General features: G+C 47.8%; 4 protein-coding genes across 8 annotated transcripts in view; 2 read left to right on the top strand and 2 right to left on the bottom strand.

Annotated features, from left to right (window-relative positions):
- The first annotated feature begins 61 nt into the window (after positions 1 to 61).
- On the top strand, positions 62 to 21,007 carry LOC133357738 (serine/threonine-protein kinase PLK4-like). Its single transcript, XM_061575832.1, has 11 exons — positions 62 to 845; positions 1,791 to 2,031; positions 4,882 to 5,000; positions 5,516 to 5,796; positions 6,999 to 7,181; positions 8,148 to 8,252; positions 9,610 to 9,706; positions 10,474 to 10,623; positions 11,925 to 12,076; positions 16,756 to 16,850; positions 20,788 to 21,007. Exons 1-11 carry the CDS (start codon positions 62 to 64, stop codon positions 20,873 to 20,875), a joined length of 2,295 nt encoding a protein of 764 aa, XP_061431816.1. The 3' UTR covers positions 20,876 to 21,007.
- Positions 21,008 to 30,982: 9,975 nt separating this feature from the next.
- On the top strand, positions 30,983 to 55,842 carry LOC133357654 (fatty acid hydroxylase domain-containing protein 2-like). The gene is made up of 9 exons (XM_061575734.1): positions 30,983 to 31,171; positions 36,450 to 36,500; positions 38,628 to 38,719; positions 43,730 to 43,833; positions 45,192 to 45,313; positions 46,308 to 46,513; positions 48,330 to 48,435; positions 51,136 to 51,302; positions 52,199 to 55,842. Exons 2-9 carry the CDS (start codon positions 36,450 to 36,452, stop codon positions 52,359 to 52,361), a joined length of 1,011 nt encoding a protein of 336 aa, XP_061431718.1. The 5' UTR covers positions 30,983 to 31,171; the 3' UTR covers positions 52,362 to 55,842.
- A 1,808-nt stretch (positions 55,843 to 57,650) lies between these two features.
- Positions 57,651 to 83,620, bottom strand: LOC133357795 (nucleoporin p58/p45-like). Of its 5 annotated transcripts, none has more exons than XM_061575921.1 (15): positions 83,388 to 83,620; positions 79,335 to 79,450; positions 77,454 to 77,570; positions 76,722 to 76,874; positions 75,651 to 76,049; positions 74,799 to 74,829; positions 73,929 to 73,994; positions 72,944 to 73,118; positions 72,073 to 72,152; positions 71,034 to 71,152; positions 69,889 to 69,971; positions 68,133 to 68,397; positions 66,635 to 66,715; positions 64,001 to 64,102; positions 57,651 to 59,917 (listed from the first exon to the last, which is right to left on the bottom strand). In XM_061575921.1, the coding sequence occupies exons 1-15, from the start codon at positions 83,462 to 83,464 to the stop codon at positions 59,736 to 59,738; spliced, it is 2,046 nt and encodes a 681-aa protein (XP_061431905.1). In that variant the 5' UTR covers positions 83,465 to 83,620; the 3' UTR covers positions 57,651 to 59,735. The 5 variants fall into 5 exon arrangements, with proteins under 5 accessions (XP_061431905.1, XP_061431906.1, XP_061431908.1 ...); XM_061575922.1 differs by having other exon boundaries at positions 68,142 to 68,397; XM_061575924.1 differs by lacking the exon at positions 64,001 to 64,102 and having other exon boundaries at positions 83,388 to 83,619.
- A 24,634-nt stretch (positions 83,621 to 108,254) lies between these two features.
- LOC133357669 (short transient receptor potential channel 3-like) overlaps positions 108,255 to 144,179 on the bottom strand; it is a 47,964-nt gene continuing 12,039 nt past the window's right edge. Inside the window, 8 exon segments of the mRNA XM_061575751.1 lie at positions 108,255 to 114,737; positions 115,464 to 115,539; positions 117,255 to 117,326; positions 126,581 to 126,802; positions 128,287 to 128,482; positions 134,789 to 135,053; positions 141,652 to 141,882; positions 143,313 to 143,529. Of these exon segments, the coding sequence (XP_061431735.1) occupies positions 114,553 to 114,737; positions 115,464 to 115,539; positions 117,255 to 117,326; positions 126,581 to 126,802; positions 128,287 to 128,482; positions 134,789 to 135,053; positions 141,652 to 141,882; positions 143,313 to 143,529 (1,464 nt within the window). The 3' untranslated portion in view covers positions 108,255 to 114,552.

Raw genomic sequence — 144,179 nt, 5'->3', positions numbered from 1 at the left:
TTTACCAAATTAGAAAAAATTGTCATCTTTTGTTATCTTGGTTGCTGACCCCTAACTTCGGATGCCCGTGGCCCCCCTCCCCCCCGTCCCACTTTCCGCCCGCCCTCCACAAGCGCGCCAATTCCTGCGTGAGATCTCCTCGGGGCTGCTCTACCTGCACGCGCACGGGGTCATCCACCGCGACCTCACGCTCGCCAACCTGCTCCTCGCCTCCGACATGTCGACGCGCATCGCCGACTTCGGCCTGGCGGCGCGGCTGCCCTTGCCCGGCGAGTCGCGGCTCACCGTGTGCGGCACGCCCAACTACATGTCGCCCGAGGTGGCCTCGCGCGGCCCGCACGGTGCCCCCGCCGACGCGTGGGCCCTCGGCTGCGCGGCCTACGCCATGCTGGTGGGGCGCCTGCCCTTCCAGGCGTCCGCCGTCCCGGCCACGCTGGCGCGCGTCATGCTGGCGCGCTTCGAGCTGCCGCCCACGCTGTCGCCCGCCGCCCGCGACCTCCTGCGCCGGCTGCTGCGGCGAGACCCCGGCAAGCGGCCGGGCCTGCCCGCCGTGCTGGAACACCCGTTCCTGGCGGACGGCGGCGGCGAGGCGACGGCCGGGCCGATGGCCGGTCCGCCACTCCGGCCGGGAGACGAGGGGTCGCTGGACAGCGGGAACGCCACCATGACGGCGCCGGTGGACGAAGGCGACGACGAGAGGGAGGCGAGGGCGCCCGCGGAGGGAGACGGCGGCAGGGAGGGGGGAGGAGGAGGAGCGAGCGCGGATGTCCGTGTGGACGGGCACCAGGCTGTTGCTCAACCACCAGCAGCGGCAGACTTTCTGCGGCCACAAGAGAATGGCGCAGGTGATGGTGATGATGAGGGCTGCAATGAAGTTTAGTTTTTCCTGTCGGGGAAATTGGCAATTGGATCGTGGCCAATGATCAAGGTGGTGTTGATATTATCTAATTTTTTTTACTTATTTTGTATCATAAAGTATCAAACTGTTTCATTGTAATGTGCAATCTTACTCCACGTATGACCACACCTTTGTGTGGTGGAGCACCGTTTCTGTTATTCGGCTGCATTGCTGTATGATGATCTTTTTTAACACCGTACGTAGCCAACCACGCTAATCGGAGGTGTGGGGGAATGACAACAAACTAAACACAAAACGCAGTTCTGAAGAAATTAGTTCGTCAATCTGGATGATTTAAAAGTGTACAGCTCCAGTGGCTTCCTAATATCGGAAGGAAGAGCGTTCCAGACGACCACAGAAGTGCATCTGAAAGCGCGCGATGCAGTGACCACCGTCTTTGTTCGACGGTTAGCTGCCAGCCACTGCTGCGAGGATGACCGGAGTTCCACTGATGATGGAGTTCGCGTGATGGTGGGATGTTGTCTCCCTAGCCTGGTATGCAGGAGGTCGTGGGTTCGATCCCGACCGTGACACCTGCTGTATTTTTGGAGTTTGAATTTTCTCCCCGTGGTCACGTGAATTTTTCTCTGGGTCCTCCAGTCTTTCCCTCTACACTTAGAGTCAACACGCATTTACAGTATTTGGCTGCTATAAATTTCCACGTGATAAGTGACTTAGTTGCGCCAGCATTTATGATGGTCAGGTCTTTTTTGAAAAAGAGCGATACAGCTCAGTGGGCCTTACATGGTGAAATAAAATAGTTTTAGTTTAAGTTCCTTGGCGATAAATTGCTCGAGCATTGCCACCACTACTTCCCCCTCTCTCGTGTGCTGCGGTCACCTCAGTGACACTTTCATATTTTTGTTGTTCACTTTTCCCCCATTTCCCGCAGGCGTCGCCAACGGTGGCCGCACAGCGATGGGGCTGGAGGCCGTCGGAGCTCGGCAGCACGATCGGGCCCCGTCAGCGGACGCCCTCTGCCCGGCTCACCAAGGGATCCTTATCAGCGGGCCCGCCGCCCAACTGTGCGGTGGGCCGCAATGTCCCCTGGCAAGGTGGCAGCCCGCTGAGGCAATGGGCGGAAGGGGCGACTCCTGCTGTCACACACCTCCCCACGCCTGCCAAGCCTCCAGGTGAGGTGCTCTCGGACACCGGTAGCAGGTTAAAGCATTCTGCGGCCTGGGCTATCGAGCGTGCATGCGCACCTCCAATTGGCACGGTTGTTCACTCCAGTGTGATTAGAAGTTCAACACACCTTACGTGCATGCGGTCCGAAAAGGGTTGCCACATCTATGAAATAAAACTGCGATATTATCATGGGAAGAAGATACAACGTGGAGTGTGGAGGGCCATGTGCGAACGCGTTGTCTTGAGCGGTGTATCAAGATGCAACTGACAAATCAGCTCTGGAAATTTGTGGAATTCAAATCCTGCCCAGCAGGCCCTGCTCTGACTCCTTTAAAATGAGTGAGGAGGTGGGGTCAGTAGAGTTGCTGTGTGGGGGAGCTGCCATCACAGCAGCACCACTAGGGTCCACCCCAGCCCTCACTTAATTTTTTTTTCTTAACGTGGAGAGAAAAACCAGAGGACCCGGAGAGAGAGAGAGACATGCAAAACTTCAAATGTACAACAGGCGTAAGGGTCGGGATCGAACCCACAACCTCCTCCATTCCAGGCAAGGTAGTTAACATCTTGCCACCGAAGCACTAGCCCTGCCACCCAGGGGTCAACGTAGCCCATGTGGTCAACGTACCCCATGGGTCGATGTAGCTCAAGGGGAAGGTAGCCCAGGGATCAACATATCCCAGGGGTCAGCATATCCCAGGGGTCAATGTGTTCCAGGGGTCAACATAATCCAGGGGGCTCGTGAAGGATGCTTTTGGGCAGTTGGATGCAGTCGCCCTCCAACAACAGCGGAGGGCAGAGGAGCGACGCTCACAACAACGAGCAGAGCGCCGGGCGCCCAAAATAGCAACTAGTGGGTACAATAGAGGGCACAGCTGGTGCATCTGCCGGTTGTTTCAGCCGGTCAACCCATGGCACCTGGGTCTGTCCCGTGACCTCCTGCCAGCAGCGAGCCTTCCGACACTTGACGTGGCCTCAAAGTACATCTGGCCTGGCACAGGTGCCCTGGCGACGTCACTGTCACTAAGTGGTGAATGCTGTTGGTGTTGGTATTGATCTGTGAATGTGATTTATTTTTGTCATTGTCGCTCTTCCGCTTGCAACTTGGGATGAACAACGTCGGTAAGACAAGTTGTTACATTTCATCGATTGTTGTTATTATTATACGAGCTGACGATTCACCAGCGAATCAACCGCTGTCATTAAAATAAACCTGTAAGTGCAACGAATGTCTATGGATGTGCTATGAATCAGGGCCATTGCCCGACATGTTATCTATTTTCTACTTTTCATTTAAAGGCCGAGTATGTTGAGGTTTTTTTTTTACATATTGATAGCATTTTTGATATACAGCACCATTTCGTAGGAGTTGTTTGAATACGAATTGAAATACGTGTACAGCAATATTCCCATTTACGCCCTCCCGTTGTTTCGCTATGACGCACCTCCGATCAGCACGGTTGGCTACGTATGGTGCGAAAGAAGTTCAACATATAAACATACTGCCCAAAGACTAACACTACCCATAGACTCAACACTGCACCTTCGAATAGCATGGTTGACTACGTACTCAACTTATTGACACCCAATCCCGTGTTATGTACCGTGGTACCTCGCCATAACGAACTTGACGTTGTACGAACTTCACCGTTGATCCCCAACATTTTTTTTATGTTCCACGGGGAACATCCGTGCACCAGATTCGTACTACTCAGTAGTACCTACTACTACCAGTAGTAGTAGTGGTACTACTCGTAGTACCTACTACTATTAGTAGTAGTAGTGGTACTACTGTTTAGGAACTGTACCACGTTATGATCCACCATCCTGTCTGTAGTAGTACCACTCGTAGTAATAGGTGGTACTACTATTAGTAGGTGGTACTACGATAAAAGAGACTTCAGAAGTAGATCAGTGGCGTCATCTTCCGCTCCCTTCTCTCACACGGCACGGTGCCAACGCTCACTGGGGAACATCCCTTGTGAAGAAAATGCTGTGGCTCACGACACAGTTGCAGCGTACTTGTTCAAATGTACACCGTATAAACAAATTAACAAGTTAGGAAGAACCACGAAGGTACATTATTTACAAACGCTTTTCAACATACAGGGTGTTTGCAAATAGTGGCATTTGTTCTGGTTTGTGTCAAATGTTGTGTAACCCTCTGTTTGGTTGCTTTTCAATCGGCTAGATCCCCATACCTGTCAACCCCTTGTCAGTACCCTTACCTTACTACAGACCAAATCAGACCTCATTGGTCACCCCGTGCCCTGATAAATCTCAACGTTCATCCTACAAAGTCCCATCACAAGGGAGAAACACAAACAAATAGACACATTTTTGTGCCCATGTTGAAACGGCTGTACGCCATATGGACTTGAAAACTCAATTTCCCTGTACAAGAATATGGGTAAACTGTATGAGTTGACAGCTATGGATCCCTCATAGCAACACACATATGTTCTAAAGTTTGATTCATATTGAATCATCTTAATATCAAAACACATAGGCACGTCCTATAGTTGCATTCATATTGAATCATCTTAACAGGAACACACAGGCACGTCCTATGGTCTGATTCATATCGAATGATCTTCACCAGCGTTAAGGTGCACCCTCGTAATGGGCCCAAGAACAGCGCTAACACTTAAACGCATTCAACCTTGTGTGCAAAAAAAAGGGCATAACTCAGAATGCTTACTGCCAAAGCTTGTGTTTGTAAGCATATGGATTTAAAAATATAGAAGCATTTTAGTTTTCCAGATGGAATCATTGGGAGGGGCGAGACAGCATGAGTATTCATCACATTGTGGGGAGTTCCTTTAACGAGCGGAATTCAACAGCGTTGCCTTGTGCAGGTGCTGCCACGCTACCCAGAACTCCTCCCTGCTGCCGCTCCCCAGCTCGGTGCTGTCCCCGCTCGTGACCCCGCACTTGGCGTGGGGGAGTCCATGCCACGGCGCCGTCACCACCGCCGGTGAGTCCGCACCCAGGGGCTTTACAGACGGTCACATTCTTCATTTAGACCGCACGAGGAGGAGGAGGTATGATGAAGAGAGAGGAAGCGGGAGAAGAAGGTAGAGGAAGAAGCAGGTGGAGGAGGAGGTGGAGGGAGGAGGGAGCAGGTGGAGGAGGAGGTGGAGGGGGGAGGGAGGAGGTGGAGGGAGAAGGAAGAGGAGCGACCAGCCGTCTGGAACGCTCTTCCTTCCGATATTAGGAAGCCACTAGAGCTGTACACTTTCAAATCATCATCTATATTGATAAACTCGTTTCTTTAGAACCTCTTGTTGTGTTTAGTTTGTTGTCCTTCCCCCACACCTCCGATGAGCATGTTTGGCTACGTACGGTGCGAAAGAAGTTCCACATACATACATGGTTGGCTACGTACGGTGTGAAAGCAGTTAAACACGTACACACTGGTGGTTTACGCTACGTGCGACACGTGGTCAAGACTCCTAACACGCGCGGTGCGGCCCGTGCGCGCGCTCGCAGGCTGTGCGTGCGCCCACGTCCTCGTGGCAGCGGCGGCGGCCGCCACCACCGCCGCCAGCTGCTGCTGCCGCTCGCTGCTGCCGAGCGGCACGGCCTGGCCCTGCGACTGCTCCTCCTCCTCCAGGCTTCAGAGGTCGGAGGTCAACAAAGGCAACGCCGGCGGCGGGCGGCCCGTGGCGGCGCGGCAGCTCTACCGCGGCAGCCCCTCCCGCGGCAAGGAGAACCGCGCCGACGCTCCGGTCCACGGATCGTGCGCCGAGGAGATCCGTGCGCCAGAGGTGGTGAGGGAGTTGTCGTTCAACCAGACTAGCGCGAGCTGGGGACGATCGGGGCGGTAGAGTAGATTTATTCGACAAGATGTTGCGATCGATTCCTTTTTTTTTGTGGTCACTCACACGGGGGGCCCGCTTTGAGGATGGCGGCCGCCCCCTTCACCCACTCTGCCTTTCGCACCCAGTGCAACACGGGCGATCGTTCTAACGGCGTCACCTCCGGTCCAGTGGCACACACGGGGGCACGGTGGCGGGATTCTTTTTGACATCATTTTCATGTCATACCATTCGTGGAATAGTCTAAACCAGGGGTGAGCAATATTTAAAAGAAGAGGCATTTTTTTGTCTTTGAACAAAATTGTTTGAGAGCCGCATCACGCGCAAAGCCACTTGTACACAAACACAGCAGCTGGTATACAGCAGATGACAACAACAACTCATTCTGACTTAATAAACAACATAGGCGATGGAATAAACTGCGTCTAATTAGTTTTTTTCCCCTCTGACTTATTCTTTAACAATACAGTTTGTACATTTTGTTGTCACCAAAACATTCCATAGTGACCCCATTCACCTGCCATATAAAAAAAAAAGATTTTAACGTTCAATTATGTTTTAGATTAAACCATAGAGCTGCATGTGGCTCCGGAGAGGCAGGTTGCCAATCCCTGGTCTAACTGATGATCGGTAGAGAAATTAATTACTTAAATAACACTGGCCAACAAAAAAAACATTTTTTTCTGACCTGGACTTTTGCAGCTGTTTTAAACTAATTTCAGGGTGCTGATTCCAAATCTGATCTCAGATTTGCTCTATCACATCACTTAAGATTGCAAGTTGTTGCGAGTCAGTGACTGCTTTAGTGTTAAAATATGGTGCTGTATTTTTTGGATAGTGTGTTTATAATATAATTTTATGTAGATATCCACATTTATTTAATATTTTTCTTCTGCAGTTTTTATTGAAAATGCAATATTTGATATCTCAAAAACCTGATGTGATAGACAAAAACAGATTTGGAATCAGCACCCCAAAATTACCTTAAAACCGTTGGAATACCTTATGCCAGAATAAGTGTGTTGACCAGTGTAATTGGACCTCCCAGCTCTGCTTGTGATCCACACTGAGCCCAGAGGGGAGAGTCTCTCTAAAAAAACCCAGACGGGACCCACCTGATCGCACCCTCAACCCCGTTCCCTCCTCGCGTTGAGCCGCAGCAGCAGCAGCAGCGTCCCGCGCCGGGCTGGGCTGCCGGGATGAAGAGCGACCCCCCGCCCTGCGCCCACGGTGCCGCCGCCACCGGCGAGGCCTCGGCGGTGGCGCCTCAGCTGGTGGTGACGCCGCTCAACACCAGGCGGCTGCAGCCGTACCGTCTCGCCACCAGCAGGGCCGAGGTGAGCGTCGACTTGTTGTCCTCTTTGCCTGCGACGGTTCATACCGCCCGGTCTAAGCCTGCTGGTGAATTGTCACGATCCTTCTGATGTATTTAGTTTGTTTTCCCCCATGGCTTCGGCTCTCCGATTTCACATTAACAGGTTGATTTGTCGCGCCAACGTGGCCACCTACGGACGTTGACCTCTACGTGGCTCTGCGATCTCCCATTAACATGCTAATCTCTCACATTAACATGCTAATCTCTCACATTAACATGCTAATCTCTCACATTAACATGCTAGTCTCTCACATTAACATACTAATCTCTCACATTAACATGCTAGTCTCTCACATTAACATACTAATCTCTCACATTAACATGCTAGTCTCTCACATTAACATACTAATCTCTCACATTAACATGCTAGTCTCTCACATTAACATGCTAGTCTCTCACATTAACATGCTAGTCTCTCACATTAACATCACTAGCCCCGCCCACTCCGTTCATGACCCTAGGACAACACCCGATGAAACAGTCTGAATTCAGCAGCCTTCCTGCCCTCTTTCCTCCTGATAACGATCGCTTGTGTTGTGATCGAAACCTCCTGGTTTTTTGTTTATTTTACATTTATTATTTTTTATTAATTTGTACCTATCTACGTGACTTTACCAAAAGACCCAAAGAATATGAATTCCTGCATTCACGAAAGCTTTAAGTCAAGATATCTAACTCTTGTTGATTGTGAGTCCCCAGTTCACGTGGACCCGCCTCCCATTGGGCCTGCTGAGATATACAGCTCTATGCCTGACTATTTACGTCCTATGAAGCAGAGATTTTGCAATCAAACGTCACTTTATGTACTTTTTCCTTAAATGGTCGGACGTTATTGTTGACAAATGCTTTCCGTTTTTGTTGTTATTTGTGCTCGTGCACCGCTCTGCCAATGTGGCATCGCCACGTAATCTGTTCATGCGTGGAACAGGTGAGCATTACCTGCGCAGGGGAAGTCTGCATGCAGTTTCTGAAGAGGAAGGAACAAAACGTGTGCGTTTACGAAATACACTGGATTTCGCCGGATGGGAGACAGGTGAGAGATGTTCAACTCGAGGTGGCCGGGTGACTCGGGGGGGTCTCAGGGCACTGAAGATGGCACCGCTGAATCCTCTGCGGCAGCTGCCACGGTGGCGAGATGTTGGCTACCTCACCCAGTATGCAGGAGGTTGTGGGTTCGATCCCTGACCTGACGACTGTTGGAAATTTGGTTTTTCCCTCTGCATTTAAAAACATTTTTTTTACAGTATTTGGCTGCTAAAAAAATTCCACGTGATAATCCACTGAGTTGAGCTATCATTTGTGGCCAGATCGCTTCCGAAAAAGAGCTAGATAGCCTAAGTGGGCCTTACCTGGTGAAATAAAAAAATGGTTTAGTTAAATAGTGATTAAACCGGGTTCTTAATAATAAAGCTTTTTGGGTTAGATCGTGTAAGTAGAAATGTTGTTAACCCATCACCAGCCGACACAGCCAATTAATAAGGTTTGTCACGTGAACAAAACATGCCAATTCGTTACTAGTTCAGCACATTGGTGTGTTGTTAAGCATTCAAATGCTCCATTACAATTCTTTACTCACCAATATACACCAGTATATTGGAGAGTAAACCCACAACATTTACAATTTATATGATGACATTAAACCCCCCTCTGATCTTCGCACCTGATAGGCACACAGTGATGACATCACCTTTACTCTATTTAAGACCGAAAGCCAGAAGACTTCCTCATAATCCTGGCAAATCGCTTGATGAAGCACGTTGTAATCACTAGCAAAGAGGCGTTGTACTAAAATTGTAAATGTTGTGGGTTTACTCTCCAACGAGCGGTGGCACACCGGTTAGCGCGCTGCACTACGAACCCGGCGACTCGAATTCGATTCCCGCTCACGGCCGACATCAGTGATGATTATCTGAACCGGTTTTGGGCCTCCCCTCGGTCGACTCAGCCTCAAATGAGTACCTGGTGCGGTGTGTAAACATCGCCACAACGGAGACAATGGCGGCCGGGCGCGGTGCTGGCCACCCACCCCCTCGTGTGCCATGCTGGCCTTCATAGGTGCTGCTCACTAACAGCAATTGCCCCTACAGTCTGTTATAGGCTATACGGGGGATCTTTGTCTTTGTATTCCTCCCCCCCCCACCTTCGCTCATCTGCACAGATCATCGTGGTGAAGTACGGTCATGTATCCCTCACGACGCGCAAGGCATGGGGGCGAGATATTCACAGCTGGCAGTGGATTGACGAAACGGACTGCGCGCGTCCGTTCATTTGAGTTCGCCTGATTTAGAGCCCGATTGACTTTGTCTTTAATTGTGAAGCATCGTCGGGGTGATGCTCTGCATGAAGAGCGCTATCAGCAGGCACACGCACGCACGGTGTTTGTGTTGCAGGTGTGGATTTGCCAGCCGCCCGATGGCACGTCACCGGCGGAGGAGCCACTTTGCAGCCGCGACTCGGCCGTCAGCTACAGCCTGGACAAGCTGCCAGGTGAGGCAGGGCTGGGACACTGTGGCCAGCCACGATTGTGGCGAGATGTTAACTAACTCGCCTGGTATGCTGGAGATCGTGGGTTCGATCCCGACCCTGATGATGCCTGCTGTACATTTGGAGTTTGTGTGTTCTCTCTCTCTCTCTCCCCGTGGTCATGTGGATTTTTCTCCGGGTCCTCCAGTTTTTCCCATCTACATTTAGAATCAACATCACGCGTTTAGACTATTTGGCTGCTATACATTTACACGTGATGATAAGACACTTCGTTGGTCTATGTTTTGTGGCCAGGTTGCTTCTGAAAAAGAACTACAGAGCTTAGTGGGTCTTACCTGATAAAATAAAAAATTGTTTATAGTTTGATGTCTGATGCATGTTTTTGGGTCGTGCCGTGCGCCAATTTGCACGGTATCCTCTCAAAGTGTGTCCAGGCGTCCTGCTGACCACCCACCCCCTCGTGTGCCGTGTCGGCCTGAATTGGTGCTCGCTAACAGCCTTCGCCCCAACAGTCTGTTCAAGGCTACAGCGGAGGGATCTTTGTCTTCTCTGCGCCGCTAGGACAGGGTGCTACTGGCCTTAATAGGTGCTCGCTTACAGCCTTCGCCCCAACAGTCTGTTCAAGGCTACAGCGGAGGGATCTTTGTCTTCTCTGCGCCGCTAGGACAGGGTGCTACTGGCCTTAATAGGTGCTCGCTTACAGCCGTTGCTCCAACTGTCTGTTGAAGGCTACAGGAGGGATTTTTGTCTCCTCTGTGCCGCTGGGACAGGGCGCTACTGGCGCAAGTACTGCTACGCGTCGCGATTCGTGGCTCTGGTGCGCTCCAAGACGCCCAAGGTGACGCTGAGCTCGGACGACGCACGCTTCTCGCTCATGGACAACGGCCCCCCCGGCGATCTGGAAGCGCGCTTCCACGACGGTGAGCGGACGGCAGCGGTAAACCACGGGCCGGCCGAAAAAACTCGGATTCGAACCCAGGATCCCAGACGGTGCCAGCCCAGCGCTCTGACTGTTGATGCATTAACTAAACTATAAACTATTTTTTATTTTACCAGGTAAGGCCCACTGAGCTGCTATATATCTCTTTTTCAGAAGTGACCTGGCTATCACAAACGATAGCTCAACGAAGTGGCTCATCACGTGGAAATGTATAGCAGGCAAATGCTCTAAACGCATGTTTCTAAATGTGGAGGGAAAGACTGGAGGGCCTGGGGAAAAATCCACACGACCACGGGAAGAGAACACGCACACTTCAAATATAGAGGCGTCAAGGTCGGGATCGAACCCACGACATTATTATTATTTGGCATTTCACAAATCGTTGCAATTTTAATACATTTTTGGTGTGTATTCCCAAATGTGCGGAAGCTTCGCACAGTTGCGTGGTTGACGATGTGACCTGGTTCAAGGAATTACATTTTGGGGCCCCCCACTGTGCAATTTCCACCGCTCTCCATAGCCCCCACGCCTGGGCACCGGTGCAGTTGGACTGCCCGCGCACGTGATGGCCGTGCCGCTGGCTACACGGACGCAAAATACAACGAGGCAGTCATGCTGGAAGACACATCTTCCCTCCCTCCGCCAAATTATATTCTAATCGTGCTCTTGGCATCATGTCGTGAGATCGTAATGTCGTGAGATAAGGATATTTGAATTAGGGACTTTGGCAGGAGGCAGTGTGACATTGCCCCAATTTAGGGAATAGTTTCTTGACGTGGACATGAGAGAACTACTTCTGAGGTCCCTTCATTTTTTGTTTCTTCCACCGATGTACATTCTCACGACTGCCAGTACGCATTTGATGCAAGGCAAACCGAACATATTTCAATGCAAAGTGATGATGATGATGATGAAATCGAATCCCTGGCTCCATTTGGAATTGGCGCTGTTGATCTGAAAGCACAAGGCTATCATCACAAAAAAAAGCCCTGCTGCGTCTCGCAGACACGTCTCGCCACCGTTACGCTCCCAGAGAAGATGTGTCTGTGTGCAAGCTTCTAAACGTATTGAAGACCGCACCTGTGATGTCCAACAAAAGGTTAGAGGGCAATTGAGTTGGGCGGTTGACCATAGACCTTCACTGCAGTTTTGCAGAAGGTAAGCGACGTTTTCTCCGTGTCATCCCAATCAAAGAATTTGTGGTTTAATCATCGGTGTTGCCAGCGCCGCGCCTGGCTGCATGTATCTCCCCAGTGCTGACCTGCGCGTTCTGTCCTCCAGGGGTCAAGGTTCTCATCACGAACGGCTTCGTGAGCGTGACGGACGCATCCGGACTCACCCGCACCTTCCAGTCTCCCTGCGACGCGTCCCAGCCGGACGGTGGAGGTGGCGGCGGCGGCGCTACGGGCGCCTACGTCCGGCGGTCCCTGCAGGTGTGAAGGAAGGCCGCGGCGCGACTTTGTGTTGTCACAAAGACAAAGATCCCCTGTGTAGCCTTGACATACTGTTGGGGCAAGTGCTGTTAGCGAGCAGCACCTATGAAGGCCAGCACTGTGACACACAAGGGGTTTGGTGGACAGAACCAGGCCCTGCTGCCTTTGTCTCCCCAGTGGCGATGTTTACGACACACCGTACCGGGTACTCATTTGAGGTTGAGTCGACCTAGGGGAGGCCCAGGACCAGTCCACCACGACCACTTGCAACGTCGTCTCATGGCCAGGGCGCTCGACCAGTCGAACGAGCGGCTCGCAATCGAAAGGTCACAAGGTCACATCCCCTTTGGGAGTTGACTTGGCTCATCACCCCTCTGTCTGGGGGTCGATTATAATGTGAGTGCCACTTTGTGGGGAAGTTAACTGTGGTTCTATGGAGAAAAAAAAACTTTTCCCCACCATAGGAATGTGGAATTTCCATCACTGGCTCAGGGGCTGTAGATGGGAAAACGAGCATTGTCCCGATGTTCATCATTTGAGCAGCAAATCACTTTGACTTTGATGGAAGTGCATTAGAACCTCTCTAAACGACAACCCTGGTTAATGACTAATCGCTTAATGACGGGCCTCCATGGAGCCCAATATGTAGTGTACTATACACTACTAAGTGTATAGTAGTGTATTGTACAGTAGTGTAGTGTATAGTGTAGTGTATAGTAGTGTATAGTAGTGTAGTGTATAGTGTAGTGTATAGTGTAGTGTATAGTAGTGTATAGTAGTGTAGTGTATAGTAGTGTATAGTGTAGTGTATAGTAGTGTATAGTAGTGTAGTGTATAGTAGTGTAGTGTATAGTAGTGTAGTGTATAGTGTAGTGTATAGTAGTGTAGTGTATAGTGTAGTGTATAGTAGTGTATAGTAGTGTAGTGTATAGTAGTGTATAGTGTAGTGTATAGTAGTGTATAGTAGTGTAGTGTATAGTGTAGTGTATAGTGTAGTGTATAGTAGTGTATAGTAGTGTAGTGTATAGTAGTGTATAGTAGTGTAGTGTATAGTAGTAGTGTAGTGTATAGTAGTGTAGTGTATAGTGTAGTGTATAGTGTAGTGTATAGTAGTGTAGTGTATAGTGTAGTGTATAGTAGTGTAGTGTATAGTAGTGTATAGTAGTGTAGTGTATAGTAGTGTAGTGTATAGTGTAGTGTATAGTAGTGTAGTGTATAGTAGTAGTGTAGTGTATAGTAGTGTAGTGTATAGTAGTGTATAGTAGTGTATAGTGTAGTGTATAGTAGTGTAGTGTATAGTGTAGAGTATAGTAGTGCATAGTGTAGTGTATAGTAGTGTATAGTAGTGTATAGTAGTGTAGTGTATAGTAGTGTAGTGTATAGTGTAGTGTATAGTAGTGTATAGTCGTGTAGTGTATAGTGTAGTGTATAGTAGTGTAGTGTATAGTGTAGAGTATAGTAGTGCATAGTGTAGTGTATAGTAGTGTATAGTGTAGTGTATAGTAGTGTATAGTAGTTTAGTGTATAGTAGTGTCGTGTATAGTGTAGTGTATAGTAGTGTAGTGTATAGTGTAGTGTATAGTAGTGTATAGTAGTGTATAGTAGTATAGTGTATAGTGTAGTGTATAGTAGTGTATAGTAGTGTATAGTAGTGTAGTGTATAGTGTAGTGTATAGTAGTGTAGTGTATAGTGTAGAGTATAGTAGTGCATAGTGTAGTGTATAGTAGTGTATAGTAGTGTATAGTAGTGTAGTGTATAGTAGTGTAGTGTATAGTGTAGTGTATAGTAGTGTATAGTAGTGTAGTGTATAGTGTAGTGTATAGTGTAGTGTATAGTAGTGTAGTGTATAGTGTAGAGTATAGTAGTGCATAGTGTAGTGTATAGTAGTGTATAGTGTAGTGTATAGTAGTGTAGTGTATAGTGTAGTGTATAGTAGTGTAGTGTATAGTGTAGTGTATAGTGTAGTGTATAGTAGTGTATAGTAGTGTAGTGTATAGTAGTGTCGTGTATAGTGTAGTGTATAGTAGTGTAGTGTATAGTGTAGTGTATAGTAGTGTATAGTAGTGTATAGTAGTATAGTGTATAGTGTAGTGTATAGTAGTGTATAGTAGTGTATAGTGTAGTGTATAGTGTAGTGTATAGTAGTGTAGTGTATAGTAGTATAGTGTATAGCAGTGTATAGTGTAGTGTATAGTAGTGTATAGTGTAGTGTATAGTGTAGTATATAGTAGTGTATAGTAGTGTAGTGTATAGTGTAGTGTATAGTGTAGTGTATAGTAGTGTATAGTGTAGTGTATAGTAGTGTATAGTAGTGTATAGTGTAGTGTATAGTGTAGTGTATAGTAGTGTATAGTAGTGTAGTGTATAGTAGTGTAGTGTATAGTGTAGTGTATAGTAGTGTATAGTAGTGTAGTGTATAGTAGTGTATAGTGTAGTGTATAGTAGTGTATAGTGTAGTGTATAGTGTAGTGTATAGTGTAGTGTATAGTAGTGTATAGTAGTGTAGTGCCTTCATAGCGCCCAATGTGTTAGTTTACCGACCATTCCCCTGTTAACGACGGGCTGTTGTAGGTACAGTAAATATTAATTAATGCATTGATTAGCCATGTTTCCTTTAATGTGTTTATAAAGTTGTTAGTATCTTTATTTATTAATATCCATTGTTTAGCTATTATAAAGTAAGTTTTTTGGGTGAAAAGGGTAACTTTCGACGCTATCGGAACGAATTAAGTCTTTAACATGTGTTTCCTAAACTCGCTTAACCACCAAATCACTTAACAACCGGTTTCATGGAACCAATTACCATCGTTAAGAGGCATTCTACTGGTCGAGAAATTCAGTCTTGAGGCTACCATGGACCCACTTGTTGTACTGCCATAACACGACCACACAACACTTGGGTTCTTACATCTCTTGGGAGCTTCGAGTGTGGCTTTATTTCAAGATCCCCCCCCGGTTTACTGCCAAATGCCACACCAACTATTTAAGATTTAGTTATTTTACCAGGTAAGGCCCACTGGGGATATATAGATATTTTTCAGAAGCGACCTGGCGATCACAAATTATAGCTCAACGAAGTGGCTTATCATCATGTGGACATTTATATCTGTCAAATACTCTAAATGCACGTTGATTATAAACATGGAGGGAAAAACCGGAGGACCCGGAGAAAAATACACGCGACCACGGGGAGAGAGAGACACGCAAACTCCAAATATACAGCAGTCGTCAGGGTCGGGATCGAACCCACGACCACCTGCATACCAGGCGAGGGAGTTAACATCTCCTAGCCACCACGGAGCCACACACTCGTGAACAGAATTGGCCAACCATTCCGGAGTGGCGTTGACGCGCAGTGAGGATTATTATTCCTCACAGCTTCGCAGATTTGTGAGTTTCACAAATCTCTAAGTGACCCATCAACTGTTGCATCCAAAGACTTGGTTATAAGCATGCGCTAACACCACCTCATCATCGTCATCACGATCCATGGGCAGATAGCCCCGTAGTAGTAGAAGTAGGTGTCCACTGCACATTTCGTCATTTGTTTCCACTTTCCTCTCTGCCTCATAGTGCCAATATGCTCAAGTCGTGGCAACGTCTTCTGACACCATTCTCTGATGTCGTCATCTGTTAGCTCTCTCTTCGGTTCCTTCCATTTGTTTCTGAACAACACACGATACATTTTCCTGTTGTTGTTGTTGTTGTTGTCCATCCTACGTAAGTGTCCAAATAGTGCCAGTTTCCTTCTCATCACTGCTGGCATCATCATCAGGCTGTCTTCTTCAACGTGCGACCTTTTTCTCACTTCTACGTTGGTCACTCTTGGGGTCCAGCTTAGATGCGGCATCCTTCTGTGGCGATACATTTAGAGTGCCAACATCGTACCCCTGTCGGTCTTTTTCAATGTCCAAGTCTCGCACGCACATTCTTAAGATGTTCAAATTGGTCTTGTAGCTGATTTTCTTGCTTCTCCACATGCGTGCAAATCAAAGCTATCAAAGGTGCCGTTTTGATTAGGACAAGTCCCACGTTTCATGAAGGCTGCGGCGAATTCCTAAAGTATCTGTCCTGGATTTAGTCATTTGTTCCTGCAGGATTGGCCAATGATATGGGCAAAGGGCAGGGCTAGTGGTTGAGTGGGCGTGGCTTTGTAAAAGTTGGCGGGGTTGACCCATGTATGAATTACCCGTGTAGTTGCGATAGTTAAATTACAATGTGCAATTTTATTGAGTGACTACTGCTGTGTTGTCTTGGTGTGGTCTGAGACTGCTTTTTATGTTGTTTTGCTGCCTTGTCCAAGCTTGAGAATTGGTTTACTTCTGCAATTAAAATGTATATATTTTATTGATTGAACGTGTTTATTTTCAGTGATTTTCTGACCTTTTTTTACTGTACACTCTATCGTGGTTTTTTCGTACTGTTTGTTGCTGTAACTTTCTGAGCCGCCCGCACTGTTCGATTAACTTCGTAGCTCATCGGATTCCTCTCCATTATAAATAAACATTCTGATTTTGAAAAGGGGGTGGCCAGGTTATCAGCTCAACGCGCATGCTCCGGTGGAGCCTACCAGGAACGTGGCGACCCTAAATCCAGAGCGGATACCTCAGCGCACGAGTGTCCGTGCACGTCGCATTGATTAAACGAGCTCGCTCGCTGCTGCTGCTGCTCCCCGCAGGCGTGGCAGCAGTGCCTGCAGCTCGAGGAAATAATCTCCCTGCAGGAGCAGAGCAGCGGCTCGGGCGCCAGCTTCTTCCCAGCGTCCGTCAGCCGGTACGTTCTGCGCACGAATGAACGGTCGGACAGACGGATGTACAGACAGACGGACATATGTACGAACGGACATACGGACGGACATACGTAAGGATGGACGGACATACGTACGTACAGACGGACTTACGGACATACGTACGGACGGATGGCCAGACGTACAGACATACGTACGGATGGACATATGGACATACATACAGACGGACGTACGTATGGACATATGTACGGACGTATGAACATGCGTACCGACGGATGGACATACAGACGTACGTACGGATGGACGGAGCGTCGTCGCTCACTCAGCCTGCCTCCGCGACGCGGCACTCTGGCGCTGAATCTCATTCCAAGTAAGCATTTATTTTTTAAATGTCATTATCAAAAATTGGCTGACAAAAAGGGGAAGGTCGTGGTGCTCCGGCGATGGGGGTTGAAAAGAAACGTATGGGCGCCGCGGTGGCTAGATGTTAACTACCTCGCCTGGTATACAGGAGGTCGTGGGTTCGATCTGGACCCTGACGCCTGCTGTATATTTGGAGTTTGCGTGTCTCTCTCTCTCTCTGTGGTCACGTGGATTTTTCTCCGGTTCCTTCAGTTTTTCCCTCCACATTTAGAATCAACGTCACGCATTTAGAGTTGTTTGGGTGCTGCATATAAATGTCCACGTGATGACAAGCCACTTCGTTGAGCTAGCATTTGGATGGCCAGGTCGCTTCTGAAAAAGAGCTCCATAGCCTCTCAGTGGGGCCTTACATCTGGTCAAATTAAATAAAAAATAGTTTAATTGAATTTTTTAAATAGTAGCGCAAAGGCCATTGCGACGAATTACGAAGAATTAAGGTAATAACTTTCCACACACTATTATTGCACTTTAGATTTGATCGGCAGTTGATTCAATCATCCCATTTGTATTCATATCCATAAAAAGTTGCATATCCATACCTGTCAACCCATACGGTTTACCGATATGCTTGTACAGGGAAATTTAGTTTTCAGGTCCATACGGTGTAAAGCTGTTTCAATACGGGAATCTTTTTTTGTCTATTTGTTTGTGTTTCTCCCTTGTGATGGGACTTTGTAGGATGAACGTTGAGATTTATAAGGGCACGGGGTGACCAATAAGGTCGGAATTGGTCTGTAATATGGTAGGCACTGATAAGGGGTTGACAAGTATGCATATCGGACCCTTGGTCAGGAACGTAACCCGCCTGCTATGCCATTGTTTCTCTGGGCAAATCGGTCTCGACTCATGCCGTTTCGACCCATGGCACCTTTCTAGGAACGTAACCCCCACGTAGGTCCCGGGACCGCGTGAAATTGGGAATGTAAAGTATAGTTCTGTACGTACAAGCCGATGATCACGATCGCCTGGAGATTTCCATAGGCCCCGTCATAGACCCTGGAAGCTGAGCAGGGATAGGCCTGGATAGTACCTGGAAGGGCGACAAGAAACAGGTGCAGGAGGCCTAGTGGGCATATCGGCAACATCCATTGTTGGCCTGGCCAATGCGGTGAAGTATGGTCGAATCGCCCTTACTGCCGGCACAGCATCGGGAAATCAACTCGTCGAGCAGTGGATTGACAAACATGCTTGGTGTAAGAACAGGTCTTGCCCTTTTTGGCAATACAACAGAGGGTGTTAAGATGTGCAAACACCAAAATAGCTACTTTTGTATGGAACGAAACCTGCATTAACCACACGTACTTGTGGCAAACAAACGTGCTCTGATAATAATGTCTGCATTGTCTTTGAAAGTGATTGGCCTACACCAGAGACAGCAGCCTTATTACACGCTTTTTATTAACTCACTCTGCCTGTTGTTGTATCCTCAAATCTTCTAACTTAATTTTAACCCACTTCCCAATATGGTATCAACTGCAAACTTGGTATACTTATGTCATACTAATGACAATACTATATTCTAGAATTTAAATTTTTAAACATATATTTTAAAACATTCTTTTTTACATGTTATGTTTCGGCTTGGGTCTAATTGTCCACGGTCAATTGACGTTGGCTGTAAACCACCACGGTCCCTTACGTTATGGCAAGCTTCGGGACCACTTCCTAGAGTCGTGGAGCTATTCCATTGCTAGTACGGTACATTTCCTTAAAGCGTGTTTTTAAAAAAGTGTTTTTAAATCTTACTTATTATGGCCTAGTCTCACCACCAGTGTTAGAACAGAGAACACCAAAAGGCAAACAGTACACAGACAATGCAAGTATCAGAACATGTATATCTGGGGTGGAGCAGTTATATCTATGGGATAATTTTGCCAGTATCCAAAATTATGAAAAAAAAAAATCGGTTTTACCCTTTCTGGCAATAAAATAGGTGTTAAGATGTTCAAACACCAAAATAGAAACCTATTGCAAGATATCAAGTCTGTATTCACCACACACATTTGTGGCAAAACATGCAAACAAACGTGCCCTGATAATGGCATGTACACGTATACAAACAAAAATCAGGGTTTCTAAACTGCAGTTGGAGCGCACTGCGACAGGTGTGGGGCGTCTCACTCAAAAGGTGACGGCGACACGTTTTCCGTCCAATGGAGGGAAACGATGGAACCAGTGACAGGAACTGGGACTAATGAACATCGGCCCCAGGCATTCGTAAGCACACCGGCACACATTTGGGCTGTGTGCAATACGTTGTTTTTGTATCAATTAGTTTTCTGTGCGGCAAACTGTATACGAGCTAGATTTGCGATGTGACGCACTCGCGTGATTTTGCCGTGCGACACTCATTGGCTGATTTGGGCTGGATCCAAAATACAAATGGGGTGCCGGTGAGGAAGAATCATTGGCGCTGTCGAATATGGAACTTGATACCAACTGAGACTGTAAATAAGCAATGAAACGTACAAATTAGAGGTAAAAGTGTAAGAAAAAAAATACTCTGATCACATTTGCAATTTCCCAACACAGCCCTCAGAATGGACCAAACCTACCGGGCATTTGCCATACGGACCGCTGCCCTAACGACCAGTGGCACGGTGGTTAGCGCACTGAGGCTGTAAACTCAGGCGACTTGATCTCGATTCAAGCTACGTCCGAAAAACTGGTTCTCTCTTAACTGGCGGCATGGGGTGGAGGGTGGGGGGAGTCTTAATCCAGCAGTGGATTGACAAAGGGCTGTCATGTATTTATTATTTAATTTTCCACCAACTCCGACCTCTAGTGGTAATGTTTGCTCGGTCAACGTTACTTTTGTTTGGCTTCCCAAGAACCTGACCGAAACAGAAGGGTTGATGATGGGCGATGAAAGATATCTATGTTACATTTTTGTTGTGCTGGAAATATGGGTTATGATAACAAACGAAACTAAACTATTTTTTGCTTTACCAGGTAAGGCCCCACTGAGCTATGTAGCAGGAGCGACCTGGCCACAAATGATAGCTCAACGAAGTGGCTTATCATGTGGAAATTGATAGCAGCTAAATACTCTAAACGCGTGATGTTGATTCTAAATTTGGAGGGAAGAACCGGAGGGCCTGGAGCAAATCCACGCGACCACGGGGAGAACACGTAAACTTCAAATATACAGGCGTCAGGGTCGGGATTGAACCCACGACCTCCTGTATACCGGGCGACGGAGTGAACATCTCCTAGCCACCGCGGTGCCCCCAATGCAATGGCTGATGTAAACCGGTTTCGTTGGTATGTGTGTGTTTTGGTTGGGGGGGGCGGTAGCGTAGTGGTTGGCGTGCTGCACTGTGAACCCGGCGACCCTGTCTCAGCTCAGCATTAAATGAGTACCTGGTGCGGTGTGTAAACATCAGCACTGGGGAATAAAAGCGGCCGGACGTGGTGCTGGCCACCCACTCAACCCCGTGTGCCGTGCCGGCCGTAGGCGCTCGCGAACAGCACTTGCCCCAACAGTCTGGTCAAGGCTATGTGGGGGAACTTTGTATTTGTGTGTGTCTGTGTTCGTAGGCCATCTGTGGTGAACACCGAGCTGCAGTCCAGACCAGCGTTGGATGGGAATGCCCTGGAATTGGGATTGGCCCAAGCGAATATATAGCATTGCCTGCATTGCGGGCAAGTGGCTCACTTGAGCTAGTCATTTTCCGTTCAGTCGATGGTCTGATTTTAACCCTTTCCATTCCGATGACGTACATGCATGTCATTAAAAACTGTTTTCCTTCCGATTTGGAAGGAAATCTAAAATAAGATAACTTTATCGGTACCGAAGCTCCCACACGGCCATGCGGGAGAGCGTGTGGCACAGTTTGGCGCCAGCTATCGTAGAGTGTGGTCGTGTGGCTACGGTTCTCTGCGGTGAGTACGATGCCTTTAAAAACAACGGCGCTGCTATTACGCCTCTCTAAGTAAAATCAGCGCTGAACGGCTCGCGCATTCCGACTCTCGGTGGTGAACGGGACACCACACACCCTGCAACTTACAGACGTCTCGGAACGGGGAAAGGGGTGAACTTACGGTTGCTGTCCAGTAATTTTGAAGGGAGCATTCATTACCAAAAGCACATTAGCAATCACGTGGTAGGCAAATGCACTAAATAGAGCCGGGCGGCCTGGTGGGCCGGCTTAGGCCGTTTCTTTCGCTATTGTCGGATGTAAACGATCTGCGGCAAAGGAAACTGAGTGCGTTGATGAAAATAAATATTCATGTGCACGTCACATAGGGGTCATAGCACATTGAAAGAGTTCATCTAACAATGGAGCCGCCTTGACTATGCATTGCTTGAGTGTACGGGAATACGCCAAAGATATTTTTCGAAATTACAATCATGGGTGATGTGAAGGGCTTTGGTGTTGTCTTGTAAAAGTTAACTCTGTGCATTCTCATTAAAAAAAACATTTTTCCTTAAATGTCTGAAGCCGACGAACCAATTAAGTTAACTGTCGCCTTTTATCGGACATTACGGTTCCATTTTTCAGTCGGATCAGAAGCTTGCACACAGATACATATTTTGCAGGCGTTTAACAAACTTAATAACTAGAAATTGTGTCTCATAGCATAATCAATACTAGCAATTATGTTTTTTTTTATAAAATAATCGCTGCTATTAAGTTTGTATGTGTCTTTTATTTTTAAAGCTGTAATAGCGGAATCCTTTGATGATGTCGCCTGGCGGCCGCGTTGCCCCTTTTTAAAAAGCTTCTTAGCTCTACGGGTTTTACTCGGTGGGAAATACACTTCTTCTGATTCTGAAACGAGGTGTAACCAAACAGATGTTAGTAGACAAACGTGAGTGATCATGAAATGAAAAGGCAATATCGCTCGAAATCCCACAAAGTGCCTTAATGATGGGGGGAGAAATTAAACGCTCACGCACGGTGCTTTAATTTAATAAAATATTTGCTGACGCAGCAACAATTATAATTCCCATATGTACACGATGACGTTTGAGTCCTGTACGTACAGCACTACAGCATAGAAGAATGCATAGAGACGTGTATGCAGATTCGGCTATGTACGGTGCAAAAGAAGTTCAACATACATACATTCATACAGGTGAATAGTTGAAAAGGTTGGATTTGTATGTGTGTATGTATGTTGAACGTCTTTCGCACCGTACATACCCAACCGTGATAATCGGAGGTGTGGGATTTGTGAGGAAAATGAAAGTTGCGCCGTGCGAAAATAGCAAACAAGGACGGGACTTAGAATGAAGCCGGTGTCAATTTTCACGATGGAAAACATCGCCCTGTGCGTAAAGACGTTTGGAGTTTTCTAGAAGTTGACGGTTGTGGGCAGCTAATTATATATCTGTTGCATATGCAATTAAAGTAAACAGCAGCATGTACATTGCACACTGGTGAAAGTGTTGAATCAGCTGCGCAGTACAGTACTTATACTTAATTGGATCTTGGCCACACTTCTGGAAAGATCAAAAATAAAAATGTCATGCCAAGAGCAATAATTATGAATTAAATGTGTGCGTGTGATGTGCTGGTTGTGACTTGCATTATTTTTTTACTTTTGCTTTGAATTACATGTACTGTGTGTGTGTATATAGTGTTATATTTGTGTGTATCATGTACCGCAACACAATAAAATACAAGTTATAAAACCGTGGATGTGTATATGTGCTCATTACTAACGTGGCATCAACAGATATTTGTCTAAACTAAAACTAAACTATGTTTTAAATTTTACCAGGTAACTACCTCGCCTGGTATACAAAAGTTTGTGAGTTCGTTCCCGACCCTGACGATGCATGCTTCTGTATATTTGTAGTCTGCGTCTCTCATCATCATCATCATCACGGTGGCTAGGAGATGTTAACTACCTCGCCTGGTATACAGGAGGTCGTGGGTTCGATCCCGACCCTGATGCCTGCATATTTGAAGTTTGCGTGTTCTCCCCGTGGTCGCGAGGATTTTTCTTCAGGCCATCCGCTTTTCTCTCCACACTTAGAAACATGCGTTTAGAGCATTTGGCTGCAATAAATTTCCACGTGATGAGCCAGCTTCATTGAGCTATCATTTTCGTCCAGGTCGCTTCTGAAAAAATAAAATCTATATCGCTCAGTAAGCCTTACCTGGTAAAATAAAAACAATCTTTAGTTCATAATTTAATTGAGGGACCTTGCCCAAGAGGGCATACACTACGAAGACTAACGTACGGTATGTACGTTGAACTTCTTTCGCACCGTACGTAGCGAAGCGTGCTAATCGGAGGTGCGGCGGAAAGACAACAAACTGAACACAAAAGGCAGTTCTAAAGAAACGAGTCTTCAATGTAGAATTAAAAGTGCATCGCTCCAAGTGCATCCAAAAACTGTGATTGAAGCCTTATCTTTTTAAATTCAGGATGGAATTTACTCATGCTCCTCGTGTATTTTTTTTTTCTACACTTTCCATTGTTTAACAATAACGCCCGGACTATAATAATAGGGTTTTTCCACTTTTTTCTGGCAACAAAACTGAAACCTTTTTACGAGGAATCATGTCTGCATTAACCACAATACTTGTGGTCAAAATGCAAACAAAAAACACACTATGATAATATATGCATCGTCCTTGAAACTGATTGGTCCACTCCAGAGACGGCTTTCTTTTGAGCCTCGTCTCAATTGGTGCGAGACTGGTAATGGCAAAGGAGGTCTAATGATGTAAACGCCCGGACTGTTCACACGTAAAAACAAATGAACATTCGATTCGGCGTGCGTTTTTTTTCGCAGGTGTCCAAGCAGCTCTGGGTTTGATTGTTGCGATTGCGGAACAGCGCAAGGTTTTTGCCCACCCCCCACCCACCCCTACCACCGTGGCTCACGTTGGTGATCGAGTGCAGGCAGGGCGGACTGCCCTGGGACCCCCCCCCCCCCCCACGGACTGGAGGGGGCCAAGGCGGCGGCGGCGGCTTCAGGGTGGGAGGGAAATTGAACCGGAGGAGGAGGGGAGCGTCTCGCCCAATTTCATCGCTTGCATCAGGGCCCACTGTCTTTTTTAAATCCTTTATATTAAGTTCGCTTGCTTGCGTGCGTGCTTGCTTATTAAATCCTTTATATTAAGTTTGCTTGCTTGCGTGCTTGCTTGCTTGCTTACGACCGTGCAAATCTTTCGGTCGTTTTTTAACCCACTTCCCGTGATCCAATCGAGCTGACATTTTGCACACAGACTCGTTGTGCGAGACAATTAATTTGCGTGAAAAATTTTTTCCAAAATGTTACACTGTTTAGGGAAAAATAAATAACTATTTAATTACCAATTGCTTAATGCTGGCAGACAATCATCTGACCGATAGATGGCAGCCATCTCAAGCCAGCGGACGAGAGGACTCTAGCCGCCACGCATATAAAGGATTTAGAGTGAAAATTTTTGTTTTTACGGGTTAATTTTTTACACGCTTTCTTTGAACTCACTCTGTTGTTGTTGTCGTTGTATCCTCAAATCTTGTAACTCAATTTTAACCCACTTCCCAATGTGGTATCGACTGCAAACTTGGTATACTTATGGCACACTGATGACAATAATATATTCTATCATTAAAACGTATATATACAGTATATATTTTTTTAACATTATTTTTTATATGTTACGCTTCGGCTTGGGTCTAATTGTCCACGCTCAACTAACGTTGCCTGTAAATCACCACGGTCCATTACGTTGTGGCAAGCTTCGGGGACACTTCCTGGAGTCGTGGAGTTCTTCCATTACTAGTACGGTACATTTCATTCAAGCGTGTTTAAAAAAAAAGTTTATTAAATATTACTTATTCAAGTGTGACCTGTGTGCAGTGCCGGATTATCCTAGTAGCAAAAGTAGCTACAATATGTAGCTACGGGCCCCGCACTTTCAAGGGTCCCGCGCTAAATACTTTCAAGCGATCCGTTCCGGTTCAGTGATTCTGCACTTGCTCTATTACTATTGTACTATACTGTCTTCAACTTTTACGAACGACTGGGTGTTTAAGGTTAGCGATTTGTCGTATTATCTGGCTGTATAGCAAATGAAAAAATACAATTACTTTACTATGCAAGTTAAACATTTGTGTTTTAATTTTGATGTGTTTTTCTACTTAGGGTCCCTTCATAATATATATGCTACAGGCCCCGCACGAGCTTGATCCGGCACTGCCTGTGTGTGGCCTCTACTCTGACAAAGGGCCACGAGCAAAATAAACACATCGTCCTTCTAACACACACACGTCTGTTCATAATAAGGGTTTTTTGGTTAAATCGCGTAGGGTATAAATGCGTCTTAACCCTCCACCACCGGTTTGTTGGCGAGTAAATACACAACATTTACAAATTGAGTATGACATTTCGCTGGTAATTACATCCAGCATCATTGGGCGATTTTCCACTATTCTGGCACCGGTAGGCTAAGGGGCCGTCCATAAATGACGTCACACACCTGGGGGGGGGGGGGTCAGACATTTGTGACGCCGTGTGACGATGGGGGGGGGGGGTCAAAATAGTCCAAAATCGCGTGACATCATTTATGGACGGTCCCTAAGTAGTAACTAATTGGCAGGTTTTGTTTACGTGACAAACCTTACTGGCTGTGTGGGGTGGTAGAGAGTCACGACACATTTAAACTTACGCGATCTGACCCAAAAACATTCATTATTCATTATCAATGTGATTGGTCGCGAAAGCTTACGCGTAATTACACACGTTTCTGTTTCATAAGGTGGTGTTGATGATAATGATGACGATCGAGATCAAGATGTCATGACGGCCATAGCCGTTCATGCCGCATCTCGCCAACACTTTACAACTTTGTGTCAGCTCGTGCCATCCGCTTCACAGCGCCCTGCGAGAGAAAAAAAAACACATTCCTGCAGAGGGAGCTGGTAGGAACGTTGGGTTGCTCGGTCAATGGCCAGGGTCAACGGCGGCGTGGTGTATTCCGCAAATATGCCCGACTGTGAGGGCGGGCACAAGCCGGCGTGAGTAGATTAAACGTTGAGTTTTATAAGGGCACCACGGGGTGATCAGCCCCTCCCCACCCAGCCCCATCCCTCCCTCCCTCCCACCCCCCACCCAGCCCCACCCTCCCCACCCAACCCCTCTCCACCCAGTCCATCCCCCACCCTCCCCACCCAGCCCCTCCCCACCCTCCCCTCTCCACCCACCCCGACCCCTCCCATTTTTGGATGCACGACGGACGGACGGACACAATCATCCTCTGTGGGCTGGTGGAACCAGGTGGTTCCTAGCAGTAAAACAAATTTGTCTATGAAAATAACCTGCCTGTGTGCTTTGCTAAGAGCACAGTCAAGCGGAAGATGGTGTGCAATTGCCCCCTAAGCAAACACGCGCCATGTAAGAAAACGGCAATCGTCCCTTGCCACTAAGTGGCAAGGGACGACAACCCACAGTGTTTGTGCCAGGCTAGGTGCACTTTTGAGGTCACGTGAAGCGTCGACGGCGCGCTTTGCTGGCAGGTCACGGTACAGACCCGGGTGGAATGGGTTTACTGAGCAAGATGACTGACGGATGCACCACGTGTTCTCACTGCACCAACTCACTGTGTTTTAGCAGCCCGGCGCTCCGCTCGTTGTTGTGAGCATTACTCCTCCGCCCTCCACTATTGCTGGAGGACGACTGCCTCCAACTGCCCAGTAGCGTCCGTCAATAATCTCAAATTAAATAAAACACCACCATCACCACCATCATCATCACCACCATCATCAACAACAACCGCCATTCGCCACTAAGTGGCGGTGACGTCACCACGAGGCTTGTGCCAGGCTATGTGCACCTTGAGGCCACGTGAAGTGTCGAACGCCCGCTGGCAGGTGGTCACGGGGCAGACCCAGCAGGTGCCACGGGTCGACTGACTGAGACTACTGAGATGACTGGCTGATGCACCACCTGTGCACCCTACTGTGTCAACTTGCTGTGCCTTAGCCACCCGGCGCTCCGCTCGTTGTTGTGAGCGTCGCTCCTCCGCCCTCCGTTGTTGTTGGAGGGCGACTGCCTCCAACTGCCCTGTAGCGTCCTTCATGAGCCTCCTACACAGAGGCCGATCTTGACACCGCTGGTACCAGTCATCGGCAAGTCCACTCAGCTCCACATCATCCTGTACCACATCACTCCATCTCTTCTCCAGCCCGTACCGCGCCCGTTTAGCCCCCTAGATCCGGCCTAACAAAAGCTGTTTAGGCATGCGGTGGCTGGGCATGCGGGCTACATGACCGAGCCAATGCAGCCTTGCCTGTCGGAGGAGCTCACCGATGGGATTTTGTCCAGATCTTTCAAGGATTTGTGAGCTCCTCACACAATCCAGCCTGGTCCACGTTTCGCAAGCGTAGAGAAAGGAGGAAATGACTGGCCGAGAAGACCTGAAGCTTTGTGTGGAGCGACAGACCAGGTAGCTTCCACACAGCGTTACGCAACCGATGAAAAGATAATGCCGCTTGACTGATTCGGAGTGAGACATCTGCTGTTAAACCGGAGCAGGTCATGAGCACACTGCCCAGGTAGGGGAAACTCCACAACTGCCCTAATCATCACCATCATCACCATCATTAACATCATCAACATCAAAGCCACCCTATATAGCCTTAACAGACAGTTCAGGCAAGTGCTGTTAGTGAGCACCTATGAAGGCCGACAAAGCACACGAGGGGGTGGCCAGCACCACGCCTGGACGCCATTGTCTCCCTAGTGCTGATCTTTACACACCGCACCAGGTACTCATTTGCGGCTGAGTCGACCTAGGGGAGGCCCAGGACCGGTTCAGATAATAGCCATTGATGTTGGCCGTGAGCGGGAATCGAATCCGGATCACCGGGTTCGTAGCGCAGCGTGCTAACCACGACGCTAGCACTCCCAATAGCACCACATACACAATCCCTTTCAATCGAAAAGAGCATTGACCCGCTAGCACACAAACAAATTACCAACACTGATGTCTTATCACACAGGTGACAAGGTAATGTTAAACATTGTACACTGGCGTGTCGGTCCAAGGTTCATTGGTCCAACACTCACGATTGTGACATCGCGAATGGACCACCCCAGAAAATGGCTTCTAATGCCCTCTCTCGTGAAATTAACGAAAAATATTAGCGCTGCTGTATCTGCTTACCTAAGTCACCGCGATTACTCCTTGATATCTGCTCAACGGTTGGACTATGTCCCCACATGTGCCGCTGGACGAGAGGTGAAGGGAGGGCTGCAGGGACGTCGGCAGCATAATCGTGGTGGGCGTGGTTTTAAGAATCTGAATATTTATTTTGACTGGAGGAGGAATCCGATGAGCTATGAAGCTCTTTTCGCGCAGATGTCCAGTCGGGGCACGGGGTCAGGACGTTACAACAACAAATAATACACAAACACGATAGGAGTGCAAAGTATACGAAAGGTAAGGATATCACAATAAAAAAAAAAGTTACATTTTTTTAGTTTACCAGATATAGTCCACTGAACGATTATCTTCATAATACAGGTTTTTGGGTCAGATCGCGTTATTTATAAATGTGTCGTAAAAACCTATATTATGAATAATATTGGTCGCGAAAGCCTACGTGTTAAAATTAACGATTATCTTATTTTTCAGAAGCGACCTGGCCACAAATGATAGCTCAAGGAAGTGGTTTATCATGTGGGAATTTAGAGCGGCCAAATCATCTAAACGCGTGATGTTGATTCTAAATATCGAGGGAAAAACTGGAGGAAGCGGAAGAAAAAAAATCCACACGACCATGGGGAGGTAGACACGCAAACTCTAAATTATACAAGCATCAGGGTCGGGATTGCACCCACGACCTCCTGCATACCAGGCGAGGAAGAAAACATCTCGCCACCGCGGAGTCCTTAAAGTAGATAACTAATTTTTGCATGGGGGTTTCCCACCTTTTGAATCGGCAACAAAAATAGTTTAATATTAAACAAATTATCTGGTGCTGCAACTGCGTTGGCAGTGGTGGTGCACACGCACGAACAACAAAGAAACGCAACTAATTCGTAAATACAGACAGTCCTCGACTTCCAAACACCCGACCTACGAACACCCGCACTTACGAACACCCGCACCTACGAACTCGCTTCCATGAAGTATTAATTTTAGCGTCGACTTAAAACGTGAACTCGCACTTGCAAACGGAACCACGTAACTATTTCGTTCAGCGGAGCGATCCTTTGTGAGATGTAATGAGTCAGCCTCTCGCTGGGAGTGAGTCTTTGTGTGTGCGCACACACACACACACACACATGTGCGCACACACATGTGTGTGCAGCTTCTGTGTGTGCAGCTTCTGTTTGGCCGCATCTAGGGGGCTAAACGGGCGCGGCACGGGCTAGAGAAGAGATGGAGTGATGTGGTACCGGAGGATGTGGAGCTGAGTGGACTTGCCGATGACTGGTACCAGCGGTGTCAAGATCGGCCTCAGTGGAGGAAGCTCGTGAAGGACGCTACTGGGCAGTTGGAGGCAGTCGCTCTCCAGCAACAACGGAGGGCGGAGGAGCGACGCTCACAACAACGGGCGGAGCGCCGGGTGGATAAAGCACAGCAAATTGGCACAGTATAGGGCACAGGTGGTGCATCAGCCAGTCATCTCGGTCATCTGAGTCAGTCAGCCCATGGCACCTGCTGGGTCTGCCCCGTGACCTCCTGCCAGCGGGCGATCGACACTTCACGTGGCCTCAAGGTGCACATAGCCTGGCACAAGCGTCGTGGTGACATCACCGTCACTTAGTGGAGAATGTCGGGTATTGGTATTGGTGTGAGTGTGGGGGGAGCGGTGGTGCAGCAGTTAGCGCACTGCGCTACGAACCAGGTGACCCGAGTTTGATTCGCGCTCACGGCCAACACCGGTGACAATTATCTGAACCGGTCCTTGGCCTCCCCTAGGTCGACTCAGCCGCAAATGAGTACCTGGTGAGGTGTGTGAACATCGCAGCTGGGGGAGACAAAGGCGGCCGGGCGTGGTGCTGGTCTCCCACCCCTTCATAGGTGCTCGCTAACGGCACTTGCCCCTACAGTCTGTTGAGGCTACACGGGGGATCTGCGTGTGTGTGTGAGTCCCCCTCCCACCGTCCGCGTTTGTGTGCCACAGATTGTGGTGGCTCGTTGCACCCTTCCGATAAGCAAGCCAGCATCACGGCTCAAGGGACTTGGGAATAAAATCGATTTTTCTACTTCTATTTCTGTTATTTTTTTTACTTGTATTTTATATATAGTTTTTTTTGACAAATGTACAAAATTTCATCTTATTTATGAGTTCAACAATGCTGACCTGTTTGTTGTTGAACCATTTCATGACACTGACCGTATGGGCATTTACATCGAGTCAATTATTGAGTTCCGACTCACGAACGGGGCCCCAGAAACTAATTATGTTCGTAAGTCGATGTAAATCACCACATCATGGCAAGCTTCGGGGCCACTTCCTGGAGTCTGCCATTACTAGGACATTTCATTAAAGCGAGTTTTTAAAAAGCTTTTAAAATATAACAAAAGTCTCGCGCTCGCAAACATCACGTGGTCGGGGGGCGGGGTTCGGGGGGTGGGGGGTGTTTATCTCTCCCCTCTGCGATTCCGATTCACAAACATCGATTCTCTTGGCCCCCCCCCTCACGATCCATTAATGCCTCCGCCGAAGCGCACGAGGCGCGCGAGAATCGTATTCAAGAATTAATCGAACCTCGCGATTCCCCCACGGGTTAACGAGCGGCGAGGAATCGATTGGGTGTTGTTGCTGGGAGGAGTTACGAATCGAATGAATCGATGCGAGCGCTCGGTCGGCGTTGTGTTTGTGAGCCGCCGCTTCGCCTTAGCGGAGTAAAAACACTTCGTATTCGTCGTCGTCTTCGTCGTCGTCTTCCTCACTTATCACTCTGTCCGTGGCTGGAGGCGGCCCGCCAAGGTGACGCCCGCGGCTTGGAAGCGCGTTCAAGGTACATCTCGAAGAGGCCGCTCGCCCTTCGTTGTTGATACTTAATAATCATCGGGAGTTGAGCAACGCCGCTCAAGTTCCCATGATTCATATCCATGATTGTTGTTGTCGCTGCTGTTCCGCTTGCAGTGTCGCGTGGAGTTTGTGTTGTTGTAAATTGCTCGCGTCTTGGATGGACTTGTCCCCGGTCACGGGAATGTGGAGTGGAATTACATTCCCGTGACGCTCCAACAATAGGTGGGGGGGGGGGGGGAGATGTCGCGATGAAATCATCTTTGTGTGGATTATTGCGTCTCCCACGGGATCTCTAGAGATGGGGATCAGTTGCTGGAGGAGGATTGTCATCATCCAGCAGGGGATTGATCCTGCCCGGTTACATTAAATCGCACCGTGTCGTTACTTTTGCTCCCCTTATAGGAATAACAATCGGCGCCTGGGTCTCGTCACACCGAAAGCAGAACTTTTAAATCCTTTATATTAAGTTCACTTGCTTGCTTAGGACCGTGCAAATCTTTCGGTCGTTTTCTAACCCACTTCCCGTGATCCAATCGAGCTGACATTTTGCACACAGACTCGTTGTGCCAGACAATTATTGTTCGTGACATTTTTTTCTCCAAAATTTTACACTGTTTAGGGAAAACAAATTAAATATTTAATTACCAATTGCTTAATACTGGAAGACAATCATCTGACCCATAGGTGGCAGCCATCTCAAGCCAGAGGACGAGAGGACTCTAGCCGCCACGCATATAAAGGATTTATAGTGAAAAACTTTGTTTTTACGGGTTTACTTGTTATAAATCTAGACCATGGCTTTGCAAACCTGTCAACCCCCGAACCCGAACCTGGTTACAGACCAATTCAAACCTTGTCGGTCACCCCGTGCCCCTTATAATCCCAATGTTCATCCTGTAAAGTCTCATCAACAGGGAGAAACACAAACAAATATACAAAAATTGTTGTTGGCCTATGAGGCCGTCCATAAATGACGTCACGCACCTGGGGGGGGGGGGGTCAGACATTTGTGACGATGTGTGACGAGGGGGGGGGGGGAGAAATGTGACGTCACATCAAAATGCGCAACTTTAAATAAATATAGACAACACGTTCTACTTAATTAAATATACTTTTTAATAAATGTTTCCTCCTACAACATCAGAGTGCAGCGGCACATTAAATACGCACCACAATGACAATAGTTTAACGCGATTTGAAGCATGTTTATTTTTTTGGGGGGGGCAGAGCTTTGTGACGTCATATTTAAGGGGGGGGGGTCTGACTTTTGTGACTCCGTGTGACGAGGGGGGGGGGTGGGGGGTCAAAAATCGTCCACAATCGCGTGACGTCATTAATGGATGGCCCCTATTGAAACGGCTGTATTCCGTATGGACCCGAAAACTCAATGTACAAGAATAAGGAGCAAACTGTATGGGTTGACAGCTATGGCTTTGTATGGGGTGACTACCACCGTGCATGACAGGGGCTGGGTCCAGTGTACGGAGGGATATCTTCATCCAGCAGTGGCTTTACAGCGTCGTGTTAATGTACCATTGTTAAAATTGTCTTTTTTTCCCTCTCGATTATTTCGTTTTAGACATTGGATATTAATTATGCCGTTTTCTGCATACAGCTACAGTATTTTGGTCCCAAGGGCCTCCTACAATAACATAATTTACAGCTCTTTGCCAATCCACTGCTACGTGAAGATATCTAATAACATTCTGGCAAATCGCCCGATGAAGCTGATGGTTGCTGTTGTTGTGATCACCGGCAAAAACGTCACAGGACTCGAATTGTAAATGTTGTGGCTTGTGGGTTTACTCTCCGAACACACCCAGAGAGTGTTGACGCAGTCACGAATTGGCACGTTTTGTTTACAGAACAACCTTACTCATTGGCTTTGTGGGGGTGGTTGGTTACCGATACACATCAAATTTACGCTATCTAACCCAACATAAAAACCTTTATTATGGATATTGTTTTAACCAACAGGTCAGTGTTGACGGTGTGGAATGTGGGGAGGAGACCCAGTGGCTGGTTTGCTTAAAGCACCCGAAGTGACTTATCCCCGTGTATTATTTGTCATATAAATGTCATGCAACTGGATAATGTACTACAGGAGAGGCTACGGACGGTCATTCTCTGCGGGTGGTGGTGCACACTCACAGTTTGAAGCCAATGAACCTTGGACCATGAGATGAATGTGGTACAATCTTTTGGCATCACCTTGCCACCTGTGCGATAAGACATCAGTGCTTGTTTGTGTGCCTTTGGGCATGAGCCCTGTTCTATTTCAAGGAATCATGTGAGGTGGTGGTATTGTTTTAATTACCGCACATGTTGTCTTGCATGACATTCACACGGCAGCTGTTGCATGATGTTGCTCTTGACAAAGCTGACGAGCAGTTTTTTTCTTAGCCAAATATTGAACTCTTTAAAAGGCATAGGAGTAGATGGTTGTGTGTAACGCTTAAGGCTGAGAAGTGTTTATAATCGTTGAGATTACTTGGCTGCTACAAATTTAGACGTGATAAGCCACTTCATTGAGCTATCGTTTGTGGCCAGGTCACTTCTGAAAAATAAGCTAATTACTCTGGGCTTTACCTGGTGAAATAAAAAAAGTTTAGTTTTATTTGTATTTTTTGTGATCTTCTTACCTTTCCTATACTTTGGGCTCCTATTGTGTTTTTGTACTGGTAGGAACCTCCTGGTTACACCAGCCCATAGGGGATTATTGTGTCCGTCCGTCGTGCAGGGAGGGGCTGGGTGAGGAGGGTGGGGAGCGGCTGGGTGGGGAGGGTGGGGAGGGGCTGGGTGGGGAGGGTGTTGAGGGGCTGGGTGGTGAGCGGCTGGGTGGGGAGGGGCTGGGTGGGGCTGGGTGGGGCTGGGCGGGGAGGGGCTGGGTGGGGAGGGGCTGGGTGGGGAGGGGCTGGGTGGGGAGGGGCTGGTCACCCCGTGGTGCCCTTATAAAACTCAACGTTTAACCTACTCACGCCGGCTTGTGCCCACCCTCAGTCGGGCATATTTGCGGAATACACCACGCCGCCGTTGACCCTGGCCATTGACCGAGCAACCCAACGTTCCTACCAGCTCCCTCCGCAGGAATGTGTTATATGTTGTAATGTTTTGACCCCATGCCCCTCTTACTGGACATGTGAGTAATTCACTAACTGAATAGGGAGCACTCAGCCCTAGCTTTTGTTTGTTTAACTTGGCAACGTTTATGGGACTGAACTGTTGTGCCTCGAACTTGGCAGTGAGGTGTTAACTAACTCGTCTAATATACAGGAGGGCGTGGGTTCGAGCCCAACTCCGAAGCCTGTTGTATACTGCATGTTCTCCCTGTGGTCGTGTGGATTTTTCTCTGGGCCCTCCGGTTTTCCCCTCCACATTTAGAATCAACATCACGTGTTGAATAGTATTTGGCTGCTATAAATTTCCACATGATAACCCACTTTTTGTTGAGCTATTATTTGTGGCCAGGTCGTGTCTGAAAAAGAGCTTGATAGCTCATTGGATCGCTCCTCCAGTCCAAATAAATATTCTGATTCTGATGCACATGGTGAATTTTTTCGTGTTTTGTTTAAGCAATGTGATCTTTGGAGGTGGTCCGGTGGTTCAGAGGTCAGAGCGCTGAGCTGGACTCAAGTCCCAAGCAGCTGCCAGTGTAGCGAGTTTATTATACAGGAGTCGCCTAGATTTACTAAAGGGATGATAGATTCTTTAAAAAAAACACTCAAAATGACATTTCGTAAATCGGAATGGCTTTTCCCGTTTTATAAGTTAATACTAAAATTCAGGGATGTATTTAAGGCGGTCATTCCAACTCGTAAATCAAGGGATACACCGGTACCGTGTTGATGCATCTAGATCAGGGGTCAGCAACCAAAGCAACAAGAAGAGCAATTTTTTTACGAATTTGGTAAACAAATTTCAAGAGAGCCGCAATGAACCATTTTGGTGAATACGAGACGGTGGTCCTTAATAAATAAAGCATGAAGCAGTCCCTTGAAGAGCTGTAGGTTGCCGACCCCTGCCCACGGTAAACTGGACTCCCACGGTAAACTGGACTCCCGTGGTAAACTGGACTCCCGTGGTAAACTGGACTCCCATGGTAAACTGGACTCCCGTGGTAAACTGGACTCCCACGGTAAACTGGACTCCCACGGTAAACTGGACTCCCGTGGTAAACTGGACTCCCATGGTAAACTGGACTCCCGTGGTAAACTGGACTCCCACGGTAAACTGGACTCCCACGGTAAACTGGACTCCCGTGGTAAACTGGACTCCCGTGGTAAACTGGACTCCCGTGGTAAACTGGACTCCCGTGGTAAACTGGACTCCCGTGGTAAACTGGACTCCCGTGGTAAACTGGACTCCTGTGGTAAACTGGACTCCCACGGTAAACCGGACTCCCACGGTAAACTGGACTCCCACGGTAAACTGGAATCCCGTGGTAAACTGGACTCCCGTGGTAAACTGGACTCCCGTGGTAAACTGGACTCCCACGGTAAACCGGACTCCCACGGTAAACCGGACTCCCACGGTAAACTGGAATCCCGTGGTCAGGGGTCAGCAACCAATATAACAAGAGGAGCCTTTTTATTATTTGAAGAGCCGTACTGCAGTCCTCAAAGAGCCGCATTCGACTCCCGAGCCGCAGGTTTTCCGACCACTGCTATGGATGTGTGTGTATATATTCCACCACCCCCCCCCCCCCCAATATGTTTCAGCAGTTACCCCAGTGGCCTCTAGTATTCGGACAAATTACCATTTCACACCTACGTACTGGAAGCAGTGCTGAAGATTGTTTTGTTATTTTAATTAAAAAAAAATTATTCCCCAAAGATGTCCCCGATTGTGCTGCTGTGGCAATGTCACGAGACGGGAAAAATCCATTCCGACTGCTCGCAGAGCAGTGCAGAGCCTTTGTCTTGAGAGAACGGGCCCCATAGATGAGGGTACCAGAGATCCATCTCTCAAATTCCCTGCAAGTGAGCTATGTTCCACACAGTAAAGAGCAGCACTTTTCCCACCCACTCAGTCTATTGAGAATCTTTTTTTAACACGTAGGCTTTCGCAGCCAATATCCATAATAAAGGTTTTTTTGGGTGAGTGCGTAAATGTTGTTGTCTGACAGGCAAACCAATCCAATTTTCAGAGCTGGAATTTAGCCCAATTTAAGTGCAGAATCAAACTTAAATTGGTGAGATTTCTGTCCGATTGTTTCTGACCGACGCTGTCTCTTTAACACTGCATTGTGCTTTCATTGTTCACAGATGAAATCGGAGAATTGTGCTCCTGTGCTGCGCCCAGTGCGGGTGAAACAGGTAGAAGAATCCTTGAGCACAAACACAGCCAACATAACACACACACACTCACCTGTGTACTGTTTGTACACAAGCGAGATGTTAACTACCTCGCCTGGTATACAGGAGGTTGTGGGTTCGATCCCGACCCTGATGCCTGTATATATGGAGTTTGCTTGTTCTACCCCATGGTCACGTGGATTTTTCTCTGAGTCCTCTGGTTTTTCCCTCCGCATTTAGAAACGTGCATTTATAGTATTAGGCTGCGATAGATTTCCACATGATAAGCCACTTGGTTGGGCAATAATTTTTCATAGCGACAAGTTGCTTCTGAAAAAGCTGTATAGTTCAATGGGCCTTACCTAGTAAAAAAAAAAACACAGTTCAGTTCTAGATTAGTTTGTAAAAAGGGAAACATGTGAATGTGCAGTCCTGCAATTTCTCACTCGCACCACTGCTGGTGCAGAAGGTCTCGTCTAGAGGGAGCTGTGGAGAGTCCCACTGGACAGGGTATTTGTGGCCTACTCTTCCACACTGGCCAGACTTCTTGGGAGAGGTGGGAGCGCTCACCCCTTACCCCACCATAGGCAACCTGCCAGTCGATTAACTGGTGTGTGCACTCATTAATGCTGCTAGGTGGATAGAAGTGGTGGTGTTTATGTACGTTGAACTTCTTTCGCACCGTACGTAGCCAACTGTGCGAGTCGGAGGTACGGGGGAAGGACAACAAACTAAATACAAAAAGCAGTTCTAAAGAAATGAGTTCTCAATTTAGTGTGGTGTAGAGTAGTTTATTGTATAATAGTGTAGTGTACAATAGTGTAGTGCATAGTATAGTATATAGTAGTGTGTATATGTGTATGTTGAACTTCTTTCGCACTGTACGTAGCTAACCGTGCTAATCGGAGGTGCGAGGGAAGGACCACACACTAAACATAAATGCAGTTTTAAAGAAATACGTTTTCAATCTAAAAAAGATAGTTTTCAAGGGGGGGGGGGGGTATTTAAGACCCTTGTACCATTATTTCAACTGCTGCTTTGGGGCATTAAACAAGCGACCTCTGGATTGTAAGACCAGTGCCATCCCCTCCTGTATATGTAGGTCAGCAAACTGTGACCACCCCCTCCATGCATGGCCAATTGTTCTGTTGTTGCTGAGATGAGATATTACTCCACAGGCAGGCTGGTAGCCACTTAATTGGCCTTTCATTCCTTGGTCATGCAATAACTCGTCTCGGCTTACGGTTGATGCAGCAGCACTTCACATCGTTGAATTAAAAATGATGTGGCCGGGAGGCTCAGAAGTCAGAGCCCCGTGTAGGCACCGCTGAGAATCCTTGGGTGGAATCCAGGCAACTTTCTGTGACTAAACTGGGTTCTCAAGTGCAGTGAGTTGGTGTTTTCAATTCGGTCGCAGTCCATTATATCTGCCCTGAAATGTGCCACATACATCTGCTGTACAGAGGGCATTGAAAACCGCGTGATGTAATTTTCCAGAGTAAATCATTCCATTCCTGTGGCATACATAGCTCATAAACAAAATGTAAACATTTTCTGCAGCTAAATTACAAATTAATATCCCCTATTTTCACAGTAGTGGCTCCAGCCAAGTTAGATGTATGTATGTTGAACTTCTTTGCCACCATACGTAGCCAACCGTGTTAATCGGAGGTGTGGGTGAAGAACAACAAACTAAACACAAAAAACTGTTCGAAATAAATTAATTTTCAATTGAGATTTAACAGAAGTGCAGTGACTCCACACATGACTGTGATTATACGCGACGGAACATTTGGCCAAATCTGTCTTGTTGCCACAGATGTTTTCAATATCTGCAGCACCACTATTCTTATGTTTCTGGTCAGATAATTACACTTAACACGCACAAAGCAGTGCTCAATTTCATTTGAGTTAAAGGTTATATGAAAAATGAATTCAAAATTGGAAACGTTATTGCTATTCTCATTGCTGTTGTTGCAAATGCAAACAATAGTAAACAGAGAGGTTGAGCCCATGCATATGGACATTGATCTAGGCCCTGTTGCTGTTCCTGTTGCTGTTCCTGTGCTGTTCCTGTGCCCGCAAAGGCCAGCATTTCCCAGTGTCCGTGAAAATGAGGCTTTGGTTGTGTGTGGTGTTTGTGTGCAGGGTGGACAGGTGTGGGATTCTGTGCAGAAAGCAGCATTCGTATTGGGGACCGGTCTGCTGGTGTTTGCCGCAGCGAGGAACACGATCACATGGTGAGAACCTCGACGTTCAGTCCTCCTCAAACCCCCCCACCCCCCACCCGAGTCCTCGCCAGCACCTCGCACCATGCAGCTTGCCTGCGATCGTCAAGATACGTTTCCATTCTCGCGTAGATCAAGCTGCCGCACGCACTGCACGCGCCTGATGGTTGGTAATCGTGAAATGGTTGCACCATGGTGGAAATTGCGAGCATTGCACTCCTTCCTCAATGGCTTAGAATGTGTGCATGAAATAATTTGCGCAACTATCGGTTATTAATAATGCACTCACGATGTAAGCGTATGCGATTGTAGTGACATTGCGGATGTCACTGTGTAATGCCGACTCTAGAGAGGCACGGCGTGCGATGTAGCGACATCGCGGGCACCACGTGTATGGGTGCGGTACCGGCCCTAGAGGGGCTAGGTGAGCGCTGCCTGACAGTGCTGGATGGCACCACGCTCTGCGTGCAGTGCCGACCCCTACAGGATGGGGTGTCGGGATGCGGCCAAGGGAATGTGGTTACTATAGGCCATAGCATTCTGGTTGACCCCGAAGGACACGTGACCGGTAAAGTCTACACAGGGGCCCCAGGTGGGGGCTAGGGGTGGTGACGTGTCAGGGTCGAGATCCTGCTCGAGGGTTCTAAAAGATGGTCGTGGCTAAGGGCGGAGCTAGCCACGCCACAGAGGATATAAGCCGGGTCCCTGAGAGGGACCGGCTGCTGTTGTTCATCCTGAAGAATCGATGTTCTACGTTCTACGTCCTACAGGAGTCACCAACACGTGGACCGGGACCCAAGCTCGGGTCCGGTCCATCGTAGATAGTTCCAGTGTAATTAGTGCAGTTAGCCTGGTGGTCTACCACCATGGGTTGTTATCTTGTTAAGGGGTAGTACCCCGTGCGTTGGTTTTAATAAATGTGTTGCCTCCAAGAAGTGCGTCTGCGACTCGGTTGAACTCACTACACAATCATTAGATTAGGCTAATGGGGTGAACAAAACTATATTAACCAGATGAGAAGCAAAAATGGAACAAAACAAAACTACGTTACAATTTATGGAAATGCTTTTGGTGGGGCGGTGAATTGCTACAGGCCTATTTGTAAATATATATATTGTAGGTGTACTTTGATTAGCAGTGAGTGTCATTGGCTATTGAAAATATATTGTCACTTGCAGCTGGGGTGCTGCTGAGCGAACGCGTTGTGAACTGTGTAGCGCGTGTACCAGTTTCTGATTACAGTATTATAAAAACACAAATGGAAGTGACATCCGGCAAAAAAGACGCAAATTATGTAACAGCAAACTTTTTCATTTTTTAGCTTAACCATTTTTTATTTTACCAGGATCCCCTGAGCTCTGAAGCGACCTGGCCACAAATAATAGCTTGCCGAAAAGTGCGTTATCATTTGTAAATTTACATTAGTCAAATACTATTAAACGCGTGATGTCAATTCTAAATGTGGAGGAAAAAAACGGAGGGTCCGGGGAAAAATCCACACGACCACAGGGAGAACATGCAGACTTCAAGTATACAACAGGCATTGGGGGTCGGGATCGAACCCACGACCTCCTGTATACCAAGCGAGGCAGTTAACATCTCGCCACCGTGGTGCCCAACTACTGCCAAGTTAGAGGCACAACAGTTCAGCCCCATAAACATTGCCAAGTTAAACAAACAACAGCTGGGGCTTAGTGCTGCCTATTCACAGTTAGTGAATTTCTCACATCAACCCGTTGCCTGCTTGCGCCGACCATAGATTTTTTTTTCCCGGCATATTTCAGAAACTAAGCAGGCTTGAGTCTACAGGGCACTTGGATGGGTGATCACCACATGTAAGTCAGATGTAGCAGGCTGTTTTCAAAAATGAGCTTTAGATAGAGGTGCCTCAAGAGGTCAGAGCGCTGATCCTGGAAACCGCTAAAATCTTGTGTTCGAATTGAGGCAGCCTGCTGTGATTAAACCAGGATCTCATATGCAAGGAGTTGCTGGTCTCGGCCTTTTCTCCAATGTCTGAATCAATTTCCATCTCATTAAATATGGCGCTGCTAACTTCCAGCTCTGAAAAAATTTCACTTTTGACTGTCATGCAAATGAACATCATCCATTCTTAGAGGTGGAATGTTTTCGAGTGGCGTTCTTCTGGGTGCCCTGCGATGCCAGCGGAGGGGATGAGGGAGGGGGGCGGTGTGCTGTGAAACTGAGCCTGTGAAAATTCAACAACATTGTTTCTGGCCAAACCATACTCACGGTGGTGTGATGTTATTTTCCTCACCTGTTATGCAGGAGGTCGGGAGTTCGATCCAACCCTGATGCCTGTATATTTGGATTTTGCATGTTTTTCCCATGGTCACGTGGATTTTTGCTCCAGGTTCTCCGGTTTTTCTCTCCACATTTAGGAACATGCTTTTAGACTATTTGGATAATTTTTCTGCTATAAATGTCCACGTGATAAGCCACTTTTCTGAGCTAGTATTTGTGGCCAGCTTGCTTTTGAAAAATAAGTTAATACCTCAGTAGTCTTTGTCTGGTAGGCTGGGGATGGTTTAGTTGTATTTGTATGTTTGGGTGATTTGTTTACTTTTCGATTTAAAGCTTTCGTGACTGCAGGGATTCATCCTCTTGGTTCTTTCGGTAAAGTCACGTAGAAGGGAAGTAATAAAATAATAAAAAAATAAAACATAATAAAATAATTCTCACGACGTTTCGGCCACAACGCAAGCAGCCGTCCTCAGGTGAAAACCAGGTCCGTCGAGGCGACAGAGTCTGAATGAAGCAGCACACGAGCTTGGAGCATATATATAAGCTGGGCGCATTGACAAAGGAATTTGCATATCAAGAGGAATTTAGCATATTCATGGGAAATGCAGGAATGTGATTAGTACTGCATATGCATGTGCATTATGCAGGATTAACAGCATCAAAGGGAGCTACAGTTGCTGCTGCTGCTGCAGTTGCTGCTGCAGTTGCTGCTGCTGCTGCAGTTGCTGCTGCTGCAGTTGCTGCTGCTGCTGCAGTTGCTACTGCTGCTGTAGTTGCTGCTGCTGCTGCAGTTGCTGCTGCTGCTGCAGTTGCTGCTGCTGCTGCAGTTGCTGCCTTATCCATTTTTAATATAACACTATGTATTATTCTACCCACCTTAATGTGTATCACACTGCTATATATTTACTATACAATTACGACACCATACATTACTCTGCACACTGCACCATGCCAGTGAGTGGAACGCGGTCTGAAAGTCACCGTAAACGTGAACACAATCAGTTAAGATCCGAAATGGTGTATTACGTCCTTCCAATGATTGCTAAGCCAGAATCCATCTTCTCGGTTAAAATTGTCTCTGTGTTTGTATATGTGGATCGCCTCATGAACGAATCTCTCATGATAGCCAGATGGCTTGCAGAGAACCTCTGTCTTGGAGAAGTCAATGTCATGTGAGCCCACTGAGTTGTAACAGTGATCTGCCACGGCTGAGGTGTTTGTCCTACCGTGTTTCAGGTCTGCTTTATGTTCACGGATGCGGTCCGAGACATGTCGTTTGGTTTCCCCAATGTAACTGCTACCACAGAGGCAACAAACTAAGTTGCCTCTGTGGTAGCAGTTACATTGGGGAAACCAAACGACATGTCTCGGACCGCATCCGTGAACATAAAGCAGACCTGAAACACGGTAGGACAAACACCTCAGCCGTGGCAGATCACTGTTACAACTCAGTGGGCTCACATGACATTGACTTCTCCAAGACAGAGGTTCTCTGCAAGCCATCTGGCTATCATGAGAGATTCGTTCATGAGGCGATCCACATATACAAACACAGAGACAATTTTAACCGAGAAGATGGATTCTGGCTTAGCAATCATTGGAAGGACGTAATAAACCATTTCGGATCTTAACTGATTGTGTTCACGTTTACGGTGACTTTCAGACCGCGTTCCACTCACTGGCATGGTGCAGTGTGCAGAGTAATGTATGGTGTCGTAATTGTATAGTAAATATATAGCAGTGTGATACACATTAAGGTGGGTAGAATAATACATAGTGTTATATTAAAAATGGATAAGGCAGCAACTGCAGCAGCAGCAGCAACTGCAGCAGCAGCAGCAACTGCAGCAGCAGCAGCAACTACAGCAGCAGTAGCAACTGCAGCAGCAGCAGCAACTGCAGCAGCAGCAACTGCAGCAGCAGCAGCAACTGCAGCAGCAACTGCAGCAGCAGCAGCAACTGTAGCTCCCTTTGATGCTGTTAATCCTGCATAATGCACATGCATATGCAGTACTAATCACATTCCTGCATTTCCCATGAATATGCTAAATTCCTCTTGATATGCAAATTCCTTTGTCAATGCGCCCAGCTTATATATATGCTCCAAGCTCGTGTGCTGCTTCATTCAGACTCTGTCGCCTCGACGGACCTGGTTTTCACCTGAGGACGGCTGCTTGCGTTGTGGCCGAAACGTCGTGAGAATTATTTTATTATGTTTTATTTTTTTATTATTTTATTACTTCCCTTCTACGTGACTTTACCGAAAGAACCAAGAGGATGATTTGTTTACCTTTCTTGTACTTTGCACTCGTATCATATTTTGTATTGTTTGTTGTTGTTGTAGATTCCTCCAGTATAAAATATTCAGATTCTGACGGACGACATGCATTTTTGTGTTTAGTTTGTTGTCCTTCCCCCCTGCACCTCCCATTAGCACAGTTGGCTGCGTACGGTACGAAATACGTTCAACGTACATCACTCATACGGCAGAGTGTGGTGTAAGAACGCTGCGCCTCTACTATGTCGATCAGAGATCACTTGGAGGGATCTCAGAGGTAGCTCTGTGACATTCACTTTGTGGGCAGTTCTCGTAACACGAAGGATTGCACCACTTTGCCTCGGTGAGATCTGAATGGATACTTTGATTACGACAACCCAATCAGGATATAAATTTGATGTTATGATTTTTTGTTAAACAGAAACTATAAAAAGGAATGAGCTCCGGGTTGGCTTTATCGACTCGTTGTGTCTGGTCCACAGGCACCTGCAGCAGTTCTGGGGCGCGTCCGGTGATTTCTGGCAGTCGCAATGGGCTCTCTTCTACAACGCCTACGAGGACGAGCCCTTCAAGATCTTCGTCTTCTGTGCGTGCTCGAGTCGAATGCGAGATAAAAGCACACTTTCATTCAACAACAACGACAACAAACAGCAGCCATGAATTGTCACCGTGCGGCTGTGACGTCACGATGGAATAGGTGTCAGATGGGGTGCACGTTGAGGCCACACGGAGAGTGGCACCCCCATATCGATGTAGTTAACCCCTTATCCCGTTTCAGACACATACTGCAAGTCGCAGGTTCGGCGGGTGTCCCATTCGCCCTCTGAATCTCGGAACGCGCAAGCGGCTCGGCATTTATTTGATTTAGAGAGGCGTAGGACTGCTCTCTTTAATTACGACATTGTACTGTCCTCGCCGCAGAGAGCTGTAGCGACAAGTCCGCCGCGCTCCTTGATAACTGGTGCCAAACTGTGCCACGTGGCCTCCCGCGTGGTGATGTAAACGTACGTTATCGGAATGGAATCGGATGAACAGGAAAGGGTTAATAGGAGTTGCTATGAATCTAGACGTTTTATCCATTAGAGGCTTTGTTATCTCAATCCCTTGATCGCAGCAAATACTTGAAGTTCCACCAGCTTATTTGTGATTCTCCTCTCAATTGAATTGAGTACCTGACATACGAGAGACGAGGAAAGTGACCCAAACTAATCTTGTGAGCCGTGCCAGCCTTAAAAGGCAATTGCAAACATGTATTGCCTCAAGTATATCTCCTGGCAATGCTTGTTTTTTTATGCAAGGTACACGCTGTTTTAACAAACAATAACTGAAGAGATTGTGAAATTGGATATCAGAATGTTATGTATTGGGAACAAGGCCATTGCAAGGCTTAGCTTTTGCATTGTCATTGTTTTGAATGTAATAGACTCGCTTGCTTTGATTGGCTTGGCTCATGCCTGTGTGTGTGTGTGCACGTGGTATTGGTCACCCGCCCCTTCGTGTGCTCGCTAACGGCACTTGTCCCAACAGTCTGTTCAGACTATACAGGGAATCTTTGTCTTTGCATATGGAAAATGTGTATGGGAGGGGGGGTAGCGGTGGCATAGTGACTACCTCTCTGCATTACTTACTTGGTGACTCATTGAGTGAGCAGGGTGGGGGGGCGTGGTGGGGCAGGATAGATGGGAAAGTGCTGCCACCTTACTGTATACACCAGAGGTCACTTGTAAGGGAATCGCACAAGGTAACTGATATCCGCTTCCCTTGGCTTTTCGCTATAACAAGGAAGGATTGTGCTACTTTGCGAAAGACTCAGATTGTATGAATGGAGTAAAAGTTAAAACGAAACTCTTTTTAATTATGCAACAGCAACAACAAAAGTAACATGTGAAAAAAGCACTGACAAGCAGATTGGTCGTTTTTGTGTGGTGGTGGTGGTGGAGCCAGGCTCGATGGTGGTCCCCACCGGAATGTTCTGGCTCTTCAACGCCCTGCTGATGTGCGTGGACGTGACCGGCTGGCCCGCGTTCTTCCTCCGCTACAAGATCCAAGCCGATAAGAACGTGCCGGTGAGCGCTAGCTGGGGTGGTGCCCAGGGGGCACTGCTCCTCCCATTCCAGCCAAAAACAAATAATAACAATCGGATAAACAATTGAGTGCATTCGGTATTTGCGAAATTCCGTTAAGAGCGCGAGGGCTCTTGCGAAGGTGCTACGTTTCACCGACGGGTATATTCTCTCGGTAGGCGGGGGGGGGGGGTTCTATTACCGTCTTGTGTTTATCCAATTAAGTAATTTGTAAGTACATTCAGTTCTGATATAACGCCGCGTGTTTTCATGGCACGAATTGGATATAACGCGATCGAGTGAACGGAACTGCATCGCGCGAGTAGGAATAAGCGGTCGTACGGCTGCCTCGGCGTAGCACCATCACACAAGGCATTGGGATGCTGCTGGATGCTTCTAGATGCTACCCCACACATCTCAGTCTTTGTTTGGCCTGCGTACGCATCTCACCTGTTATCGCGGACTGTGCTTTATTTTATATTATTTGTCTTGCTTTGCATACAACTTTGTTGATTTTTAATTACGAGTGTCTTAGCGACTAACACAGCAATATGCATTTTTCACTCGTGTTCATGTTTTTATTTAATGAAGGAATTATATTCTTAAACTGAAAAGCGGTAATTATAAGAGAACACGTAGAAAAAATCTACGATAATATAACAAATGATTGTGAAATATGTGAAGTCAAGTTGATGTTTTCAAAGCCTACTACCCCCTAAGTGTATAATTCCCATTGAAACAATGGTTATTATAACGCGATTTTTCCCTAACGCAGTGGTCCTCAGGAACACAACTACTATCGCGTTATATGAGACCGGACTGTCGTTCGAAATTTGTCAAAGTTGGATGGTGACGCAGGCAAGGGATCTTTGACGTTCACTGCGGTGGATATTTATTCACCACTGCCAATTCAGTATTGCCAAGTGATATGCTTATAATTGGCTTCATTCCTCACGGTTGGGCATACCCTCCCCCCCCTCTCCCCCTCTCCGCGCAGGTTGACCCGGCGAAGCTGAGGAACGCCATCTTCACGGTGCTGGCCAATCAGCTGTTCATCTCCTTCCCCATGGTGCTGATCGCGTACGTGATCTCGCTGTGGCGCGGTGGCACTTGCGGGCCTGAGCTGCCCACGTTCCACTGGGTGCTGCTCGAGCTGCTGGTGTTTGGCCTCATCGAGGAGGTGATGTTCTACTACTCACACAGGTGAGCGGCCCGGTCGCTCGGTGCGCGGGGGAGCCAACGGAGAACGGGTCTCCGCTTGTGTCATCTTAAGGGGCTCAGTTTTTTCCGTCTTGCCGTACGAAAACTCCCGTCACGGATCAGTCTGTTTATTATTCTGAAGGGTCCGTCTGAGATCCGTGTCACTGTTTAGTCTCTTGTTTACAAGATTTTAACCAAAGGCCAATCTATAAAGATTTTTTGGGGTTGGATCGCGTAAAATATAAATGTCTCGTTAAACCCACCACCACCACCTAACAGCCACTTAGTAAGGTTTGTCACGTAAACATAACGTGGCAATTAGTTACTAGTTCAGCACACCGGTGTATTGGAGAGTAAACCCACAACTCTTTGGTTCTTTCGGTAAAGTCACATAGTTAGAAATAAAATTAAACAAATCACGACGTTTCGATCGCAACACAAGCAGTCATCAGGCCTGACGACCGCTTGTGTTGCGATCGAAACGTCGTGATTTGTTTCATTTTATTGTATTTCTAGCTACGTGACTTTACCGAAAGAACCAAAGAGTATGGATTCCTGCAGTCACGAAAGCTTCAAATATTGGTCGCGAAAGCCTACGTGTTAAAAAGGCCAGTCAACATGTTTAAAGCTGCTATTAGAAATCGGTCTGTTGTATAAATAATTCATCAGAAACTGGTCTGCCCTATACACACTTGCTTATTAGTTTTTGTTACTTGCATTGTCAGGGACATCGGTTAATCACCGTAGCCTGCTAAATTCACAAAGCTTTGGCCACGGGTACTGTGGTGATGTCACCAACCAGTGGCGTCATGCGGTTTGGCATGGCTACTGGTGCATGGATTTAATTGGGGGCGCTATTCCTTTCCAATATCCCCCAACCTTCACACAACTCACCATCCCCAGCCTGCAACACTGTCAACAAGTCACTGCTGCCACAGTCACTAGTACATCATGCACACCAACCACTGCCCCCCCCCACAGACCTTTGGGCCACGGTTCCACCCCCCATATGAAAGATGCCGTTTCACTCTGCTCTCCGGATATCGAACTGCCTCCCTGAACACATTGTCGGTGAAATCACTGATTCAGGCCTTCAAATGCCGAGCACACATGGATATCTCATAACTTCACCACACGCCTTGTAGAATTTGAGTCTTTGAGCTGTAGTGAACCAATGATCACTATTGTCTGATATGGCTCTTGTTCACAATTGCACCCAATACAAAATAAAACCTCTTGGTAGCACGGCAACTGAGACGTTCCGACCGTTGGGCCCCGGTGCATTTGCACCGCCTGCACCACCACTCGAGGGCTACGTGACTGTCGCCACCTCCACCACTCAGTTTGATCTTCCACGAAGCGCCATGGTCCACCCCAAACCGCATCCACCACACAAAACATGGCTGCAGATGCGGATACCTGATGCACAAATAAGAAAATTAAAAACTCTCCAGTAAGAGTGGTACAACTGCGGGCATCCAGAACACATGGTACAACGTTTAACGACTCAACACTGCCCATAGACTCGGCACAGACCATATAGCGTATAATGACTCAACACTGCCTATAGACTCAGAACAGATCATAGAACGTATAACGACACAATGCCCCGATCCACAAATACGAAGTAGGCTGATACACTCCGCTGCTTCCCGACGCGATTATCCGGTTTGTCCACCTGCGACTATGTAACTTTGTTAGTTGTTGCTCTGCGTCTACATCATCGGCAGCAGCCATACGAAAGAACAAGAACGTGGTGGCGGTGGCGGTGATGAATACTGACTGTTGCCGGCTGCTGCTGCCTTTGGCTTACAAACAGGCTCTTCCATCACCCGGCGCTCTACAAGCGATTCCACAAGCAGCACCACGAGTGGACGGCGCCCATCGGCCTCGTGTCCCTCTACGCACACCCTCTCGAGCACTTTGTGAGTTGCTCCCCACCCCCCCAACCCGAGCAAGCATCAGGATCAGGTGGCTCGTTGTGCGGCAGTCTCTTAGTCCTCTTGTTCAAAAGTTTGCGCCGTTCGTTTCCAGCTCTTTTGTCACTCCACTGCTGGATGAGGGCAACCACGCATTAAAGTAATTATTTTGAACCAGGTAAGGCCCACTGAGCTATACAGCTCTTTTTCAGAAGCAACCCGGCCATCACAAATGATAGCTCAACAAAGTGGCTTATCGCGTGGAAATGTGTAGCGGTCAAATACCCTAAACGCGTGACGTTGATTCTAAATGTGGAGGGAAAAACCGGAGGACCCGGAGAAACATTCACGCGACCACGGGGAGAACATGCAAACTCCAAATCTACAGGCATCAGGGTCGGGATCGAACCCACGAGCTCCTGTTGTTAACAATCTGCCACAATTGTCCAAACTGCCAATTGCGATTTTAAAGGTTATTATTCACGAAGAAAGCTGCAAGTTTGGTGTTGGATAGCCTGTGACACACAGCCCAAGTACAGATCTACAATATAAGATCTGTTGGCTTTTTGGGTTCCATCTACCCCCGCCCCCGATGACCACACGAGTCAACTCAAATGTTTGTCTGTGATTTATGGGGTGGTGGTTGTAAATAGACGCAGGGTTCATTGTACTAACAGTGATACACTTGTACACTGCACTTAAGCCTTGTGTGAAGCACTAAACAAGCCTATAACGCCCCACGTTTTTGTAACTTTATAACAGCCAGTGAAAAGCGTTACTGACAGTACATTCACGTACCTTATCATGACTTGTACATGCAAGTTGTGTTTGTGTGTGTTCACGTATGCGTGTGTGAATGCGTGTGCGCACGTCCGTACGTTTGTTTAATTGTGTAACTGTGCATGCTGAAGTGGCGTGCTGTGTCTTGGTGGTTCACACTGCCCTATCAACATAGCGGCTTGCGTTCAATTTCCAGCCATGGCGCTAACAGATGAGAATCAGAATTTGGTCCGGGCCTCCCGTAGGTTGATTCGGCCTTATTTGAGTACCCGGTATGATGTGTTAACATCGGCACTGGGGAGACAAAGGTGGCCTGGCCTGGGACGGGCCACACATCCTCGTGCGTCTTGCTGCCCGTCATAATCGCTCACCACGGATCTTACTCTTACAGTTTGTAAAGTTTTAAGGGGATCTTTGTTTATGGGTGTGGATGTTATCTTGTGTAGATGTGCATACATGTGTGTTTGGCTGCATATGTGTATCGTGAGTGCATGTTTTTTCGTGCACATGATCATTAAGGACCTTCATGATGGTGAGCGGGCCCGGGTAAAACTACGTGGCCGGGAGTCAGAGCCTTTCCCTGTACACCTTGGGGTGCGGATTACCTGGTAATTACAGCTCACTCAGAGGAGGAGTTGGAGGCGCTGCTGCTGAAACTGGAGTGTGCCACTAAGAGGTGGGGCCTTACCTTCAGCCCCACCAAAACTAAGCACCTGCCTGGGTATTTTGTACCATCGGGCACTCCACCCCCACAACTCCAAATCGGTGATGGGGCAGTTGTGGAAAGAGTGGAGAGTTTCCCATACCTGGGCAGTGTGCTCATGACCGGCTCCAGTTTAACAGCAGAGGTCTCACTCCGAATCAGTAGAGCGGCATTATCTTTTCATCGGTTGCGTAACGCTGTGTGGAAGTTACCTGGTCTGTCGCTCCGCACGAAGCTTCGGGTCTTCTCGGCCACAGTCATGCCCTCCCATCTCTATGCTTGTGAAACGTGGACCCCTCTAATGGAACATCTGTGCCGGTTAGAAACATTCATGCTGGCATGCCTCCGATCAATCTTGGGTTTAACGGGGCTGGATTGTGTGAGGATCTCACATCCTTGAAAGATCTGAACACATTCCGATCACTGAACTCCTCTGGCAGGCAAGGCTGCGTTGGCTCGGTCATGTAGCCCGCATGCCCAAGCAGCTTTGTTTGGCCGCATAGAGGGGGCTAAACGGGCACGACATGGGCTGCAGAAGAGATGGACTGATGCGGTACGGGAGGATATGGAGTTGAGTGGACTTGCCGACGACCAGTACTAGCAGTGTCAAGATCGGTCTCTATGGAGGAGGCTCGTGAAGGATGCTACTGGGCAGTTGGAGGCAGTGGCTCTCCAGCAACAACGGAGGGCAGAGGAGCGATGCTCACAACAACGAGCGGAGCGTCAGGTGGCTAAAATGAAGCAAGTTGGCACAGTAGGGGGTACAGCTGGTGCATCTTACCAGTCATGTCAGTCAGCCAACCGATGGCACCTGGGTCTGTCTTGAGACCTGTCAGCGAGCCTTCGACACTTCACGTGGCCTCAAAGTGCACCTGGCCTGGCACAGTGGCGATGTCACCGTCACTTAGTGGCGAATGGCGCGGGTATTGGTAGTGTAGCGGTTAGTGCACTATGTTACGAACCAGGCGACCTGAGTTCGATTCCCGCTCACGGCCAACACCAGTGACGATTATCTGAACCGGTCCTCGACCTCCTCTAGGTCGACTCAGCCTCAAATGAGTACCTGGTGTGATGTTTAAACTCCGCTACTGGGGAGATATAGGTGCTGGCCACCCACCATCTCGTGTGCTGTGCCGGCCTTCATAGGTACTTGCTTTAACAGCACTTGCCCCAACAGTTTGTTACAGGCTATATGAGGGGTCTTTGTCTTTGTGGTCGGGCAGCTGTCCAACATGCTGCCGCCCGTGATGGGCCCGGTGCTCATGGGCTCGCATGCCGCCACCATCATGCTGTGGTTCACCATGGCCCTGCTGTCGACGAGTGTGGCGCACTGCGGCTACCACCTGCCCCTGCTGCCCTCGCCCGAGTTCCACGACTTCCACCACCTCAAGTGAGTCTCTCTCCTTGAGCATCACCCGCCCGCCTGCCTGTCACTCACGGCTAGTTTGGCTCGGGGCCGAGCTACGGAGCCTTCGTCTCTGTCTCGGGTGGGTCACGGGGTACGTGGCGCAGTGGTTCATACTCGTGCCTTCAGGCAAGAAGGGACCGGGTTAGATTCCTGGCTCGGCTGCCTTTTTGTATGTTTCTTTCGCCCCAGATTCTGCTTTGGTTTCCTCTGGGTTCTCCGTTTTCCTGCCATAGTAAAAAAAAGATAAATTGTAACTGTTTTTGGTAGAGCATCTCAATGTAAAAAAATACCTGCAAATTAATAATTTATAATTACACAACAACGTTACCCCCCTCCTGTGAAAACATGGGGCAAGGCACTCCTGAAAAAACAGTCTTCAGGCTAGAGTCAGGCTTTCCTCGGTAAACAAGCGTGATGAAAATAAGAATCTCCCAGGGAGTCCACTTTGGTGGAATGGCTGGATATCGGTCCATCGAGCTGGCTAGAAAGAAAGCGAGCATCCTTGAAAAATCACCACCCCTTTTAGCCAAGCTGACCTCAGCTTCCAGCCGTGAGGTCACGGATTTATCATGGCTAAGAAGTGTGCATCCATTACACTTGTAACAGATTCATCCTTGTACGCGACGTGATGGAATTGTCACGTTTTTAGAATCACAATTGGATTCAATAAGTTCATCGTGTTTGTCTCGTTGGTACTGCCTCATTTGGTATGCCTGCAGGTTACACCAGTGCTGTCGAGTGTGCTTGGTTATTACACCTCTTTCACTGTTTTTGTGTGTCATTGATATGCCCTTGCTCGCAGGTTCAATCCATGCCATTTACATCCACATCCCTATACTTCACTGTCCGTGGGTTATTTTTGTGTGCTCGGCCCGCAGGTTTAACCAGTGCTTCGGCGTGCTGGGTGTGCTCGACCGACTGCACGGCACCGACGCCGCGTTCCGCCGCACCAAGGCATACGAACGGCACATCATGCTGCTGGGCCTCACCCCTCTCAGCGAGAGCATCCCCGAGACTCCCAAGCTCGGCAAGGGGGAGTAACCCCCCCCCCGCCGAACCCCCCCCCCCCCCCCCGCCGATCCCCCCCCCGCCAATCCCCCCACTCTCTCTCGAGCCTCGCAATCTCCTCGAGGTTGGGGGGTGCAAGTGCTGTTAGCGAGCACCTGTTCAGGTCTGCACCACGCACGAGTTTACTGGTAGTGGCAGGGCATTGCTTGGACGTGCATGGCCATATTGCATCTCCCCAGTCGCTGAATTTGGCTGCGTTACAGTAAATGCTCGTTGAAGTCCGGGTTCATCTAGGGAAGGTACGTGCCATTTGTCAATGGTTTGTCGTGGCCAGGAATTGAACCGAGGTACAAAGGTTGAAGTGCAGTGTACAAACCACTACAATACACCAGTTCGGGACCATCCATTTAGTACGTACGCAAAAATTTGTCAACTTGACTCCTCCCCCCCTCCCTGTACACACGTGTACTTTTTACACCCCCCCCCCACCCCCGAATCCTATAGAACGGCCGATATTTAATCCACGCAGAAATGATCAAGGATTAATAATATTAACGTGTTTAAGCAAACAGATAGTCCACCGCCGGACTATCTAACTCATTTGAAGGCCAATGTAGACAAATTATTATCGAGGCTTCACCGCCCCCCCCCCCCCCGTTTCCTGTGCGTACATTGTCAGTAGACCCCCCATACGCAGGCGTACACATTTGCGTTAACCACCCCCCTTCCCCCTCCATGCGTACGTACTGAATGGATGGCCCCTTACTCTCCAAACAATCGTGTTAAGTGCTCCCCTTAATAGGTGCTTGCTAACATCACTTTGTGTGTCTCGCGTAATAACTTTTAGATTTCGCTTCATTTTAATGTCATCAGAGTCGCACATGCCAGGGTGGCAAATACTGGTCAGCTGCTTGCAAGGCATCGTGGGGCAGAAAAGCTCTACAGTACATCGTAAGCTCAGCTGAAGGACCCAACCACAAGTTGTAGGTACAGCGTCATAAAATATCCAGCAGCTTAAGCAAAACGTTCAGAAATTTACACATTATTGTCTTTCATTTGAATTGCCAATGAAAATGCACTTCTGGACTGTTTCACGATTCGTTTTTGTTGATAAAAGGGACTTCCAGGAAGATCTCCTCTTGGAATGTCTTTTCCAGTTCCTTTTTAAGTCGCCTTTCGCTCGGGAGGAAACTGGAGTTACCCGGCTGAAAACCAAGGCACACAAATGGATACCATGTACAGATTCACAAACCGAATTTCTGTTGTGCCATATTCCTGGCTGCCTTTTGCAGCCTGGCGGGCTTTGGGCAGTTTTACAAATCGACGTGAATTACTAAATATGCCACCGCACCCCGTGTGTGTGCACAATGCATTGAGATACTTTATGCAGAACCATTCTTTGTTGCGCAAGTATTTTTGGTTCATTTCCAATGTTGTGGATTATATTGGCTGGAGAGAGAGAGAGGGTGTGTTGCAGTGTTTTGAGAAAATTAATCTGCCTGGGCATGTTACACACGAGAATCTTCACTGCTTATCGGTGTAATCTCCTCTGGGTTTAACTCCCTTCATGCCGTGGGCAGATGACTTTTCCAGTTTACCCATTTAACACGTTTAATCTTTTTGGAAGGAGTGAAGTGATTTACTTGTCGCTCGTCATTGAGAAAAGTTTTAACGATTGTGAGATCCGTGCCTAATGGCCACCCGGCTCGTGATAGCAACGGCTGCCTACGGGAACAATCGGAAACATTGCTGCGTACGAACATGGAATGCGCAACCCATGCAACTCAAACCAATGGGCTGGTGATGTGTGCTGCCCAAACCATCGCTCTTAACAAGTCCAACGACCAGCTTTTGTTGACGTCTTTCGATACTTTACCCAGGAAAGCTGCTTTCTGATGTTTTTCCCTGGTGATTAATGTCAGCAACCATTTGATTGTAAGGTGACTTGCATTTTCATTGGAGGTCGCTTTATGATATATTTTAGTCACCCGTCTGCCAAGCTCTCTTGGGTAAAGATTGATGTTGTTCATTGGTCTCGTCATTTTTATAGTGATTTATAAAATGTCTAAACGTACTTTCTTAAACGGATACATTTTCTTCTGTTTTTAGTCTTATTTTAATTCCGTGGAATTGATTGAATGCTCCCGTTTGAAATGAAGAAATAGTAAAAATGTTTAGTAGCGTATGGATTGTGAGCAGTGCCATATGATCAGATCTTCATGTGTTCCTGGTTGCCAAATGTGTTTTTATGCCTTCAATTATCGTTTGGTGGAGATTATACCATTTATGTTTCATCCAACATTTACACTTAAATTGAAGATTACTTTTTGTGATACCGCTCCGTTCGATTGCATTCAACGTGACCTGTTTTTGTCATCCGTGGAAACATCTGTAATTTGCTCACAAGCCTTCCACGATTTCTTCTACGTGTATTCACATTATGTTTAACAGCTAATTAGTAGAGTAGTAGTGCACTTTATTAAGAGAATTGCAATATTCATGAAGATTCAATAACTCACGAAAAATTACTCTGCGACTCACAAACGACCGTCCAGGTCTGCGAAGTGTGTTCATAAAGGGATCGACCATTCCGCAAATGGATAATTACACAGCAGCTTTTGAGGTAGGTTGATAGACCTACACACGCTTAGGACACATCAAGATTTTTATCGCAACGAGTGTCATCCTCTCTGAACCTACGTGTGTCCACCATGGCAATCGCGACGCACATCGTTACATCTGGGAGGCCCAGCCGCTTGGCTAACGCCTCGCAATTCTTGCGAATGCTCCTCTGTGCTTCTTTTGAAAATCGAACGCCGTTTGTATTTGGCATAAACTTTAGATTTTCATGTAATTCGGACATTGGACCGTATAGAGTTCAAACTGGGATGTCTGTGTGGGCACCTTGTGGGTTCATATTTCAATTGGTATCAAACCCAACATTTAAAAACATTCTACTAGGAATGGAAGTTTTACAGGGAACAGCATTTGTAGTGTTTTTTTCCATGGCACTTGAGCAATGCAGTGTGTAAAAACGAAAAACCCCAATAGCACTGGGACCTTACCACTCCAAGACTTGCGTTTTCTTGGGATTTCTTTGCACTCAAAAAACACGTGGCATTTAGTAACAGACGACTTCAATGCACTTTTTGTTGTAACACTCAAACCACGTCAAAAGTCTCTAACCTGTTTCCGAATTGTGCACCAAAACGAAGCATTTCCTTGCCTACTATTTGCCTTAACGCAACAAAGATCAGGTTGAAACTTTACGTGTTGTATTTTGACAAAATACTTATCAGTTAATCGGCAAGCTGTGGTGTTCTGGAAGATGGTCAATTTTCTTGGTGCGCTTTAATTGCTTTTGACGTTTTTTTAGATTCTGCGTAGTTGGACGCAACAAGTTGTACTCCATTAACTTTAACGTTTAACTGCTGATCGTGACTAGTTTCTGCTGTTGTACACGTGTTACACGTATATGTGTGGTTTTAATAAAGGGCCCAATTGTTGCAAAGTATATTTCATTTACATTTGTGTCGTCTTTCCCCCCTCCAAACTTTATCCCAAATGTGGTCAATGGTGGCATCACGTCACGTGACGAAGGCAGCCATTCGGATTTCTCGGGAAGGAGCGGGCCCCCAACCCCCTTTGCTGTTCGTGAACGGGGCAGCGGACATCAGAGCTTCCACCGAGATCGCTTTTAAGCGACCTCTGGTCAACATTGAGGGCAGTACTCATTCGCCCTGCCACCAAGAGTAATAATGTTCATCGCATGACATTGATTTAACATTTTAATAATTTGAAACTTTGCCGAATTGTATGGTCGTTGATGACCGGACGGAGGCCAAATCATAATTGAGAACCCAGTTTAATCACAGGTTGGCTACCTGGATTCAAATTCAGGATATCTTAAAATAAAACTAAACTATTTTACCAAATGAGGCCCACACAGCTCTTTCTCAGAAGAGACCGGACCACATTTAATTATAGCTCAACAAAGTGGCTATGTAGAAATTTATAGCAGCTAAATACTCAAAGTTTGTTTCACAATCCGCTTGTCCTGGTGAGGGTAGCGGGGGGCAGGATGCTGCGTAGGAGGGTCTCAGACCTTTTCCCTGGGACGGACTCTAGCTGTTCTGGAGGAATTGCCAGGTGTTCCCAGGCCAGCCGAGTGACAGTTTCACCAGCGTGTACTGGGTCGGCCCTGGGGTCATCGCTTCAATGTTTCGAAATGTGGAGGGAAAAACCAAAGGACCTGGAGAAAAAATCCATTGCAACCACAGGAAGAAAATACAAACTCCAAATATACAGCAGGCACCAGGGTTGGGATTAAACCTATGACCTGTATACCAGGCGAGGTAGTTAACATCTCGCCACTATGGCACCCCATCTGAAGTTAGCAAGTTTTACTCTGGGGCCAAATAGTGGTTATGGTGCCCTGCAATCTAGAACTTTGGGAGGCAAGATCGTGAAGGAATTAGAAAAAAAATCCTAAATCTGTTGGGTGGTCCCTCGGTTTACCGTATTTGGATTCACAATCCGCCTCCCATAGGGTTCCCCCATTGTTCCTGATACATTTTCGATGTTTATGATATCACGCGGACACACCAATTCTGGCCAATCGGAGTGCTCCTTAAGCAGACTTGGCAGCAAACCTGAGCCAATCATCAACGCCATTTTATGAGCGTTTTGAGAGCAACTGGCTGACAGCTTTTCAGTGTTTGATGGTGCGTTGCTTATGAAAACGATGCCCTTGAAGACTTTTTTTTTTACTTAAAACATAAGATCACTAACAATGGCCCCTAAAATGAATGTGAAGACAAGTGATGAAAACTATTTTCTCCCAACCCAACTTCTCCATCAACCCCTTAAGGCATTGTCTTAGCCTAAGCAATGCAATGCTCTACTTATGCACCTTTGTATGCTCTTCTCATTATTTACCCATGTTTCTATTATGAATACTTTAATGTTCATATGTTAATTTATAATTGCGTGTTTAAATATTATAAACTATGTTTTTAGGGTGGAAAAAAGTCAACTTCCGATCGTCTTGGAACAAATAAAGCCCTTGCACATCTATTTCCTATATTCGATTAACGATCGTCTAAGTTAACGATGGTTTTCGGCGAACTAATTAATATCGTTCGCCGAGAGACCACTGTACAGCAAATGAGTTCGGGGTCCCATCTGTGCGGCGTCATCCCCTCTCGTTCGTGGATTTTCATCAGGATCAGGTTTCCTCCCACGTGAACATAAACTCAGTATAAATGGTCAAACGCCTCCATGCAGGATCCCACCTGAAAAAAGGCATCTTGAGACTCGGTCTGTCTTGCGCAAAGAAGCCACTTTTATTTTAGACAACATTCATACTGCATAGCAACTTCACAGTACCCGTCACTGAGAGGTTGAAAAGCCTATGCAGCCTTCACCTCGGCAAATCAGACAACTTTCACATTCCACTACTCCCAGAACAACACCACCACACGCGTACACACACACGTTCAACGATAGTTAAAATATATCCTCTTGGAAATTATCAACGGGTCTCATTTCGTGCTGCTAAGCACGAGACGAAGCTGCCACCCATTCCAGTGACAGCCACTTGCCGGGTGGGTGCCACGGTGGCGAGATATTTACTACCCCACCGAATATACAGGATGTCGTGAGTTCGACCCTGACCCCGGACGCCTGCTATATATTTGGAGTTTGTGTGTTGTCCCTGTGTATTTTTATCCGGGTCGTCCGGTTTCCACCCTCCACATTTGTGGAAACATGCGTTTGCAGTATTTGGCTGCTCTAGATTTCCACGTGATAAGCCACTCGGCCGGGCTGTCATTTGTGGTCAAGTCACTCGTGAAAAAGAGCTCCTATATAGCTCAGCAGGCCGAGCCTGGTAAAATAAGAGATGTGTTTAGTTTCTCTTTCCCCCTCCTGACTTACTCCATTCTAATCATCTAACCACCTTCCACCTGCTGCCCTGTGCTCTACCCCTACACAATGTGTGCTCCGTTTCCACGACCAATGTGCAACATACCCAAAGCCATGCCGGGCTGTTTCTGCAACAGTCATAGAGTATTGTCCAATGCTTCCATAGCCGGGCAGCGCTCTGTTACCCGGTGCATCCTCTCTGCCTCTTCCTTGCCTCCTTTCTCTCTGTGGCCAGAGGGATACTATTATAACATTGCTTTACAGTTTCATGCACGCTTGCTTTAGAGTACAATGTTCCAAACCAAAAGTATTTTTGTTGTAATTTTCTATTATTTTGTATATAAAATATTGCTATTTGGGAAAAGTCCCCTGAAAAAAAAAGTTAAGTTTTCTTCACGGCTTCTCCCTCTCACGGCACGATGGCAACGACACAGTCTGGAGACTGAACTGGGAAGCCGAGTAAAGCTTTACTTTTTAAAATGAGAGCCAAACGGTGTGGTAGGGGGACTGACTTCGCCTCGGCAAGACTGCCATGGGAATGTGGGCCTAGCAACTTTTCCGGGCCAGCTTCACATCTCAACAGTTGTGGTAATGCGACATCTGCACTCCACTCACTCAACAACCCTCCAACCCCAATGCACCAATCACCCCTCCCCAGCAATTCACCTTCCTACCCTGTTGCAAAATGTATAGCTTAGTGCCAAGTTAAAATTGAGGGGGAGAAAAAAGAAGTAAGCTATAATAATGTTTAGTTTTTCAGTCACCGAGACAATGAAATGCTACAATTTCCAGCCCTGGAACTCGGCGAGTTTATCGGAAACTTTCGGGTTTCTCTATTTTACATATGAGGTAATGAGTGTTGTGCGAGTGACTTGGGGCAAATGGGCTTAAAAGTATGCTTACGATTGATGACGGGCACTTTGGGCTCTTTACAGAATACATTTCAGCTCTTATTTCCCCAACTTAAAAATCAGACCAATGGAAAGTTGCGCTTCAGCAACTAGCACAACACGTGGTCAATTTTCTTTTGTGTCGTTGGCAAGGGTCAATCCGGCCAGGTGGCGCTGTGGTCAGAGCATCTGCCCCAACCAGAAGAACATCCATTCGAACCCCAATGAGGTCGACTTGGCACACCATCCCCAAAAGGTGGAAAAAAACAAGTATCTCGATGTGGCAAAGTCCACAGCAGTTGTCCTATGGAGGGACGGGTCCCCACAATGACAATGCTGAATTTCCTCCATCGGGTCAGGGTCACCAAGCCCCCAATGCTTGCTCGCTTGCTCGCTTAGGGAGACACTTTTTAACTTAACATTGTGGATTCGGGACAATCTAAGAATTGTTACGTCACTGCATCGATTGCCAGTCCCAAACCCCTTTCTCATCACCCCCTTCGCTTCTTCCATTTCACCCCGGTCGCTCTGCCCACCACCCGCTGCCGATGGGCTCCACAAACAGAACCGCCGGCCCCCGTCGGCCGTCCTTTCACTTCTTCCCGCGCTTGTTCCCCGGTGGTGGCTTCTTGAGCTGCAGCGGCTGGGAGACGTTGGCCAGACCCAGGCCAGGCGTGGACGAGACGCCGAAGGTGAGCCCAGCTGACGGGTTGAGTCCCGGGTTGCTGAAGCTGAACCCGGAGGTGGAACTCCCTCCTGCTGTGCCAGCAAAGCCTGCCGCCACAAGGGTGGGGGGGATTCCATTACACGTGCCGCGTGAGGTCCGAGACTGTGGTCCACACCTTTCAGGAGATCCCACCAAAGTATCGCTGGCCACACTTACAATATTCTTTGCATATAACTGCGTGCACTTGCGCTATGGTGTAGCTGCGGTGAGCAACACTTGACTTGCGATGCGATCTACTTGTTGCCCCCCGCAGTTGAAACAAAGGTGCACGTGTATTAAACCCTCCCTCCTCGCCTCTGTCCACACAGCGGTATAAATGGCTTCACAACGCTTAGTCGAATGGCAGGCTGTACAAATAACCCGGGAAAAGTAGCGCACTTCCGCAGTTCCGTCTAGCGGCCATAAGTTTCACCGACAGCCTAATCAGACAAGGAGGTAATTTTGTAAGAGATACCTGCAGTAACTATTAAAGATTTTCAAAACAAGAGATCAGGGTGCAGAAATGTGGTGCCAGAAAGCACAAGATTGTATAACACAGGGATACATTGTGTTGTTTTATTAATGCTGTCCGTATTGTCTATGGAAAATGGTTTAATGTGCTGCTGTATGTCGCGCAGAGAATGAAAGTGGACACCGAGTTGATAGGGTCCTACTTACTGCATCTGGGACAGATGCCCAAGGACACCAGAAATGTGCCTGCAATGCTCCTTTTTGTGTAGAACCTGTGCATGCGGCAGCAGGTGCCAGGGATAATGTTGTTCAAGTGCTGGATGATGCGCCTGACACATTTTCACGTGAGGAAATGTTACATTTTAAGTCAGTGCAGTGAAATGCCTAATCTGAAAATAAAGTGCTATCCGATGGCGGTGAAACGACCGAGAGCTCGTACGTTTGTAGCTTGTTGCAGAGGCTTGCGGTTCAAACCCTGCAGCTGCCCTGGTTAAAACCCTGCAGGTGCCCTGGTTAATACCGTTGGTGTATTAACCCTTTCCCAGTCCGATGACGTACATGTACGTCATCAGAAGCACTTAACTAAAATAACTATCGGTACTGATGCTCCCACACGGCCATGCCGGAGGGCGCGTGGCAGTTTTGGCGGCAGCTATCATCGAGTGTGTCGTGTCAATATGTTTCTCTGCCGCGAGTACAATGTCTTTAAAAACAGCGCAGCTACGATGCCTCTCTAAATGAAACTAACGCCAACCGTGTGCGCGTTCCAAGATTCAGCGGTGAATAGGACAACCACCACCTTGCAACTTGCAGAGGTTTCAGGAAGGGGTTTACCAAAAAATGTGGTTTTCTTGACAGTGAACGTTAAATATCCCGTCATGTTGAATGAAAATAAGTAGGCCAAGCGAGTGCTGGTGTCAAGGTGCAAATTTGAATAATCTTGAAATACCTCAAACGGAAAAAGCACGTACCAGCATGGCCCCCTACTGGCACAGTGATATCCACTTGCAGGACGGTGCTGCGTTCACCTTGTGCCGCATAGGGGCAGCTGTCACCAGGGGTCCCCAGGGATAAACCATAGTCGGGCATTCAAATGATTGCGATGAGATGAAATGTAAGGAGCTTGAGTTGCTGAGGAATTTAAGTGGCCTTTAAATGCAAATCCTTATCTGGCAACAATTTTGTTGTGTACAGATCATGCTATGACAAAAACTGACCACATTCATTATATTATTTAAATGCAAATTATTTAGGTTATTATAATGACATCATTTATTTATCCAGAAAAGCCTCAGATCTTCTTTTGAAGATGGTCCTGCATTGGAACGTTTGGCCAATTGCCTTCTTAGGGAGTGTTTGCGTGTGAGAAGAAACTGGAGTAACCGGAGAAAACCCAGACAGAAGAGGGGATGTAAAGGAAGGTCTACACAGATGGGTTATCTAATCTACTTGCTGTGCTACCAACTCCTGGCGAAATTGCAACCTATGGATTTAGGAGTTCCAAATCTGTAATTCGGTGTCCAATTATTCAACCGCCAACGAACCAATAATCTCCCGTGATATGAGGTTGCAATTAATATCAAGAACATCATTTTTTATTTTACTGTCCTAATTGTGCCGTTTCCAGAATTTTGTCTCCTTTAGAAAGTTTTGTTCGCTCCTCTAGCCCGAGTGTAACATTCAAAATGCATTTCATTTTTATACATCATAAATATCCGTTTCAGACACGTGATGTGTGCATCACGAGCACAGGAATCGATTTTAATTTGACGATTCGATGCATAGTTATTTGCCTATCTGTGATCCACCGAAACAACGCTGCTTTCAAAGCACTGGATAACAAGTGTGCGTCCACCACTTACGCCCAGCGTAAAAATATAATCTCCCGTGTCCTGTGAACGAGGCTAGCGCGCTGCCATGGTGGAGTCTCGCAAGCCACATGGAATCCCAATACTGGTTTGGTCACAATAAGCAGGCATCTGGACCAGGTGTAGTAGGCCAGGATTATTTTATATATATTTTTTATCTCCAAACTAGGGGAAAAAAGTGTGGGTCTTTTGAGTTGCGATTCGTGTTGCGGCAGGCGCGGCACTAAGCAACACCTAAGGATTTGCGGTGAATTGCTGCGGGCCAAATAATCCACCGAGCACAGCAAGCCGGTGGTGTAGCGTTGTCGGTATTTAAGTAGAGAACGATTCATCAATTATTACGTGCATGATACGTGCACAGAACGGCACGAGAATCAATTATGTACAATTTATGCCAATAACATTCTATTGTTATCATCCAAATAATGAAACAAAATTGACTATACTTTTGAGAGTGTCTCATTGAGACCAATCAGCCTAAATTTAACATTTAACTACAACTTGCACATAATTAAATAGTTGGTTCTTACACGCATGAATTTATGTATCGTGAGCATAATAATCCATTTTAAAAATGAATCATTACACGCTCGGTAATGATTGCACGTCAGCAGGGGCATCTCTTTCCCAATGATGGAGACTGCAAGGCCTTAGAAGTTCAGCAGGTCAGAGGCCCTAATGAGCTCACTGGGCAAGTCAAGTTTTTGTTTGATCAGGCGAGAACTCACGTGAGACCAGGGGAAGTCTCATTCGCGAAAGGGGCCTGGGTAAAGCCACCAATCAACCTATTTGCGGGGGACATCGCTCGTTACCTCCAATCCATGCTCGTGCGGTCTAGAACTGATTAGAGGGTGCCGGCTCAGTCCTCTGACCGCCCCACTGAGCCCGCCATCTATAAGCATCTTGAAACACCAATTTTATGCTTGTTTTTATGCTGTTCGTGTTTAAAAAAAAAATCCATATCTGCTTCATATCACGACACGAAAAAATCCATTCGGGGAGAGCAGTGCAATCATTTGTGTTTAGGGAATGGCACACAGATGCTCCAAAGTGACCTCTGTGCCGCACAGAAGGGGACAATTAATTCCCCACAATGCTCTGCCAGAGCTGGAAATTTAGCCAAATTTAAGTGCACAACCAAATTTAATGAGATGAAATTTTGTGCAGACATTGGTGTGTCCTGCCTAAGACCATCCAACTCACTACTACACTGCAGAACCTGGTGTAATCACAGGCAGCTGCCTGAATGAGAAACCAAGATCTCAGTGTGTTGCCAGCTCACTGCTCTTGACCTCTGTGCCAACCCAGCCTCCTCCAATTTAAACTTGTTAGAAATCCAGATTGTGCTGTATTACAGAAAGTGATGCCGCTTTTTCCACTGGCTCACCCATGCTGAACTAGCGCAAGGCTCTCACAGTATGGGTGGTTTTCCAATGGTCGTTTGCCGCAAAAAGTCAGAACCTCACCGCCGATACGCTGACCTCACAAGACGTCTGTCTGCATCTGGCTCGGAGGCCAAGCAGGGTCAGGGATGGGGCTAACGACGCATTCGTTGCGTGTACCGTCAATCGGCATTCAACTCGAACACGGCTTCAACCGCGTCGCTGACATGCGTCTCAATTCGGTCACAGCGTGGCAACGTTAATGGCATGGCTCGGCGCTTACTGCATTAGAAAATCGACCTGGCTCGGCGTGGCCCGTGCAGTAGAAAAAAGGTAATAAATGTCTAGAGGGTGGCATTCACTATGCTTCCGAAGCACCCAGAATCTCAACGGTCGCTGTACACGAAGAACAAACAACGAAAATGTTTGCCTGCGCTCAGACTGCCGGACGGCTTGTTGGCAGCGCCAAAGCTGAAGCCCGAGTTGAAGGAGGAGCCGGAGGCGAAACCCGAGCCCCCTCCAAACGTAGAGCCTGCCCACCCCACACACGGAGCACAGCAAGCACAGCGATGGCGTGAGACAGAAGGCGCTCTCTCTATGTGTGTGTGCGCGAGTGAGCGCGTGCACGCGTGGGGGCGACCCAGCACCATGCGCCACACGCAGGCTCAGTCTACAAAGGCTAGGCCGTAATGGAATAAAATATTATAGTCCAGAATCTTACAAAAAGTTTGTATTGTGGCCCATGGCAGATACACCCTTCCTCAAACACGCTTGCTCTCGCAGTTGTTTTTCATTATTGTATTCCCAACTTGTAATGATGCTTGTAAAGATTTATAATTAACTACTTTAATGCGCATTTTTCAAACGAGATTTTTTTTTGCTGTTTTGTTTGCACACTTTAATTTGCTGCCGTTTTGCCGACTATGAAGCCTGTATTTTTGGAATTTGCATTTTCTCCCCGTGGTCATGTGGATTTTTTCTCCGGGTCCTCGGAATTTCCCCTCCACATTTAGAAACATGCATTGAGATTATTTACATTATTTTTGTGCAATGTCCAAATCATGGGCCACTTTGTTGAGCTATCTCAATTGTGGCCAGGTTTCTTCTGAAAAATAAGTTAATAACTCAGTGGGCTTTGCCTGATAGGATGGGGATGCATATTCTTTGGGTCTTTCGGTAAAGTCACGTGACTTTACCGAAAGACCCAAAGAATATGAATTCCTGCAGTCACGAAAGCTTTAAGTCAGGATGGGGATGGTTTATTTGTATGTGTTTGGGTGATTTGTTCACCTTTCTTGTACTTGGCACTATCGTGTGAACATGCACATGCACCACAAGTATATGTGTTAATGCAGAATGATTCCTTGCAAAGGTTTCAGATTGGTGTTTAAACATCTTAACACCTGTTTTATTGCCAGAAAGGGGAAAACCCTATTATAATATAATACTGGCAAAGGAGGTCTCATGATGCACACATTTTCTCATTTAATATAGGTACATTTCAAAATATCACTGTCCTGGTCACAAAAGCAAAGTTTGTGGGGAATAATAGCCATTTTCTGTACCTGAGGCATAAGCAATTCGGAAATAACACTTACTACCCAGGAACAAAAAATGAATACATTTGTTACACAGTGTTATTAATGGAGTGGATTAATAACTTTGCTTTTGTGTCGTAACAAAAGCAAAGTTTGTGGGGAATAATAGCCATTTCTGTACTTTTGAGGTATATGCAAATTGAAAATAGCACTTACTACCCAGGAACAAAAAACATATTTTTTGTTACACAGTGTTATACTGTAAACTACTTTCACGAATCAGCCCCCAAATGTCGTCTCCCATCATGTTCTCGTTATACTGTCCTTGGTAGCGGCATTCAAAGTCCAGTATTATCCTGGTGGAAGCGCTCGCCTTGCTCCACCGAAGACGCTCCCATGTTCTCCTTGAATGTATCAAGATGAGCATCAAGGATATGGACTTTGAGGGACATCATACAGCCCATTGTGCCATAATTCTTCACCAGAGTCTCAACCACCTCCACATAGTTTTCGACCTTGTGATTGCTCAGGAAGCCACGAACCACTGCGACAAAGCGGTTCCAAGCCGCTTTCTCTCGACTAGTGAGCTTCTTGGGGAATTCATTGCACTCCAGGATCTTCTTCATCTGTGTTCCGACGAAGACACCGGCTTTGACCTTTGCCTCAGACAGCTTAGGGAAGAAATGTTGAAGGTACTTGAAGGCTGCCGACTCCTTATCTACGGCTCTGACAAACTGTTTCATAAGGCCCAATTTGATGTACATCAAATTATAATAGGCAACATTTAGGGCAACGGCCCCAGATATCTATATGATAGGCAACTGTTCAGGCAATAGTTCTTCTAGGGTTGTTGCCCAAAAACGTTGTCTAGATTTTTTTTCTTCCTATTTCAGGCAGTGCTCTTGACAAAATGTGTTGAGTTTAGCGTCGTTTTGTGCTTTGTGCACCATGGCTCACGCAGTATCACCAAAAAATCGTAAAATGTTCTGCTCGCAGATCTCACCTCACAGCTAAAGCATCCGGTCTCAGTACTGGTGTCCCTTCAAAGGTCCTAGCTAACAAGCCCATATTATCCTCATATCCCAAGCATGTCAAATACAATCACCTATTTCATTTATTGGGTTTCCTACTGTTCCTATCCATTCCAATTATGCATGCAAAATGCTCTAAAAAGTAAAAGAAAATTGAATGCACTCGTGTGAGTTTTAATATTCTTTATTTTATAAATAAATTGTAATAGTGCAAAAGAATTGCCGTCCTTGTGATGTAAATTTGGGGAGGGCACATTGTGAGAAGGGACGGCCAAGAAAACCAAAAATAGGGACGGGAGTGGCAGTCCAAGGAACGTCTGCCGAGGAAATTGAAGCAATGAAATCAGCTCGTCGCGAAGGTTCCAGAGTGGATAAATAAACGTCAACGGGGCCGCGAATGTAACTCGAACACTTGAAAGGCTCATAGACCAGAGCATCAGGCGATGGGCACCTTAGACGAGTACGACCCAAAGGGCAGAGTGAGCATTTGGGTACCTCCCAGGGATGAGGCGAGGCCCCCTGAGAGGCCAGTACCGAGCGAGGGAGCTATGCCCAGACCTAGCGAGCCCTGGGACCCTGTGGCAGAAACGGCAGAAACACACCAGCAATCTCATTAACCTTCACACCTTCATATTCTTGGGCCTTTATCTCTCAAACAGTGTCAACCATTTCCCCGTTCCAATGATGTACGTGTGTGAATCATCATCAAAACGACACCGGAGGAAAAACTGAAATAAAAGTATTTTTTCGGTATGGAGGCTCCCACAAGACTATGCGGGAGGGTGTGTGGCACAGTTTAAAGCCACCTATCAGAGTGCGGTCGTGTTGCAACGGTTCTCTGCGGTGAGTGCAATGTCTTTAAAAACAACGGCGCTGCTACTACGCCTCTCGAAATAAAATTAACGCAGAGCCGCTCGCGCGTTCTGAGATTCAGCGGGTGAACGGGACACCCAACCTGCAACTTCCAGACATCTGCCAACGGGGAAAGGGTTAAGGCACAGCCCTTTGGTCAAATCCACCACCAAATGAGAGTCTGCCCATGCTATGCGTGTTATTTGACCATAGTTTAACACGGAGGCTTTCACGACCAATGTTATCCGACACCTGATGAAACTGGTTGTAATTACCAGTGAAATGTCGTGCTCCAATTATAAATGTTGTGGATGTACTCTCCAACACACCGGTGTGCTGAACTTGTAACGAAACACCTCCATTATGGATATTTGACAATACTTTACGATTCTCGTCAGTGTGGCCTAAAGGTTGGGAACATTTGTCACATCTGCGAATTGTATGCACAGCTAACAATGTAGCCCCACAGTAGTATACAACACCTGTATTGTTTTAACATGTAGCCTTTCCCACCAATATTATCCACAAGAGGTTTTTTTTGGGTGAGATCGCAGAGATATAAATGTCATTAAAACCGCTACCACCCAACAGCCAATTAGTGAGGTTTGTCACGTAATCAACACATGCCAATTAGTTATTAGCGCAGCACACCGTGTGTTGGAGAGTAATTCTAATTTACAATAACAATTCAACTAGTAACTAATTGGCATGTTTTGATTATGTGACAAACCTCACTAATTGGCTTTGTCGAGTGGTGGCAGGTTTAACGACATTTATATCTACGCAATCTCACCCAAAAAAACCTCGACCGGTGTTATTGATTGGCGGTCATCCATCCAGGCACTATCCAGCGACAGCGCTGCTTAACTTCTTTGTGAAACTCACTGCCGGCCACTGGCCTGGATTTGTCACTAACTGGTCGCCAGTTCGGCCGTAGGCTCAAGTAGGAAACGCTCTGTGGAGCTTACATGGCATCAACATAGCCCATTTCTGACTGCCTTCATGCTGTAAAAATTACACGAATAACAGTGCTCTACTAATCTCATACATGCATACATACATGATGACACACGCGTAATAAATACAAAGCAAATCGCATCGTAAAACGCTAGTGGAATGCAAACGTAGAAAAAAATCGCACTATAGAAACCTGCTGCTGCCGCCGCTGCTGCTGTCCCCAGGTGCTGGTGCTGCTGCTGCTGTTGCTGCTGCTGCGTGAGCGTGGCTGCCATGGCGACGGCGGCGGCGTTGGGGAGGCTGCCGAAGGGCGCGGGGCCCGTGGTGAGGCCCGGCCCAGGCACGGGGCCGTCGCGCACGCGCTTGCTGGCCATGCGGTGGGCCTCAAACACGTCCGTGTCGTCCCCGTGGTACGTTTTGCGGAAGCTCAGGTACTGCTCCTTTTGCCTCTGCATTCGCGAGATCGCGACAAGTCATTAGCACTGGGTAAAATGGAAGTGCTCGGTCCCTTTTAACACCATGGCAATAAAAGTAATTTTTTGGTTAGATCACGGAGAATATGAATGCGTCGTTAACCCATCGCCACCCGACATGGCCAATCAGTAAGGTTTGTGACGTACACACAGCGTACCAATCAGTTACTACTTTAGCACATCGCCTCCATAGCCATGATCAATCCGCTGCTGAATGAAGAACTCGACATCCCCCAAGACTTTTCCGCCTCCCCAGCGTCTTGCGAGATACCACCTGAACGTCTCCACCTCCGTGGTTGACGACCTCTTGGGTGAGTTCCCGGTTACCGCACGTGGCCACCGCTCCAACAAGGTCGAGAAGAACGACCGGGTAGCAGCCAAGGGACGGAATACGCCCGAAAGGATATCCACCGTGGAGATGGAGCGATTAAATGAGCTCGTGCGCAGGTGCCAATTGGATTGTTAGATCGCTCGACGATGAATGGCTTGGCGACGCTTTCATTCGGTTGCGGATTGGCTCAGAGCTGACGATACGTTTTGAGAGCATGGAAAGAGATGAAGTTTGCTTTTGGCCAGACAGGGAGTTGAGAGGACATTGTGGTGGAAGTGCAAATGAAGACAGTTCATAGGGAGAGTCATGGGCAAAAGAGAAAAGGCTTCAGCTTGGATGTGAACAGGGGAAGATCTCAGCAGTGCGCAGTCAGAAGGCAGCAAACAACGATCGATTATATTCCTGGGCAAGAGACACTGGTCTCCACCACAGCAATCTTCTTCTTTTCTATGGCTGATGCAGACGCAGAGCAAGAACTAACATTTTACATTCAAGTGGTCAAGCCCAGATAACCGCGTCAGGAGCAGCAGAATGTATCGCTGTAATGTCTCCATATTTGTGGATCGGGCATTGCGTCGTCATACATTGTGCGGTCTGTTCTGGTTGACTAGTCACACATTGGAGAGTTTCATTTCCCATTTGTGTATTAGGTATCTGCACCTGGCATGGTTTATGCAGTGGATGCGGTTGAGAAAGGTTAACTACCTCGCCTGTCATACAGGTCGTGGGTTCGATCCCGACCCCGACGCCTGTATATTTGGAGTTTGCATGTTCTCCCCGTGATTGTGTGGATTTTTCTCCGGGTCCTCAGGTTTTTCCCTCCACATTTAGATACATGCGTTGAGAGTATTTGGCTGCTATAAATTTCCATCCAATAAGCCGCTTTGTTGGGCTATCGTTTGAGGTCAGGTCGCTTTTGAAAATGAGCTTTAAATAGCTCAGTGGGCCTTACTTGGTAAAATAAAAAATAGTTTAACCTGGAATGTCCACTACCGGCCGAGGACTGAAGCAGTGGAGCACTAAAATGTGGACACCGATGATGTCAACTATACCATTATAGGGTTAGGCGGTGGTGGCCTGGGTTTGGAGGCGGATGCGTCACCGCTCGTTCAGAGGCAGCGAAGATACGTTCTCACCTTGACAGTCTCGTGAACGGTCTGCAAGTGCGCGGCGAGCGCGATGAACGTCTCGTACAACCTCTGCATGGCCAGCGACAGGTCTGCAGGACGTACGATATACAGACAGGCTGGGTAAATGACGAGGCGTACGTTTGTCACGAACTTCGAGTCGGCTTCACTTCAATAATGCAAAGGCCCGCGACGTGTAAATACGGCACAAGAGCATTCTGCAGCACGGGCCTCGTATCTGTCGAGCATTCAGCGGGATGAGGGCGTTTGTCATCCTTGCATTTTTTTAAATAGAGACGATAACAAAAGTCTAGCAAATACAATCACCATTTCACCTTATTTGGGATAACATTTATGAAGCACAGGGTGCCAAAAAGGTATCATCCGATATTAAGGAATTAACGATATGGCAGATTGAAATAAAATTGTGGAACGTTCGATGTTTTGAGAAAGATTCAACGTATGCCAAAAAACATGAAAAGATTGAGTGATCTTCGACGGCACAGAACAAGATAATCTATTCCATGACTTTTCAAATTGATAAATTTATTCTGTAAACAATGACAAAAATGGATGCATTTACAATCGATTAACAACCCAAGATCAGACCCAGGCCCCTCGGCAGTGCTGGCTCGATGTCTCTACGTGGTCATATCCCTCCAAGTGATCCCTCGCCGGGCCTCCGGTACAGATGTATTTATGTTGAACTTCTTTCGCACCGTAAGTAGCCAGCCGTGCTAATCACAGGTGCAGGGGAAGGACAACAAACTAAGCACAAAAAAGTAGTTCTAAAGAAATTGAGTTTTTCAATCTCGATTATTTAAAAGTGCATAGATCCACTCGCCAACAGCCGCTGCGAGCAAAACCGTAGTTTGCATTCCGGTTTATGCTCCTTGACGAGGTCAGAAAAGTATTGTGGTTCATTTGTGCCAAGCAATTTGTGTAGTAATGAGTGCGACCTCATAACGTGTTCACTCGGCAATCGAGGCTAATGCAGCTCGGCGAACACTGGACGGACACGGTCGGATCTTGCCGTACCCGTCACGACACGTGCCAGAGAATTCTGCTGCAGCTCAGTAATGTTTTTTCCAGACATTGCTTAGAGTAGTGAGTTTCAATAATCGAGCCTCGTCGATATAAGACGCAATACGCACCTTGTGGTGTCATGTGCGCGCTGGTGGCCTGGGAGGTGATGTGGTTCTCCATTTCCTCGATCTGCCGCCTGTACAGCTGCATCTGCACCTCGAACTGCTCGGCCAAGCGGCGGAAATACCTGAGCGGCAAGACAGGGAGGAGACCCAACAATACCGCCACAGCCGGTTACTCAACCACAAGGTCATTCTCTTGTCATTTTTAATGCTAAACAAGCCAAGGTTTGGAGCGAAAATGCATTGCTCTGTCCGTCTGTAATATGATTGATCTAATGTGAAACAATATTTTATCTATATATAAAAGGGACATTTGTGAATACGTGTGTCTGTTCGAAATGTTCAGCGTACATCCCGACATGCAACAAATTTAAAATTTGGCATGTGGGTAGCTTCCAGACTGTACACAATGCAAAAAGTTTTTTGGAGGAGGGGGGCGCAATAATGGATATATTTTGCACGGCAAGTGAGCGGTGACGTCACATATGTGATATCACATATGTGATGTCACCTGCATGCGGCTGCGTCACGCAGTGTTCCTGCTGACGTCACGTATCCCCCCCCCCAAACCCTCCGCGTCGGCTGTGTATTATCCAAGACAAGAATCCAAGTCCCGGGCGAAGCCGGGTAGTAAAGCTAGTTTGGTATAAAGTTGTGTTGCTGTTAGAGAGTTACCCTATAGAAAACTGGCACACATTGATCACACGGTTTGTCAAAAACGTGGAAATAAAAACCAGCAAAGAAAAGGATTTTCCTCGCTGGTACTATCGTGTCTCCCAAGTTTTTTAGTCAGGTTTTTACATGGTCTCACATTGAATTTGCTAAAACAGCTGAGTGCTCCAAAAAAAAACCAGGATAGGCCCCATTTGCAAAAGTGGCCTGGGAAAGTCCCCAACTTTCACACCCAAGTTTCGTTCACAAGAGGATCCCGTTGACGGATATTGTGCCCCACCATCATTACGGACAGAGGGAACTAATGAATAAACGTGAATAAGCACTTGCAAAGCAAAACTGACGGACACCGATAATGAAGGGCATGGCTCACTCGGTGGGCGCCGTGTTCTCGTGCTGCAAGCCATCTGGCGTCTCTCGCGTGCGCACCGCTATCTCCACGTTCTTCAGCTCCTGCAGTGCGCACGCAAGTTAACGAACGCGTGTAAATCATCAGCACTGCCGGCAGGAAATATGTAGCTTTGAGAACAATGCACCAACTTGTATCGATTCTTACACTTACAATACAGTAAAAAAAAACTCGAAGTTATACTCATTTTATCTTTAGCCGTGATCAATCCACCGCTGGATGGAGAACACTGCAAGTCGCCGCCATCTCTCGCGGAGCAACAATCCATCTAGCACTTGTACATGAACTGATTTTAATCGCTCCATTTCCACAGTGGATGTTCTAATGGATTGATCACGGCTAAAGATCACGGGATGTTAACTACCTTGCCTGGTATACAGGAGGTCGTGGGTTTGATCCAGACTATGATGCTTGTATATCTGTTTTTTCCCATACACATTTAGAATCAACATGCGTGATAAGCCACTTAGTTGAGCTATCATTTCTGGCCAAGTTGCTTCTAAAAAGAGCTATATAGCTCAGTGGGCCTTACCTGGTAAAATAAAAGTGGAGTTTAGGTTGCCATTCCATCGTTAACCTCTACTACCGGCCATCATCCCTTCTCACGACACACCCTGCCCAAGTCTCCTTACTGTTGGCAGCACTCAATAGGTCTAACTTGAGTATGCTCAACTGAGTGAGCATAACCAATCACTGCCCCATCATCCATTCAGCCCTGCTCTACAGGTCAGGTCAAGGGCCCACCCATCCACCCTCCTTGCACGCACTATTTATAAAACTCAGGATTTTAATCTCTCCTAGCTCAAGGGGCTGGGAACATTGCTTCTTTCCTTACCTGGGCAGCCTCTGCTCTCAGCTTGTCGACCGCGAGCGTGCTGCGCTGGAGCCCAGCAGCCACAAGCGACAGCATCTGCCGCAGAGCCTTGGTCTCCTCCTGCACCCGCAGCATCACCTTGGAGGAGCTGCGGCCGATCTCCTCCTGCACCTGCCGCTGATCCTTAACGAACTTCCTGCGAGCCGGAGCAACGGGTGGAAGGTGGTACAGGGGGGACATTGGGAAAAGCTGAAGAAGTTGTTGTTCTTGCGGTGTAATGGTTGCTAGGTGGGCAGGATGGAAGGGTTTAACGTTTTCCAACCAAGGCATTAAGCCTGGTTGCGTTGCTGTTAAGGACTTCATCTATAGAAAACTGGCCAAATTTATTAATGAGTTGCCAAAATATTGGAGACACAAACTAGAGCAAAAAAATTTATATTTGCAAATATGAAAAAGCATTCTGCCAAAAACTACGCGCCGGTTTCTGCACAACGGATGAAAAACTTTCGAAGACAAACACACGTTGCAAAACCTTTCTCAAGCTATGCAGCAATTTTCCCAACTTGTTTTTAAGAGGCGCTGTCAGAAGGTGGCTCGTAGGGGTGGAATGTCGCATCATCGATTCATTGCTTAATATCGATTCGTGAGCTCGCAACACGTGCATCCATTCTCGTGCGTACGAACCGCTGTTTTTATTGAATTTGCATATGCCGTACGTTTGGAGTTCAGGTCACCCCTGTATCGATTAGACATGCGACCGTAGACTCGCTACACGAATTAATTCCATTTAATCGAAGATGGTTGAATCCCAGATATGAACCCAGGATCTCAGCAGTGCCAGCTTCGTCCTCTGACCGCTAAGCCACCTGGTCTCATATTAAACATTTTTATTTGTCCACACACCCATCTCCCCGAAATTAGTAGAAATCCCTGTCAAATGGTGATCGCCCGCTTGTAAACAAGACAAATAACGTACATTTAACATGAGGAGTAAAGCAAAACTCACTGGAAATTTTCAACGTCTTTGCAGATCTCAGGTGGCAGAACCTGGGACTTCAGTGTCTTGCTGTCCCTTAAACAAATAGAAGCAAAAACATCAAGTCAGTCACTTTGTTACCTGGGTGCTGATTCTCCCAGCCATCACCGTGAAGAAGATGCTATTGAGGGCAAACCCACGTGGTTAACAATCACATTCATCATCTGTAGATTCAATTTCTACGAGCGACTATAATTTGTGACATTACTCGTACTTGCACAAGTACGGCAAAACAAATCAAGTCGGTCACTGTCACCTGGGTGCTTTTTCTGCCAGCCATCACAGTGGAGAAGATGGTATTGAGAGAAAACCCACGTGGTTCAAAATCACTTTCATTATCCGTAGCTTCAATTTCTACCAGCGCCGATAATTTGTTACAGTGCTCGTACTTGCACAAGTACGGCACTTTTGTCCATCCACTGCCACGAGGGGCCTTCCCGCCAGCGCGTTTTGCTGCACTGCCCTCTGCTGCCCACGATGTAGCCCCACACAGGCTCTCTGCATGGCAGTCACCCATCCAAGCATGATCCACTCAGCCCATCTTAGCTTCTGAGGTCTGACACATTGCAGGTAATTTAGTCTATTACGCCCATGTTTAAATCGGCACATTTATTTGGACTGTCAAATCTCATGAAATAAATTGAAGGCTCCCTTAATGGCCTCGCTGGGCAGCTTGTCGTGGTATTCATTGCGCTTGAGAACTTGGCTTAAACGCAAGTGGCTGCCTGGACTAGAATCCAGGATCTCAAGAGTGGTTTTTGGCACAGTGCTTTGACACGGGCACCAAGCCAAAGGATGTTGGGGGTCAGAGATCGCCCCTCATGCATTTAATGCACTCACCCTGGGCCCCCGCCAGCAGACAGTCTGTCGTCTAGAGGACAAAAAGACAATTCACAGATTAGCTGGTTTGCTAATAGTTAAGCAATGTGTTTTGATACGTGAGGGGGAAGACATGGATGTTCACAATTACTTGGGGAAAGATCCGATAGCTGTAGTTGCTAGGAATGTAACACTTCATTCAAAAACATTCAACAAATGATGACCTCCCGAATCCTAAAAAATAGTGCATATTCTCAGCAGCTTCGGTTCATTGACAGGCAAACCGGTCCAAACCCTGGACCGGTTATTATTGTATGAACAAACCAATGCTGCTTGTTAATGGACAAATTCTCCTGAGATTCTACACTCCAGAAGGCCGTTTGGTTGACGAGATGTGTAAAAAAAAGATACCTAAAATTTTAAATGGAGAAACAGATATATGGAGATATATAGTCCACTTATTTACTTTGTTTAAAGCTTAGTTAGTCACTTAATAGCGGTTAGCTGCTCATATGATATGTGAACATTGTATCTGAATGTCCCCTCTCTTTGCTCTTAACAAGGGTCACTACCCAAATATTTAGCATACCAGACATTTTGTTTTAAAGCAGTTCTAATTATGAAGGTAGTGAGTGATGTATTTCAAAATCACACGCAGATATTAAGACACATGCGAAAAACATATAAATATGCAAAAAAGGTATAAACTAATAAATTTAATTTATTTATGCAGAACAACCTTTGCCAATGGCTTTACAAACAAGGAGCATGCTGCTTCATGCGGGAAGAAACCAGTGCGCTATGCACACGAGCGTTCAATCATATCAACCACGACTGAACAAAGTTCAGCAAAAAGAGCGATGCAAACTTTACCTTTTTTGTCAGAGGAGCTGGTGAAATCCACGCCTCCGAGCCCCTTGCTGACCGGCACGTTGGTGCCGGCGGCAACCATTCCACCAAGCGCAGTGCCCATACCCCCGAGTCCCGCGCCGATCCCACCAAGCCCCGAGCCGATTCCACCAAGTCCCGTCCCGGTCACACCTACCAGCCCGGAGCCCGCTCCTCCAAGGCCCGTGCCAATCCCACCAAGCCCCGTGGCTGTTCCTCCGAGCGCTGTGCCGACACCTCCAAGCCCCGTAGCCGTCCCTCCGAGCCCCGTAGCCGTCCCTCCGAGCCCCAAGCCCGTCCCTCCGAGCCCCATGGTTGCACCGCCGCCCCCGAGGCCGAGCATTCCCTGGCCAGCGGCTGTGCCTCCCAAGTTCAGGCCCGTGCCTTCAGTTAAAACACAAAGATCCCCCGTATAGCCTTAACATACTGTAGGACAAGTGCTGCTCGCGAGTACCTGTTAAGGCTAAAATGGCACATGGTGGTGTGGCCAGTACTTAAGTAACACAATTAAAACGTCTCCGGAGAGCGTGTCTCACCGAGTTGTGAACAATCCAATAATAATTACCACAGCGAGGTTAAAAGTGCAGCCCGGCAATTGCCCGTTTACGATACTGCAACAGAAGGGCCTCCACTAGAGGGAGCTCTTCAGCACCAAGTGCACGGCTGGCCTTACATCTTAGATGTGGGAGTAAACGTTTTATTTTATTTTACCAGTTAAGGCCCACTGAGCTACACAGCTCTTTTTCAGAAGTGACTTGATCACAAACGAAAGATCAACGAAGCGGCTTATCACGTGGGAATTTATAGTAGGCAAGCACTCTAAAACGCATGTTTCTAAATGTGGAGGGAAAAACCGGATACCCACACTTTACCCCATCACACACAACCTGCCAATCGTCTGTGGGCGTACACATCTGTCCCGCTGGATTTTGAAGAAACTTTCCCGTTGCCTCAACTACCGCGCCAGCAGAAAGAACTGGCGAGCTCCCCGGTATGGTAAACATTACACCACAGCAGCAACCTTAGAAGTACCACTGCAACCGAACCAACACTGACCAGTGTTTGCTGTGCTGGTCCCTGCAAACAGGGAGCCTCCCACCGCTGAAGAGAACATGTTTCCTCCGAGCCTCAGGCCACCAGCGGCCGCTGTGGTGGTGGCTGTGGTTCCTCCAAGGTTTAATGAGAGTCCTCCGCTAGCTCCCAGTAAGCCTTTGGATGGAAAAAAAAATCATACAATTGTACATTTACGCGCACCCTAACCACCGCACCGCCACGACGAAGTGTTGTGTGTGCAGTGACGGGTGCATACCAGCGATGTAAGGAAGCATCCTGAATTAATGTGGGTTCTTAAGCTCAACAGACATGCGTGTGGAAGAATCCATGTTTTTCTTCAATGCATGTCATCCATGATTTTACATAATCTCTTTGGCCAATAGAGGCCGCTACAAACACCACAATCTACGAAAGGTTTTTTTGGGTTAGACCGCGTAAATATGAATGTGTCGTTAGAACCGCCACTACCGACACAGCCAATTAGTAAGGTTTGCCAAGTAAACCAAACATGACAATTAGTTACTACTTCAGCACACCGGTTGTGTGTTAGAGTAAACCCACTACAACATTTACAATTCGAGTACCGTGACGTTTCGGCGGTAATTACAACCAGCCTCATCAGGTGACAGCCAAACACAAAAATGTAAAAAAAAAAACGTGACGACGAATTGTGACAATTCAACGAATCCGGAGACGAACAATGACTACCCTAAGTGCATACCGCGTCATCGTTACCTGTTGTGGGAGCGCTGGTGGTGGCAGTGAAGGTGCCCTGGGAAAGACCCCCCATGGAGCTATTGCTTGTCATCGGCATGGCAAACAAAGTGGCAGAACCTGCTGGCCTGCCCAGCCCTGCCAAATCAGACCAAAGCAACAGCAACGCATTCAGGTCAGCAAATGAACTTGGTGAAGGTCAAGACGTGACATGCCGTGTACATCATCAATTATTCAAGTCTTAATTTTAACAGGGTCCGAGGCCATTCAGATTAATTGCCTCTTTTCCAACGTAGGCTCTGCATAATTCAATTATTGGGGCCCTTGTGCTTTTCGCATCCACTGAATTTTGCACGGTGGACCCATTCGTAATTCGTTCTCGCCATTACTTGGCGATGCTAAATCACTTTAAATTTCCATCGGAGCCTTCTGGCTGTGCAGGCCCCCGCGTGGTACAGTGTAATAACGAAGTCCACGCCAGAGGCAGTGTTATAGATTGGGTATTACGTCTCATGCATACACTCATGGACATGTACTTTCAGACAAATGTGTATTTTAAGTAAAACGTCCCGTAATCATAATTATATTTTCAGTTATTCAGGAAAGCTTAAGTTTCAAGATCTTTTCAGACAGGCCTTGAATTGTTTAACCAGTTCATGAGTGAACATGGAATTGGAAATCACTTAAATTAACAATGTGTTCTACACAGCATATGTTGGAACCAAAATGAGATTCAGGTTTATAAGGCAAGTGTTCATGAACAACAGAAACATTGACACACATCAGGGGATTATAAAATCGTTAAATTGTTCGAAAAAAATAATCGGTCCCCACCATTTCAAATCAAACTGAAAAAAGTGCCTTGATATTTGTCAATTACAGCTTCTGTAGTTAAATACGTTATCTTCAAATGCTGTAATCAATTCCTCTTAAACGTTGTACGCAATTATACTCCAACTATGCTATTGGTGCCATGACACTGGACTAAGATATTTGCATTTGAAACTTACAGAACTACTGGTGCACCATCCTGTGTCAGAGAATAGTTCCAGAAGACAAAGTCACAGACATACTGTTTTAATCCACTTTAATATGGATTGTTATCCACACTAGGAGCATGCATTTGTATCGCCTGTAAAGAATGTTTGTCACATGTTAATCAGACCTAAATGTTCCATTCTCAGGAGCCAGAATAAATCATTAAGTGAAACACTACATTATTGTTTGGGTGCAGTCATCAATAACCATGCCGAGGCCATTATAATACTTATATTTTATAGTCTCATTCATGCTCATAGCATTCCATAATGCTGTACATTAATTTTCTATAAGGACCAAATCCCACATACAGCCACTGCAAAGCAAATGAAAACCCTACTTACCAAGCAAATTCAAAAAGAATAAACAAATTAACGTATGGCACCAAAACAAAGAGCACAAACAACAACAAAATTATCACGACAGTGAGAAAATACTTACTTTTTTAATGTTAATCTTTTTTTAGTAATTTCCTCTCACTTTGCTCCTGATTGTGCTATTGGTGTAATATCAAGAGATGAAGCATCTAAAGAGTTAGATGCTTCATCTCTTGATATTGTCCGAGCCCGGGCACCAATGACTACAACCAAACGCCCCATCGCATTAAATTTGGCTGTGTGCTTCATTTGTCTAAATTCCAGCTCTAAGAGCTAAACAAATAGATTTTACTTTCATGGAACTAACATTACTCTCAATGGCAGGGCAGGTGGAAAAGTGCCACCCCTAAATTAATCGATCTCAGAGGTAGCTCTGTGATATCCGCTTCCACGGCCCTGCCCTAACACGGGTGGGAGGGAGGGGATATTTTTTTAATGTTTTAATATAGTGTGTTGTATATGAGAATAGTGATAATAAATAACTCACCCAAGGTGCCCGTGGTGCCAAAGAGTGAGGCGGTGGGCGCAACAGAGGTAGTAGCAGCGCCTGTGGTGGCTGGCCCTCCGAAGTTGAAGCCTGCAGGAGCCGTCGTGGTGCCACCCCTGCGACAGCACAACAGAACGGTGAGAGGGGCCGAGTGTGTCATGATCCAATCCACGTCGTGATGTGGGGGTCACGATTCGGGGTCATGAAGAATTTACTTCTTTGCGTCAGCTGGGTGGCTCAGAGGTCAGAGCGTGGAGCCGGCACCCATTTGAAATGCCGGGTTCAAAGCCAGGTTTCAGACACCTGTGACTGAAGTGGTTGTTTCCGTCCGTTGACAAATTAAATGTGGGTAATAATTTACAGTCCTCTGTCAATTCACTGTTGGATGAAAGACTCCCCATGCTGTGTCAGTTATGGGGGTGTTGTCTGACCATACAAGGCCACATTATTCAGTGCTGGTCAGTAATAGGAGGGATCCAGGACAGGTTCGTTTATCATTTTCCAGTGATGTTAGTCGTGTTTCAAAATCGAACTCGGGTCACACGGTTCATAGCGCAGTGTGCCAACCACTGTACCACCGCTCCACCCCTCTATCACAATATAGCTGAGCTACTGTATGTTGAATGTCGAGTAGGTGAGATACAGGACATACGTGGGGTGGCAGGGAGGGCTTTACAAATGCTCAATAATGATTTCGTTTGAGAAATTAACAGCACACCACCCCCCACCTTCCCAGGAGGTCCATGCCACCCTTACTAACTGACCCAATGGAATGATTGTTCCAGAATATAGCAACTAACCCAAGCTAAACAGACTCTATGCATTACCCAGAATCTATGAATGACACAATGTCTGGGGACTAATGATTCAACTAGGTATGGTGCACATTTTTCCAGACAAGAATATAGGACATTCATGATATTGGTTGACATTGTTTTTCACGTCTGTTACGTAATGTAAGCCACGTTCATTTAAATATGTACTGTACGTTTGTGTGTTTTTGTCTACAAGCGAAGGGAGACATTTGAAAGAAATTCATTTGACCATGGTTTCACATTGATGAACAAGAAACCCATGGATACAAGCAGTTCGTGTTAACTGGGCCAGAATCATATTTAACCTGGTCATACTGCATAAGGTGCACCTACAAATTAGCACGGTTGGCTAGGTATGCTGCCAAAGAAGTTCAACATACATACAGTAGGCTTATAGACAACAACCTGAACAACGTTGGACAAGCCTTAATGTTGATTTAATTTTAGTCATTGCCCAAAGATCTGCAGATCTAGAATTGGGACTCCTCAGCCACCTCCAGAGCCACCACCACTAAACCTTGACGGATGTCACCCTCGAACTCCGAGGGACTGCCGACGACGGCATACACCGTGTATCCAATTACCATCTTTGGGGTTCATCAGCGCACCGCACTCTCTCTCTAATAATGAGACTGAAGCGTATCTTAGGTCTGCCTACTCATCGTGACCTGGTGAATTTCGTCTCGTCACTCCGTCACTCTTCCACGAGGTGCACGAGGTGGGGGAGTCAAGTCGTTTCGTCAGTCTCGACAATGTCTCCACTCAACATCCCCGAGTGTGATATGACAGCAACCATGTTAAGTTATTTCCCACTTACATCACGGATCCATTGAGGGATGTGGATTCTTGCGAAACGTCATGGTATAGAGGCAGGGCCGGATCACGGTCCCGTGAGGCCCCTGGGCACATATCTTTTGGAGGCCCCCCCTCCCCCCGCTTTCCTATATTGGTGTCTTTCTTGCCTTCCCCCTCGCCAAATTATCCACTAGATTGTCAAAATCTAGCTGTCTGACAAAGTCTGACTCCATTGACATAAGTGACAATGAGCTGAGACGTGTTTGGCAAATGCTACTCCGCAGCAATTTTTTTATTTTGCCTAAAAGGGAAAATGTCCGCTCACCCTGGCAGTTTGTTACTGGCAAAGTTAGAAACATCCCAAGTGCCACGAAAACATTGGGGAACACTGACAGCAGATCAAGTGCCTGCAACGTCTCAAGCAATTTAGTTGGGCACTTCTCACCCTCAAGAGCCAGACACGAAATACTTGTCTTCTTGGTTCTTTCGGTAAAGTCACATATAAGGGAAGTAATAAAATAATAAAAATAAAACATAATAAAATCAAATAATTCTCACGACGTTTCGGCTACAACGCAAGCAGCCGTCTTCAGGTGAAGAATGAGACACTGCCAAGCTAGGAGCTTATATATAAGCTGAGTTGGAGGTGGAAGAAGAAGAGAGCCTTAACAAAAGAATGTGCATATCAAGAGGAATTTAGCATATTCATGGGACATGCGTAGGAGGTGGGCGGGGGGGGTTTCAAAGTCATATTATGCCCATGCATTATGCAGGATCAGCAGCACCAAAGGGAGGGGGGGGTAGCATTAACAAAGGGAGGGCATGTTAATAGTATGTAGAAGCAATGAAACATGTGAATGGGAAAACGGTGGCAGGAGATCCGCAGCGGAGCAAATAATGCATTCCCTGTGGAGAACACAAGATACACAGTTAATGCCAGTGAGTGGACTGCGGTCTGAAAGTCACCATAAACGTGAACAACAATCAGTTAAGATCCGAAGTGGTTTATTACGTCCTTCCAATGATTGCTGAGCCAGAATCCATCTTCTCGGTTGAGAAGAGACAATTTCATTTTGCCTAAAAGGGAAAATGTCCGCTCACCCTGGCAGTTTGTTACTGGCAAAGTTAGAAACATCCCAAGTGCCACGAAAACATTGGGGAACACTGACAGCAGATCAAGTGCCTGCAACGTCTCAAGCAATTTAGTTGGGCACTTCTCACCCTCAAGAGCCAGACACGAAATACTTGTCTTCTTGGTTATTTCGGTAAAGTCACGAAGAAGGGAAGCTTAGCAGTGTTCATTAGGAGGCTGTTTATCCGACAGCTGTTCTTCACCTGAGGACGGCTGCCTGCGTTGTGGCCGAAACGTCGTGAGAATTTAATGTTTTATTTGTATTATTTCCCTTCTACTTAACTTTACCGAAAGAACCAAGAATACTGCTATTCTTGTTACACTGCTACTGCTGTTCCAGTGCTGTTGGTGTTACACTGTTACACTGTTGGTGTTACACTGTTGGTGTTACACTGTTACTGTTGGTGTTACACTGTTGGTGTTACACTGTTACTGTTGGTGTTACACTGTTGGTGTTACACTGTTACTGTTGGTGTTACACTGTTGGTGTTACACTGTTACTGTTGGTGTTACACTGTTACACTGTTGGTGTTACACTGTTACTGTTGGTGTTACACTGTTGGTGTTACACTGTTACTGTTGGTGTTACACTGTTACTGTTACACTGTTACTGTTGGTGTTACACTGTTGGTGTTACACTGTTACTGTTGGTGTTACACTGTTGGTGTTACACTGTTACTGTTGGTGTTACACTGTTACTGTTGTTACTCTTGTTATTCCACTGCTGTTGGTGTTACATTGCTACTGTTGTTACACTGCTGTTGGTGTCACACTGCTGTTGGTGTTACACTGCTATTGAAGGCGGTGCTGCGAGTTCATTGTGTTAAACACAGCACTACCTACAGCACTGCCTACGGGTTCTTTTAACGTTACACCGACACCCACCCCACGAGTTCAAGCCGTTCTGGCGGCGATCGTATGTAATTCCTGCACAGCTCTTTTACAATTACATCAAATTGCTGTGAAACGTGCGCAATAAATTCGGTGTTGCGATGTACACTCGGCCACTTCGCGATGTTAGACTTTACCCGAACAACAATTCTAAATCGAAGGACCACGCTTGCTTTAACCATAAAGGCAGAAACCCGCGGCGTCCATCTTACGTAGGTAACAATCCGCTACAACGACCCCCCCCCCCCCGCGACGTCATCGAGACGCGCACCGCCACCTCGGCACTTGCATCCAACAAAACGGCGGCGTTACTCTACCAAAATGGCCGCCACCGAACCGCATTGCGATGACGTCTCGCGGCCGGTTACCCCCCTCCCACCCTCCCTCCCAGTTGCGCCTCAACCCGCGGTAGGCCTTTACCCGCCCGTGGCGCCAAAAGCGAAGCCGGTGGTGGAGGCGGCTCCGCCGAACGAGAAGCCGCTGGTGCCCGTCGCCATGGCTCCAAAAAGGTGCCCGCTTCCTCGCTTCGAGACGTCCCGAGATGAAGGCCGCCCCGTCGAGTCAAACAAAATCGGCGCGAAAAAATGAAGCAACTCCCCGTCAACGTTTCCCTCGTGACTCAGAGCGGTTGTCTTCCGGAAGACGGTGGTTGTCTTCCGGAAGACGGTGGTTGTCTTCCGGAAGACGGTGGTTGTCTTCCGGAAGACGGTGGTTGTCTTCCGGAAGACGGTGGTTGTCTTCCGGAAGACGGTGATTGTCTTCCGGAAGACGGTGGTTGTCTTCCGGAAGACGGTGGTTGTCTTCCGGAAGACGGTGGTTGTCTTCCGGAAGACGGTGGTTGTCTTCCGGAAGACGGTGGTTGTCTTCCGGAAGACGGTGGTTGTCTTCCGGAAGACGGTGGTTGTCTTCCGGAAGACGGTGGTTGTCTTCCGGAAGACGGTGGTTGTCTTCCGGAAGACGGTGGATGTCTTCCGGAAGACGGTGGATGTCTTCCGGAAGACGGTGGATGTCTTCCGGAAGACGGTGGATGTCTTCCGGAAGACGGTGGATGTCTTAAAAAAAACACGACTGCCGTCTTCTGGAAGACGGTAGTTGTATGTCATCCAAATGTAGGTTCTACCTAGGACCTCGGTGATGGTTGAGGTCTTCTGGAAGACTGTCGATGTCTTCTGGAAGAAGGTTGATGAAATGCCTTCTGGGAATGGTAGAGGGCGCTACCGAGGGGATGGTAGTGGGGTTTTGGAAGTTTCATTTATTAGGTATAGCCCTGTGAGCCATTCGGCTCTTGAATCGGGTGCAACCGCAACAAACAAAAACATGAACAAGAAAACATCTTAAAGTGACTAGGCGCAAACAGTCTTCCAAAAAAAATCACCGTACACCAACGCTGTGCAAAAATCCCAGTGGGATGCAAGTCAAACAACAACAACAACCACAAGACAACTTAGATTAAAGCCATCATTCTAACTCCGTACTACAACAAACAAACATGGCCAAACCAAAAAAGTTTTCGAAATCACCAAAATAAAGCCGAATTAACACAGCCACTTCTGTGCCCTCGTCGAGGAGGCCGCTCTCCGTTCTTACAGTTACATGCTAATTTCTCACATTAACATCACTAGCCCCACCCACTTCTTTATGACCCTTGGGCTACACACATTTCAAACCTTTAAAAACAGTCTGCCTCAGCAGCAGCAGATCACACTTTCCCACCTGATGACGGATGCTTGTGTTGTGCCCGAAACGTCGTGATTTATTTGATACCTACGTGACTTTACCGAAAGAACCAAAGGGTATATAAGATGGTAGTTGTCTACTGGAAGATGGTGTCTATGTTGTGGGTTTCTGTGTTGTCTCTCTGCTTGTGTGTCTGTCTGTGTGTCTCCATGCCCAGCCACCGCAAGCCTAAACAGCTTTTGTTCGGCCGGATCGAGGGGGCTAAACGGGCGCGGCACGGGCTAGAGAAGAGATGGAGTGATGTGGTACAGGATGATGTGGAGCTGAGTGGACTTGCCGATGACCGGTACCAGCGGTGTCGGCCTCAGTGGAGGAGGCTCGTGAAGGACGCTACTGGGCAGTTGGAGGCAGTCGCCCTCCAACAACAACGGAGGACAGAGGAGCGACACTCACAACAACGAGCGGAGCTCTGGGTGGCTAAAGCACAGCAAGTTGGCACAGTAGGGGGCACAGGTGGTGCAACAGCCAGTCATCTCGGTCATCTCGGTCAGTCGACCCGTGGCACCTGCTGGGTCTTCCCCGTGACCTCCTGCCAGCTGGCATTCGACAATTCACGTGGCCTCAAGGTGCACTTGGCCTGGCACAAGCGTCGTGGTGACGTCACCACCACTTAGTGGCGAATGGCGGTTGTTGTTGTTGTGTCTCCATGTCTGTGTTTTGTCTCTCCCTAAAATTTAGTTTTACCTGATGATGATTGCTTGTGTTGCAATCGAAACGTCGCATTCTATTATTTCATTTATTATCTTTCTACGTGACTTTACCGAAAGAACCAAAGAGTAATTCCTGCAGTCACGAAAGCTTCAAATCAAGTTTGGAAGATGGTAGTTGTCTACTAAAAGACGGTAGATACCTACTGGAAAATGATAGCTAACTTCTGTTCGTTATTTTTAAACCCCTCCCCCGAGTAAAGAGAGCGATAAAAGTAATCGATGTCAGGTTGTTAATCGATTCATCGACTTCACCGTCCATAGACCCATACAGGCTGCAGCCATTGAGGGCTGACAGCTGCAATACCACAGCAATACCTAACCACAGTTGTGGACTGTACCTCAAAATTGACCTTTAAAAAATGTTAAACGAAACATGTTCGGTCAAAGAGAGTTTAACCGTTGTGTAAGTGTCCTTGGGGAAGATCATTTTAAGTTTTTAAACATGATCTGTGTTGTGTTGTACCCATTTGGTTGAATTAAGTAGGTGAGAACTCGAGAGACCAGGTTGAGTCTCATTCGCAAGAGTGGCCTGAGGCAAAAATGACAACAAAAAGTGAATCCGGTACAATAAATCAAAACACGGCGGCGAAGATGAAGATACATTTGAGCAGAACAGCCACGTTTTAGGATAAATTAAAATGACCGCATTTAACAAGTTGGCGACAATGCATGAATCACTTCGCCAACGCACATGCAGTCGCAAATTGGCACATTTATTGTTCACGTGACAACTTTATAAGCTGTGTCGGGTGGAGGAGTGTCAAACACGCATTTTTGTATGCAACACGATTACACAAATCTATATATTAATCAGCTGTGGAAGCTGTTTGACTCTTAATTCAAGCTGCTCATTGTGGGTTCGTAAATGACTGGCCCAGGACCCGTTCGGATATTGATTTTGCCAACTGACATTAGCCATGGCCGGGAGTCTGAGGGACAATCCCTTTAGTACGTACGCATGGAGGGGGGAGGGGGGGGGTAACCCAAATGTGTACGCTTGCGTATGGGGGGTCTACTGACAATGTAAATACGCATAGGAAACAGGGGTGCGGGGGGGGGGGGTGAAGCCTCAATAACACTAACATTTTTTTTTGTTCCTGGGTAGTGTTATTTCCTAATTGCGTATGCTTCAAAAGTACAGAAAATTGCTATTATTCCCCACAAACTTTGCTTTTGTGACCAGGTCAGTGATATTTTGAAATTTACCTATTTCCCAGAACATTCCAGATAGATACAGTGCTGAGTAAACTTGGAGTAACTTCTAGAACATTCTATAACTTTCCAGTAATCTAAATAGTAGTATACAGGAGCCTTAAGCCCACCAGTTCAGTTTAGTTTCAGCTGCCTAAGTGGATACATATCTGCATTTTTCTGTGATGGCATCAAGAGGCTGCAAGCATCCGGCAGACACATTTTGCTATGTTTGCGGCAAATTTATCAAGACAAGAGCGAAAAAGTACTCTGTGGAAGCATCTGCTAAGATGTGTGAGGTCTACAAGGCATATTTCAGCATGCCTGTTGGGGATCAAGACAAACCCTGGGCACCTCATTTCACCTGCGAGCAATGCAAAAAAACTCTGGAAGGTAAGATGGACAATTGTTGCTTCGAATTTTACGTTTTAAAATTTGTTAAAATAAAACAAATTGTAAAAGTTTTGTATTTTAAAATGTTTTACAGTTTTGAATGTTATTGAAAAAATATATCATTTCTGAAAAATGTTGCGATAATCTCTTACACATTAGTCATGGGTGAAATGAATGTATTTTTATAGGATGGTACAAAGGGGAAAAGAGAGCCATGAAGTTCGCTATCCCAAGAATGTTCTGGGAACCCACTGACCACCTAAGCAACTGCTACTTCTGCATGGTGGACCCTTCCAAACATCGGACTGGCAAAAATGCACCTGCTATCATGTATCCGGACCTTCCTTCATCCATCGCCCCAGTGCCACACTACCATGAGCTCCCCATACCCACTCCTCCGGAGAGAGAGCAGCCATCTTTAGAAGAGAGCAGCAAGTCAGAGAGCGAGGAAGATGTTGTAGATCCAGATAACAAATTCAGAGATGGAGCTGAGGAGAGAAACCCATACTACCCCAACCAAAAATACCTCAACGACTTGATCAGAGATCTTGGTCTTACCAAATCCAATGCCAAGCTTTTGACGTCGAGGCTCAAGCAGTGGAACTTGTTGGATGAAAGTGTGCAAGTCGCAGATTAGAGGAAGCATCACCAACCTTTTTTCAGCTTCTTCATCCCTCAAGATGGGCTCTCCTTCTGCCACAATGTGACCAGTCTGTTTTGAGGCAATCGGAATCGCCTGTAACCAGAATGAGTGGCGCCTATTCATTGACAGCTCATCCAGGAGCCTCAAAGCTGCGCTGCTCCATAATGGTAACAATTACCCGTCTTTTCCCCTGGCTCACTCGGTGCACCTCAAAGAGGATTACAATAACATCAAGACATTGCTGGACACCTTGAAGTATGATGAGTACAACTGAGAGGTCATCGGAGACTTCAAAATAGCAGGGAACCAAGTTCCCCTGCTATCTTTGCATTTGGGATAGCAGGGACACCAAGGCGCACTACCACAGGCGGGACTGGCCAGAGCGGAACAAGTTATCTGTGGGGAGGAACAACGTCAAGTGGGAGCCACTGGTGGACCGCTGAAAGGTACTGATCTCACCACAGCACATCAAATTTGGCCTTATGAAACAATTTGTCAAAGCTGTAGATAAGGAGTTGGCAGCCTTCAAGTACCTTCAAGACTTCCCTAAGCTGTCTGAGGCAAAGGTCAAAGCCGGTGACTTCATCGGACCACAGATAAAGAAGATCCTGGAGTGCAATGAATTCCACAAGAAGCTCATTAGTAAGGAGAAAGTGGCTTGGAACAGCTTTGTCGCAGTGGGTCGTGGCTTGCTGGGCAATCACAAGGTCGAAAAATATGTGGAGCTGGTTGAGACTCTGGTGAAGTGCTACGGCACAATGTGCTGTAGGATGTTCCTCAAAGTCCATATCCTTGATGCTCATCTTGATAAATTCAAGGAGAACATAGGAGCGTACTCGGAGGAGCAAGGCGAGCAATTCCACCAAGATATACTGGACTTTAAACGCCGCTACCAAGGACAGTATAACGAGAACATGATTGGAGACTACATTTGGGGGCTGATTCGTGAAAGTGATTTAGAGTATAATTGTAAATCTCGAAAAACTACTCACTTTTAAATCTTTTGTAGTAATATTTGTATTACTTTAGTATAAATACATGTTAATTTTGATTGATATGTTTTTTTTCTGACTTTATGTGAACGACAAGACACAATCTTGATTTGAAGTTTTCGTGACTGCAGGGATCCATACTCTTTGGTTTTTTCCGTAAAGTCACATAGGTATAAAATGAAATAAATTAAATCACGACGTTTCGGGCACAACACAAGCATCTGTCATCAGGTGGGACAACCACAGCAAGAAGCAACTGCTGAAGTGGGCAAAAGAGGTCCTTGTATCACGACGCTATATAAGTAAGAGAGTGGGGGGGCGGAGCCAGGGAGGAGGGATAGGGAGGGTGGCGGTGTGGGATCGGGGGGATGGGGTGTTGCTTTCCTGTCTACAGGAAAGCCACCCACACAGATTCTTACCTGAAACCTGATTCCCACCACCATCCGGCACAGAAGAATTCCCTCATCAAAACACTACACCATAGGGCCCACTGCATTTCTGATCAACACCACCTAGCCAGTGAACTGGAACATGTACATCAGGCCCTTAAGATGAATGGATATTCGGACAGCATTATCCGCAAAGCTGTTTCTAAAACCATGCAGAAACAAACCCCTGAGATATCAATCAAAACCATCACGTTACCATACATAGCAGGCGTTACCAAAAATATTTCCCAAATCTTAAACAATCACAAGATCCAGGTCCGTTTCAGTACAGTACACAAAATCCGTGATCTAATCCCATCTGTGAAGGATGTCATTCCTGACATGCAATATCCGGGAGTCTACAAACTAAGTTGCACCTATGGTGATTGTTACATTGGGGAAACGAAATGGCATGTGTCGGACCGTGTTCACGAGCACAAGGCATATCTGAAACACGGCAGGACTAATACCTCCGCCGTGGCTGACCATTGCTATAACGCTGTGGGCTCTCATGATATTGTTTTTTCCGAGACCAAGGTACTCTGCAAACCTTCCGGCTACTATCAAAGGTTTGTTCATGAAGCCATCCAGATATATAAACATAGACATAACTTCAACCGAGAAGATGGATACAAATTGAGCAATCATTGGTAGGATGTTATCAAGCAGGTGAAACCTTAACTGCTTTATGGCTTGCCTTCATATCCGCATCTCCAGTTTTCTTCAGCCTGCTGCTCCCAGCCCCGCTTACTTCCCAGTCCTGGCATCTTTCCGTGGTTGCTTCGTTGCTTGCAGCACCCCATCCTCCCGACCACACACCCCCACCCTCCCTATCCCTCCTTCCTGGCTCCGCCCCCCCTCTCTTACCTATATAGCCTTGTGATACAAGTGTAGGGGTGATTGTCACTTACCATTCTGCAAGCCGGTAGTTCCCCTTATTGTCAATAGGGGGCAGAAGCGTTACCACGCCTAGGCAAATGTCCATGGGCCAGAAAGGGGCCAACGACAGGTCCCAGTAAACGGATCCTAGGACACATTCCCCAGGCCCCCGGGTGGGGGGGAACCGGTGGAATGATGTCACCTTCCAAGATGGTCCAGAATGTTCCAGAAGGAAGGCGTGGCTAGGGCGGGGCAAGCCACAAACGAGTATATAAGCCAGAGCCCTCAGTGCTCTGGCTCAGTTATCTACACGCTGAAGACTGAAGACCTAGGCTGGAGAAAAGGACCCTGGCGCCCAAGCTCCGCTGTCCTTCTAAGGGCCGGAGCTCAGTGAGGCCAATGGTCAGGACCCACGGTCAGATAGCCTCCCCTAGGTCCCAGCCGGAGGACAATAGGGAACAGGTTACCCAGTGATAGGTCTCGTATAGTCCGGAGGCCATACCTCCCCAGGTATCGGGTAAAGGGACCGATATATCCTTTGTGTTAGGGACCGTGTAGTAAAGACAATAAAATATCGTGTTGCCTCATTAGAAGTTTATTCGTCAATATATACAACACTACACAAGCATCTCTTTTGCCCACTTCAGCAGTTGTTTCTTGCTGTGGTTGTCCCACCTGATGACGGACGCTTGTGTTGCGCCTGAAACGTCGTGCTTTAATTTATTTTATTTTATACCTACGTGACTTTACCGAAAGAACCAAAGAGTATGAAAAGACACAAATTTGCCCGTTTTCTCATTCAAAAAAGGTAAATTAAAAAATATCACTGTCCTGGTCACAAAAGCAAAGTTTGTGGGGAATAATAGCCATTTTGTATACTTGTGTTACATAGTGTAATTTGTCTACATTGGCCTTCAAATGAGTTAGATAGTCCGGCGGTGGACTGTTTGTTTAAACACGTTAATATTATTAATCCTTGATTGTTTCTGCATGTATTATATAGCGGCCGTCCTATAGGATTCGGGGGGGGGGGGGGGTGTAAAAAGTACGTGTGCGTACAGGGAGGGGGGGAGTTGTCAAGTTTTGACAGATTTTTGTGTACGTACTAAATGGATGGCCCCTAACTTGGTATGCCGGGTTGATTGGCGCAATGATCTGAACACCACCACTCCGATGAAGCACGGTTGGCTACGTACGGTGTGAAAGAAATTCAACATACACACTGCCCATAGACTCAACACTGCACATAGACTGAACATTGCCCATAGACTCAACACTACCCATAGTCATACACTACTCATAGACTCAACACTGCCCATAGACTCAACACTGCCCATAGACTCAACACTACCCATAGACTCAACACTGCCCATAGACTCAACACTGCCCATAAACTCAACACTACCCATAGACTCAACACTACCTATAGACTAACACTACCCATTTACTCAACACTGCCCAGAGACTAACACTACCCATAGACTAACACTACCCATAGACTCAACATTACCCATAGATGTGTAGTGGGTAATAAACTGGAGTAAGCTTACTCTGAGGCTACACGTTAATTACAACACCAACAGACTACAACACAAATGAGTAACGGCCCCTTTCACCTGATACTCTATGGAGGGAGTCCCTCCGGGCTAGCTCGCCTCTTACTGTCTATCACTACGCCTATACTGCTGGGGCTTGAGTCTTCTCTTGAGTCTTCACTGGTTATAAGCTGGAGCTCTCACTGGTACGAGCTCGAGCCGACCCTAGCCAGGGGTTCGGCTCTGCCCATTGGGCTCTTCTCTTCAGGGCTCCCGGTGTAGCTCTTCGGTGTTCGGCCGGACGATGACTGCTGGGACCGCTCAGGGCCCTTGCTTATGTAGGGGTGTTAAAGAGAGGGCCCGTTATGCATGGCAGCCTATGGAAAACAAACACAGTGGGCGGGGCTACGTAAGTGCACGAGCAAGTGCCCTCTACGACGTCCGAGCCAGACACCCTGGGGGGGGCTGGTTCGAACGTTATGATCCCCCGGGGCCCCACCCCTCAGGGAGGGGTTGGGTATAAAAGGGGATGTTTCAAAGGGCTCGGCAGTTATGTTTAAGCTAAGGGAAGAAGATTTGTAATGCGGGCGTAAATGGGCGGGGCGGATATGACGATCCGAGAGGGAGGAGTCAGGGTGACGTGGGGGAGAAGTTATAGCGGGGAGACAGGAAGCTATCTGGGTCAGTCGGGGGAGTGAAGGGTGGTGAACACGTTGGGTGGTCGCCGTGCCTCAGCCTGGTGGCTGAGGGGCTCATGACGGCGCCAGCCAGCGGGGTGGAAGAGAGAGTGGAGGATTGAGGTAGGAAATGGCGAGATAGCCATAGAGGCCACGAAGGGCTGACATTGGGAGGTGGCGAGATCGCCACGCACGGAGGAACAGGGAGCAGAGATGGAGCTGCTGGGGGAGCAGCCAGAGGGCTGTACCAAGAGCCTGCAGCGGAGCTGCAGGAGCGTGGAAGGCTACGGGAGCGAAGGCAGATGTGGGGCTGCCAGGGAGAGAGTCTCAGGAGGAGTGCCGTGTGGGAAGGAGAACGCGAACCCCAAATAAAGGACACGGAGTCAGCAAGAAGTGTCTGAGTCCTTTTATTACACTGGAGTCAGAAGTGAAACGGCATCTCAAAACAACTGAGAGAAAGAAGAAAAAAAAATATTCCTGCTACATCATCCGACGACGACGACCTTCCTCAGACAGTGGACCTGCCTGCGATGGAAGAGGAGATCCGTTCTGGAACGAGTACGGGTCCGGGTGAGCAAGGTGTCGCCGCGTCGGTGGACCTGTCTGTGCCGAAGGATGCCAACTTACGATGGAGACAGATGGTGATGCAGATGGGGACCTTGAAAATCGTGCTGGCGCGACTGTGTGAGTTCACCACGCCGAGGACGACGTCGGGGAGGCCCGGTGGTGATCCGCAGGCCTCTGCCTTTCCTGCGCTGCCAGCGCCATTGCCACGTGGCACGAAGACGCCATCTTGGGCGTGGCAGGGGAGAAACGGCGGGAAGCCGCCATCTTGTCTTCACCGCGGCGGGAGGACGCCGCCATCTTCAACATCGCGGCGGAGAGGCAGCCTTGCGCTGCCATCTGGAGGTGCCGCGGGATGAGAGCCTGCTGTGAGCTGCTGTTTTTCGAGGGGGTGCTGCGAGGAGAAGACGCCGATGCTGCAGCTGCTGGGGCGGGAGCTTCCCGTCCTGGCTCGGGTGCGTGACAACGGAGCCGTCAAGTCGCCGAACGAGTTCTGCGAGGCGTCTCAAGTTGCCACCCTGCCGTCCTCTTCTTGCTGCAGCCCCGGGCGAGTCATAACGATACGCACCCGGCCTTAACACACACCTCACTCATCTTTCGAGGGCCGGGGGGCTATTTTGGTTTTCTCTTATGACTCGATTGTGCGGAGCGCGGTTCGGACTGTGTGTATGTGTGTGTAATAGCGATGAACGCGCTATCTGCTTGTTAATGGTGTCAATGTAAGTGTGTGCGTGTGTTGAGAATGGACGGAGAGTCTGCTGTATTTGCTGAGTGTCAAATTGTGTGTGTGCGCTGCTGCGTGGAGTTGTTATCTTAATGGTGAAGTTAATTATTAACTTGGGAGCGTCGGGTATCTTGCGCTGTATTATTTGTGGGTTACCTTGTGCGATGGGCTTAATTGGAAAAAAATAACATATATTTTTTTTGGTGTATTGTGCTGCGAGGTGCTGTGTGCGATGCGATTGTTGCAAGAGAGAGAATAATTGTGTTGTTGCTGCAAAGTTACGACAGGATTAATGGTGTGTTGGTTGCCTGCAGATCTGCTTGCTATTGTGCTTAAATGTGCGCGTGTGATCGCGATATGCTGATTGCATGTGCTGTTATACCGTTCTGTATGGTTATGGGGTGCGATGCAGTGGTTGATTATTGGAATTGGGATTGTTATTATATTGTGCGTACCTGTTGGAAATTGGTAACAAATTCGAGGGGGACCCAAATAATTGGTTGTATGGTTGTTGTGCACACGAGATTGCGTGTATATTATAGAGGGGGACCCTAAAATTCGGTTGTATTGGTGTTGTGCACACGAGATTGCGTGTATATTATAGAGGGGGACCCTAAAATTCGGTTGTATTGGTGTTGTGCACACGAGATTTCGTGTATATTATGGGTAATTGCGCTTTTTGAGAGAGAGAGCGCGCTTTGAGGGTGCGTGATGACGCCGTTGTGGGTGTCTCAAAGGTTAATGCTAATGGGACCGTAAATTGGCGCCAAGTGGCGTCGCGTATTCGGTTGATCGCATGCAGCCACGAGTTGCTTGGCGAGTTGGGTTGTGTAACTAATGTGGTTGGTAAAATATTGGTTAAAAATTCCACGATATGACAGCTGTGCGCAGCAAGCTGGGGCTGTGCGTCTATCGTTGGTGGGGTTGTTATAATGTGACGGGAGATGCGTCTTGTGACCCCCAGCTAAGGGAAGCTGGGGTGCACGAATGGAGAAAACTGGCCACGTGTTCGCACGTTGGGCCGCCATTTTGCGCGCACGCGGGGTATGGCGACGATGCGCTTTGCGGAAAGGGCCGCCATTTTGAGTGCGCGCGAGATATTGCGCGAACGCGCTGGGCGAAGGGGGACGCCATTTTGAGCGCGCGGGAAAAACCGGGGTGGGGCAAATATTCCATCTGTTATGCCTGCCATTGTTGATTGGGTGATGCACGAGTTGTGGTCACATCGGGCTATGGCTGATGGCTGACCTGACAGCCCGGAGGCGAAACCTCCGTGGTATGTCTTAAACTAATGGGCCATGTGCTCATATGGCTCGGGGAGTCATGGTTCAGTTGTGCGGTGGCAGACTGAACCTGGTGTGCCGGGGGCTCACGGGATCTGGGTTAGGGTGTTATTGTCTCTATAAGAGAACATTGCCCCGTGGGGGGAGTACAGGGGGTCTGGCATTGCTGGGGGATGAACCTTCCCTGGGCTATAAAGCATCGGACTATACGAGGCTGGTGTGTGTCCATCTCTGATGGGATAGTAAGGGAGGAGCGTGGCCGAGTTGCTGCTCATCCCCGAAATTGCACTAGCTGAGAGTATGGTCAGTGGATGTTGCTGTGGGTTGACGACCACGGTGGGGGTTAGGGCGAGTTAAACATTACCGCTGGGGAGCGTGGCTCTCTCCACGCGAGGGTGTGCGATTAGGCGTTTTGTTGGGTTGCTGAGAGTGACCGTGGGTACATGCTGTGTACGTGCGATGTCTGTGCTGGTCCTCAAGGGAGGACTGCTGGTGGGTAAGAGCAGAAAATTTTGTTGTTGTTGTTGACGTGTAAATAATATTGTTGTTAAAATGTAAATAATGGGGCATCCATTGCGTTATTTTGGGTATTTATGGGGAGTTTTTTTTAAGCGGGCTGGATTTACATCATCTCCACTACCCTGAGGCCGGGTGGCTGTCGTGTACGACATGCGGATGTGCGTTGTTGTGCTGTGCCTCAGGGGATTGGATTCTCCTTCTCGTCACAGATTCTTCAGCTCCCGTCGCACTGGGTGTTACCTGGTGTGCTAGCTGGATGAGGACTTAAAGGAGCAATTGAGCGCCGTTCGTCATTCTGCTCTACCACTTGCTCTTTGACGTTGGACTTGAGCCGAGCGGATGGAACTGCAACATGGACACGCACTAAAACATCACATTCTGGGTTGTGCGCGTTGGCCGTTCTTGCGTGTCAGTTGCCGTTGTTGTTCATTGTGCCATTCTTATTCTTGTTGTTGTTGCGCGGAGGACAGGCCGGTGTTCTGTTCCAGTTCCTGATACCTCCCCTTTCGTTGCTTGTGTTGTTGTTGTTATAATCTCCGTTGTGTCTGGGGGACTCCTGATTGTGATGCCTTCGCCCGCATTATTTTGTTCTGTTTCAGCCGAGGACGGCTGGGATTTTCTCTACGGGGGAGGGTAGTGTAATGCGGGCGTAAATGGGCGGGGCGGATATGACGATCCGAGAGGGAGGAGTCAGGGTGACGTGGGGGAGAAGTTATAGCGGGGAGACAGGAAGCTATCTGGGTCAGTCGGGGGAGTGAAGGGTGGTGAACACGTTGGGTGGTCGCCGTGCCTCAGCCTGGTGGCTGAGGGGCTCATGACGGCGCCAGCCAGCGGGGTGGAAGAGAGAGTGGAGGATTGAGGTAGGAAATGGCGAGATAGCCATAGAGGCCACGAAGGGCTGACATTGGGAGGTGGCGAGATCGCCACGCACGGAGGAACAGGGAGCAGAGATGGAGCTGCTGGGGGAGCAGCCAGAGGGCTGTACCAAGAGCCTGCAGCGGAGCTGCAGGAGCGTGGAAGGCTACGGGAGTGAAGGCAGATGTGGGGCTGCCAGGGAGAGAGTCTCAGGAGGAGTGCCGTGTGGGAAGGAGAACGCGAACCCCAAATAAAGGACACGGAGTCAGCAAGAAGTGTCTGAGTCCTTTTATTACAGATTGAAGACGTCTTAGATAGAGCCCTGGACTCCCCTGGTTCGATGTCCTTTTCAGGGTCGGGCAGGATTGAGCCAGCGGCGTGGTCCCGAAAGCCAGAGCCGGTGCTCTGGTAAGAGCTGGTCTGGAACTCCGGGTACCGGGCCCGACTTACCAGTGTCGGGCCAGTTAGCCTCCCCTAGCCCATTAGTGGAGGATTCGGGGCTAGGACAGAGTTAGCTAGGGGTGTATCCCGAGTTATACGGGTGAGGGGGCCGATACCCCCTCGAGTGTGTATATGCCCACTGTCATATTGTGAATAAACATACGTGTGCCTCAACCTCGGCGTCAAGCGTCCTCACCGGTACTTCAACTGGTGTCAGAAGTAATTCGAACATGGACACGCGGAAAACAGCGCGGGCCAAAGTACCGCAGGAGGAAGACTGTTGTATACTAACCCTTCTTCCAAAATTGAGATTAATAATATTTGATGATTTTTATATATTATCTTTTTACTTGTTTTTTTTTTGAAACACACCAAAGCGCAGCAAACTGCAAAACACCAGGTGTTGTTAAGTAATGAACTGGAGGAGGGCTAGGATGGCAGAATTTGCAACCTTGCTTCAAGGAAAGATAAGGCCTGATGAACGGGCACATGTCACCCGTGCAGGCGGCAGAGACAGTGGGAGTGTCAGCCAGACATAGTTAAGGCAAAAAGCCCAACCATCCTGCATGGTTTTAAAGTAACGTCAAAATTCGAAATTCAACAACAGAGTAGGCTAAATTATCGATCCTCGCGCTCGCTCAAATTGGAGACCAGGCTGCGAGCTACATCAATGAACCATTGCCATTTGCTAATCCAATACTGAATGTTAATATTACTGAAGTCAAAACGAATTCTATGACCTCAGCACATGGGCAAATAATAGGGCAGTGTCGACTCAAAGGCAATGGAAGAAAGCAGAGGCGCCTTTGTCTAAATCACAACCACAGAAAGCCAGGAATCATCACTGATTGTGTGTATAGGGATTCCGAGCTAGTTAGAACACGTGCACACAGGGGGGAGGTAGAAGTACGCCTTGTCCTCCTGCAGCTGAGGGAACGAAAATAAGTGGGTCAGCTCAAGGCTGTGTGCACAGGGGAGGGAGCTGATTTAAACAACCCTGCACGTCGGAACGTGAGGGGGCCTTTGACCTGAAATTAAGAATAACACTCCCAGAGCAGAAGGTTGGATGGCCACAGTGAGGAGAATAAGAGTGTTGTATATCTCTCAAGGAGGCAGACCCAGCTGAACAATAAGGCTGCGGGGGTCACCAGAAGTTCGCGTTCGCCTAGTTAAGACAAAAAGCTCAATTATTCTGTATTGCTATTAAAGTAACGTTAAAGTCGGAATTTAACAACAGGGTAGGCTAAAGTTATTGATATTCACACCCACTCCAATTAAACCAGGCCACAAGTTACGCCTACTGAACCATCACCATCATTAAGTCAATATGAAATGTTATTTCCATACTTTAATACTTTCTATACAACTCGACCCGAAGCATATGACAATCAGAACCTTCCTAAGTCAAAATTGAATCGCACCCAGACAGGAGCGAATAGTCGATATAAGGTTGAAGAGGGAAGGAAATTAAGAGCACGGCGAACTGCAAACGTAAGCAAAAAGCCGGGAACGACACCAGCCCAGCAACAGCGAGTCGGGCTTCGACAGGCCATAAAAGTAGAAATAATAACTCCCGGGGTCAGGGGACACAAGAAGAAGCAGGCAGACAAAAACCAGAACTGACTCCAAGGTTCAACCGCCCTCACCTACAAGGAGTGACGGAAATTAATGAGGCCTTGAGTTAACGGCGTCAGCTGGACGGCAATAACAACGGCGAGCAGAGATAGGGTGGGGCAAAGACTGCGGGGCTATGGAATGCAACTTCGTGTCAGTAAAGCCCTGACAAACAAGTTAAGTTAAAGACATCACAATACATAATATCGTACATAACATCAATGTTAACGCTATTCACCGTAAACTATATTCCGCTTATATAACCATGCAGACACCAAGGAATACGAATTCCTAGGATCAAGAACTTACCCTTAACCTAAGATATCGGAAATAAATTAATAATAATAAGCATATGCATGAAAAGACAAAAGTAAAACTTATGGAAAAGCCAGGATAACGGGATGAATCACCACCAGGTCGAATATAAATACATAATAAAAAAAAACGATGTTAAACCCAGGGTCGGAGAGAAAGGGAGATTCCGGCCGTCTTTGTATCCCCGCAGCGCGGGATAGGAGTGTGTATACGCTCGGGGAAACACCTCCACTTGAGTCAAGCACCACGATGGGAAACGACAGACCTTAGGTTACATACAGAATCATAACTGTGAAATAGTAAGGGACAAATGTTAACTTAAAACTTCTTAACCATTTCTTTGTGCGCCGGGTCGGAGAGAGAGTTTCCCCTCCCTCCAGGTTGTGCAACACGAACAAAGACGCCTATGAGACGATTTGTAACGTCTGTGTTTTGGGTTCATGAAGAAGGCCAGACAAGAGATAATATTGCACCCAGACAGAGAGACGACTTCGAGGCAATTTGTAACATCTGATTGTTTGCTCGTGGGTTTTATGGAGGGAGTGTGACAACGGAATATACCGTACGGACACACACATGGACACACCTGCCTACGGACAGATCCTGACACAGCAAAAATTGAAAGAAACCCCGCCTTGTGGGCGGGATCCAGGGGGATTTTTCGGCATAAAGGAAAGGATCCTGTGCATTGGAAATTGGTGCGACCAGCGGGTCGGCTCACGTGGGGAGTGCGACCAGCGGGTCGGCTCACGTGGGGAGTGCGACCAGCGGGTCGACTCAGGAGCGAGTGCGACCAGCGGGTCGACTCAGGAGCGAGGGCGACCAGCGGGTCGACTCAGGAGCGAGGGCGACCAGCGGGTCGACCCAGGAGCGAGCTCGACCGGGAGGGTCGGCTCAGGAGCGAGCTGCGACCAGCGGGTCGGCTCGACTCATCTTCAGCTCGTCTGGGACTCAGCCGAGTTCGATCGGCTTACCAAAGCCGGCTCTCGGGGCTCGACTCAAGCGGCTCCCCATCTCCTCTGCAGGCAGGCAAGACCCGCTTGACAGCTCAACTCGGCCTGCGTGGGTCAACCTCTGCCGAGTCGGAGGTCTCTGCTGCCGCCGGAGTGGTGAGGGTCGCGGTTTGGCGACGAGGCTCCGTGCACACCCTAGTCGACGACAACACTGCACGCTGCGAGCGAGTTGTGGGCGCCACCTACCGACCGGGTTCCGAACTGCGACAGCGTATCAACGGGCATCCGAACCAGTTCACCACGGTGACAGGGGAGCGACTGATACGTATGACGCGCACCGCCCCCTCACCACACGACCACCAGGCGTCTGTTTGACATAAAGAATCGACTCCGAACACTGACTATTCAAGACAACTCTTACCACTCAAACACACTCGAACCCATAAGCCATCTGTGGCTGGGAAGGCATCACAACGAGACCGAGTGATGGCCATCCGTCGTTTATAAAAGTATTCGTAATTTTTATCTTTAATATTTAGTGGGCTGTACTCTTAATCGCATAAATTCCCAACAGATCCATCAATACGAACTGATTCTTGGCACCTCCTTCCGCCGAGCCACGCTCACGTGGGGAGTGGTGGCCCACCGGATCCTTATCAGGTGATCTGGTCCCCAATTAGTAAACTTGGTATAAGATAACGATCTTCGGAAAAGGAGCACCGTCGCAGGCCCTTACTCCGAGCCGTTCTGTTGTCAGATAACCTGCCGATGTATCTGTTGAGATTGGTGCCTTTAAGAATAATAACTGTTTTTGATTGTGTTTTTTTATTGCCGTATAATCTTTCAAGTATCTTTCAGTCATAATCGCCGCACGTACTCGCATCCTCTACAGAATATTCAACTGTCCCGTGACCCAAGGTGCTAACAACGTGATAAGGGTTGCGTATGATCAATAAGGAGTGCGGTACTGCGTGAACAATATTGAGTATAATCATTCATTAACGTTAAGGTTTTCTTAGCATAGTATTTGCATATTTTAACGACTCTCTCTCACTAACAACCATCGCGTTATGCGGGATCCATGTGCCGTTGTCAAAGTGAAATCAGACAATCGTTGATGATACTGTATTGATGCCGTGTTGACGTTCCGGGATTGAGAGTTCGCATACTATATCATAGTTAAGGTTGAATTAGTAATAAATTGATCAATACAGAAGTGGTTGTGTGATTCTTTCCTGAAATCTATGCATAAGATCTGCTTCTGCGTTGAGATCTGAACTTGGTGACCTTAATAAACACACTAATACATACTCAGTAAATGTTAAAGCGATAACGGGGTGAACCGGGGACCTAAAATATAACCACGAATACACACTCTGGGAATGTTAAAGCGAGAATGAGACGAACCTAGACAACGATGCCGAGTTAATCTAAGTCAATCTTGCATACTTACACCACCCCTGCATAACTGCATACGATTAATTGCCTTATTCCGATCGATAACCCACCCTCGTCACCGAGGCGGGGTCTGGTTATCATAACGACTTGCATTATCATAATTACACCCACTCGCATAATTAATACGATTACCTCTCGAATTGGCATAATTAAAATGTACATAATTACATACATTAACATATTTCCGGATAATTACACATTTGGCCAAATTTCATTTAATTATTATTATTTTCACTGAATATTCATAACCCACATATACAACATAATAATTTCACCCACGCACGCATACAACATAACAAATTTTGATAACCAACATATACAACAAGACACTGCCGAGATCGTCGAGCCCGAGACGGCTCCACAAGACAAGGTGCAGCCGGGGCCTGACGCCTCCTTACCGGGGCATCGAAATGAAGAGGGGCCGCAGCCAGACGCGTTACGGCTGGCTCACGGGAGGCTGGCGGAGCTGCTGTATGCCGCTGCCGCCATGCTGGAGACCATCACGCGACTAGGGGCCGGTGATCCAACATGGGGCGAGGCGAGCCAACGACCAGGGCGCCTTCCCGCCATTTCGGAGCAGTCCGAATTTGAAATTCCCGCCATCGACGCTACAGCTGTTCGGGGCGTGGCCAGCCTAGACATCCGCTCCGACATCGCCGTCGCTGAAGCTGCAACGTCATCACAAGCGCGACAGGCGATCCCATCGGCCGTTCGCACCGACGCACAGCCGAGTGGTGGTGACATCAGCCTGTGGGAGTCCACAACGACCGCTGCGCTTCATCAGAGACTGCCCCCGCTGAAGGAGTTCATCGGCGCGGAGGGGGACTGGGCCGGTTTTCGCCGACGTTTCCTCGCCCATCAGGAGATGGCGAAATGGTCCGATGAGGAGGCTCTCTGCGCGCTGCCGGCGCTCCTCGACGGCGACGCGCTCGCCGCCCTCACATCGGCGCCGAGAGAGAAGCGGTCTACGTTACCGATGGCACTACAGCTGCTGGGCGGGGTCTATGGACCATCGGCTGAATGCCGACAGCAATTTTACGACCGCAAGCGGGGTGAGAAGGAGTCGCCCCTAGCATATCGGACGAGCCTCCTGGCGATGGCTAAGTCGGCCTTCCCTCGTATGGATGACGACGGCGTGGACGCGATGGTCACGGAGAAGATCCTCCTCCTGGCAGACGACCTTGACATCGCGGTCGTCGCCCGGGAGGACGAGGAGATGACATCGCTCCAGGCGGCGCGGCTCCTCCACGCCAACCTCCTGTCACTGCGGCGGAAAGCCAGCAGGGCATCGGCGGGGCGTGCGGTGGCTGCAGCCACCATTCCGACGGAGGAGCTCTACGCCGTCGACCACCGACCGCAACAGGCGACAGGAGCACGGTCGGGCCGGGACGGGCCGGGCCGTTTCAACCGTCCGTCTCCTCCAACGGCGCTCCCGCGGTGTTTCAACTGCGGCGTCCGGGGCCACGTCGCCTCGGGGTGCCGCGCTCCTCGACATCGCGGGACGATACCTCAACGGGACGACAAGCCTCATCACAAGCTCCACCATCATAACCCGGCGAGTCGCGGCACCCCACATGTTTGGCCCACGCACACACCCGTCACGCACTCAAACACCGCAACGAGAGGGTGGCCGATATCGCGCACCATCGCACCATCACGCACCACCCCGGGTACTCATATCGAACCCGGCCAGTGGTCCGTGCTGGCCGATCGTGTGGTAGCCGCATCGTCGGGGTCGTCGGCCGTTGTGGGGCACATCGACGGGGTTGAAGTGCGCATCCTGGTCGATTCGGGAGCATCGGCGACCATTATTTCGGAGTTGATTTACAATATTCTCCCTGTCCGGAGTCGTCCTTTGATGCCTGTTAACGTACCATTCTATGCGGCTAATGGGGGCTCACTTGGCATCATCGGACAAATTCGTGCCCAAATTTGTATTGGGGAAATTAAATTGACTGGGCCGATTTTTGTTTCCTCCTCGCTGGCGGTTCCGTGCCTGCTGGGGACGGACTTCCTGGCCAAAATGCCGATTAGGATATTGATCGACCAGGGATGTATTGAGCTCCCGTCGGGCAGACGCATGGCGTTTCTGCCATCGCCTGTTACGACTCGGACGGCGTTCGCGACGGTGCCGGCATTCGTAGAGAGAACGGTGCGCGTCCCTCCGGGGGCGCAAATGTTGATTCCCTTGAAACTTCGGCGGCCCTTCGCTAAGGGTGTTGGGGCCCAAGGGGTTCTGCTGGGGCCGTCTAGGGCCGGGGTTAGTGGACCTCATTTACTTCTGGCCCAGACCATAGTAAGAGGGGACGGTGAACCCTTCATCGCGGTCCTCAATGTGGGCTCGCAGACGGTGGTGGTCCCACAGGGGACCGTGCTTGCTCACGCAACGCCGGTGCCATGTGAGGAACCCATCGCAAATCACGTCAGCGTTGTCCCTGCGCCGCGACCGCATTCGGACAGCGATGAAGGGTGGCTCGAGGCGCTTTGTGCGGGATCGACGGACCTGTCAGATTCAGAGCGTCAACAACTTAAAACACTACTGCGGGAATTTTCTGACGTTTTTAGTCGGAATAAATACGATTTGGGTTGTACTCACCTGCTGCGTCACCATATTGACACGGGTGACAGCGCGCCAATTCGCCAAAATCCGTTTCGGTTGAGTCCCGCTGAAAAGGACCATGTCAAATCGGCTGTTGATGACATGTTGGCCGCCGACATCATTTCTCCTTCCACCAGCCCTTGGGGAGCGCCGATCGTCCTGGTTAAAAAGCAGGACGGTTCGTTGCGGTTTTGCGTTGATTTCCGGCGTCTTAACAAAATTTCGGTTGCCGACGCATACCCGCTCCCTCGGATGGATGAATCGCTGGACGCCTTGGCGGGAGCGCGATTCTTTTCCACACTGGATTTACTTTCGGGATTCTGGCAGCTTCCTCTGGACGATGATTCAAAGCCTAAAACTGCTTTCCGTACACCGCATGGCCTGTTCCAATTCAACCGGTTGCCGATGGGCTTACACTCAGCGCCGGCAACTTTCCAGCGTTTGATGGAATTGGTTTTGGCTGGATTGCAATGGGAGTCGTGCCTCATTTATTTGGATGACGTTATCGTCTTTAGTAAAACTTTTGACGAACATCTCCAGAGGTTGCGGGCGGTTTTCCTAAAGATGCGGGCTGCTAATTTGAAATTCAAGCCCCAAAAATGCCATTTGTTGCGCGATTCGGTGCGTTATTTGGGGCACATCGTGGGACGCTCGGGTATTGCTACCGATCCCGCCAAAACGCAGTGTGTCAGCTCCTGGCCGACTCCCACCTCGGTGGGAGAGGTCAGGAGTTTCATTGGGTTCGCGTCGTATTACCGACGGTTCGTCGCTGATTTTGCGACAATTGCAAAACCCCTGCACGCTTTAACATCTAAAGGGGTTCGGTTCCACTGGGGTCAAGAGGAGGAGGCTGCTTTCTGCTCCCTTCGGGACGCCCTGGTAAAAGCCCCTCCCTTGATTTACCCAGATTTTTCTAAGCCCTTTTTGCTCGACACCGATGTGAGCAACACGGGTATTGGGGGTGTGCTTTCCCAGGTGGTTGATGGCGTGGAACGGGTGGTCGCGTACGGTAGTCGGGTGTTGTCTCCTGCGGAGCAAAGATATTGTGTCACCCATAGGGAACTGTTGGCAATTGTCTATTTCATCCAACAGTATCGCCCATATCCGGGACAGTTGTCTCGATGGTTGGAGGTTCTCCAGGACTTTGATTTTGAAACCACCTACCGTAAGGGCGTTCGCCATACGAATGCGGACGCTCTGTCGCGCATGCCAACCACCTCCGAATGTGCATGCCTCCTGGGGTCGGGACGTTGCAGGCCTTCAGGGGACGCATCGGTTCCGATCTTGGCAGCCACCGACGACGACGAACCATTGGTTACTAATTCGATCGAACAACAGGGAAGAGATTCCCTGTTGGGGTTGCCCGTCACTGAATGGGGGCGCCTCCAAATGGAGGATACCTCCCTCCTCGGGTGGCGTCGTCGCGTCGGGGGTGCTGGGCGGGTGAAGGGTGATTCGGATGCATGGGAAATGGTGCAAGGTCTGCTGATGCATTGGGACGGCAAATCCCAGCGACATCGGCTGGTGGTCCCTTCTGAGTTGCGAGGCAAGGTGGTGTGGGCCGCGCATGAGCGCCTATTACACCTGGGGACCCAAAAGACTCTTGCACTGCTACAACTTGATTTTTTTTGGCCTGGTATGACGAGGGATGTTGGGGATCTATTGGGATCATGCCCTCGGTGTGCGCAACGGAAACCGCCGGCGCGGGAGTCTAACCCGCCCTTGCAATCGATCAAAGTATCCAGAATAAATGAGCTTGTCGCGCTGGACATTTTGGGCCCATTTCCCGCCACCCCCAGGGGCAATAGGTATTTGTTGACAGGTGTCGAGTATTTTACGCGCTGGCCTATGGCCTGGCCCCTTGCCAACCAGTCGGCAGCAGCCATCGTGGAGGCCTTTGTTCAGGGATACGTCCTGGACAAAGGTGCTCCGGAGCGGCTGCTGACCGACCAGGGCAGAAATTTTTCCGGTAAATTACTCAAACAAGTCTGTGACCTCTTAGGCATGAAGAAAATTCGTACCTCCCCGTATCACCCGCAAACTGACGGAATGGTCGAGCGCCTGCATCGCACCATTACGTCAATGATGTCACAGCAGGTCTCGGACTCGCAGACTGACTGGGACCTGCATATTCAAGGGGTCTTGGCGGCATACCGGATGGCACCCCATGCAGCTACGGGATTTTCCCCCTTTTACCTCATGTACGGTCGCGAACCCGACCCGCCTGTTCGCGCCCAGCTGCAGATCCCCGACCCGCAAGGGAAAACTAAATTGGCTGACCACGTCAAATTTAATCTGGTCAAATTAACAGAGGCGCGGGATGCTGCTATGCTAAACTCGGACCTCCGTCAAAAGGCGAATGAGCGCCTCAGGCTGGGTCGGGCGCACGTAATACAGTGGAAGCCGGGGGACAAGGCATGGTTGCACTGTCCCCAAGTGCCCCTGGCTACCTCCCCTAAGCTGGCGCGGCCGTGGCGGGGCCCTGTGGAGGTGGTCGAAGTTTTGCGACCACAGTGCGTGCGCATTAAATGGGGGAAGCGGCGATGGTTCGTGCACCCCTCTAGGTTAAAACCCTTCGTTGCGGTACACAAACCCACTTCACACATGCGTGGCCAAACGTGTGGGGGGTCGACCGACTCACTGGGTCCGTCTCCGTCGTTCTCACCTAATGCCTTGCCGGCCGTGCCACCTCCAGGTGCATCAGGACTGACGGGCTCACGCCCGACCACCCCTCCTGGGGATACCGACGGTCGCGCGGCATCGGATGAGGTCTCACTCCGGGACGGACAATTGCCACCTTACGGTCCGCCACCCGGGGTTACCCCGTGTGAGGGGCCCGCTGCAAGGACGCGCGCAAAAATGCGCAGACTGTTATGAGGCCGGAAGATGTGTACATAGGTTGTGTTCATCGTGTGTTGTGTGGGTGGTGTGTTCCCTGCCCATTGAAATGTACATACGTTGTGTTCATTGTGTGTTGTGTGGGTGGTGTGTTCCCTGCCCATTGAAATGTACATACGTTGGGTTCACCTGGTGTTGTGTGTATGGTGGGTTCCCTGCAAATTGTATATAGGTTGTTTTTTTACGGAATTCGTATTTATTCAAGGGGGGGTGCGTCGGGTTGTTTTCTCTTCTTGCTGTTGCATTTTGTTGTGTTCTTGTGCTGTTCTTGTTATTGTTGAAAAATAGTGAGGCACACGCGCGGTCAAGGTGTAAATGCACTTTTATTGTCATTTTTGTATGTTGGCAGCCGGGACGGCTGCAAGCTATGCGGGGGGGGGGGGGGGGGGGGTGATGTAGGGGTGTTAAAGAGAGGGCCCGTTATGCATGGCAGCCTATGGAAAACAAACACAGTGGGCGGGGCTACGTAAGTGCACGAGCAAGTGCCCTCTACGACGTCCGAGCCAGACACCCTGGGGGGGGGGCTGGTTCGAACGTTATGATCCCCCGGGGCCCCACCCCTCAGGGAGGGGTTGGGTATAAAAGGGGATGTTTCAAAGGGCTCGGCAGTTATGTTTAAGCTAAGGGAAGAAGATTGAAGACGTCTTAGATAGAGCCCTGGACTCCCCTGGTTCGATGTCCTTTTCAGGGCCGGGCAGGATTGAGCCAGCGGCGTGGTCCCGAAAGCCAGAGCCGGTGCTCTGGTAAGAGCTGGTCTGGAACTCCGGGTACCGGGCCCGACTTACCAGTGTCGGGCCAGTTAGCCTCCCCTAGCCCATTAGTGGAGGATTCGGGGCTAGGACAGAGTTAGCTAGGGGTGTATCCCGAGTTATACGGGTGAGGGGGCCGATACCCCCTCGAGTGTGTATATGCCCACTGTCATATTGTGAATAAACATACGTGTGCCTCAACCTCGGCGTCAAGCGTCCTCACCGGTACTTCACTTATATACAGGGACCCGGCTCACTCTGCCTCTAGCCACGCCTTCCTTCCAGGACCTTCTCCAAAGGTCTGGAGAATAACACAATCCCCCAGCACCCTTCCTGGGGTCTGGGGTCCCGACCGTTGGGCACGATGCTCCCCCCAGGGATTGCCTAGGGCCAATGGCCGTCATCATTATCCAGCAGGTTCAGCCTCCCTTCCGCTCCCTACTGGCACAAGCTAGTACTGCCGGCTATAGGTAGTGGCGATCATGTTCAACCATGCCACTACAGATGCAACACTTCCCATAGACTAACACTAGGCAATAGACTCAACACTGCCCATAGACTCAGCACTTCCCAAAGACTCAACACTTCCCACAGATTCAACACTGCCCATAGACTCAGCACTTCCCAAAGACTCAACACTTCCCACAGATTCAACACTACCCATTGACTCAACACTTCCCACAGATTCAACACTGCCCATCGACTCAACACTTCCCACAGATTCAACACTGCCCATCGACTCAACACTGCCCATCGACTCAACACTACCCATAGACTAATACTGCCCATTGACTCAACACTGCCCATAGACTCAACAATTCCCATAAACTCAACACTGCCCATAAACTAAATACTACCCATAGACTCAACACTACCCGTAGACTAATACAACCCATTTACTCAACACTGCACCTCCGATTAGCCCAGTTGACTGCGTATGGTGCAAAAGAAGTCCATCATGCATACATACTGCCCATAGACTTACACTACCCATAGACTCAACATTACCCATAGATGCAACACTTCCCATATACTAATACTACCCCATAGACTAACACTAGGCAATATACTCAACACTGCCCATAGACTCAACACTTCCCATAGACTCAACACTTCCCATACATTTAACACTACCGATTGACTCAACACTGCACCTCCGATTAGCATGGTTGGCTACGTACGGTGCGAAAGAAGTTCAACAGCATACATGAAAATGTCAATTAAAGGCTACTGAGACATTGTTTATATTTTATTCGCATATAATACTGTAATACAAAATATAAGACATTTCATTTCATTTGGCGACTATGATAATTATACAATGCTAAACCTACACGTAACAACGGAACTGGGGAACCTTTGTTCAATGTAAAACTGACAATAACTATTTGATGATTACATAAATTCAAAGTCAAAAGTGCCCTATGCTTAAGCAAGTGATACATGAGGCTCATCCCTGTTGGTGGCTCTGAACTAGCGGTGTCAACTCGACATTTCTATTGTGGGAACCAGTCCGCACTGTAGGATCGACCGTTCCAGACCGGCAATTGAACTCACAACCTTTCGTTTGAGAATCGGGCATTTTGCTACGGTAAACAACAAAACCAATTGCAACGATTAATTAGTGGCAACGAACAATCCACCAAGCAATCCAACGTGGCTTAACATCAAGTGTTACCATCAAGTGTTAGGCCAAGTTAGGGTGCTAAACGCCCATGCTTGCCGAACGGCTTTAACTACGGGCAGCTCTTAACCCCAATGCTTGCCGAACGGCCTTTACTACAGGGAGCTCTCAGAGATACCCTCTTGGGCAGTGGTGCGTAACCTTTACTGCAGCCTTGCGCCGCTTTGGTTCTCAATCGTGAAACATTAATGTTAATAAATACGTAGGTTTGATGAAATAAAGTAGTTGTTACTTACGTGCCCGTGTTTAGTTTACGTTGCGATGATTTACCTTCTAAAAAACAAATCTGACCATGTTTCGCTACCCTCATGAAGGGCATCTCTCACCGCCAGGGGGTGCCAGCGTGCACCCCAGGTGAAGAACCACTGCTCTCGAGGGTAATGGGCCTACTCTTCCACCCTGTCCAGGCATTTTAGAAAAGACGTATGGGAAACCCCACGTTTTCACTACACTCATGTAACTGTATACTACTGGGTGCACAGAGGTGGTGGTATCTTAAGTAACTGGCCCCGTTGTTTCTCCGGTCGGGCCACAAAATGGAATCATGCCGGTGGGTCCCTGGATTGCAAGTCCAATCTGCTTAGCCATTGCATTACGGCAGCATCCTAGGCATGTCATGATCCATCAATCAAAAATCAATTCTCACACTCACGATAATTGCATCGAATCGCGCGTGTAAGAATCGTGATTTGAGCAAATGACAGTGTATGCAAATTACTGTACGGTTTCTGCAAATGTTATCCTTTTGGCTTATTGAAGGAACGAGACAAAACGAGACAAAAAAACATTCGACACAATTCAAAGGAGACGAAAAAAAACTATTCACAACAATTGAATTGTGGTCGACATTGTGACGCAGAATCATGTAAATCCATCAAACTGGGAGGTGGATTGTCACGTGCATTCTTGCCATGGAGTTAGAACTGGCGACTATTTGATTATATGGATTCATTGGATGCGAATTGCGATCGACTACTGTTGCGCGGTCGATTACTCGGGCCCATTTGATAGTACTCCTCTCCAAGGCTGGAAACCCCCTTTAAGCCACGCCCAGCGTGACGTTGATGATACTGATGACGTCACGATGCCCAGTCCATCACCTCCCACCCAGCGGCACAAGTGCAACTGAGATCGGACCTCTTCGTGCAATGACAGTTTTTATTTTTGTTTTATCCAATGAGTCGAGCGATCAAATGGATAGCCCAGTTCTACATGGAATGATTTTACTCCTCCTCGGATTCGAGGAATTCTCACGATTTTGGGTCACAAATGATGAAATGCTCTCATTTTCATAACATCGCGTTGAATGCACCTGCAGTGGCTGCACACGGGCTATGCGAGTTAAAAATAATTCTTGCACAAGGAGACGCATTGTATATCGTGAGCTTACATTTTTTTAAGTCAGTGCTGCATGTCCAATACCCATGCTAAAAGCAAACCCTTTAATTCTTATACCATTACAATTATAGTTTACAGCTCCCAAGTTAATCAACTGTTGAATTTAGGCCTCCTCATACCGTGCCAGTATGTGGGGGTTGTACGATCATTCTTCACCATTGTGGTGAGTGAAGGTCGGTAAAGGAAAGTGCCAAGGACCGGTTTGGATGGCACTCGCCACTGATGTTACCTGTGGCCTGGAAACACAACAACCACTAAGCTATCGCTCCACCATGAGAGTTAATTATTTGACTACTTTGATTACAATTAAGAGTCATTCCAAACCACATTCACTCTCCTCCGGTATTCATGGCATTTTATCGAAGCCTCAGTCGAACTCTGGTCAGTGATTGTCGCTTTTTCTCCTCTGTTGTCCCCGTAATCTGGAACGTCCCTCCGCCATCCATCAGCGCTGTCGACTCCCTGCCCCTGTACAAGTCCAGGCCAGAGACGTTCCTCTTTTCCTCATCACATTCGAGGTAATGAACTGAATTAATTGGGTCAGAAAGTAAACACCAAATGTTTAATGGAGGGGCCAGGGAACCTCTTCCATGTCCACCTATTCCAAGTCACTTGTCACTGCAAGATACCCTCGCCAATGGCAGAAGTGACTTTGTGTGTGCGAAAATTAGTAAACGCGTTGTTGCTGGGTCAAAAATATTCTCTTACGGTACCCTGATTCGTGCGACTAAAGAGGCATCTAGTGACTTAAACATTTAATTTTGGCTCTAACCGCATCATAATAATTCAGGCAATTATGCACATTAACAATTTTAATGACGACACGTTAGAAATTGTACATATTTTTAACGATGCGTAGTCTACATTCAGGGGGAATGCAAAGGTAAGCGCGATCTGTTTTAACATACCCCTTTGATTTAATATCTATCTTGCTGATCTCGTCAAGGTCATCATCGCGGCAGCTTCTGGCTGGGCATCGAACAAAGATGGTCACTGCATCGCGCGTTTTCAGATGCGCTTCTGCGGTCGTCTGGAACGCTCTTCATTCCGATATGAGGAAGCCACTGGAGCTACGCACGTTTAAATAATCTAGATTGAAACAATTTCTTTAGAACTACTTTTCATGTTTAGTTTGTTGTCCTTCCCCCACACCTCCGATAAGCACGGTTGGCTATGTACGGTGCGAAAGAAATTCAACATACGTACACACATTGATTTTGAACGCCCCTTTCTTCTCAATTGGCGATTAAATACTGTGCGAGTGATGGCTCCGTGTCTTACAGAACAGACAGAGGTGGTCGTATGGATGGAGACTCACGGATCTGTGCTCACATGCACACACAGCGTGCAAATTCTGGGAGAAGTCACAGCACATGCCACCGCAAAGGAAAACGACACTCCACCCCAGCACGCACGGCCTGCCTGCTGATCAACTGTGGGTTGTACTTGTTTGTGCTGCTGGGCGGACAGAGGTTGGGTTGATACGAGAAACTTGTCATGCCAGGAGATCGAACCGGCGGACTCTGAGATTGCAAGTCCTCACGCATCAACCTTGTGAATTGGCTCCAAAGTTGATGGTAGCTTGTGTGTGCATGTGGGCCAGAAGCTGGGATTTGAGGGGGGAGGGGGGAACAACCCCTTATTGTTTGAGGAAATGCTGTCATCAGCTAGGTTTCCATCAATCATTATGAATGCCCACTTATTTTGATGAGTTATCCGTTTAACACGAACCCCAAAGATCTTTGAGGGGGCCCAGAGACAAAATACAGTGTAAACACCAACTTAAATAATGTGTTGAATGGTGGAATAACAAAACAACAACCCCATTGAATTGCTTAGAACGTTTGTCTTTTTTTGGCATAAAAATACTGTCGTATATATACACACATCTTACTTTCAACTAACGCGTACTCATTTAATAGAAAACCATTTAAATACATCGTTTGATCGTTTGATTTTGTGCCAATAACCTCTAAGAGAAGAACACGACCAGTGTGCTTCCCTAGAGTTACACTACGACTACTCTGTGATGGTGGATACAAACTAAAATAAGTAATAATGGGCGAATGTCAATAATATAATCTGGATGTGACTGACCAAAGAGATTCACAATATATATTTTGCAAAAGATGTCTAATTTTCATATTTACATAGGCACAGTAAAAGTATAGTACGACATCCGTTGTTTGGGAATTTTATAATTTGTTTGGATTCTCCGCCGTTTAAGTTATCCAACGCTGGCACACACTCTTGCAGACAATGTTTTGTTGGGTCTTTAATGTCCACCTTTCAGCAGACCGTGTACTTTGGTAATTCCCTGCAGAAGTAACTTAGAAGTAGGGATATGCTTCCAATTTAGTTTAATCCTCAAAATACCAATCTGGAAATCAGGCCGAGATGCAAAATTTAGGGTGGTCCATTTTTCTTTCGGATTCATCTGAAAGTATGATGCCACAGGAAATGACGTCTTAACAGTATGTCACTTCCCCTTTGTCCCCGCTAAAAGTGGCAACAATGCCACGTGATGCCGCTTTCGTTTCGCTCAAGCACGGTTTCCACTATTACAAAATGGAAATGATCAAAAAATATTGAATTTTTATATCCAAAACCCATCCCTACTCAGCTAAGGTGGACGAGAATGGGCATATTAACAACTCTTACTCAGAGCCACTAGTCTTAGAATCAATTGTGAAAATGAGTTGGCCCGTCATTTCTAAATGGAGAGAGGGGGTCTCTACCATGGTTACAAATAAAACCTCCGAAACCAGAAGCTATTATTTTAATAGGAGCACACAGGATGTATGCGCCGGGCTGTCTGTTTTGAGTTTTATAAGCTTCATTCACAGGGGGGGAGGAATTGAAAGTGGCATTCATGTGACTCACACAGCTTTTAAATTTGTCCAAGATAACAGCGCGCAAGTGCATTATGGAAGCCAGCATGACAGGACAGCATTCATGTCAACCCATACGGTTTACCCGTATTCTTGTACAAGGAAATTGAATGAAAGTATGTTTTTGTCTATTTATTTGTGTTTCTCCCTTGTGGTGGGACTTTGTAGGATGAACGTCGACAATCATAAGGGCACGGGGTGACCAATAAGGTCTGAATTGGTCTGTAATAAGATATGGGACAGCCAGATCAAAACGAGAGGTGCACTGGGAGGTCGGTATGAAATTGCACGTGCACCCATCGGGTTTCAAATAATCTACCGTATACTAATCTGGGTCCAAATTCAACGTGGTCAAAATAATATCTCACGCTAGCACGACTGCTATATTCAGGAGTGGGGCACTGTGGGAGCTGGGACGCATGAAGCCAATGCAGGTCTGCTGGCACAAAGGCATCTTAAATATGGGACAAAGAAACTGCTCCAATGTTAAATGGAACCAATTGGTACTTTCATCTGGTGACAGCCCATTGCAAGAGGGAACTTAGCAATTTTAATAATGCTGAAGAAATATATATACACAGTAGTCCCTTGGTTAACGTTTTTAATCCGTTCCACAGAAACTACTGTTCACCGAAATGACTGTTAATCGAATTCAATTATAAGTGTTTCCACTGCCAAAATAGTGTTTCCACTGATAAAAATAGAAAACATGTTAAGCATAAAGCCATTCGAGGTCTAAACGCTTGCAAATGAGAGTTGCTAATTGGCTGAGGGCATGGCTCAGCCCTAACTTAGGAGCGCTGGAATTGGCAAAAATTGGCGTGCACAACATAAACACGTTACCGTTACATAAAAGTGTTAACGTCAGTTCAAACCACGGGGGTTCTCTGTGGGAAGCGAAACGTTCACCGCAAAAAAACGTTAACCGATGTCACTGTTAACTGAGGGACGACTGTATATAATTTAATTTCTTATAACTCTCACATTTGGGATTTGGGCTTAATGCATGAGCACACAAATAGCCCGTCCTTATGAACGATCACCCCTGTCTTTTTGTTGTTGTTTAACGTCCACATTACAGCAGACGGCCTGCTTTGGTAATTTCACGCAGAAAAATGGCCAACCGGATGTGGTAATCAGGCTACGACGTATATGTTCTCTTTGTTTCGTTTACACCGGGAAACACGATGGGGGGGGGGGGGCGGGAGGGGCGTCGTTTTCGAATGGAAAACGCAAACGTTTTGCACGCGCAAGCAGCGTTGTCCTCGTCCCGTTTTACTTTTAGGCTCCTTACGACTGCTCAGTGTGGCCCGCTTCACACAAGCAACGATAAGGTCGCCGCTGACCCCCCCCCCCCCACCCGCGTCCTCTGTCGTTGTACGTCAATCACACGCACACCGCCCTAAGTGAGAGACTTTCACCACCTCCTCCCCCACGAACCCACAGCTCCAAGGGCTATAACCTGACGTCTTTCTCCTCCAAGTCCATCTCGTCGTTGTCGGACGGCTGTGGGATCTCCAGGTTGAACTTTTCACTGAGCTGCTGGATAATGGCGGCGAGGTCCTCGGCATTCTGGGACTTTTCCTCCAGGAGCTCATAGCGCAGGCTAGAGATGTCCTGCTTGATGTCCTTGAGCTCTCCTGCAAGTGACACGCGGGCACATGCATAAAGATTTCCCGTGTGGCCTGAACATGCGATTGGTGCAAGTTCTGTTAGCGAGTAGCACATATAAAGGCCAGCAATGCATATGAGGGGGCGAGTGGGTGGTAAGCATCACGCCCGGTCGCCTTTGTCTCCCCAGTGGCGATGTTTTACACACCGCTCTAGGTACTAATTTGAGGCTGAGTCGACCTAGGGGAGGCCCAGGAACGGTTCAGATAATCGTCACAGATGTTGGCCGTGAGCAGGAATCGAATTCGGGTGGCCGAGTTTGTAGCGCATCGCGCTACCACTTCACTACCGCTCCCCATGTGTGATGTGTCGCACAATGACCTCACACGCAATGCCAGGGCGAATCCTTTTTGGCGCAAATTTTACGTCTCTCAAGTGTTGGGAAACCCTCTTTAATCAATGGGGAAAATCCCTGATAGCAACACAACTTTGCACTCAAGTTGAACTCCCCATTGGTTTACATTTACATAACTTATTGTGCCCCCCACCCGCATTTTGGATGGACAGACCAGACGGAGATTGCTAATCAGTGCTTTCATCCTCGGTTCGAAAGCGCCACAGTTGGTTCATACTATTTAAATTTACGTTGATTAAAAACGTCATCATCGTCGTCGTCATTGTGAGCAATAATCGTCACCACCATCAGCAACATCAGTAATTTTAAAAAAGTGTTTTTAATGGAATGTGGCCGTTACCTTCGTTGACCTCGTCGTTCTCCTTGTCGAACTGGGCTTTCAAGACGTACCTCTTGATGAGCCGTTTCATGATTTGCTGCGGAACAGCGTGACAGAAACGGTGACCGCGAGCAAGCATTGCGCGGTGCCTGATACTGCAATGCCATTGTAATTGTGCTGTCGTGCTGAGATAATATATGAGCATATCAGAATCAGCAGATTTATTTATACTGGAGGAATCTGATTAACTATAAAGCTATTTTTCACAGATGTCCAGTAGGGGTGGGTAAGAACGTTACAACAACAAACAGCTCAATAACACTAGAGTAGTGCAAAGTACAAGACAGGTAAGCAAATCACCAAAAAATATACAAATACAACTAAACCATCCCCATCCTACCAGGCAACGCCCAGTCAGGTATTAACTTATTTTTCAGAAGCTACTTGTTCACAAATGTGAACTCAACAAAGTGGCCCATCATTTGGACATTTATAGCAGCCAAAATAAACGAAATAAGCCACATGCATGTTTATAAATGTGGAGGGGAAAAAACCGGAGGACTTTTCATTTAAAAAAAAATCAGGATGAACAAGTCACCCCCGAATGGATCCGATCTCTTGCAAGAGACACCTGTGTGGGGGCATCGCTCTGCCAGTGGAGGGACAATGATCGCCAGCTATGGGTGGAGAATATTCCCGGTTGAGTAATCAGCGGCGACATTAAGTTTAGACCTTGACACACCGCCGGCGCACAATGGCCTACTCTTGCCAATGACATCATGGGACCTTTGACATCCAATTTGTAGCAGACGGTCGGGCGTGGTATCCTGTGCCCGCACCCGCAGTATTAACCAGGGCGGTCCTTGGACTCACACCGTGAACCTCTGCGACGAGCCACCGCTCAACCACGCCGCTGCCCCGATATCTCGTAAAGCTCAGCGGGCTTGAGCCTGGTTAGTACCTGAACGGGAGCAGTGGCTAGGAGATGTTAACTCCCTTGCCTGGTATGCAGGAAAATCCTGGGTTCTCTCCTGACCCTGATTCTTGGTGTATATTTGGAGTTTCCGTGTCTCTGTCTCTCCCCGAGGTCCCATGGATTTTTCTCCAGAGCTTCCGGTTTTTCGCTCCACATTTAGAATCATGCATTTAGAGTATTTGGCTACTATAAATATCCACGTGATAGTCCCTCTTTGTTGAGCTATCACCTGTGGCCAGGTCGCTTCTGAAAAAGAGCTATACAGCTCAGTGGACCTTACCTGGTAAAAGTAAAATTAGTTTAGTTTAGGGAGACTAACTGATAAATAACCAGTGGGCTGCTGAGTGGCCAGGAGATGGCCGTATCGGGATGGATGCTTGACTACCTGTGGGACGAAGCTCTCAGTCTCACCCTCCTTTGTGTACATGGGGTGTCTCTTGCGTTTTATATCAAAAACGTTTAAGCGTTTAAAAAAAGAGAAGAAAAACACCATCCGTACCAAACCATGGCATCATGGTTTACCAGGTAAGGCCCCACCGAGCTATGTAGCTCTTCTGCAGGAGCGATCCAGCCATCACAAATGATAGCTCAACGAAGTGGCTTATCATGTGGAAATTGATAGCAGCCAAATACTCTAAACGCGTGATGTTGATTCTAAATTTGGAGGGAAAAACCGGAGGACCTGGAGGAAAATCCACGCAACCACGGGAAGAACATGCAAACTCCAAATACACAGGCGTCAGGGTCGGGATCAAACCCACGACCTCCTGCATACCAGGCGAGGGAATTAACATCTTGCCACCGTAGCATTTCGTGTGGAGCAAGTGTGTGTTTACCTGGTAGCGGGTGGGATGCTGACCTATGCTGTTCATGCTTCGGTTCATGTTGCTCCTCAGGCTATACAGGTCCTGAGGAATGACATTTCGCACACACTCATGATAGCACAACCGTTGACGCACAACCTGTCGACAGTAGCCGTAGACAATTTGATTGAAGCTGGACAGACCCAACGACGAGCTATGGAGCCCTTTAAAACACAGGGTGTCCGGCTCAAAAGACGGGTTTGCAATGGCGGAATACAACAGAGGAAGTTAGATCACTCATTAAATTAAATGATGAGAGATTAACTCAAAACAACGGAATGATGCATGCTCTGTATGTATGTGAAGATTATAACTGTATAGCCGTAGACCATTGTTGGAAATTTCTTTCCTTGCTTAGGACCAAGTCGGACTTTCAGACACCTTTGGCGGGCAACCAAAGACACAGATCCCCCGTGTAGCCTTTAGCAGACTGTTGGGGCAAGTGCTGTTAGCGAGCACCTATGAAGGCTGGAACGGTACACGGGGGGCGTGGGTGGCCAGCACCACGTCCGGCCGCCTTTGTCTCCCTAGTGGCGATGTTTACACACCACACCAGATACTCATTTTGAGGCTGAGTCGAGCTAGGGGAGGACCGGTTCAGATAATCGTCACTGGTGTTGGACGTGCGCGAGAATCGAACCCGGGTCGCCGAGTTCGTAGCACACTCCACTCACTTTTCTCACTTCAAGGGTGTTGCAAGGTCAAACATATTTCCCTCTGGTACCCGATTTTTGTGGCTAAGATGCTCGCAGTCACAGATGAGTTATATTTATTAGGAGAAGCAACTGGAGTTACTCTTTGGTTATTTCGGTAAAGTCACGTAGAAGAAAATAAATTAAATAATAGAATGCAACGTTTTGATTGCAACACAAGCAGTCGTAATCAGGTAAAACTAAATTTGAGAGAGAGACAAAACACAGACACGGAGACACACAAGCAGAGAGAGACAACACAGAGACACACAGAGAGAGACACACAACATAGACACACAGAGACCCAATGCCTCTGTGTCGTGGCCTTAAATAGAGAGAGAGGGGGGGCAGAGAGAGAGGTGGGTCTACTAAAGCAGAGAAATTACCATGTCAATGAGAGAGCTGTGTGGAAATCCACCCCGCGGCGGCAGGGGGAGAGAAAGACCCAGCAAGACTGGTAAATTTTAGAGAGAGTTGTGTGGAAATCCTCCTCAAAGCGGGTGGATTTCCACACAGTTAACGCATAGCCGGCTCTTTGAGTTGCATTGCATTACATTTCCAAAAATTAGCTAAGGTTGTTTTCTCAAACTGCCTATTTCTCTCTCTAAAATTTACCAGGCTCTCATAGGTCCATTCACTCTTTCTCTCCCCCGGCCGCTTCGGGGTGGATTTCCACACAACTCTCTCATTGACATGGTAATTTCACTGCTCCAGCCGACCCACCTCTCTCTCTGCCCCCCCACCCTATCTCTCTATTTAAGGCCACGACACAGAGGCATTGGGTCTCTCTGTGTCCATGTTGTGTCTTTCTCTGTGTGTATCTGTGTTGTCTCTCTCTGCTTGTGTGTCTGTCTGTGTCTCTCCGTGTCTGTGTCTCCGTGTCTGTGTGTCTCCGTGTCTGCGTTTTGTCTCTCTCTCAAATGTAGTTCTACCTGATGACTGCTTGTGTTGCAATCGAAACGTCGTATTCTATTATTCAATTGATTTTCTTTCTATGTGACCTTACGGAAAGAACCAAAGAGTAGTTCCTGCAGTCAAGAAAGCTTTAAATCAAGCAACTGGAGCTATGCACTTTTTAATTAAGATTGAAAACTAATTTCTTTATAAATTTGTGTTTGTGTGTGTTGTTGTCCTTCCCCCACACCTCCGATTTACACGGTCGGCTGTGTACGGTGTGAAATACGTTCAACATATAAGACCGAAACAGGAGGAATTCTCCACAATTCTGGCTGTCGCCTGATGATGCTGGTGGTCATTGTAATCACGGGCGAAACGTGACGGTACAGTAATCCCTCGCCACTTCGCGGTTCAAGTTTCGCGGCCTCAGTGCATCGCGGATTTTTCAAAAATATTCATCGAAAAATAAAAATTCAAAAATACCGCCATATCGGCAGCCGTATTGCGGAAAGCAGCGTTGTTTCATCGTGATGCGCGAGAGAAACGGTTTCCCAGGATGCCAGACAAAGAGAGAAACTCTCTCAGAGGCTTTGTACATACTGTACCCACGGGCACTCAGACAAGGCACGTGATTGGTTCCCGGAGCGAGATCGACGAATGAGAGCACGAGTGGATGTACAGCATCCCGTGAGCTGATTGGCTGCGCATCATCGCATCCTCTCCCATACGTATCGTATGAGAGAGAGTGAATGTATAATATTAAGGTTTTATAATTAAATAGATTTAAGTAAAATATATGTGAGTGAGTGAATGTATAATATTAAGGTTTTATAATTAAATAGATTTAAGTAAAATATATATGAAGTATAAATATACATATTTTAAACATTCTGGTACCCACACACACATATACGGAAATTCCTAGGGGGCCAATCCTACTTCGCGGATTTTCACCTATCGCGAGGGGTTCCGGTCCCCATTAACCGCGATAAACGAGGGATCACTGTACTCCAACTGTAAACGTCGAGGTGGGTTTACTCTCCAACACACAACCGGTGTGTGGCTGTATTCGTAACAAAATGGCCACGTGTTGTTCACGTGACACAACCTTGCTAATTGGCTCTGGCGGGTGGTGGGGGCGGGCTTTGCAGCAGCACAACCGCACGGACGTGCAGTATTTGTCTGCTGCTATAAGTGTCCAGAATGATGGCTTTAATCTAAGTTGTCTTGTGGTTGTTGTTGTTTGTCTTACATCCCACTGGGATTTTTGCACAGCGTTGGTGTACGGTGCTTTTTTTTCTGGAAGACTGCAGTTTTTTCCTGGATTTTTCTGTTTGTGCACAGTCACTTTAAGATGTTTTCTTGTTCATGTTTTTGTTTTTTGTTTGTTGTGGTTATGTAAAGTAGTAACTCGGCGGGAGACGACTTCACGGGTAGCACACTCTTTTATTTCACCAACTTATAGTTACACGGGTGACTAACACCCACTCAGTTACACGGGTGACTAACACCCACTTAGCTACTCGGGTGACTAACACCCACTCAGCTACACGGGTGACTAACACCCACTTAGCTACTCGGGTGACTAACACCCACTCAGCTACACGGGTGACTAACACCCACTTAGCTACTCGGGTGACTAACACCCACTCAGCTACACTGACACGGGCTCTTACGCCCCGTAGCCTTCCGGAACACACCCGGCCGGGGTGTCCGTCTCGGCTCTGGGTACCACCGTCCCGACCCACACGGGCGTCGGACTACGGGTCCCCCAGTCTCGGCTCCGAGCTACACAGGGCCCCGGTCCTGACAAGGACGGCGGGACTAGGGGTCTCGGGCCACTACCTCCTCCACTCCGTCTTCGGTCTTCAACTGGTTAACAACGACCTCGAGTGCTCTCGCGCGTCCCCCTTTATGCACCTCCTGCGGACGTCGCTGAGAGCACCCATCCTATTTGACCAATCACTGCGCGCTGGCTACGATCCTGTTTTCCCACCTCGTGTCAGCGCGCCTCACCACCGGCGCGCGCGTCCATACCACGCCCACCTCGCGTGCCCAACCCCGCGCCCCGTGATCCATCACTGTCGGCGCACGTCAACACCACCACTACAGTTACACCCGATTCAAAAGCCGAATGGCTCACAGGGCTATACCAAATACATTAAACTGAAAAAAAAACTGAAAACGTGACGATGATGAGCCTCTTTGTTGAGCTCTCATTTGTGATGGCCAGGGTCACTTCTGAAAAAAGAATTACAAAGTTGAGCGGGGCCTTACCTGGTAAAATAAAATACAAATTTCAAATAGTTCAGTTCAAACGACACATGTTTATTTACGCGATCTATCCCCCTAAAAACTTCTATTATGAATACAGGGACTCCTCTACTTACGAACATTAGACTTAAGAACTTTCAGAGATACGAACAAACCTGTTCCGTATGTCCAGTTGCAGCTGTTCGGACCGAGAATCGTAAGTTCAACCACCGCGCAATAGATGGCAATGGTTGCATCTACATCTGCAGAACCTGAAGAACCAACGGCATCTACAGGAGATTCGACAATTTTTGAAGCCATTCCCCGTGTATAGTGCACATGCCGTACAACACGTTAGGAATCGACAGGAGTAAAGTTGACTTGCAAAAAATCGACTTACAAACAGACCTTTGGAACCGAACTTGTTTGTTAGTAGAGGAGTGCCTGTACATAAATACATATGTGGGCTGTTCTGCAGTGTTGGGCTTCATGAGGCCGTGGGCCGGTTTGGAATGGAACCGCGTCCCAGGCCACAGGTTCACCCTTTATACCCCTCATCAAATGAAAGCACCAGTAATTGAGCAGCTCGAGAGAGAGCGAGAGATAATAACTCTCATTCGGATCAGAATTTACTCACGTACACTTCGAGTACATTTATACCGGACACCATCACAACCCTGGTGAAGTCGTACTTTCAGGATCTGCAGTTCTGCTTCACCACCTCAGAGTTCACCACCTCATGGCAATGCCTGAATGTAGGTATAATGGCGGGATGTACCATTTCTCCATTGGCATTCATAATGGCAATGGAGGTTATCATCAGATCCTCAAAATGGGTTGCTGGTGGACAGCGAGTCGACTCTGGTTTTCGCCTCCCTCCACTCAGAGCCTACATGGACGACATTACAACATTGACCACCACTGTCCCATGCACCAGGAGACTGCTCAGAAAACTCGAGGAGAACATCAGCTGGGCCCGTATGAAGATTAAACCATCCAAGTCACGCAGCATCTTGATTGTGAAGGGAGTACTCTGTGACCTGAAATTCTTCATCGGAGATGACCAAATACCAACAGTGTCTGAGCAGCCAGTAAAAAGCCTTGGAAGGTGGTATGATGCAAGCCTGAAGGACAAAGACCAGGTGCAACAGCTGCGCAAAGACATCAGTAGTAGCCTACAGTCCATCGACAACACCCAGCTACCTGGAAAGTTAAAGGCCTGGTGTCTGCAGTTTGGTCTCCTACCCCAGGTGTTGTGGCCCCTAGCAGTGTATGAGGTTCCAATCTCAACAGTGGAGAAGATGGAAAGAGGAGTCACGAGCTACTTAAAGAAGTGGCTCGGAGTTCCACGATGCCTTACCACCATAGGCCTCTATGGAGATGGTGTCCTCAAGCTGCCCCTCACCAGTCTAACCGAGGAATTCAAGTGTGCAAAAACCAGGCTCCAGATGACACTGAATGAATCTCGAGACCCAGTGGTGAGCAACAACGCGCTGACCTTGGCAACTGGGCGCAAATGGAGGCCAGGAAAAGCAGTCCAGGAGGCAACAGCAGCCCTCAGACAGTGTGGGTCATGTTCAGCAAGGGAGAGGAGGCCTTGGGCTAACTAGCCGTGCTGCTTGGAGTAAGGCCACTGCACCAGAGCGGCGGAAGATGGTAGTGCAGAAAGTATGCCATCAGGAGGAGGCTGCAAGGTGGGCCAAGGCAGTCTCTCTTGCCAAACAGGGACAGTGGACTCGATGGGACAGTGTGGAGAAGAGGAAGATCAGCTGGACGGATCTGTGGGCCATGGAAGCGAGGCGGTTGAGCTTTTCCATCAGAGCAACATATGACGTCCTTCCAACACCAGTTAATCTTCACCAATGGTATGGTGAAGATCCGGACTGTGCTCTCTGTTCCATGCCAGCCAACCTCAGGCACATTCTCACAGGGTGTAAAACAAGCCTCACCCAAGGACGCTACACTTGGCGTCACAACCAAGTCCTTAAAAACCTTGCGTCCGCCCTAGAGGACAAGCGAGCTGCCACCAACTCCCTACCACCCCCAGCAGCATCACACCCCTTACGGACGACCTTTGTCCGCGAAGGGGCTAAACCACCGAAGAGCGGCTCTACACCAATAGAGCGAGACCAGCTGCGCTTGGCCCGCGACTGGAAAATGCTAGCTGACATTGGCCGGCAACTTGTGTTTCCTCCGGAGATCGCAACCACCACCCTAAGACCTGACATGGTGCTCTGGTCCCGTTCGCTCAAGAAGGTCTTCATCATTGAGCTCACAGTACCCTGGGAGGACTCAGTAGATGAGGCTTATGAGCGAAAACATCTGCGCTATGCCGATCTAGCTGCCGAAGCACGGCATCATGGCTGGAACACAGAAGTCCGACCAGTGGAGGTGGGCTGCAGAGCTTTTGTGGCAACATCTACAACCAGACTGCTTAGAGACCTGGGAATTAAGGGCGAGAGCCAGCGTTCGGCAATCAGAGCTGTATCGGAGGTGGCAGAAGGCAGCAGTCAGTGGCTCTGGATGAAGAGGAAAGACCACAGCTGGTCCCCAAAGTGAGAGGGCCAGGAGGTATGCAGTCAACAATGCTTGACTCAGGGAGGAGGACGCCCCTGCCATGCATAGTCCCATGGGATGTTGGCTATCAACAACAAGGCAACTCCTATGACTAATTGGGAATGGGACGCAAGCGTAGGATTGATCACCCTGTCGCTGGCCGCCTTTGGGGAGGGTGTATAGTATGAAAGGCCGAAACACCCTAGGAACCAAAGGTTCACTACTGACGATGCGCTCCCCAAATTTCACCAGGCTCACTGTTCATGAACTCTTGCAAGTGCTTGCACAAAGGATAGTAACATCTCATCCTGTGTTCTTTGGAATCTGAAACTCACGCGCGTTGAGTAAGCGTATTTAGAGAAAAAAACATCTGTTCATGTTGCTCAGATTATTTTGCTGCTATACGTGATGGGCCACTTTGTTGAGTTATCGTTTGTGATGGCCAGGTGGTTTTTGAAAAAATAAGCCAATATCTCAGTTGGCTTTACCTTTTAAGATTAAACAAGATATATCTGAAGTGATTTGTTTATCTTTCCTATACTTTGCACTCCTATCGTGTTTTTGTATTGTATTTGTTGTTGTAATGTTCTGATCCGCCCCTACTGGACATCTGTGGAAAAAAAAGCATTATAACTCGTCGGATTTTTCCAATATCAATAAATATTCTGATTCTGAAGTATTTTGAACTTCTTTCACACCGTACATATCCAACCATGCTAATCGGTGGTGCGGGCGAAAGACAACAAACTACACACAAAATGCAGTTCGAAAGAAATAAGTTAATGTGTTGTGAGCGATCATCTCTTAAGGCTAACTCTATGCACATATACACACACACCTGTGCACGAAAAATCATGCACACATGATACACAGCTGTAGCCAAACAAACATGCGTGCACATCTGCACAAAATAACATCCAAATAACTATTAACTTGGGGTTCACAGCGGTGTTGTGAGGGTGGGAGATTCAGGGCACCACTGATGCTATTAAAAATGCTGCGTCTCCAATTGCCAAATTAGCGGTCGGATTTATCGTAGAGCAAGCGGTCCCTGCTGTTTACGACGTCGCAATGCGATCCTGGAAACCCCTTCATTGTCGTAAATCAGGACCTCTGTTTTCTGATAGACCAGCGGTTCTTAACCGTTACTGCAGCCTTGCATCCCTTTGGTTCTCAATCGTAAAAAAAAAGTATAATATTAAGAAATACACAGGGTTTGATGAAACAAAGTAGTTGTACTTACGTGCCCATGCTTAATTTGTGTTTTCGATGATTTACCTTCGAGAAAAAAATCTGGCTGCGTCTCGCACCCCCAGACAGGGCATCTTGCACTCCCAGGGGGTGCGTGCACCCCAGGTTAAGAATAACGACATTGCCATAGACGGTCGAAACAGGAGAGACGTCACTTGCCGGTGTGTCTTTTTTCTCTTCTTTTTCGTATTTATCAGCCGTTTTTATTTAGCGGGGTTTATGAAGAGGTAAAAGTCGTCCACACAAAACAACTCGAGAATAACTAAAGGCTCGGAAACGCCGGGAGACGTCGGAAAACCGGAATGCGGAATGAATTTACGTTTGGGAATCATGTCGGATAGTTTAGTAGTATAAACGTAATACTGTATGTGGATTGTCGCAAATCTGACCATCGTAAACCGGAGACCACTCTGTGCTCCAGTATTACATTTCAATGATTATTAATGTTTTAATATTTCTGTATACATTTGGTAGCTCCCTCAGAATCCATGACCATGGCCTACAGCCCTGAAAGCTCCTACATTATTCCAGCCCTCAATATTTCCCTGTCACCAGGGATTAATTTGGCTCTGAACATTTTCTGTAACGCTCCAAGGATTATTTTTTTTTCCTCTCTCAGTATATTCTGAAATGCTCCGAGGCTTGCTCGCTTGCAGTAAGGGATTATTACCTAAGGGCACTACCGCTGAGCACAGATTATGCCTTTCCAAAATTTAAGCCTTTGTTATTTGTACCCTCCATTGCTGTAATCTTCATTTCTATAAGCCTGCCAGGTGGATGCGGCGTGCCAAAATAATTCCCGGCACAGTCTTCCGGACCTTTTCCAGCTGAAATTAAGGACTTCATTTTGAGCGATTGCATGCCAATTTTGCAGCGGTTTCCCGATCTCTCTGGACACGCGCAACCTTGGCAACCCTCAAAACATCCTCACGTCATAAATGATTAATGAGCATTTGGAAAACTCTCCGCTGCCACCCCACATATTGCAATTCACTACTCTACGGGACAGCTGGAAAAAACCTTAGCAAGCTGCAGCGTGTAGAACAATCTTTGCCACTTGTCGTGATGGATACTGCAAGATACGACCGTGTCCGTCCAGTGCTTGCCGAGCTGCATTGACTTCCGGTTGCCGAACAAACACATTGTAAGGTCGCAATCATCACACACAAAGTGCTTGCCACAAACGAGCAGCAATACATTTGCTGATCTCGTCAAGGAGCATAAATTACCATCACGTGGGCTCCAGTCATCCTCGCAGTGGGGGCTTTTGGCCGGCGGTTGAACAAAGACAGTAACCGAATCGCTGCGCTTTCAGATACGCTTCTGCGGCCGTCTGGAACGCTCTTCCTTCTGACATTAGGAAGCCACTGGGAGCTATGCACTTTTAAATAATCGAGATTGACAAATTAATTTCTTTAGAACAGTTTTTTGTAGTTTTGTTTCGTATGTTGTCCTTCCCCCTGCACTACCAATAGGCACCGTTGGAAAGGATTTCAACGTGCACGCGTACAAAACAAAACCGATGTATCTGCTCCAGTTCCACTGAGCACTCCTCATGCCCTCACGGCCACCGGCACGTGTCCACGATCCACAACCCGGGAAGAGCTGGCGTGCGCACGCGGTATGTTCGCGCGGCGCGAGCGAACGCACCTTGGCCTTGACGTCCAGCATGTCCATCTCCACGTCCAGCTTGCCCTTGTGCTCGCGCCAGCGGCACAGGCGGCCGAGGGCGCGCACCGCTGCCAACAGAAGCTGCACGGCCGACTTGGGGCTGGGCACGAGGTTGAAGGGCACGGGCAACGTGCGGCCCTGCTCGAAGTACGAGATCCAGAGCTTGGCGCGAGCGAACTTCCACTCCACGTCCGAATCGTCCTGCCGGTGAAGTATTTTTTTCGGCATGAGAACGACTGTCAAATACATATTTTTTTAGACGCACACAGACAAATATCCCCGGCGCAGCCTGTGACAGACTGTTGGGGCAAGTGCTGTTAGCGAGTCGCAGCACCTATGAAGGCCGGCACTGTGGCACACGAGGGGGTGGGTTGGCCAGCACCAAGCCCGGCCGCCTTTGTCTCCCCAGTGGTGATGTTTTTACACTCCGCACCAGGTACTCATTTGAGGCGAGTCAATGAGTCTCTCTGTGATAGCCAGGTCGCTTCTGAAAAATATCTACGTAGCTCAGTGGGCCTTACCTCCAGATAGCATGGTTGGCTAAGTACGGTGCGAAAGAAGTTCAACATCCGTACAGACATACATTCGTCGCACCGTTCAGGAAGGCATCCGCGACATAAACCGGAATGATTACCGTGCAGTGCAACAATGGGCCCTTGCTGCATTGCCCTCTGGCTGACGATTGTGTTATATACAGGAGATCATCGATTATCTGGTGGCTTTCTGCACGTTCTTAAAAGGCGTTATGTTTTAGGTGCTGTTTGTATGTGTTTTCAATTTGTTTACAATATAAAAATGTCAATAAATAAACAGACAAAAATAAATATCCTATTGTGAAGAGTGACTATTTACTGTACCATACTTACCACTCCGATCTCGAAGACTCCGCATCATGGGGTGTGATGTATGTAGTGCCGCTAGGCTCTTGTTTCAACACAACCACTCGAGTTTGATGATCGCCGGGCTGATGCAGCCTTGAGAGCGGTGCTCCGGCGAACGCCGAATAACACAACGCACTTTTTTGCCAGATCTCACCGTCTGTATTGTTTTTATCACCGTCGTTATAAGTCATGAAAGATGTAGACACGTGTAGTATTGTCATTGTTCAAGGTGTATGTAGTGTATAATGTACCGTATATACTATCTGACGCTGAAATCAAGCGCAGCTCCTTTTTTTTTGTCACACACACGGTGCCGATTGCCGGACTAGGTTACAGCCTTTGGAGCGGTTTGTTGTCGGTTTCACCGGATCGGCCCGGGACCGCCGGATAAAGTTGGAAGCCGGATAATCGCTCCACCGGATAATCGGTGATCGATTTTACATCTTAATTTAACAACTACAAGCTCTCTTTATATATATTTTGTTGACGTGAAGGCAACATTTAACACGTAGGCTTTCGCGACCAATATCGCCCATAATAGAGGAGTTGTTTTTGGGTTAGATCGCGTAAATATCTAAATGTGTCGTTACAACCCACCACCACCCGACACAGCCAACTAGTAAGGTTGTAAATGTTGAGGCTTGGCTCTCCAACACACCGGTGTGCTGTACTAGTGACGAATTGGCACGTTCTGTGTCGGGTGGTGGCGGGTTTTAACGACACATTAATATATTTACGCGATCTAACCCAAAAAAAAATCCTCTATTATGGGAAGCAACATTGTCCGCCCCCCACATTCCTCACCTCGATCTCCTGGTAGGAGCTGTTGATCATGGCGATGAGCATGTTGAGCAGCACCACCACCATGGTGACGTTGTAGACCCCGTAGAGGATGTAGCCGATGTTCTCGATGAACTTGTGGTTGTAGTTGATGACGACCGAAGCCACCTCGGAGAGGCCGAAGATCGACCAGAAGAGGGTCTTGAAGCTTTCCTCAACTCTGCGCGTGTTGGTGCGGCGCAAATGATCGGTGGTGGGGGGAGGGGTAAAAGGGGGGGGGGGATAAACGTCAACATTTCCCGGGGGGCCAAGGGAATTGCAGCAGCATGGGGCACGGAGTCTGATACGATACGGTCAATACACGGCTGGACGAGAGACCTCCTGCCACTTAACCACATGGGATGCATAGATAAAATAAAACTACCACACGCATGGCCCGCTGAGCTATATACAGCTCGTTTCATAAGCGACCTGGCCGTCACAAATTATGGCTAAGCGAAGCGGCTTAAAACGTGGACATTTATAGCGGCCAAATACTCTTAAACGCATGATGTCGATTCTAAATGTGGAGGGAAAAACCGGAGGACCCGGAGAAAAAAATCCACGCGACCAAGGGGGAGAGGAAGACACCGCAGGATCGAATCCACGACCTCCTGTATATCAGTGGCGCGGGTGTAATAATGAGAAAATAATAAACCATGGGTTTCATTGCAATGCCCACTGATGGTCACTACGTAGACCCACAGCCGTGGTCGCGTGGTGCTGATGCATGGTGGTCACGTGGTCTTCAGAATCATTCAGATTTTTTTATTTCGCCTGGAAGAATCCGTTGAAATACAAAGCTCTTTTCTACCGATGTCCAGTAAGGGGCGGGTCAGTAAGTTACAACAAACAATATAAAAACACCAAAGGGGTACAAAGTAAAGGAAAGATAAGCAAGTCACGAGATAAAACCAAATAAAGTATATAAGTACATGGTTGTCAGTTTATCAACATAAATATGCCTCGGTTAAATGTCCTTGATTGAGCACGGTTCTCCTCACAGCACGGTTGGCTATGTACGGTGCAAACGAAGTTCAAGATTACATACATACATTTAGCCAATAAACCAGCCTAGAGGGCCTTGATTTAACCGGCCTGAGGTCTGGTCAATTGCATTGCCTTCCACAGAGCCCAGCAGCCTATAATGCATCGTGGTTGTTCATCCAAGCACCCGCCAGGCTCAACTCTCCTTCGCTTCTGATATTTGGATGAGGTGGGCTGCATTGCGGGTAATTTGTGTGTATATATACGTTGAACTTCCTTCGCACCGTACGTAGCCAACCCCGCTCATCGGAGGTGCAGTGTTAGTCTATGGGTAGTATTGAGCCTATGGGTAGTGTTGAGTCTATGGGCAGTGTTGAGTCTATGGGCAGTGCTGAGTCTATGGGTATCGTTAGTCGATGGGCAGTGTTGAGTCTATGGGTAGTGTTGAGACTATGGGTAGTGTGAGTCTAGGAGTAGTGTTAGTCTATGGGCTGTGTTGAGTCTATGGGTAGTGTTGAGTCTATGGGCAGTGTTGAGTCTATGGGCAGTGTTGAGTCTATGGGTAGTGTTGAGTCTATGGGCAGTGTTGAGTCTATGTGCAGTGTTGAGACTATGGGTAGTGTGAGTCTACGAGTAGTGTTAGTCTATGGGCTGTGTTGAGTCTATGGGTAGTGTTGAGTCTATGGGCAGTGTTGAGTCTATGTGCAGTGTTGAGACTATGGGTAGTGTGAGTCTACGAGTAGTGTTGGTCTATGGGCTGTGTTGAGTCTATGGGTAGTGTTGAGTCTATGGGCAGTGTTGAGTCTATGTGCAGTGTTGAGACTATGGGTAGTGTGAGTCTACGAGTAGTGTTAGTCTATGGGCTGTGTTGAGTCTATGGGTAGTGTTGAGTCTATGGGCAGTGTTGAGTCTATGTGCAGTGTTGAGTCTATGGGTAGTGTGAGTCTACGAGTAGTGTTAGTCTATGGGCAGTGTTGAGTCTATGGGTAGTGTTGAGTCTATGGGCAGTGTTGAGTCTATGTGCAGTGTTGAGACTATGGGTAGTGTGAGTCTACGAGTAGTCTTAGTCTATGGGCTGTGTTGAGTCTATGGGTAGTGTTGAGTCTATGGGCAGTGTTGAGTCTATGTGCAGTGTTGAGACTATGGGTAGTGTGAGTCTACGAGTAGTGTTAGTCTATGGGCTGTGTTGAGTCTATGGGTAGTGTTGAGTCTATGGGCAGTGTTGAGTCTATGTGCAGTGTTGAGACTATGGGTAGTGTGAGTCTACGAGTAGTGTTAGTCTATGGGCTGTGTTGAGTCTATGGGTAGTGTTGAGTCTATGGGCAGTGTTGAGTCTATGTGCAGTGTTGAGTCTATGGGTAGTGTGAGTCTACGAGTAGTGTTAGTCTATGGGCAGTGTTGAGTCTATGGGTAGTGTTGAGTCTATGGGCAGTGTTGAGTCTATGTGCAGTGTTGAGACTATGGGTAGTGTGAGTCTACGAGTAGTCTTAGTCTATGGGCTGTGTTGAGTCTATGGGTAGTGTTGAGTCTATGGGCAGTGTTGAGTCTATGTGCAGTGTTGAGACTATGGGTAGTGTGAGTCTACGAGTAGTGTTAGTCTATGGGCAGTGTTGAGTCTATGGGTAGTGTTGAGTCTATGGGCAGTGTTGAGTCTATGTGCAGTGTTGAGACTATGGGTAGTGTGAGTCTACGAGTAGTGTTAGTCTATGGGCTGTGTTGAGTCTATGGGTAGTGTTGAGTCTATGGGCAGTGTTGAGTCTATGGGCAGTGTTGAGTCTATGGGCAGTGTTGAGTCTATGGGTAGTGTTGAGTCTATGGGCTGTGTTGAGTCTATGGGTAGTGTTGAGTCTATGGGCAGTGTTGAGTCTATGGGTAGTGTTGAGTCTATGGGCAGTGTTGAGTCTATGGGCAGTGTTGAGTCTATGGGCAGTGTTGAGTCTATGGGTAGTGTTGAGACTACGAGTAGTGTTAGTCTATGGGCAGTGTTGAGTCTATGGGCAGTGTTGAGTCTATGGGCAGTGTTGAGTCTATGGGCAGTGTTGAGTCTATGGGCAGTGTTGAGTCTATGGGTAGTGTTGAGACTACGAGTAGTGTTAGTCTACGAGTAGTGTTAGTCTATGGGCTGTGTTGAGTCTATGGGTAGTGTTGAGTCTATGGGCAGTGTTGAGTCTATGTGCAGTGTTGAGTCTATGGGTAGTGTTGAGACTACGAGTAGTGTTAGTCTACGAGTAGTGTTAGTCTATGGGCTGTGTTGAGTCTATGGGTAGTGTTGAGTCTATGGGCAGTGTTGAGTCTATGTGCAGTGTTGAGTCTATGGGTAGTGTTGAGTCTATGGGTAGTGTTGAGTCTATGGGCAGTGTTAGTCTATGGGCAGTGTTGAGTCTATGTGCAGTGTTGAGTCTATGTGCAGTGTTGAGTCTATGGGTAGTGTTGAGTCTATGGGCAGTGTTAGTCTATGGGCAGTGTTGAGTCTATGTGCAGTGTTGAGTGTATGTGCAGTGTTGAGTCTATGGGTAGTGTTGAGTCTATGGGTAGTGTTGAGTCTATGGGCAGTGTTAGTCTATGGGTAGTGTTGAGTCTATGGGTAGTGTTGAGTCTATGGGCAGTGTTGAGTCTATGTGCAGTGTTGAGTCTATGGGTAGTGTTGAGTCTATGGGTAGTGTTGAGTCTATGTGCAGTGTTGAGTCTATGTGCAGTGTTGAGTCTATGGGTAGTGTTGAGTCTATGGGTAGTGTTGAGTCTATGGGCAGTGTTAGTCTATGGGCAGTGTTAGTCTATGGGTAGTGTTGAGTCTATGGGTACTGTTGAGTCTATGGGTAGTGTTGAGTCTATGGGCAGTGTTGAGTCTATGGGTAGTGTGTATGTTGAACTTCGTTCGCACTGTACTTAGCCAACCGTGCTAATGGGAGTTGCGGGGAAAGGACAACAACACAATAAATGTGGCCGTTGGAGAAACACAAAAGGATTATTAAAAATGTGATGAAGACTTTAAAGGTTGAATAAAGTTACCTATTTTTAAATTGTGGTACAGCGGTTGCTGTGGCGCTACGAATCCGGTAATCCGAGTTCAACAACCTTCGCTGAGCCGCAATGACCAGCGTGGTGAAGCATGGCCCCAAAAAAAGCCATGAAAGACATGGCTTGGAGTAGCCTCCACCCATTGGTGGATTAATATTCATATTAAAAGAAAGTGAATTTTAATTATGCAATGAAAATATGTCGACCAATTTTGCAAAATTTGATTTATTACGTAATCCATAGAAAAAAAATCTTATTTAACCGTTTATACTTTTGAGAACTCTCCACGATCTGATGCATTGGGGGAATTCTAATGTAGCCACTTTGAGATCGTTTGTGCCACCATTTTGGCGAGAAAATGGGTCACAGACGGAGCTTAATGTTAGATTTTTTTAAACCATGCAAAACATTGTGAGGAAATTACAAAGCGGTACTGAGAAATACAAAATTGCCGCAACCCTCCGCGGACTTGATGGCAGACTTTATCAAAGCTTCCTGCAAGCAAAACAAATTGGTCGCAATGCCATCCAGTTACTGTGGAAGTTTAGTGCAGTCATTGCCGTAGGCCCTGAGTTGCAAATAATGAATGTGCCCTCGGAGGGAACCGCACTCATTGCAGAAATTAGTTTTTTTGTTCACACATCCACATCTTAAATCTCACAAAGGCAAGGCAAAGATCACCCATATAGTTTCAACAGACTGTAGGGGCAAGTGCCGTTAGCGAGCAGCACTTATGAGGGCCGGAACGGAACAGGAGAGGGTGGTTGGCCAGGACCCCAGAGGCGATATTTACACACCCCACCAGTTACTCATTTGAGGCTAAGTCGACCTAGGGGAGGCCCAGGACCAGTTGACATAATCGTCACTGGTGTTGGCCGTGAGCGGGAATCGAACTCGGGGTGCCGGATTCATTGCGCAGCGTAGCGTTAACCACTACACTGCCGCTCCCCACCTTAAATCTCACACGCACGGGACGAGCATTTCATAATCACGGAGAGGCCACGCTGATGCTTGTCTCTCGATTAGCCCAATGATGGTTCATCACGCGAACTCCTGTGGTCATCCTCGCAGCAGCGGCTTGTTTTGGCTTTCGGATGTGCTTCTGCGGCTGCCTGGAATGCTCTTTCTTCCAATATTAGGAAGCCGCTGGAGCTATGCACTTTAAATCATGTAGATTGAAAAATCATTTCTGTAGAGCTGCTTTTTGTGTTTGTTGTCCTTCCCCCGCGACTCCGATTTACGCAGTTGGCAACATACGGTGCGAAATAAGTTGAACATACATACGACACTATACACTACACTATCATACACCACACTATCCACGACACTGCACTGTACACTACACTATGCACTTCACTATACAATACTATACACTATACCAGTATACTAAATTGAAAACTCATTTCTTTAGAACTGCTTTTTCTGTGTTCATTTGTTGTCCTTCCCCCGCACCGCCCATGAGCACGGTTGGCAATGTATGGTGCGAAAGAAGTTCAACATACGTACTATACTATACACTGCACTATAGACTACACACACTATGCTATACACTACACTATACACTACAATACACTATACTATACACTACTATCCACTACACTACTATACACTGCACTATAGACTACACACACTATGCTATACACTACACTATACACTACAATACACTATACTATACACTACTATCCACTACACTACTATACACTGCACTATAGACTACACACACTATGCTATACACTACACTATACACTACAATACACTATACTATACACTACTATCCACTACACTACTATACACTACACTATACTCGCTTGAAAACATATTTCGTTACAACTGCTGTTTGTGTTTAGTTTGTTGTCCTGCCGCCGCACATCCGTTTAGTGCAGTTGGCTGCGTATGGTGCGAAAGAAGTTCAACGTATGTACGCACGGACATTCAGGAATTCTCATCACGATACGTGAGACGTGGCCGTGGAGCAACAGTCGGCACAGCAGACTTGCAATCTGGAGGTCGCCAGTTCGACCTCCCAATTTGAACCTCGTCCAATTTGAGCAACGTCGACTCTTTATTGACGACACCTTTTGCGACTGCTGTTCGTCGCTGCTGGCCGCTCGGCGTTTTGACCTTTCGGGGTGCCCCGTGGGTCAAAATGAGGCTAACTGCTGGACGCCTGTGAAATAGATCTTCTAAGTCTTCTTGGTTCTTTCGATAAAGGAACGAAGAAGGGAAATAATAAAATAATAAAAATAAAACTGAATTAAATACAATTATTATGTTTATTTTATTTTATTATTTCCCTTCTACGTGACTTTACTGGAAGAACCAAGAAGATGAATCCCTGCAGTCACGAAAGCTTTAAATCGAGAGCTTCTAAGCTCATTGGATTTCTCATCAGGATACAAAAGAAAGATTCTGATATCGAGGCCCACTCTGACCAGAACCTCCCTCCCATCCTAACCCTCCCCAAATCCTCAAAGAGACTCACGTGACAAAGGCGCGGTTGACCTTGGCGCCCCGGTAGTATGAGTATAGGTTGAACATGCCGATCATGAAGGCCAGGAAGACCATGATGAAGATGACCATGAACTTGAAGATGTCCTTCACCGTCTGGCCCAGGGAGATCTGAAGGGGCCCAAAGCTCTCGTTGGCCGGCAGGATGTAGGCGATGCGCGAGAAGCTCAGCACAATGGCGATGGAGTAGAGGCCCTCGGAGATGATCTGAGGGTCCGAGGGGAGCCAGTGGCTCCGAGCTGGTGGGGTAGACAGACGCGCACGCGCGCACACTTATCAAATTGTTGGACAAGTAGCTTCCGCATTTTTTTCCCCCACCACGCAAGCGAGCCAGAGCCGCCGCCATCGCCGCCGAGGGGCAGGCCATGCCAAATCGGCCCTCAGCATAGCTCCGCAGGTGCCGGCATTGATTTTTTATTCCACTGCAGAAAGCCAAGCCGTGCCATGACGTGCCGTGACAGTTTAAAAGACAATGCAGATACTATCAGAGAATTTATTTTTCATGTTCACCACAAGTATATGTGGTTAATGCAGTGTTTTAACATCTTAACACCTGTTTTAGTGACAGAAATGGTAAAACCTATTCTTATACTTTGATACTGGCAAGGGAGGTCCCGTGATGTAGCTGCTCGCCCCGAGTTCGCAATGTTCTGATAGTACGTTGTCTTTGTGCTGTTCACCTTTTGGCGTCGTCTGGTCTAACACCATTTGAGACTAGGCTCTAAAGAAAGCTGTCTCTGGTGTGGACCAATCCATTTGAAAGACGATGCTTATACTATCAGAGCATGTTTTTTTTGCATGTTCACCACAAGTATGTGTGGTTAATGCAGACATGATTCCTTGCAAAAGGTTTAAGTTTGGTGTTTTAACATCCTAACACCTGTTTCATTGCCAGAAGGGGTAAAACCTATTTTTACACGCCAATCTAGCCCGAAATAAACTTAATTTTGAAACGCATATTATCTGCACCCACTTATAGAAATAAACTAATTATGAATCGCATCTTATTTGCAGCCACGCAAGCTGTTTTTTTGGTATATTTCCATGATTTTGAAGCTCAAAATGACAATGGTTATTAATGTTTACGTTGTTTACGCTTGAGATGTTGAGCCCTGATAGCAGCAGCACTTGTGCCTGTGTGCGACGATTGCCAAGCGGGGCTTTAGTGTCCCCTTTTAGGCAGCACAGATCCTGACCAGTAGTCACTTTCACTTAAATTTGAAAGTGCGAATGAATCTGGCTCCATCCGCGATGCAGAGGTCACGGCGACTCTCGTGAAAGGGGGGCTCCGACGTCGCGCTTCACGCTGAGAGGGGCTTTTCGATGCACATTAAACACCGGCCAAATTGATCAAAGGGGTTGCCGTTTCGTCAACTCGGCCGCCGTACAACTGACAAGGTCACGTCGTAATCGCCCGTCAAATACCTCCAGAGACCAACGCGCGTTGGATGGCGTTGCACGGATTCGATGCGCGCATGCAATTCCTCACTCATCGTTTTAGAACAATAGCAGTACGCTCCACGGTGCCACGTCACCTCTGTGTACACACAGCGGTTCAGCCGTTATTGCACTGACCACGAGCCTGCCCCATCGATTCATAAATAATTTATACATCATCACGACCACGCATATATGCACACGGCGCATGAATATTGCACAAATTGCATGAAATTGAAGTGTCGGTCACCGCCACCATCATCGTCATCGTCGTCGCAGCAACAAACTTTCCCCCCTGGAGGCAGAAATTTAGCGGGCGGTTATCACATTAATCTTTCATCATCTTACATCAAAATCGCGATGGGCGAGGAAGGTGCGATATTGGCATTTGCAATTGCCCGGCTTGCATTCATTGTGAGGACAATAAAAAAAAATTGTAATGACTCTGAGACTCGTTCTTGCTTTACTAAGAGTCTTTATTGTGGACACCAACAACTATTCCTAGACTCGGGCTTGGTTCTCGATTCTCGAATGTCATCTCTCCAAGCTGCCCCTTCCCTTCGTGCTATCCCCCTTTAATATCCCTCGAGCCCCCTTTCTGGAAGGTTCGCTCAGCCCCAATTCCTTCAGCCAATCGTCGTCCTCCTTCTCTTAACAGTTGTAAATCGTCACACCGATAGTCAACCCTCGTTTTCCGCCTGTTACGTTTGAATTGCTCTACTTATTAGTTTTAATTATCTGGTCGTAGCCAATCCCCTTTGAGGCCTCTCTGCACCAATCAGAGGGTTTGACGCACGCATATGTAAGTGGTCCCTTGTTTTCAATCTTTACATAATTATTAATTATTTTCCTGCATAAATGCGGAGCAGTGCAGGAACCTCGTAAGTAAGTACGAAAAAAACAACAACACACCCGGTCATAAATTCGGCACTTAGAGCCACTTTAAAACTGAGGACACCACTTTAGGATGTGATTGAAAATGCATTCGGTGAGAAAGCGGCAAAACGCCGCTCCAATCGTCTTGACAATCGCCGCTCCAATCGTCTTGACAATCACCGCTCCAATCGTCTTGACAATCGCCGCTCCGATCGTCTTGACAATCGCCGCTCCAATCGTCTTGACAATCACCGCTCCAATCGTCTTGACAATCGCCACTCCGATCGTCTTGACAATCACCGCTCCAATCGTCTTGACAATCGCCGCTCCAATCGTCTTGACAATCGCCGCTCCAATCGTCTTGACAATCACCACTCCGATCGTCTTGACAATCACCACTCCGATCGTCTTGACAATCGCCGCTCCAATCGTCTTGACAATCGCCGCTCCAATCGTCTTGACAATCACCACTCCGATCGTCTTGACAATCACCGCTCCAATCGTCTTGACAATCACCACTCCGATCGTCTTGACAATCACCGCTCCAATCGTCTTGACAATCACCGCTCCAATCGTCTTGACAATCACCACTCCGATCGTCTTGACAATCACCGCTCCAATCGTCTTGACAATCACCGCTCCAATCGTCTTGACAATCACCGCTCCGATCAGCTTGACAATCACCGCTCCGATCGTCTTGACAATCGCCGCTCCAATCGTCTTGACAATCGCCGCTCCAATCGTCTTGACAATCGCCGCTCCAATCGTCTTAACAATCACCGCTCCAATCGTCTTGACAATCACCACTCCGATCGTCTTGACAATCACCGCTCCAATCGTCTTGACAATCACCGCTCCAATCGTCTTGACAATCACCGCTCCGATCAGCTTGACAATCACCGCTCCGATCGTCTTGACAATCGCCGCTCCGATCGTCTTGACAATCGCCGCTCCGATCGGAGCGGGCACATTGGAGAGGGGGGGGGAGGGCGGGGTGACCCGATTGACCCCGCCGCCGCCACTGCCGCCCCGCGGGTCTCTCGCGTTCTAATTCGCGGCAGACGGCTTGGCGGCAGTCAGCGGACAGCCGTGAGGATGACAACGGTTTTACTCTCTGTGTGCGCGAAATGAGTCGGTGGTGGGCGGTGAGCGGTGACCACTCAATTGGCCGGCCGGGCTAAAAGCTGCCGAACGTTTCCAAAGTAATGTCCCTTTAATTGCAAACGTGCTTTTCATCATTATTATTATTATTCTGGATGAAGGCCTACCAAAGTAGTCACCATCTCACACGATTCTGAAATGTAATGATACAAACAACTCATTCACACACAAGCTTCAAATGTACGTGGAATTTAATGGTCAGCTTCTCTAATTGCCGTCATTCCCATTAGCCATGGGGTAGGGTTCCTCGTCAGCTTTCCTCCTTCCTCTTGTGATCCTAATTCGTTGATTCAACCTCTCAATCTCACCCCCAATTCCATCTCGTCCTCCCCAAGGCAGCCCAGCCACCTTGTTTGCTGTCTCTCCCCTGAATCATCCCCTCTTTAATTTTTTTCATCAAAGACATTCTTCAAAACCTGATCTAAGCTCTTCCTCACCGTGGTGGCAAGATGTTAACTATCTCGCCTGGTATACAAGAGGTCATGGGTTCCATCCCGACCCTAACGCCTGCTGTATATTTGGCGATTTTTTACGGGACCCTACGGGTTTTCCCTCCACATTTAGAATCAACGTCGCGTGTTTAAAGTATATGGCTGCTATAAAATTCCACGAGATGATAAGCCACTTCGTTAAGCTGTCATTTGTGGCCAGGTCGCTTGTGCAAAAGAGATGTAAACATAAGTTGGGCCTTATCTGGTAAAATACTAAAATTGTTTAGTTTAACAATTGAGTATATTTTGATTTAAAGCTTTCGTGACTGCAGGGATTCATATTCTTGGTTCTTTCGGTAAAGTCACGTAGAAGGGAAATAATAAAATAATACAAATATAAAACAATAAAAATTCTCACGACGTTTCGACTGCAACACAAGCAATCATCATCACCTGATGATGAGAATTTGTATTGTTTTAATATTTGTATTATTTTATTATTTCCCTTCTATGTGACTTTACCGAAAGAACCAAGAATATGAATCCCTGCAGTCACGAAAGCTTTAAATCAAAATATACTCAATTGTTAAACTAAACAATTTTTGAACCAAGAATATAATTGAGTATATGTATACACCACCTTAGTATTGCGCCTGTCACCTTACTCAGCACGGGGCTGGCCCGTGCCTCATCCCTCTTCTCCTCAAGCGTGAGATGTTCTTGAGGACCAGGTGGCGTTACAACCTTCATGAATTTAATTTTGAAATCTTTCTGCAACGCTTCGCTTTTATTGTCTGGCTTTCTGCACCCCCACCACCGCCGGCGGAACAATGAGACGTGAGATGGGGGGGGGGTTGTGGGGCCTCAATCCAGCAGCGGATTGTTCTTAGCCGATTACGACGATGGATTTGATGCATGGCTCTTGCACACATTGCCATGGTGGTGCCATACAACTCTCCGACGCGTTGCGGGTTGGACCGCGAGTTGTTCATCGTTCGACGTCCAATATTCCGCTCCACACGCCCGGAGCTTCTTAGTCAAAAACCGAATTAAAAATCACGAAAAGACTTCCGGCTCGCTGATGGAAACGTTGGACTTCGAAGGATGCCCGGTACAAACCCAGAGAGCGTCGGGCGGCACCCACAGGGTCGGGAACGCCGTGAGGAAAGCAATTCGGGAACGCCGTCCGGGACGACGCTGGGAACGGTACACCAGGAACGCCATCGGGAATGCGGGTTGAGAACGCATGTGGGGAATGCCATCAGGAACACGCATCGGGAACGCCATCAGGAACGCGAATTGGGAACACGCGTTTGGAACGCCGTCGGGAACGTGCATTGGGAACAAGTGTCGGGAACGCCGTTGGGAACGCTGGCGGGAACACGCATCTGGAACGTTGTCGGGAAGGCTGTTGGTAACGCCGCTGGGAATGCGCATCGGGAACGCCATCGGGAACGTGCGTTGGGAACAAGCATCGGGAATGCCGTTGGGAACGCCGGTGGGAACGCCGTTGGGAAAACCGTTGGGAGCATGATCGTGAACTCGGTCGAGAATGCGCGTTGGGAACGCCATTGAGAACACCATTAGGAACGCTGTCAGAAATGCCGTCGGGAATGCACGTTGGGAACGTCAGCAGCGGAGGAGGGAGCAGCCCATCCAAGAAATACGCTGAAACAGCATGCCTACACAGGTACTGTACGTCGATGGTGATTAACTGTGAGCAGCCAGTAATGGACACTCTGTATCTTCTGCAATACAATTTACATAATTAATTATATTAACATAATAATTAACTGTGCATAACCCTACTAATAATAGATATCCATAGTAATGGATATGGCTACATTAACCCCCACTCTGATCTTCGCAGCTGACATCGCATTTATCCCCCCTATTTAAGACCGATGAGGAGGAGGATTTCTCCACAATTCTGGCTGTAGCCTGATGAGGCTGGTTGTTGTATTTATAGGTAAAACGTCACGGTACTCGAATTGTAAATGTTGTGGTTTACTCCTCAACACACCGGTGTGCTGAACTAGTAATTCATTTCCATGTTTTCTTTACGTGACAATCCTTGCTGATTGGCTGTGCCAGGTGGTGGCTGGTTTAAGGGCGCCATGGTGGCGAGATGTTAACTCCTTCGCCTAGTATACAGGAGGTCGTGGGTTGGATCCCTACCCTGACGTCTGTATATTTGGAGTTTGCACATCTCTCTCCCTGTGATCGCGTGGATTTTTCTCCACGACATTAGATTTTTTTTCCTTTGACACAATGAAAATCAACGTCATGCATCTAGAGCGACTTGACGACTACTATAAATGTCCACGTGACGACGATGATAAGCCACTTTGTTGAGTTATCATCACGTGCGATGAGTTGACGGTCTCAGCCTGGTATACAGGAGGTCGTGGGTTCAATCCTGACCCTGACAATGCCTGCTGTATATTAGAAGTCTGCATGTCTTTCTCTCATCATCATTATCACGGTGGCTAGGAGATGTTAACTACCTCGCCTGGTGTGCAGGAGATCGTGGTTTCAATTCCGTCCCTGACGCCTGCTGCTGTAAATTTGGAGTCGGCGTGTCTCTCTCTCTCCTCTCGTGGTCGCGTGGATTTTTTCTCTGGGGTCTTCCGGTTTTCCCCTCCACATTTAGAATCAACATTGCACGTTTTAAGAGTATTTGCTGCTATGAATGTCCACGTGATGATGATAAGCCACTTCGTTGAGCCATCATTCGTGGTGGCCAGGGTCACTTCTGAAAACAGAGCTACGTAAAAGAAAAGAGCTACCCGGTAAAATACAAAAACATAGTTTAGTTTGAACGACATATTTATATTTTAACGATGTAAACTAAAAAAAAAAACAGCCTCATATATAAATAACATCGGTTCTGGCGGAATCCTACTACCCACACGGCGACGACAAAACCCACCCAGGTTGAAGTAGCGGATGTGCTCGGGCAGCGTCGCGTTGGAGACGTTGGGGAAGCCCTCCGAGTCGACGAAGCGCTGCGCCTCGGAGGCCTTGAGGAAGGCGAAGAGGCGCGCCGTGAACGACGCCACGAAGATGGAGAGCATACCGAAGTCGAGGACGTTCCACAGCTGGAAGAGGTACTCCTTGAGCCCCTCGGCCCACAGCTCCTTGCACTCGGCCCAGATCATTCCTGCGGCGAGGTGGTGACGAGAAGCCGGGGGGGGGGGGGGGGGGGCAGTGGAAACACGAGCATCATGTTTTTAATGAATTTTTTTTAAATAACCATATGCGGTGGAAAAACTATAAAACTACAACTACAAACTATTTTTTTGTATTTTACCAGGTAAGGCGCCACTGAGCTGCTATATAGCTCTTTTTCAGAAGCGACCTGGCCATCGCCCACGATAGCTCAAACGAAGTGGCTTGTCGCCACGTCGCAATTGATAGCAACGGCTGAATACTCTGACCGCGTGACGTCGATTGGAAATGTGGAGAGGAAAAAACCGCAGGACCCCAGAGTAAAATCCATGTGACCATGGAGAAAAGATAGATAGACACGCAGACTCCAACTATACAGGCATTGTCAGAGTCGAGATCAAACCCACGACCTCCTGTAAACCAGGCAAGAAAGTTAACATATTGCCACTGGCACCAGAATTATGTCACACTTCCCAGCATGGAATTGTCTCTGGAAGTATTTAATGAATGGTATGGTAGCATATTAGAAATGTGCAAATATGCAAACATTTTCCAATTTTGATAAATTGTGTTGGTTTTATTTAGCCTAAGTCCCCAACAGCAACGCAATCTATATTATATTGGATTGACTTTACATGCGGACACATTTAATGTGTAGACGTGATATTACAGCATCGAGTTGAGCTGAAATAAATTGGTCCCCAATTTCCTGCACGCAAGTGCTTGTGCGTGCGTTTGTGCGTGCACACGATTGTGCGTGCACGCGGTGGCGCGACGGTCATAGCGCACTGCGCTACGAACATGGCTACACGGGGTTCGATTCCCATTTACGGCCAACATCAGTCGCCAATATCTGGTCCTGGACCTCCCCCTAGGTCTTCTCAGCCTCAAATGAGTAATCTTCATTAAAAGAGCCGCAATCGCAAATCCGCGATATGCCGACAGACACAAAGGCAAATATCCCCCATATAGCTTTAACAGACTGTTGGGGCAAGTGCTGTTAGTGAGCACATATTAAGGCCGGTACGGCTCACGAGGGAGTGGGTGGCCAACACCACGTGCGGCCGCCTTTGTCTCCCGAGTGGCGATGTTTTACACACCTCACCCAGGTACTCGTTGAGTACCTGGGTGAGGCCTAGGGCCGATTCAGATAATTGTGACTCGTGTTGGCCGTGAGCGGGAATCAAACTCAGGTCGCCGGGTATTTAGCGCAGAGCGCTAACCGCGACACTGCCGCTCCCCACAACATACATACACGATACACGTGTCCACACGTACGTTTGTACGTTGAGCTTCATTCGCAACGTACATAGCCTTACCGTGTTAATCAGATGTGCGGGTGAAGGACAACAAACTAAACACACGCACAACGCAGTTGTTTGGCGTTTCGCCTGCTGTCCGAGCGAGCACGTGCCCACCCACCGATGATCCACGCGATGATGAGCAGCTCCGTCCAGGTGAAGGACGTCGTCTTGATGCGGAAGAGCTGCTGCGGGTGGTCGGTCTCCGTCTCGTTGGGCAGCAGCTTGACGCCCTCGAAGCGGTCGGAGGCGTTGAGCACCAGCAGCGCCAGGAAGATGGTGAAGGAGGCGGCGTGCGCCACGAACTTCATGAACGGGCTCCGCAGCACCTTCCCGATCTGCGTCGCGTGACGAACCCGGGGGTGGGGGTAGGTAGGGGCGTAGGGGGGGGGGCAGCGGCGGCGGTGATCGTTTAGACCCCCCCCCCGGTTCCGTCGTCTTTCCGTGGAGGTGCCCGCGTGAGCGATCACGAAGCGTCGCGGAGGGCATGGGTTGACCGAGGTCAACGGATGGCCACCCACTGGGGGTCATGCACAGCCACGCTCGCGTGCATGGTTCCCGGTGGTTATTCGGAATGATAAAATCGACGAAACTATCAACTATTTTTTATTTTACCAGGTGAGCTATGTAGGTCTTTGTCCGCAGCGACCCTGGCTGGTACAAACGATAGCCCAACGAAGTGGCGGCTTATCACGGGAGGAGACCGGAGCACCCGGTGAAGCGACCCACACACGTGCGAGGGGGCAACGCTGTATCCTCTATGGATGGGACAGATGGGGATTCGTTTGAGCTCTACTACACCGCCCGCCTTTGCTGCCTCGAGAGAGCCAGGGGCTAGCACCTCTCCGACGCCTCCACGGGGAAGGGAGTTCCGCAACCCGTGGCGATCCACCAACCCTCGCAGCGCTGAATTGCAGGCATCCACGTGGGTAGCCACCACAGCCGCCCGTACTGAACGTCCGTGAAAAAGAGCTTCACAGCTCATCGG

The sequence above is a fragment of the Lethenteron reissneri genome, chromosome 59 (assembly GCF_015708825.2).
Source record: "Lethenteron reissneri isolate LAM-NWPU_2019-01 chromosome 59, ASM1570882v1, whole genome shotgun sequence".
Taxonomy (NCBI): Eukaryota; Metazoa; Chordata; class Hyperoartia; order Petromyzontiformes; family Petromyzontidae; genus Lethenteron; species Lethenteron reissneri.
Note: the sequence above shows the minus strand (reverse complement) of the source record. Positions and strands in the feature narration are given on the sequence as shown.

Coding starts and splice junctions, on each gene's coding strand:
- LOC133357738 (XM_061575832.1), top strand. CDS start 62: ATGCCCGTGGCCCCCCTCCCCCCCGTCCCACTTTCCGCCCGCCCTCCA. Junction 9,707..10,473: donor CAGCCTGGACAAGCTGCCAG/GTGAGGCAGGGC, acceptor CCGCTGGGACAG/GGCGCTACTGGCGCAAGTAC. Junction 10,624..11,924: donor GGAAGCGCGCTTCCACGACG/GTGAGCGGACGG, acceptor TCTGTCCTCCAG/GGGTCAAGGTTCTCATCACG.
- LOC133357654 (XM_061575734.1), top strand. CDS start 36,450: ATGAAATCGGAGAATTGTGCTCCTGTGCTGCGCCCAGTGCGGGTGAAA. Junction 38,720..43,729: donor GCGAGGAACACGATCACATG/GTGAGAACCTCG, acceptor TCTGGTCCACAG/GCACCTGCAGCAGTTCTGGG. Junction 46,514..48,329: donor ATGTTCTACTACTCACACAG/GTGAGCGGCCCG, acceptor GCTTACAAACAG/GCTCTTCCATCACCCGGCGC.
- LOC133357795 (XM_061575921.1), bottom strand. CDS start 83,464: ATGGCGACGGGCACCAGCGGCTTCTCGTTCGGCGGAGCCGCCTCCACC. Junction 76,050..76,721: donor GACCAGCACAGCAAACACTG/GTCAGTGTTGGT, acceptor TTTTAACTGAAG/GCACGGGCCTGAACTTGGGA. Junction 73,119..73,928: donor AAAGACGTTGAAAATTTCCA/GTGAGTTTTGCT, acceptor TCCGGCTCGCAG/GAAGTTCGTTAAGGATCAGC.